At 39.3% G+C, this 121,896-nt stretch overlaps 12 protein-coding genes and 2 long non-coding RNA genes across 29 annotated transcripts; 9 read left to right on the forward strand and 5 right to left on the reverse strand.

Annotated features, from left to right (window-relative positions):
- The first annotated feature begins 10,324 nt into the window (after positions 1-10,324).
- On the forward strand, positions 10,325-29,695 carry LOC105384428 (proton channel OtopLc). Of its 6 annotated transcripts, none has more exons than XM_048625137.1 (14): positions 10,325-10,444; positions 16,345-16,442; positions 21,823-21,978; positions 22,368-22,535; positions 24,133-24,247; positions 24,822-24,924; positions 25,233-25,358; positions 25,691-26,151; positions 26,233-26,335; positions 26,625-26,797; positions 27,931-28,045; positions 28,327-28,481; positions 29,003-29,149; positions 29,487-29,695. In XM_048625137.1, the coding sequence occupies exons 2-14, from the start codon at positions 16,345-16,347 to the stop codon at positions 29,658-29,660; spliced, it is 2,094 nt and encodes a 697-aa protein (XP_048481094.1). In that variant the 5' UTR covers positions 10,325-10,444; the 3' UTR covers positions 29,661-29,695. The 6 variants fall into 6 exon arrangements, with proteins under 6 accessions (XP_048481094.1, XP_048481095.1, XP_048481097.1 ...); XM_048625138.1 differs by lacking the exon at positions 10,325-10,444 and adding an exon at positions 13,787-14,013; XM_048625140.1 differs by lacking the exon at positions 10,325-10,444 and adding an exon at positions 14,797-14,936.
- A 3,561-nt stretch (positions 29,696-33,256) lies between these two features.
- LOC105398046 (proton channel OtopLc) lies at positions 33,257-42,024 on the forward strand. The gene is made up of 10 exons (XM_038111864.2): positions 33,257-33,865; positions 34,085-34,198; positions 34,452-34,569; positions 34,816-34,903; positions 35,507-35,715; positions 36,685-37,101; positions 37,278-37,496; positions 37,837-38,060; positions 39,438-39,630; positions 41,832-42,024. The coding sequence occupies exons 1-10, from the start codon at positions 33,783-33,785 to the stop codon at positions 42,015-42,017; spliced, it is 1,851 nt and encodes a 616-aa protein (XP_037967792.2). The 5' UTR covers positions 33,257-33,782; the 3' UTR covers positions 42,018-42,024.
- A 405-nt stretch (positions 42,025-42,429) lies between these two features.
- LOC105397966 (RING-box protein 1A) lies at positions 42,430-43,694 on the forward strand. The gene is made up of 5 exons (XM_011569998.3): positions 42,430-42,634; positions 42,714-42,741; positions 42,897-43,018; positions 43,228-43,313; positions 43,582-43,694. Exons 1-5 carry the CDS (start codon positions 42,542-42,544, stop codon positions 43,592-43,594), a joined length of 342 nt encoding a protein of 113 aa, XP_011568300.1. The 5' UTR covers positions 42,430-42,541; the 3' UTR covers positions 43,595-43,694.
- A 166-nt stretch (positions 43,695-43,860) lies between these two features.
- Positions 43,861-48,793, reverse strand: LOC105397967 (histone-lysine N-methyltransferase Suv4-20). Its single transcript, XM_038111861.2, has 3 exons — positions 48,467-48,793; positions 47,826-48,155; positions 43,861-47,644 (listed from the first exon to the last, which is right to left on the reverse strand). Exons 2-3 carry the CDS (start codon positions 48,144-48,146, stop codon positions 45,893-45,895), a joined length of 2,073 nt encoding a protein of 690 aa, XP_037967789.2. The 5' UTR covers positions 48,147-48,155; positions 48,467-48,793; the 3' UTR covers positions 43,861-45,892.
- A 588-nt stretch (positions 48,794-49,381) lies between these two features.
- LOC105397968 (mitochondrial ornithine transporter 1) lies at positions 49,382-52,660 on the forward strand. 5 transcript variants are annotated; one of them, XM_038111865.2, is made up of 8 exons: positions 49,405-49,508; positions 49,724-49,879; positions 49,984-50,072; positions 50,156-50,400; positions 50,739-50,885; positions 51,181-51,313; positions 51,706-51,903; positions 52,277-52,660. In XM_038111865.2, exons 3-8 carry the CDS (start codon positions 50,006-50,008, stop codon positions 52,396-52,398), a joined length of 912 nt encoding a protein of 303 aa, XP_037967793.2. In that variant the 5' UTR covers positions 49,405-49,508; positions 49,724-49,879; positions 49,984-50,005; the 3' UTR covers positions 52,399-52,660. The 5 variants fall into 5 exon arrangements, with proteins under 5 accessions (XP_011568304.3, XP_037967793.2, XP_011568302.3 ...); XM_011570002.3 differs by lacking the exon at positions 49,724-49,879 and having other exon boundaries at positions 49,382-49,508; XM_011570000.3 differs by lacking the exon at positions 49,405-49,508 and having other exon boundaries at positions 49,629-49,773.
- Positions 52,661-52,791: 131 nt separating this feature from the next.
- LOC105397970 lies at positions 52,792-54,116 on the forward strand. The gene is made up of 2 exons (XM_011570006.3): positions 52,792-53,427; positions 53,816-54,116. The coding sequence occupies exons 1-2, from the start codon at positions 53,051-53,053 to the stop codon at positions 54,039-54,041; spliced, it is 603 nt and encodes a 200-aa protein (XP_011568308.2). The 5' UTR covers positions 52,792-53,050; the 3' UTR covers positions 54,042-54,116.
- Positions 54,117-54,426: 310 nt separating this feature from the next.
- On the reverse strand, positions 54,427-55,650 carry LOC105397971 (S-phase kinase-associated protein 1). The gene is made up of 2 exons (XM_011570008.3): positions 55,488-55,650; positions 54,427-55,407 (listed from the first exon to the last, which is right to left on the reverse strand). The coding sequence occupies exon 2, from the start codon at positions 55,405-55,407 to the stop codon at positions 54,919-54,921; it is 489 nt and encodes a 162-aa protein (XP_011568310.1). The 5' UTR covers positions 55,488-55,650; the 3' UTR covers positions 54,427-54,918.
- A 448-nt stretch (positions 55,651-56,098) lies between these two features.
- On the forward strand, positions 56,099-60,284 carry LOC105397972 (tudor domain-containing protein 3). The gene is made up of 7 exons (XM_011570009.3): positions 56,099-56,238; positions 56,313-56,397; positions 56,493-56,883; positions 57,581-57,765; positions 57,989-59,173; positions 59,644-59,758; positions 60,100-60,284. Exons 1-7 carry the CDS (start codon positions 56,204-56,206, stop codon positions 60,135-60,137), a joined length of 2,034 nt encoding a protein of 677 aa, XP_011568311.3. The 5' UTR covers positions 56,099-56,203; the 3' UTR covers positions 60,138-60,284.
- A 2,930-nt stretch (positions 60,285-63,214) lies between these two features.
- Positions 63,215-72,462, forward strand: LOC105397973 (CD151 antigen). Of its 3 annotated transcripts, none has more exons than XM_048624979.1 (7): positions 63,215-63,232; positions 65,922-65,997; positions 68,734-68,925; positions 69,329-69,475; positions 69,876-69,983; positions 70,363-70,494; positions 72,201-72,462. In XM_048624979.1, exons 2-7 carry the CDS (start codon positions 65,926-65,928, stop codon positions 72,246-72,248), a joined length of 699 nt encoding a protein of 232 aa, XP_048480936.1. In that variant the 5' UTR covers positions 63,215-63,232; positions 65,922-65,925; the 3' UTR covers positions 72,249-72,462. The 3 variants fall into 3 exon arrangements, with proteins under 3 accessions (XP_048480936.1, XP_037968285.2, XP_048480935.1); XM_038112357.2 differs by lacking the exon at positions 63,215-63,232 and adding an exon at positions 63,593-63,840; XM_048624978.1 differs by lacking the exon at positions 63,215-63,232 and adding an exon at positions 65,457-65,600.
- A 177-nt stretch (positions 72,463-72,639) lies between these two features.
- LOC105397976 (E3 SUMO-protein ligase RanBP2) lies at positions 72,640-76,794 on the reverse strand. Of its 2 annotated transcripts, XM_038112261.2 has the most exons (10): positions 76,265-76,793; positions 76,085-76,147; positions 75,551-75,712; positions 74,822-74,962; positions 74,630-74,706; positions 74,252-74,341; positions 73,816-73,971; positions 73,376-73,503; positions 73,149-73,255; positions 72,640-72,912 (listed from the first exon to the last, which is right to left on the reverse strand). In XM_038112261.2, exons 1-10 carry the CDS (start codon positions 76,385-76,387, stop codon positions 72,703-72,705), a joined length of 1,257 nt encoding a protein of 418 aa, XP_037968189.2. In that variant the 5' UTR covers positions 76,388-76,793; the 3' UTR covers positions 72,640-72,702. The 2 variants fall into 2 exon arrangements, with proteins under 2 accessions (XP_037968189.2, XP_048481028.1); XM_048625071.1 differs by lacking the exon at positions 74,252-74,341 and having other exon boundaries at positions 76,265-76,794.
- Positions 76,795-77,330: 536 nt separating this feature from the next.
- On the forward strand, positions 77,331-82,255 carry LOC105397977 (CD63 antigen). The gene is made up of 6 exons (XM_038112008.2): positions 77,331-77,491; positions 77,753-77,947; positions 78,487-78,660; positions 79,007-79,096; positions 79,831-79,950; positions 81,914-82,255. The coding sequence occupies exons 1-6, from the start codon at positions 77,441-77,443 to the stop codon at positions 82,106-82,108; spliced, it is 825 nt and encodes a 274-aa protein (XP_037967936.2). The 5' UTR covers positions 77,331-77,440; the 3' UTR covers positions 82,109-82,255.
- Positions 82,256-82,347: 92 nt separating this feature from the next.
- On the reverse strand, positions 82,348-112,158 carry LOC105383160 (protein kinase C-binding protein NELL1). Of its 4 annotated transcripts, none has more exons than XM_038112005.2 (18): positions 111,940-112,158; positions 97,591-97,698; positions 91,275-91,425; positions 89,779-90,055; positions 89,536-89,691; positions 89,096-89,224; positions 88,835-88,928; positions 88,518-88,709; positions 88,082-88,201; positions 87,732-87,871; positions 87,482-87,602; positions 87,112-87,378; positions 86,915-87,022; positions 86,688-86,821; positions 86,292-86,441; positions 85,599-85,763; positions 85,183-85,232; positions 82,348-84,609 (listed from the first exon to the last, which is right to left on the reverse strand). In XM_038112005.2, exons 1-18 carry the CDS (start codon positions 112,001-112,003, stop codon positions 84,477-84,479), a joined length of 2,559 nt encoding a protein of 852 aa, XP_037967933.2. In that variant the 5' UTR covers positions 112,004-112,158; the 3' UTR covers positions 82,348-84,476. The 4 variants fall into 4 exon arrangements, with proteins under 4 accessions (XP_037967933.2, XP_037967932.2, XP_037967934.2 ...); XM_038112004.2 differs by having other exon boundaries at positions 86,676-86,821; XM_038112006.2 differs by having other exon boundaries at positions 85,212-85,232; positions 86,676-86,821; positions 111,940-112,157.
- Positions 101,658-102,455, forward strand: LOC125489333. Its single transcript, XR_007266901.1, has 2 exons — positions 101,658-101,796; positions 102,122-102,455. It is a non-coding gene; the product is annotated as an uncharacterized LOC125489333 (long non-coding RNA).
- On the reverse strand, positions 102,097-102,624 carry LOC125489334. Its single transcript, XR_007266902.1, has 2 exons — positions 102,457-102,624; positions 102,097-102,304 (listed from the first exon to the last, which is right to left on the reverse strand). It is a non-coding gene; the product is annotated as an uncharacterized LOC125489334 (long non-coding RNA).
- Positions 112,159-121,896: the final 9,738 nt, after the last annotated feature.

Below are 121,896 nucleotides of genomic sequence, written 5' to 3' on the forward strand. Positions count from 1 at the left end.
CTTTAGCATACGCCGTGACAATTTGCGAAGATAACGTTGTAAAAGCGAGTGAATTCGGTACCAGCGTGTTGTAGTATTAGCGTCGGGAATAAGTTAGTTCATTACAGCGGGAACAAAGCGGTAGGCTCGGCGGCGCGGAGGAAACGTGCGCCGACGCCGGCACAATGCCGCCGCCTTATCGCGCCGGAACGTCGCGCCCGCCGCCCGCCCGCCCCGCGCCGCCCGCCCAGCCCGCGCGGGACGCCGCACGTGTGCACGCTGGATAAATGGGAAAACTTTCAGCGCCTACGTCATGGGAGAACAAACAATTGGTCATCTGTTGAGAGCGAATGCTCAAATGCGCGTTAATGATTATCGCTTAAGCTCCAGTGCCTAAACTTGACCAAATTCTACTTTCCTTTCCCGTTTTTATCGCATTTTGTTTAGCTGCTTGTTGTTCGAGGGCAATAATATTTTGCTTGTATTTTCAAACCGAAATTCCGGAATATTTTTTCGTCACTGCAAACGAGGGAGAGAAGGGTAGTCATCAAGCCGTTGGTTAATAAAACACGGACATTGCTTAATTAATAAATTGCTCACCCATTTCTTAATTAAAATTGTGGCGAAGAGTTCTTTTGGTGTGAATTATGGTTTATGTGTTTAATGAATTCAAAATGCATTTAGTATTGCGGCGGCGGTGTACTGAAGAAAGTTGGGAGTGAAGAGAGAGAAGAGAAGAGAGAAGATGAAAAGAGAAGAGAGTCGCACATGATTCGGGTTTCGCGGCGATGTAACCGTGACTACTATTGGTTCGTTGTCGACGAAACCTGCACGATGTGCGGCGAATACTACTTACTGATCAGTCATCACTCATCAGCATCAATGGAAGCAAAAGCATTGAAACTCCTCAGATATCTAATCCACATGAAAATTATAGACGACCGAATGGCGTAGTGGTTAGTGACCTGACTACTGAGCCGAAGGTCCCGGGTTCGATTCCCGGCTGGGGCAGATATTTGTTTGTTTAAACACAGATATTTGTTCTCGGGTCTTGGATGTGCCCGTAAAATGGCAATAGGCCCGCCCCCTATTACATTGGGACTAACATAACACTCTGGCGAAAAGTGGGTGCAGCAATGCACCTCTGCCTACCCCGCAAGGGAGTACATTAGTACAAGGCGTGAGTGTGTGTTTGTTATGAAAATTATATTATTTTTAAATCGATTTAGTATTTATAGATATACAAATACAATGAAGCGGAAGTAATACACTCACGAGCAATGGAAAAGTTCCAGTGACAAAAACAACTAGTTACTCCCTAACGGAAAATATGGCGCTGTCTACAATAATTAACAGCGCATTAAGTATATAGATTAACCCCCTTACTCATAAAAATAATTTAATAAAATAAGTTAATTATTAACTGTTTGTCCCTCTCTGTCAAGGAACAATTTTATCTTTGACGAACAGGGACAAAACAGCTAAATAGCTAAAACGTCCTATAACTTTTCTATGAATAAGGGGGTTAATGTTGTAAAAATAAAATAGCGTATAATACGTGTCGTCATTCGGTAAATGGATCCTTTTCATTGCTAGTGAGTGTATTTCGCAACCCGTCTATGTAAAGCAATTTTACGTTGGTAAGCATTGCACAATGCGCTCAATAGTCCACAATTTGTGCCGCACTAAAGACGCACCTTTATTTTTAAAGTTGTAGTTGTGAGCACAAGGCTGCGTGCACAATGCAGCTTCTTAACCGGAACTCGAGCTGTTTTCCCGCTCGTCGCATCGGCCCCATTCAATATGTCTCCCAGTTAAACAGCGGCTGACGGTATACTCGTAATACGATGGACCATTTTCTACAGTAGAAGATTAGTTCAGGCTTATTTTGTACGTTTCGTATTTTGCCATTTCAATTAGGTACTTATATGGGATTGGGTCATTCATCATCATCATCATAATGTCTACATTTGTCATTTAATTGTTATTATTATTACCTTAATGTTGCATAATGTGTACTTAACATTTAATATGTATTATTGTATTTACTGTTAAAACACAACTATGCTAAGTTGATATTTTTGGGAAATAGCTATATGATTTATTTTTATAATGTTTTTAATGAAATTTAGCATCCTATCTATAATTAATTGTAAATTTCTTAATAATTTAATAAACCATGTTTTCATTTTAAAACTGTAAACAACGATGACCAGTTGGCTAGTTGTTGTGAGTCGCTGGCAAAGAGCTTACTGAAACAATTGTAAAAGCTCCCATCTCTTAACAAAAGCTTCAAAAATATCGCTTTCAACACAACTTACTCTGACCTAAAATGAAAATCGGTATCGCCAACCAATAAATGAGAAAGTCTGTACATTTAAAAAGCCCATACAAGTAATGTCGTCTGTTTTAATTATTGTTTTCTGAGCGAGTTCATTTCTCGAACAATAAACGGGTTTAATGGAATCACACGTACAGCTTTACATTTGCGTCTCTTTGTGAGCCTGCGCTGAATATGCAAGTGCTTTTTTTTAATTTGACAGGTGAACGAGCACGCCTTACTGCGAGGCATTGTGTCGGTAAAGTATCGGTGCGGCCGCGGCCTGATCGGCTGGAACCCGACAATGACCAGGGAGGCTCTATATGACGAAAAACGAAGTTTCGAAGCGAGCCACGACTCTATCTTGTTGTATTAAACGTGCCGATTGAACGACAGCTCTCGTTCGTTCGTTTTTTGTCAGTATAGAGTAACCGTCCAGCCTCGCATTCGATCCCGAATATCAAAAATAAACGTTTCATTTCTGACTGGGATAATAGTTAGCGTTTAGGCTAAAAGGTGCTGGTTCAATTCAGCGATTGAAATTCTAGCTGCGACGGAAAGCGCAGATTTGTTGCAATGCATTTGCAAAATGAATAATGGCTTTAGCTTTCAAAACATTTGAAGATAGGTATTAAATATTTTTGTGTCATTTCATGAATCAAGGTATAGTGCAAAATAGATTAGTTTAATTTATAAACTACTGGATTATGAAGTTACAACATAATACAAGTAACAGAAATATGTCGTTTGTCCAGAAATAATTAATCCCATCAAAAACAATTCTTGTCAAAAAAACCAAGTCTCGTGTGTGGAGAAGACTTGGTATTACATTGATCTCACAACTTTTTACCGTAGAACAACTAAGTTACGAGACTTGGTATTTTGACAAGTATTGTTTTTGATGGGATCTCATTTCTTTTTGTATTTTGTAGACAGTTCTACTTTTTTTTCTTTTCGGTACCTTCTAGGTACGTAGGGGCGTTAACTTAGTCAGGTAGGTACCTACTAACATAAATCGCAAACTTGAGATAAGAATCAAGAATCTTTATTTTTGGCTACGTAATGTACGTAATGAATAAACGTAACTTTGATACTTTGTGGTTAACTTGTCTAAGAATTTCCCTAATTAAATTTTAACCTTAGTTTCCAATACACAAAGTTCATTGTACATTAAGAAAATTTTACTATAAGTGGTAGCACTGGTAGCCTGATGTGCTTTGTCCGTAGGTAGGTAATCCATCCTTTGCGGATTTAATTTGCATGACGGGAATTTTTTGCTAGATTTGGCAGGGGAACTACCGTGCGGCTATATTTACTTGGTGGGGGCACTACCGTGCCCCCAGATAGGTATGTGATTATGAAATTATTTAAGCAGTTATGTACCTATCTAGAAAACTGGACCAAAATTAATTTTTTACTGCCGTGCCCCCAAATATTTTAGTTTTCCCTTGATTCATACACCAAACACTACTTATATTCCAAATTTGAAGCTTCTAGGTCTGCTAGAAGTGCCTTAGAATTTTTATGATCAGTGAGTGAGTGAGTGAGTGAGTGAGTCAATGACAAAATCAAGAAACTTTGACCCGTTATAATTCTTAAAGTACTGGTTCAAATTGAATGAAATTTGAAATATACCGTGTCTTTACAATACCTGCATGGTTAGTGAAAATTCAGTCTTCTAGTTTTATCCACAACGAAGTTACAGGGGGTCGAAAGTGGCCTGAATTGCTTCGAGAAAAGGATGGTGCCGCTTTTTTGCTCGACTTGGTGGGGGCACTGCCGTGCCCCCAGATAATATTTAATACCTAACACCAAAATTAATTAAGGTGAATGATTTTTTACCATATTTTATTTATATTAACTTCTAGATCCCAGGCACCAGGAATCAGAAAGTTGATTCCAAAGATTTTCAACCAATTTGTTAGTTTTGGGAAAAAAGCTTTCAAACGGAAGCTATGTTTTTTGATATTGACGGCGGCGGCGCTATATCACGTGTTGATTGGCGATATGTTAGACCACTACTACTCATGATATTCTAAATGAATCGGAAGAAGGCCGTTATGGTGATTAATAAGATACGAGTAAATATGTATATCTTAAGTTTAACCATTGTACTTGTTATTCTATGGTTTAACGCAGCGATTATGCAGTCACCCAAAAAAGTGAAGTTATCTACGCCACGAAATTTCTCGTTATTGAGTGAATAAGTATATTTTTTTTATATCAAAGTGATGACTAATGATTTAAAATCTAAAATTATGGATATCAAATAAATAAAAATAGAATTATTGTGGTCTTTTATTTTCCTTAGGCGAGAGTTATTTTTCCCCCAAACAACTATTTTACCGGCGACAAACACAACTGTTTAAAGGTATGTCTAATTTACACATTAGGTATTACGCAATTAGCAGTTACAGGAAGTAAGTTAAGTTGACAGTAAGAATCGTAAGTAGGTATATTCTGCCTCCTATTAATAAATGAGAATCGTGATTCCATAAGTAGATATATTGTTAATATTGTGCCTCCTGTTAATAAAAAAACACTACAATCACCTTCGAACCATTCGAAAGCCAATATTCTTTTCAATGATAATATACTAAAATCAAATATAAAAGTAAATTATATTTTTCATGGCATTCAACTGTCTACTTACACGTATGAAAAAACTATTTTGTCTATAGTAAGTATTGGCTTTAGTAACGTTTACTTGAAAACCCGTTCTACTTAATCTTGTAGATACCTACATCTCTACACACTCAAGCAGCTCAGGAGAAACGATGCCACCATTGATGACCTCGCATTGGTCACATTAAAGGTATATTCTAACTCATCACCTAGGAGTCAGGACTTTTGGTATGTTAACAACCTAAGCCCACTGAACAAGTTTCTGAAGGAATCGCTTAGTTACCTGCTCACGCACTCTACACCTCATTCCTTGACTGGACTATAAGTAGTTTTATTGAAACTAAAATTATAAAACTATAACTACAATATAATGTTATTCAAATAAGCTAAGATACCTTTGCGATTACTTTGAATGTAGAGTCGTAAATACCATCGTTTGATATTGGCGGAATTTACTACGCTAGTCACGAGTAGTACAAGTGCCATACAAAACAAAAATTGATTGATTTAATTAAAATGGTTCATCACCAAGCATTTGTAAAGTTGGTTAGTTGGTGTTTGGCCAGCCATGGCCAACTTGTAAAGGTGTCACTTTAATCTCATTCAAATATCACAAGAATCACGTCATATTTCACAGGACAGCCGTGGGACAGCCACGCACAGCAGGGAGATTGCGATCAAATAAATAGCGGATTAACCACTGAATGTTGCATAAAATTTGGATATTCATTTAAATTTCCGTTTCCTCCTGTGAACTTTGACGGTATACAAAATGATAATTTAAATATCTTGACGCATATCAATGTGTCATGCACACTGGAAAAGGATTTCGTATAAAATGTAGGTACAATGATTTCCTATGAATTAACTCTCGGAACAGTTACGGTATTGTGAGCGGTATTCAGGAGGGCAGTGTTGGAAAATAAAAATATTTCATATTGATATATCGTTTATTTGACGTAGAATTTAACAATTACTTGTCATAGTATAAGTGCCAATTTCTCCATTGTCGGTTATCTAACCGACAGGGATTGATTTATAAATTAAATTCGTGACAGATGTGTCAAAAGTCAATTACTACTCCCTGGTTATGCTCTAACCGACTATGGAGAAATTGGCACTTACTTTACCACCATTTCACAAAGGCACCGTCATCAAGGAGAAATGAAAAGGCGAAAAAAACTCCTCGAGCATCTTTTCGAAGGGGTCGAATTTTGCAAAATTCCGTCTTAGCGAGCTCCTAAGGCCTAAAAGTAATCTCCATGCAAAATTTCAGACTCCTAGCACTTTTAGTTTCTAAAATTATTTGGTGAGTCAGTGTATACGTGACCTTTCGCTTTTATAAATATAGATATCGGGGGTTTTGATATATTGGGTGTACCACAGGGATAGTCCTATTTTTTTTTAAAACACCCCCAATGGTGGTTAATGGTTAAAAAATTGCGAAAAATATGGTAAGTACAGTATTGTTTTTGGCACCTGTTAACCGATTCCATTTCCTTACGCTACGCCATTTCGAGACACAAATATTAAAATAAGGTGCAATACTTAGTTAGGCCATATAATGCGCAGTGACAAAATATGCCCTCCTGCAACTGATACTTCAAGTGCCCGAGTGCTACACGACAAGAGAAGATTTGGCCGTAGGACCTTCGACCCACTGGCTACAGAACCTCGCCGATTAGTTCAATATGTCCACCATAGAGCTGTTCCGATCTACATCAAGAGGCCATAATGATAGCCGACCTACAATAGGAAGTTGCGCCTTTTGATGAAGATTAAAACAACGCATAGGCTAAGGCAACGTTTTGCAATGCATAGGCCCAAATAATAAATAGAGTTTCGAAATGGCGTAGGGAACCCCAGTAAGGGAGGCTGTATCACTTCCATGTCCATATCTTAAAACTACCGAACCGATTTTGATGAAACATATACTGCTACCTTGCCAGTCGCTAGCCTGAAGCTCACGCAGGTCGGCTAGCACCACGTCACGCCATCCATAACTGGGCCGCCCGACTGGGCATCTACCCGACTAACGACTGGCAGGACACAGCCCAGGACCGAGGACAATGGCGAGTTCTTGTATCGGAGGCCAAGACTCATTTTGGGTCGCTGCGCCAGCGGAGTAAGTAAGTAAGTATACCTTAGTTGATGTAAATGTAAGCCAATAAAAAAGAATGTTTGCAATCGTATCAATTCGTATATTGTTAGTCTGAGCAATAATTGCAAATAAACACACAAAAGAGTACGAATTCATTAAATTTTGAAAGCAATCCGGTATTGAAGTAGGGTGCCATAGTCTTTCTACATATTTAGTTTCAGAGCACCATCATCAAAAATAAAGCTTAGGTATGTTTGCACTTTGACACAGAAATGGTGTCAAAATTAAATACTTTTTTACTTTTTAGTGATTTCGATTTTATTTATTTTTAAAGATCCTCTACACTACATGAAACAACAATGTAAAACATTTTTATTAGAATAGAATTCATTTATTACGAGAAACAAGGTATATCATTAAATAGGTACTTCAAGGATCATGATTCACATTTCATCATAGTCTCTCTCTCTAATCAGTACCAGTATTGGATATGAAGATTTGCTTAAACGTCCTCCTTTATGTCCACACTACAATACGATCTACGCGTGCAAGACCGTGGCCCAGTGTGCGATACATCAATTAGGGGTCAATTAGAATAGTCTGGAAGCACAATAACTCGTTCGACATTCAGTAACAAATGACGAGCAGATTGTGGGAACGTGTAGGCTTAATAATAGGTCCTTATCAATGCAGACTGGACAGATGAATGACGACCATTACCGCCCGCCCGCACTATTCGGTGGACCAATGGAGTCTGAGCTATAGTCCGTAGTTAGGTACTAAGCAAATATTCAGCATTGGACTGTCGTGTTTTAAAAATCTTTAGCGGAAAATAGGTCGTGCCATCGGCATTAGTAAACTATATGTTTCATCGTATTCATTACGTATTTTCTGCTTATAAAATGTCTAAAGTTATAAATAAGGAAGTTTCGATTTATTACAGCAAGTTTAATAGTAAAAGTCGCTACTGAACTTTAATGAGCTTTCCTTCAACTCTTCCTGAAAACATCTAGTTATTTTTACATCCGATTAAACGCACTTCAAACGAAATGACTTTAAATCGACTTAGAAAAATATATCATGAGCTACTTATTAATTCGAAAGGAAAGGTGGAGTTCAAAAGAGCCCCAGGGTAGTCCACCAATTTTCGCATATAGCCTTCCTTGCTGTAAGTTAATAAAAGTGCGATTTCCGGAATCAGCCGTGAAAGAGTGTATGACATTCGCATTCAGCCGGCGGGCGAGGTGTGACGCTGAGCAGCTGCATGAATAGTGCGACGTGCGCGACAGGCGGCGGCGACGGGCGACAGTCGCGGCGGCGGCGGCGGCGGCGGCGGCGGCGGCGGTAGGCTGAATGCAGGCCGAAGCCGACGACGTCCAATTTCGCACACCAAATTGTTCATAACGGAAGTTCATATCCGGGCGCCGGGCGCTGCGCGCTTCGGGCGAGATTAGGCGGTAATTACCATTTCCTGTGACACAGGAGGCCGAGCCGGCGACGCCGACGCTCCCGAGCAAACCGGCGCCGGAAACCTTCCCGAGCGGAAGGAAAAAATCTACTACAACAATTCCCATTCCGCTGAACATCAATCTATAAAATTGAAAGCCTCTTCGATTGTAAAACAGAAAACACACAAATATGCGAACGGGATAGCGAAGCAGACGCAAATCGAGTGCCTTTAAAATTGAATGTATAGCATTACTAAGGAAAAACTGATTAGGCAAGAGTGGAGCGAGTCGGCGTGCGGCGACGAAAGCACCACTCGCTGCCGATATGATTGAATAAGCGAACATGGAGTTCCTTAATGAAACATATTGAACGTGTATCGAATCACTTAGGCGGGCGCCCGAGCCTCTCAACTCGGGGAGCGACGAACTGTAGGTGAGCCTATAAACAACATTACAACAGAGTCTCGTTTTAAGAGACACAATAAATTGAATTAACTCCGCTAAATTTGAACTTCAAAGGAGAGTAAAAATCCAACTTCATTATAAATACGGAACATCATTTCACCAGCACCACGGCTGGGTGAAAATATTTACGCAAAGACGCCGCCGAATGCCCAGGAAAGGGGGGAGACTCTAATTAATTCATATAATTATGACATTATGGCAGCGTTTAGTGTACATAACTGTTCATCTAGCCTGTTGCTTTCACCGCTTTGGTTTTATCAATTTTAAACTTCGAGCGTAGTTGATTATATTTTTCTGTCGACGAGTGTGTTTTTAGCATGAGGACGTTTTGACGGTGGCTGAGGTTGGGCGAGCCGACGCGGCCAACAAAGCCATTGACTGGAGTGTCAGCGACGCGGCGTGCTTCCGATACCAAAGCTCTTTGACCGCTTCCACTGAATTCATGCAAAAACACAATCCCAAACTGAATGCCAGCAAAAGCCCGTCAACACTGCCCTTTAAAATCTATTCTGGTTCGCGTTTGAAGCGCTTTTATACAAAGCATGGCCTTACCGCCCCTCAACACTCAATTTTCGTATCACTTTTTTATCTAAACATACAAAAAAAATATTAGGTATTTATGAGCTGTGGTGGTGTAACGGATAAGATCTGGACTTTCATTCGTGAGGTCGTGGATTCGAATCCAGCCATGTACTAATTAATTCTTTAGAAATAAGGATTTTAAGTGCATTTATATCACGTGCTCTTAAAGTGGAGGAAAACCTCTTGCTTAAACCTCCGCATCTAGATTTAGCACGTCTAGATATGTGAACCCACTAACCCGCAGGGGACCAGCGTGGTGGGAAATGTTCCAAGCTTAGGGAGGCAAAGGGACTAGAGAAAGCCAGGTGGCAGTACAAACAACCCCACAGAGAATATAACAAAATACTTATACATTTTTCAAGCACAAAATAAATAGTATAGATAGATATAGAAGAAAATATAGCAAGTTGTAATGATGGTGTCCACATGAAAAGGTTCTTTTCAGTAACAAATGCGAACCACTTTCCGATTCATATGGCAAAATGTGATTATTGTACATGCCGGAACAATGTTCTCACCCGTAGAGGTAGGTACTTCAATTCTGCAAGTCATGGAGATACAGTACCGCATTCAGGATCAGTCGTTGGTCCTGACATAGGAAACTGAAAATATTCGTAAGATGACGGCTTTTTTTTTCAGCTTAAATTTTATTAAACATGTTTTTTTAAACTCCCAGGGCCAATCAAAATATATATATTTATTTATACCTTACAATCATTAAAAAAAGTTTTTCTTTGCAACGGCCCCTCAGACTGCAAACTGGGCTGAAAAGCGTGCACTATAAATTTATAGCAGTATTAGCACATATACGATAAAAATATTTCGTTAACCTGAACAGTTCCTTAAACAATCTGTGCGGCAAAGTCGTATCTTCGTTGTATCACAGTGTTAGCTTGGAATATAAATAAATCATCAAAAACAGGGGTAAGATATTCATACATAATTATATATATACTTTAGGGAAAGTATTCAAATTATATATATATATTTTTTATTTAACTCTTTATTGTGCAAATATTACAAATAAAAGTACAAAGGGTGGACTAAATGCTAAAAGCATTTTCTGCCAGTCAACCCGCAGGAGGTACAGGAAAAATAGCTAATAAGGTGTACAAAAAAAGAATTTAAAAAAAGAAAATAATAGTATACCTATGTCATTTAATATTAGACGTTCGAGTGGCGTAGTGGTTAGTGACCCTGACTACTGAGCCGAAGGTCCCGGGTTCGATTCCCGGCTGGGGCAGATATTTGTATAAACACAGATATTTGATCTCGGGTCTGTCGGGGATGTGCCCGTAAAATGGCAATAGGCTCGCCCCCTATTACATTGGGACTAAACATAACACTTGCGAAAAGTGGGTGCAGCAATGCACCTCTGCATACCCCGCAAGGGAGTACAGTAGTACAAGGCGTGAGTGTGTGTGTGTGTATTTAATATTAGGTATACCTTTTTTTTTTTTTTTTATAAAAACAGGCATATATACATTACATTTTTGTTTGACAGCGCCATTAAACCGGAATGGTTTGTCTCCTAATTAACCTATATAAATATATATATACAAACCTCTTGGCACCTAATTAACCTATATAAATATATATATACAAACATACCGATACATACAATATATTATACATAATATATGTATATACATATATCTAATATATCTAATCCTAACTAATATTATAAATGCGAAAGTAACTGTGTCTGTCTGTCTGTCTGTCTGTCTGTCTGTTACTCTTTCACGCCAAAACTACTGAACGGATTTGAATGAAATTTGGTATACAGACGGTCTAGACTCTGGGAAAGAACATAGGCTACTTTTTATCCCGGAATTCCCACGGGGAAACTTTTTAAGGCGAAGCGAAAGCTCGCGGGAACAGCTAGTATATACATAATAATGAAATATACTTATAATTATAAATGTTTAAAAAAAATATGCAGCTAGACGTAATTAGGAGATCAAGGGATATTTTCATACCAGTTAGCTATAGGTTACTTTTATCCCAGGATTACCTAGGGAAAACTTTTAAAAATTTGTTTCTTTAGATGTAGTTTTATTTAGCCGAAATCTTTCACAACCATTTCAGATGACTGTATTTTTGACGGATTCTATATAGTATTCTCAAAAGAAACCACCCATAGTGCTTTGGTTATGGTATAATTATATATGTATATACTTAACTAAATAATAGGAATACTTGTAATTGAACCATACTTCTATGCTACGAGATGTTTGTAGTGACGATGAAAGTTGAGTATTATTATCAAGCTTGTGCATATCTTTTCAGGAATTTCAATATATACAAATTCATGTTAGGATTCAGTATTCAGTCACTTTCCATACTGTTACAATCTCCATATAGATCTCTTCAAAGAGAGTTCCTTGGAAAACTGAAAATTCAATGGCTTCAAGAAGTCCAAACACCTCATACAACTTATGTTCTAAAGTATGATATCCTCCCTGTTCTTTACAACAAAAGGAGCCTCCCCGAATGTCGTATCACCTGTACCTTATACATTATATTTGTACGTCTGGACAGTCGGATACTCCTGACTACTAATCTAACTGGCTATGGCTAATCCTTTCTCCACGGTGACAAACGCTGGTCCAGTTCTGGAGTTAATTGTCCCCAACATGAGATGAATTAATGTAATATTGTTTAAAGGCCAGATGAAGAGTTGATGAATTCATAGGACACCATGGTCTACAAAGGTCATTAAAACCACACGTAAGAGTATCATTGAAGTTCCAAGGGCAGCGTTTTGCATGTTATTTGCTGTAAATTAAATTTACATTTACATGTTTACTTGGTATAGAAGTGTACGAATAGTTTATTTGTTTTGATACATTTAACTTGCGTCAAGTAATAGCCGTAAATTGAACCTGATCACGATTCTTCATAGGCACTGCTTAACACATTTTAGAGTACCATGATACCTATACCTACGTAGGATTGCAATATTATTAATTTACTTACACCTAACCTGCCTCAAAAATCTAAATTAGAACAACGCTGAATCACTTAAAATATTTTGCAAATTCAAAGTATATATGGATATGGATATGTATGTACCCAGGTTGTCTTGTCAGTTCAAAAAGGGTGCTTATGGTCCCCTTTGAAAATACGATTGTGGTGTTTTTGTTTCCGTAAATCACGCGAGTTTAGAGTGCAGTGACACCGCGGCGCAGGTGCGATACACTCGAGCAAATATTTTATGAAAATACATAGGAATCTCGGGAATAGTGCTGTCCCAGCGTATCGATGATAACACAAATTATTGCTATACAATACAATATGAATTTATAGAAAACACACACAATATAAATTTCATAATAAGGTAAGAGCAAGCTCAATAGACGAGACGGCCGTATCGCTAAAAGCGATCTCTTCCAGGCTACCTTTGGGTGAATGAAAGACTTGTGGAATAAATTAGGAAGGCTAAGTAAGAATAAGTGAGGAACGTTATGTAGGCTGTGTAAATGGAGGTCTCATTTTTTAAAAGTTCATAATGTAATCACTAATAGTCACTATGCTAGCACATTGGCAGGCATACTAGACAGTTTCTGTACAAGCAAAGGTATCCTGAAGATATCTTCGAGAGTGTAATCATAATCATAATTATGGTAAAGGATACCAAACGTAAAGAAAAAAAACAATAAGTTCCAGGGTCATTAGCATAATGTAGATTTCCCCATATTTGTTCCTTAATTGTAATAACAATAGTTACTTATAGTTACTGCTTACATTACAAGATAATCATATAATAGTTATGGTATGGTAAATAATCAGCACTAAGTATTGGTTCAGGCCGGAGCGTGATATCAATTATACTATCCATATTGTACAATAGTAACCTTGACATTAAAAAAGAACGTATATCACTCGACTACCCGTTTCATATACAATGCTTCAGAATAAATTAACTATTCAGAATATAATAGAATATTCCAAAATAACACCAAAAAATACATTTAACATAAGTACTGGTAACAAAGAAATTAATGAATTTTGACATTCTGATTTCACTGTCGGGCTTAGCTATAACATGCTGCACATGTAGGTTTCGCCTTAGTATACCCTTTTTGCAACATCCTGTATTGCAAAAATGTATAAGGACCTACCTAACAGTATAAAACTTAAATTGCACGTTAGTTAACGTTAATTCACATATAAATTTTCCGAATCATATTCAAATAAAAATCGATATCGACTCTACCCCATCCCTAGCGGCCAGCGGCGGCCGCAGCGCGCAGCCAAACGGTAAACACTTGACTGTAATCTTGAGATGAGAAAACTTTCAGTTCTCTTAATTCAGAAACTTATTCAACATCCTAACAACCTTACAGCGAACCGCCAGAGGACAAGACAAACAAGCGGCTAGCCGACTTATCTTTTATACATCGAACGGGTATTTTATACGGTCGTGGCGGCTGTAAAAAGTTTTCAGTGATTCCCTTGCTTCCGGAGGTTCAGATTAAAAAGTTTATTGGGTAAGGATTACCTACTTATTATTTTATTCTTCAATGTAAAAATATGCATTTTTCTATGTTTTGGTTACTACAATTAAATATTTTATTATAACTGCTTTGCGATAGGAAACCTTAGACGGTTATTCGCTGATGATCATGGTAATGATAATAAATAATAATAATATCAGATTCGTTTCTTATAAATTTAAGATACTTAAGTTCATATTGTACCGCATATTTTTAGACCTATAACTGCTACTATTTTTATATTTCTTGGTATTTAAAAGTTGTATGGCATGACGATAAGGTATGGAATTCATTCCCCCACACGTTTTATCTATGACTGCATTAGTAATTAGACTAAGTAATTATTATAAATTATAATCAATTGCAACATCAGGTTATATATTCACCTAGTTATAATACATAGCTTACATACTTACTGTTAGTCTGGGTGGTTATATTGCTTACCTAGCTAGGAAGTAAATAACTTGTCTAATTCAGATATTATTTGTGGTCAAATTTAATTGAAATCATTACCTCTGTATGTTTATCATTAATATACCCAGTAACGAATATTATAATTCAATGGCATAGGCATTTACCTACCCAACTTTGTCAATAGCATATTTAATGCAACTAAGATAAAACTAGCAATAGCATGCCCAAGATCAGACACAACAGATTACTGTTATCAGTTTAATCTGAATGATACACCTCCACGTCATACATTGCTCTACATACGTGTTACTCATACAACATAAAGACCCCTTATAATAGTGACGTAACCAAACAAGCATTAAAGGATTGCGGAGCACAACATCCTAAGCATCTTAACTAATGCAGATTACACAGTGATACAGCGACGCAAACACAGCCAAGAAGCGTGACCCTCAGTGTGCACACTACGCACTCTGTTCGCCGCCTCAACACGTGCCCAAGTGGTAATTTATTACACAAAATCCGTGCCAGACTCATTATAAAAAAAAATCAAAGCATAACGTTTGAACGCGTACGATTTTTAAAAAACGACTGCCGTTAATAGAATGACAACATATTCCAGGAAAAAAACAAGTAAACAATTAATCGAGAGGTGCGTACTATATTTTTAGCCAAAGGATGTTTTTTGTGTGTATTAATTCAATGTTGTTTGACGTAAATAGGGCCGGCATCGTATGGTGGATTTGCATAACTAATTATTTAGGGAAGGTAAATGAGCAGGCTGTGAGTGAATGAATGAACGAGGTTCCGACCGAGAGAATTTCATGCGGATTTTTGGGACGATCCTCTGGTTTTTATTTTTTTCCTATGGCAATCTTTAGGCAAACAACTTTACTAGTCATACGTAGTTAGTTCTTAATCCGCATTGGTATTAAGTGCAGTTATCCGTATAAGTTTTAAAAATGCCAGGAAATAAACTATGTCGAATGTATTCATTAAGGGTAGGTACAATCCCATAACTATTCCTAATACGTACCTTTGCTTTGGTAACTAATTAATAACAGAATTAATTTATGATTGATTTATAACATTTACTTTTTGCTATTAACAATGCATTCATAAACTTACAATGTAGCGTTGTTTGACGAATTTTATTATAAATAATTTGGTGATGTGTATACAATACAACATTGATAACTCATCACAGTTGAGGCTATGTTCAGTTAAACTTTCATAATTTTTACCAACACGTATCTAAAAGAATGAGTTCAGTATTTTCGGAACACAATAGGTACATATATACGACGTACATTGTACATACGTATCATTTCAATTACTATAGATTTGGAAACAAATAACAAATTTACAATTGCTCTAGTTCAGGGTTAATTCCAAACACTTACAGCTAGACTTGGTCTTTAGTCAACAGGTAGGTCCATTAGCAGATTATTATAGTTACTCAACAGAACATAATGTCACCACATTTACACAATGCTATTTACTACATGGCGGTAGATTTGTGTTAACATACATACAACAGGTAACCGTCTTTATATATGTTTCTAGTTCATATTGAAGAAAACTGTTTCACGATAGTGACCTGTTTGCCGTTATTAGAAGAGATTATCTCCATTCCGCTATTTAAACTGGTGAAAACGTACTGAAAAATATCTAACCTAAACTTGGTAGCCATCAGTAAATTTTACAAATCTGTGTACAAACTGTTATTTGACAATTCTAAACATTGTTGGTCGCTCTCGTTGTAAAATTCGTTCCGCATTACCCTTCCACGGCAAACATGAATGGTCATAGTTAGCATATTTTATGCCGGCAAATTGATATTTGTTACCAAAGGTGTGGGATAATTTGTGTGTATTTGTATGTAGATTGTGGTGTTATTCTCGTGTCCAGATGAGTCCAGTGCGCGGGCGGCCGGACGCGGACCGCGCCGTGCCGGGGGTCGTCATCACCGACATGGACACCGTCCAGGAAGAAAACGACAACGACAGGTATGTATTCAGCTCGGTACTATGAGAGTGAAGACTTTAATTTTTAATTCAAAGTCACAACTGAAGGCCTAACACGGGGCGTAAGACGTGACAAAGGTTTTGCGTCGCGCGGCCAAGAGAGAGTGCGACGGAAATCTTTTCTCACGTCTTGACGTGCGCGTCATGCTCCCTGTGGTAGGCCTTCTGAAGGCTGCGTGTGTAATTTTTTCGAAAGGGTAGTCCCGAGTGACTCATAAGCAAGCTCCCCGATTTTCGCTGTACTTACACTTGTACCGCACATGATAGGTCGTGAGCCGTATCGACGTTTTTAACCGACTTCAAAAAAAGGAGGAGGTTCTCAATTCGTCGGGATCTTTTTTTTTATATTTTTTTTTATGTATGTTCACCGATTACTCCGCCGTTTATGGACCGATTTTGAAAATTCTTTTTTTGTTGTATTGGGTTGAGCTCCCAGGTGGTCCCATTGTTTTTTCAGAATTTTATCTCACCCCCAAGGGTGGGTAAAGGGGTAAAAACAGGGTATGAATTTCCATTTTGGGCACATGTTAACCGATTCTAATGAAATTAAGAACGTTTATATACTTCTTATAACAAAAAAATATGATGGTGACCTTGAGCTGATCTGATGATGGAAACGGAAGGCAGTCAGGGGAACTCCTCAACGGTATATAGCAACTACTTCGTGTTTAGGCTTGAATGATTCGTATTGATTAGGAGGACTTTTTGGTATCATTTGCACCTTACTTTTCAAATAAACTAAAAACTATAAAATAAAATAATAATTAAAAAACCGACTTCAAAAAACCACTAATTAATGTAAGAAATAATTTAAGGTTTACACAAATTCTACTCGTATGTGACAGTACAAATATACCTAAGCAGGAACTGTTCTTTTTTGAAGTTGGTGCCATATTTCTTCAGATTACTTTGTCACCGCACCAACATCAAAAAAGAACAGTTCCTGCTTAGGTATATTTGTACTGTCACATACGAGTAGAATTTGTGTAAACCTTAAATTATTTCTTACATTAATTAGTGGTTTTTTGAAGTCGGTTTTTTATTAATGAGTACCTACAATGCACTTAGGGTACACATATAGATTTGCAGGTTTCCTCATCATGTTTTCCTTCATCGTAAGAGTACTTACATGATAAAATTCTACTTAAATTCCCTACATGGCAAGATTTGAACCCACAGCCTCACGATCATTGCCACCCAGACTCAAAAAAATATACCTCAGTATATTTATTTATATGTTGGAGGATGTATAGGCTGCCTTGAGATAATAAACCAACATCACTAATCTGTATACCATCACTTTTTAATCCTCTGTTGTCAGAAATATCTGTTTTCCGTCGGCCATGAATACAGTGCAGGTAATTCTCCGAAGACTGAAAACTTTACAAGTATAATTTAAGTATTATACTTAACTAAAGTATATGAAAGATTTAATCTTCCTCGACATATTGTAAAGTGAAAATAAATACAAAATTTTAAACAGAATAACAAGCGGTTACGCCCAAAGTCTGATAGTTTTAATACTTGGTGTCGTAAATTGAAGAAAGATACTAATCACTTCATTTAACTTTCTTAAAATTGCATTTCTTTTTCGCAAAGTTGGAAATTTATTGGACAGTGCAAATAAATATGTAAGAGCTGGAGGTTTAGCGCAGCTAGTTGCTGGGAATAATTCTATAAGTACTCACATGAAATGAGGCTAAATTGCCCCATTTAGTAAATTCAATTTGGCTTACACATAGGGTTTTTTTGCTCAATATATTTTAAGCAGTAAAATTTACAACTTCATTTAGTTTGCGTAAATGCTTACCGCAGTTACAATGGTAATTACATAAGTACCTACATTATATTCATACACTTGCAAGCAATGAAAAAGTTCCACCCATAAAATCAATTTAACCCAAATTTTATAAAACATTTAACTTGTACACAATTAACGTTTTTATAGTTGGTAAGAATTCTAAATATTTCTGAAGACTTTTCCGTTTCAGACTAATTTGGAGTTATGACACTGGAACTTTTTCATTGCTTGCGAGTTTAGGAATATTAAGTTTGTACATTTACGTAGGTAAGTACACATCATAATAATATAATCCAACAAGTCGACTACGTTGACTTGCCTCCGACTTTATATCACTGACAAAACTCCACCTAATATCTTCAACGTTCGATGACGCAAAAATGTATACAAAGAGGAATAAAGTATAGTATTTTGATATTCAAACGATGCAGAAAGGATGGCGTGCTTACGGCGAGTCCGGTCCCGAGAAAACACTGTTTGGAGCTTTTCTCGGATAGAGGATAAAGATCCTAGCATCTTCCTAGCAAAGACGTGTGGACTATTTAGACTGTTCAATTTAAATATGACTTTTATTTTTAAATAGTGAGATATTGAATATTGAGTTCTAGCTCTCATCTTTATAGGCATTCTCCACTATAAACTCGTATTTTAACTGTAGCAGTAGAAAGTAGACGTGTCATATGCACTGAATTTTTCGCTAAAGCCTTTTAAGTATACAGCACAACATCAGCAAACATAATAGCTAGCTTCAATAAAGATGGTGTATTTAAAACCACAGTTCGTGGGACACAACACAAGTACAGCCAGTGCAACTATTCACCCGCAATCCAAGAGTCATGTAAAGTGTGGGGCGTATACTAAAAGGGATTTCGGTACAGTCGGGCTTCGGAAATATTTACGACATTTGATAGACCGCTTTGTGCCGCCCCGCGCTCCGGCGCGCACTCAAAATGCATTCACATACTCTCATATTCGGAAGCGATTATTTGCATAAAAGTCGTAGAAGCTTCAACTGAAATAAATAATAATTTTCTATTCTTACTCTAACATACCGGAGCATGAACTCCATTTATGAAAAACAAACTACCTAATACAACTTGCGAGATATACCTACAAACTTGCATGCCGTGGTGGTGTAACGGATATAAATCGACTTCCATTCGTGAGGTCGTGGGTTTGAATCTTGCCATGTGCCATTGCATACGGTCTGCTCAATCGAGCTCGATGAGCTTACTGTCACTGAAAGCAGCTGAATGTGGAAGACAAAAAATATCGTTATTCTTTCTGTAGCGCATTCTTGGCTGATACGCAGCAGTTGCTGAAACCCTCCTATTAATATCTATGCATAGGAAATCTTAAATATAACTCTCAAAAAGTTACAAAATACGGGGGCAGCACTCTTCGCTTCGCTCTGCACATGGCGCAAGCCAACACCAACCCTGTTACAATATTGCCGTTTCCTGAGCTGCTGTTGGACTTTGCTATAGTAGTTACTGCTCCATCCACCAGCGACCAATCCATATCAGCTAGGTTCAGCTCACAGAGTACTTTGTATTATACTAGAAATAGAGCGCCATCTTGCGAGGAAATCGTGGTAGCACATTTCAGTAGCGCCATCTGCATTTGACGAATTGGAACTAATCGTCGTATACATACCTACCTATATACATAGTTATATAGAGTATTGATAGTAGGTAGTTAATAGTATGAATGAATGACTGCTAAGGAAAGATTACGTATGCATTCAGATTATTTGTTTATTTCTACAATAACTCTGAATGCATACATTTTAAATAATAAAGATCTTAGAATTTGTAGTGTATTGTTTATTTTCACAATAAAATAATTTTTTACTATTATTAATAGTAGCTGAGGTAGAATTACTTTAAAGTAAGTATATTAATTAGCAAACATTACAAACATACAGGGCAAAGATTCAACAAAAACGTTACTTATTCCTTACTTAAACAGATTAAATAGAAATACAATTATAGTCATTTATATACATTTAAAAAAGTGATTACATCATTCAACCATGCCTCCAAAATCTGTAAGAATGTATAATGATCAAAACATGAGTTGGTAAAATTTACAAAGTTGTTTGTCTCATATAAACCACTTAATGTTAACGTCAACATAAGTAAATAAATACAAAAGGTGGCTGGTGACCGTTGGGGTAAGTATTCACGAGTTTACGGGTGGAGTCCACGTACAGGCAAGCGTAGCGTGGGACTTTCGTCGACCCGTTGCATTGGACGGTAGCCGCAAGTGGTGGGATGAGAAAGGACAAGGCCTTAACAATAAAAACCAATCATCATCATCATCATCATCATCATCATCAGCCAATAATCATCCACTGCTGGACATAGGCCTCTCCCAAGGAGCGCCATAACACTCGGTCCTCCGCCTTCCTCATCCAACCACTACCCGCCACCCGCCTAAGGTCGTCAGTCCAGCGGGTAGGAGGGCGTCCCACGCTGCGTTTGCCTGTTCGTGGTCTCCACTCGAGAACTCGTCTACACCAACGGTTATCGGTTCTTCAAAAATTTCAAAATTTCACAATTTTTTATAATACAGCTTAGTTTGAGTTCTGACTTCCGAACTAGAATTATCTGTATGTCAGAAGTCAGTGCTCTTCCAGTTTGATGTCTTAGGTGGTAATGATTAAAGATGAAATAATACTATGTAAGTACTATGGCATGCAGCAGGCTTCGGCAGATATGACCAGCCCACTGCCACTTCAGCTTGCATATTTTGACAGCTATGTCGGTAACCTTAGTCCTCTGACGGATAACCTCATCTCTAATACGATCCATCAGAGAAACCCCAAGCATAGCTCTCTCCATAGCACGCTGAGCGACTTTAAATCGGTGGACCAGTCCTACCACTCCTACCGTCAGTGCCCACATCTCAACACCTCGATATAGCGCCAATCGATTTGGCATTTTTGCAAGGATTCCAAAACTGCCCAGGTCTCGATGGAGTCGAAGGCTTTTTCATAGTCCACAAAGGCTAGACACAGAGGCTGATTATACAAAAACCAATGAATGGGTCCAATTATCATTTTTTTACCTTAAGGCCTTTTTGAAATGATGTTTTTGCCATTATTTGGTATTTGTAGATAAAAATTTCACATAAACATATCGTCTTGATAACCTGGTGTACGGTGGCCTGCGCCTAAAAGTATACAGGCGGAGATTTTAAAATAGCGATCTCAAGCTCACATGCTGCTCAAGCACATCCACATAAACACCACTGCTACACACATCACTCACAACACGTCCCCGGATTTATAACAGATGTAGCAGGTCCCTTCATTATCAGGGATCGCTATTTTAAAAACTCCGCCTGTATACTTTTAGGCGCAGGCCACCGTACGTACTTCATTTACTTTCTTACTCGCTTACTCTGCTGGATCAGCAACCCGCAGTGGATCTTGGCCGCGCCAATCTCTTTTATTATGTGCTAAATCTGACCAGTCGGCACCTCCAGCTCTTTCAGGTCTTTGGCGACTTGAACTTCATTTACTAACTCACATTATCCCTCTTCCCAACAAATCAGCGACGAGTCTTCCTACTCCGACATTGAGCGTCTCCGGGAGCGAACTCGCGCAATGCTGTCCCCGGGCGGGGAGGCGCTGCAGTCGCACAGCCAGCCCAGCAGCCGCCGCATGTCCAGCGACATCGACGCCAAGGTTGCTGCTAATCTTAATACCAGGTATGGGTAATAAAGCTATTAGTAAAGGCTGGAATACCTATGGTTCATAACCATTAATTCAACGTAACCAGCTAGTATGTACCTATCAGCATCTTTCCCAATCCACCTATTGCTTATTTTCCCTTCACCTTCACCAGCCAGTATGTCTATCAGTCTTTTAAAGTATCCAACCAGCATCAATTACTTTTAAATCCTATTCTCTAAAACCATCCATCCCCCTATTTCTTATTTTCCCTTCACCTTTACCAGCCAGTATGTCTATCACCCTTTATAGTATTCAGCCAGCATCAATTCGTTTTAAACCCCATTTTTTACAACCAGCCAGCATCTTTCCCAATACACCTATTTCTTCTTTTTTCTCCACCTTGACCAGCCAGTATCCGTTTCAGACGTCCCTCGGCGATCATAGCCGCGTTCCGTCGTCCGTCGCAGGCGCTGGCTCTGTGCGCGGCAACCCAGCGCAAGTTCCTGTCCGAGCTGTCTCCACACTCGCGCGCCTCCATGGTGTCCAATGACCACCTCGACCATCCGCCGACGGCTGCCGAGATCATGGGACAGTGAGTGCTGTTATATTCTTGGTATCGTAACAAGAACTGACACTTACTGCCAATCACAGAGTGGTGTTTATGAAAAATTTACAGTTAAGTACATTAAGGTTTAACCCAAGGCCAACTAGTGCCGTGATTGAATAAAAAAACTTTAGTTTGAAAGCTTTTTTCTCAAAACTGCCACGTTTCCGTTTAAATTCAGTGGTACTGGGTACTGATTATTGTAGTCGTGAAGTATTCATAAACTCCGAGCATTTTTTGTATACTTATGGTACGTACATTAGGTACTTGAATGTTGTTACAAATTAGGCTAGCTTGTCATTTATCATGTTGTTAGTTTGTCAAACAACTACTTATGTAAATTTTACATGGCTGTCGCGTTAATATTTTAGACGCAGAAATAGTTTAACATCAACATTGATTGACCTAACTAATCATGGTAAATAATACTTTTCCATCTATTTTTATATGTTAGTCTCATTTGTCTTAAAAAACGTGAAATTTTCACGAAGTTAATTTTTAAGAGCACACGTTAGACCGAATAATTCCGGAAATACTACAGCGTTTTAAGCGCAGAATGCTCTAGATTTGTGGTCGTCCTCACAACACAAGTCACGGACACGGTGACGTGTGAAGACGGAACCCGTGTCGACGGACACACGTCACCACCAGCCGTTCTCACTTAAACGCTATAAATTATACTACGTTTTACGCCGCTTTGTCAAGATTAAAGTAGCCTAGGTTTTCAGTAACTGTATAACAAAACGTAATACGTGAAACTTAATTAAGTATAAAAGATTTTAAGGCCCTAGAGTACACCTATCTACCTGCACACTGCATTAGCAGTAATAAAATAAACAATCAACAAAATAAAACTAGCAATAACGTAATGTAATGTTTATTGATTTGCCCTACTTTGGAAAATCTAAGAGGCTTTCCAATGCACTGAGAGTTTGTCAAGTGCTTGCCTACTTTTCCCAAGATAGAGAAAGGTAGGCAGTACGATTGAAGAAACACAGCAATTGGTTATATAAAACATATCTCATAATAGGTCCTACAAAAAAACGATACTGTACGGAATTGGACCCATTTTCGGCTTACAAATACAATTTTTGAAACACTCTGTGTAAGTATGAATATCTACATAAAATCTCATCACTATCACTCTACTATCCTCTACATAAAAGTAATGCTTAGCACTAGATAAAAGAATACACAACTAGGTACCGAGCTAGCTTAGCTTACAAAAACCTAGAGTAACCCTTCAGGCACTGAAGGGCTATTCTAACTTGACCGGAAACGAACGAATAAACGGTGTCATGCAATCGATAAGCTTAATAAAACTCATAGTCGCAAAGTTAGCGCAGTATCGCCCCGCAAATTCGTTTTTCGTAAGCTTGAGTCATTATCACAACCTTATCACAACCCATCGCGTAACCTCTTGAAGGGCTAGCACTGGGCGCATTTAAGACGTGACAAAAGTTCTCCGTTGCGCTCGCTCTTGAGGCTGAGCGATGTGGGTGAGTGCGATGAAAATCTTTTTTCACGTCTTAATTGCGCCCTGTGCTAGCCCTTCTGATAGTTCTCCATGTGTATGTTATACCAGCGAGGCGCTGAGCAAGGCGCTGTCGGTGCTGTACGCCAAGCTGCTGGTGGTGCTGGGGCTCGCCTTCCCCGTCACCGAGGTCATCGCCAGCGGGGTGCCCGACTCCTACTATCAGGTACTTTAAAGGTATCCTTTGGGTTGACTGGTAGAAGAATATGGCATTAAGTCCACCCTTTGTAGACTTATTTGCATATTTTACAGTGATTAAATAAATACTTACCTCTTACTTTGATATTATCAGGACCCGCGGCATGGCATCTAAAATTTTGTTAATTATGATAATATTAATTTCACACATAAGTATCCTAAACGTCACTATGTAAACACTATAAATATGCAATCATGCTGCGGGAATAGTAGGTCTTATAATTTTTGTTAATTCTTACAGTCCCATTATTAGGTCTTGTTCATCGTTCTTCATTAAGAAACAAAAATTAGGGCAATGGGCAATTACCTAACGTTGACCATAGTAATAAAAGGATTTTCATATATTACCGTTATTTCAGTAAAGAACCGAAATTATTAAAAACAAACAATGTGAAGGAATATTTAACAATTTGTTAGGTACACAATGGAAGGAGTTTCTTTATCTCAATATTTTTAATCAAACTCTAGTATAAGTATCACTTTGATGATAATTAACTTTATTGAAAGTTGTCACAGCTAACGTTATTTTGTTTCTTTTTCAGGGTTTCTATTTATACCTCTATTCAGTATCAGTCATATTTATTATATTTCAATATGTTAATCTTATAAGAAAGAAGACTGTCGACTCAATTTTAAGTGATTACGGTAAGTTTAGAAATTACTCATGTACTTCAGACAAACCTTTTGCTATTTTTGCATTTTAAACATATTTTTGAAACCATTCATTCTAAGGTAGTTATCCACATTTGCATAACAAAATAGGACATTAAAATCACATCTCGTTAGCATAATTACACCTCTGAAGAAAGAAAAGCACCTCCTTTGCTTTGTATTCGAAACTTGCTGCATCCGTATTAATGTCCCGGAAAGATTACTGCACATGTGCTGATGCAATTGTACCGCCCGCCGCCGTTCTATGTCTTTTAATTGATACAAATTATGTAAATTTCTAGATGTTGAAGAGAAGCTGGAAAGTAGGAGAGATAAAAATGCCTCAGCATCGGAACAAAAACCAAATCAGAAAAAAGGAGAAGCCATATCCCGGTACGGGAGTTTTTACCTACGACTGGGCGCTATTGGTGAGAAACATACGAGTAGCTACATAGATTAGGAAGCAAATATTCACATGTTCAACTTGTAATGTTGGGTTTTAACACTTTTAACTTAACTGGTGTTTTAACAGCACTTCTTACTTATTTCCGATTTCCGCTTGTGATCAAAGGGCCAAAATGATCTATTTTTATTGCGATGGATGCATGGTCAGCTCAGAGACATCTTCCCATTTTATCCCCTCCTGGTAAATTTACCTTGTTGAAAGAGCGCTGCCACGTCTTTGTGAACCATTCTGTTCTCTTTTTTACCAATTTATAAATTTTAGCAAACTGTAATTACTACTACAAATTCATTGCAGCATTCGGAATCGGCTCAATGGTGTACAGCGGGCTAGAGTTCGGGGAATACTTCGAGATGAACGACCGCTGCCGCTCCGTCCTCTCCGCACTGACGCCGGCGGTGCGCATGGCGCTGACGTTGCTGCAGATGCAGTTCATGTTCCTCACTAACAAGGACATCGAGGCCGGCAGCCACAAGATCGTCCAGAGGTTCGGCTTCATGCACATGATCGCCGCCAACCTCTGCGAGTGGCTTTACGTCCTCGTCGAGGAGACCAAGCATGAGATACATCATCTAGAGCACCGGATGGAGGTAGCTCATGTCAATGTCACTCATGTGAATGGGACTGATGAGATGATCCCGTGCCGCCGCTCGAATATCATGGGTGCGTTGCTACAGAACGCTTCGCCGTTCCTCTTCCCGTGTACCATAGAGTATTCGCTGATTGTAGCCGTGATTTTGTATGAAATGTGGAAAGAGGTAAGTTATTATAAGAGAATTTATGTAGGAAATATAAAAGCGATTGCGGTAGTTGATTAATAATTGCGATGCGTGTTTTAGGTGCACTGCACTCCAGAAGATTTTGAAAAGAAGGCGCCGGTGCCAAACAGAAATAAGTCCCGGAACAACTCTGTTACACCTGAAAAGATACTGCAGCAATTTGGTATGACTTTATTATACAGCTAACTACATGCATATAGCATTATGTGTTAAGCTTTTGTTTTAAAAAGGATAGGTACATGATCTTGCAAAAGTGGTATTCATAGTGAGATTAGTGAGCGGGAGTCAAGGCGTGCGGGAAAACTATTGTAGCAAGTTCATAAAACTAAAACTGTTCTGCTGAGTCACCCTAAGTTAGCCGTTCAGCGTACTATACCTATACCTACCACTTTAGCAGCACTCAGTATATGACTTTATCTGCAGCTATACCATGACCTCCTTCTCCCTTCTAGCCGGCATGCTCGGGGTAGGCTCTCCGTACGGGAGCCGCGCAGCCCTGCACCACTTCTCCGTGGACTGCTCCCACACCCACCGCGGCCTACTGGCCGGAGTCCTGCTTATAGTGGCCACCATCATCTCGCTCATCATGTTCTTTGTGCTGGCTAGCAACCCTGAAACTGTTAATGTGAGTTGTGGACGTAATTTATGTTTATTGGTAGTAGTGGTAGTTTAGTGGTATGATGTGCTTATTGTGTATGGCTTTAAGGTTTCGTAAGCATCTTGGTCCTACTAGGTAATAATATACAGGGTGTTGCAAAAAGGGTATAGTAAGCCGAAAGCTACATGTGCAGCATGGTATAACTAAGCCCGAAAATGAAATCAGAATTTCAAAATTCTCGAAAAAAAACAACTTTTTGCAACAACCTGTAGATTACCTAGTCTAAAACCTATTCTCTAAGGACAGACAACAGCATATAAAGCTTTAATTGTATAAAAATTAAAACCTGCCTGCCTATGGTATTATACCAAGTGCTATATTAATTATTTTATTTCAATAGCTTGGATTATAACAATAGGTTCTTCCGTTGTTACGGACCGTTACGGGAAATTGATGCTATTCTAGGAAGAGACACGGCTTCAGGCTGACTATTCGTGAAACAATGCATTCCCTAAACGATAACGAAAACAAATGAATGTACACACATCGTAGTCGCTTGAGATTACTCGTGATAGAGTTCAAAACTACGATTTATATAGCAGATGTTCTATCAAAATTTTCCTCGATTGCTTTAAAAACGCTCAGTAATTCTGAATAGCTTGCCACTCACTGAAGTGGAAGCTACATGCATATGTCCTATATTATGATTGCCAACACAGTTCCGTTAACATTAGCATAGTCCTTGCATATTTGGAAAAGACACTGGTATTTGCTTGTATACATAGTCGTAGAGTAACATAAAATAATGACCCTTCCTACTATGTATTAATGGTTTAAATTTTACATTATACATGTAGGTACGTGTTGCTACATAATTTTGGATTCCTGACCTTCTCCTACTCGTATTATCAATTCCACTAAGTACTATACTTACCGACTGTTTATTTCTTATAAACCTGTGTTGTTTCACTAAGGGCCACTTGCAGAAACATATTAATTCTAGATTTAGTGTCAAATCTCGATTTTAGAAACGTCAGTCCATATAAAATTTGACACTAAATCGAGATTTAACACAAAATCTAGATTTAATATGTTGGTGCAAGTGGCCCTAAATGGTATCCGTAAAATATTATTTTAAAATTTTGTAATTATATTTTCAGGACGCAATCTTCCAAGTGAATATATGTGAGCTCATTTTGTACTCACTGAGCCTCGCCGCCGCGGCCGTGGCGCTGAAGCAAATGAGAGCTTTGCCCTACAAACGGAAAAATGGAGGTAAGTCGTTGGTAATAAAAGTAGTTAGTAGTGGACCCTCTCAATTTTTGTTCTACGAGAGTATCCGCCTTTTGGCGACAACCTGTATACCTCTACAAACCAAATTAAGCTCTTTTACCTACCAATTTTTGTAAGCGAAGCTCTGCCTAGACATTCACTGCTAATTCAGGCATAGTTGGCCATTTTACTGTACTGACACCCTGGAAACCATCCATTCACGCTCTTAGACATTTCTTAAGAACCGCTTTTATCCCATCTCTTTAACCTTAAATTTTCTTCAGCGGTTCTGTGCCTGGATACATCTCTGCTGATTCTGGCTCAGTCGGGAATGTTCGTCTACTGCATGTTCAGCCTCATCGGTTGTCACCACACGGTGAATAGCAGACACAGCTCCGGACTGACAGGCTTCTTCTCGGAGTTCATGTCCCTTATACAGGTGAGGGAATTATAACCGTTCTTGAAAATTGGAAATGTTGTACTTACCAAACTTTACTCTGCTGTATCGACAAAAGTTAGGCTGGATGAGCTTAAAACAAGGGGGCTTGGACAATCTTCCACTGGAGTTACCCGCGAATTGGAGATTTATCTTCTCTAAGAAAATAATGATACAGTTAATAGGAACCATGGCAGAAATGTTGAACATGTACACTGTCCTAAATTCGCGGGTCATACCAAGCTATGCTGGCATACTCGTGGTCTCCACTCAAGATCTCGTCTACCCTAACTGTCATTACTTCTTCTGCAGATAAGCGCGACAGGCCTTTCGTCAGCCATTTATTTCATTTAGACCCCCCGTGTACTAGGCAGTCACTGAAATATATGTGAATTCGTGGCTGCCTAGTGCGCGGGCTCCTATACAACGTCATATGTTTCACTAGCTGCCGAAACCCTGACTAGCCCGCGGCTAGGCTGCCTAGTGCGCGAGGGGCCTTACTCACCTCTGCGGTCTTGTTACAGACAATAGTCCAGTCCTTGTTCATAATCGACGGGTGGTGGCGGCGCAGCGTGACGTCAGAGCAGCGGCGCAGCAAGCCGGGCCGCCAGCTCGTCACCTTCATGCTCGTCGCCAACATGGCCATGTGGGCCATCAACACGCTTGAGAAGGTATATATCCGTATTCTGTCATTTGACATGTAGACATATGGTACAAGGTACAAGCACAGGTTTGTACATATATATATGCCATTAGGGTAATCTACTAGAGATGGTACAATCACCATCGAGATAGAGATCAAACATCGTGAAGATTGTACATTCCATCAGGATAATGTAATCAGAAATATGGTTTGCGAGTAAGGATATGTCCAGATATTGCAGGCGACAGTTGCTATTCATAATCGACTGGTGGTCACCACCATATGGGCCAGCAACACCCTGGCTGTACCCACAGGGGCGATATATGTAATTGTCTTATTTTAAACGAATTATTTTCACCCCCTAGAATCGCGCAGAGTTCCGCCCGGCGCACCTGGCGTTCTACGGGCCGTGGGCGTGGACCATCATCACGCACGTGTCCATGCCGCTGGCCATCTTCTACCGCTTCCACTCCACCATCTGCCTCTTCGAGATCTGGAAGAACGCCTTTATGAACAAACCCTTGTACCTCAATGTGTAGCTAGGTGATCGTGTTTATATCTTGTATTATATACGTACTGTTACGATTGTGATGTTGGTTTTATTTATTACCGACTTGATGTGGCCCACGAGCTTAAAATGTTTCCCTTGGAAATGTATATAAAAAAGTAGCATATACTTACCTAATATATTAATCCAGGTTAAAAACCCGGCCAGGCGTCAGCCATTGAGTATTCTGAATGATCTACACCCGAGTCAGCCATGTTCTATGGCGTCAGCTAACTACAGAATACCAACCAAATTTCATAAAAAATTACCTCACTTATACTTACGGCCCGTGGGCGTGGAACATCATCACGCACGTGTCCATGCCGCTGGCCATCTTCTACCGCTTCCACTCCACGAATCACGGGATGAGAAGTAGACAATATATCCAGGGTTGAAACCCGCCAGGTTTCAGATTAATACAATATTTCTAATTTCATAAAAAATAGCCTTATGCACCCGTTGGATTAGGAATTTATTCAATGATAGAGAAAATATAACAACGTGCACTCTCGGTGTAGAGAATCTCTCTACTAAGGTATTATAATAATAATATAGCCTTTTATTTCCGAAAACTTACAAATAGTAACAAAATAAAATCTTACATAGGTATCTTATAACTACTATTTCTTAAAAACTTATACTACTATTTACAAGCATGCAGTTACAGAATGTCTCTGATTTCGGTGTGCCTTACGGCAAAGGCCTCCTCCAACTCTTTCCATTGTTGCCTGTCCATGGCTACTCTTGTCCAGTGAGCTCCTACCGTGAGTTTCAGTTCATCCTCCCACCTTCTTGCTTTCCGTCCTCTGCTCCTGACACCATCCCTTGGGTACCAAACTGTCACCTTTTTGCTCCATTTTTCCTTTTTGCATCGAAGCATATGCCCAGTCCATCTCCATTTAAGTTGATCTATACGTGATAGAATATCCGTTAGTTTGGTTTTGTGCCGTATATCTGTACTTCTGACTCTATCTTTTAGCTTCAAACCTAGCATGCTTCTTTCCATCCCTTTCTGGCATCTTTCTAGTTTTTCCCTATGGTTTTTCGTAAGGGCCCAGGTTTCACAGCCATATGTTATGCAGGGTAGGATGCAGGTATCAAAAGTCTTCTTTTTGATCTTTATGCTCACTAAGGTATTAAGTAAATTATAATTATACGAACATTAACTTCCCGAGTTTTAGGTTATTTACAGATAACATTCAAAAATCAGTGATGCAGTTAAAAATGCACAAACAAAATAATATTGTCCAAGCCCAAAGTGACCTACCCTACAAGAGTACCTACAACCAAATGTTTGCATGCATTTGACAATCCTTCGATCCGCAAAGCTGACTCAAACTGAATAGAGTGCCTCTGTAGTTAGCCTCCTGTGTAGGTACCTCCTTGGAACTGAGCAGTTGTCCCGGCTATTGTATTCAAAGACGGAGACAGGTCAATTTCGTCCATTTGAATTTATGCTTCAAATTCAGCTGTGTCGTGTACTGTGTAACCAAGGCAGGTAAATCAAGAAGCAGAGGGTTAGCTAGGTATACCTACAGTTGGTTTTGCGAAAATGACAGGCCAATGTAATAGGTTTAGAGCGATATAAGCTTTTCAAAGCATTCATATTCATTTAGTTATTTCATATCGGTCGGATGGCGTAGTGGTTAGTGGCCCTGACTGCTATGCCGGAGGTCCCGGGTTCGATTCCCGGCTGGGGCAGATATTTGTTTAAAGACAGATATTTGTACTCGGGTCTTGGGTGTTGATATTTATATTTAGTATCTATCTATCTATGTATTTGTGTAGATATATCAGCTGTCCGGCACCCATAACACAGGTTCTGCCTAGCTTGGGGTCGGATGGCCGTGTGTGAGATGTCCCCACATATTATTATTATTATTGTTATATACCTATGTGCTTATGGTAGAATAGAACTTTAATAGGTACTTGCAAACCTTGGTAACCTACCTTAAAACGTAAAATTAATTATCACTGATATGTGGAAAGGATTTAAGGCAATGCCTAAGACTATGTATGGCGTCATAATTAGTCATTAGTTCATAAGAAGATAATCCAATAGATAAGGATTTTTCTCATTTCGAGATAACACTTTCACACTACAGACTGCGTCGTGCTAATTAAAAAAGTACTTACCTACCGTACTAACATTACAGTAATTTTATCTTGAAAGTAAGTTCAATTTATAGTATGTGTTCCGAATCATGAAAGACATAGAACGGGAATACATTCTGAGGTATTTTTGACCTAGTAAAATAATATGTTTTATGATAATTGCCTACAATGTAACAGGTTGTTAAGATTATTAAAGGGTGTGTGCAACGGTGTAAATCAGTTTACTGTAGCTAACCATCAAGCTCGTAGAGAGAAGCACTAATTCGAATGCGTATTTTTGTTGATTGCAAAGTTATGGACCCAAACAATAATATACACTCGCGTGCAATGAAAATGTTCCAGGGACATAGCACTACATGGCAATGGTAAGTGGACTCTTTCATTGCTCACAAGTGTATTATTATCAAGAGTCTAATAGAGTTTTCGATTAAAAAAAATTACCTGCATAAAAAACTAGCCTGATCTATATCCTAATTCCAGTATAAAGAAGGCAGAGTACATTAATTACCAGCAGCACTGCTCCGTTCATTGCCCTCCGTCGAGACAAGCGTCCACGTCCTTAGAACGGAAGATACGTCAGCATCATGATCAGTGAGTACTGCTCCTGAAATTTCAGGACATTTTGTTTCTACAAACAAACAGTGTAATAAGCGTTGAAGATAACAATTCTACTGAAACAAGTGCAATTCACTCATCACCATCAGCCACACTTGCAATTAATCAAAGCTAGTGTAAGTAACGACCGAATGGCGTAGTGGTTAGTGACCCTGACTACTGAGTCGATGGTCCCGGGTTCGATTCCCGGCTGGGGCAAATATTTGTTTAAACACAGATATTTGTTCTCGGGTCTTGGATGTGCCCGTAAAATGGCAATAGGCCCGCCCCCTATTACATTGGGACTAACATAACACTCTGGCGTAAAGTGGGTGCAGCAATGCACCTCTGCCTACCCCGCAAGGGAGTACATTAGTACAAGGCGTGAGTGCGTGTTTCTTTTTTTTTTTTTTTGTAAGTAAATAGCACAGAGCCAAACACTTCAAAAATCTGTCTTTCTCTATGCGATGGTGATAATGTTTTTCTAAATCCAACCTTTTTACCTTATACACGGGAAAATTGCAGCAGTAAACACGGTTATTCCAACAAAAAACCTACGGGGGAGCCGGGTAACCACCTCACCCGGTCCGGACACTACTCCCTGCACATAAACCACCGGCTCCTATATCATCACGGCGTTCAGGGATGCTCTAATAAATAATTAGCATCCACCGTGTCATTTTCAGACGCAGCCACTAACAAGGCTCAAAGCACGGACCCCTCCCCGCTACCCCGCCTCTTCCCCCTCAACTTCTTAACACCGTGTGATTAATTTATCTTTAATTAAACGTCTACCTTGAAACGATTTAGATCTTTTGCACTAACTAAATAAATAACGGCGGTTAACCTTCTACGTACAAGATGATCCGCTACGGGGTAACCGGAAATTTCACTGTGCGTTCTCTAAACTTTGTAATTATGCCTACCAGCCAAAATAACATGATCCAAAATTTTACAGATTATTACAAAAGATCGGTCGCACAATTATTAATGGCTATTGGGATTTGAGGTTATTTTGTACGGTGATAAAATTAAGTAATCCGAAAATAAACAGGCCAGATCAAACCGCAAAGTAATGGCTGACCAGACTTTTACACAAACAACCACTAGCCCATTTAAATTTCAATTTCATAGTACCTTACTTACATCCCAATGTATAATAATATCAGCAGGGCTACGTTGTATACTCTACTAATCATTTGCACACGTTATATGTTTAGATATTACTCACATGCACACTCACACCTACACAAGGAACAGTCGATAATTTGCACGACGAGAATAAACGTCTGCGATGAACATTTCCAGCGTTCTTTTTTCAAAATACAATTTAAACGGTGAAAAAGGGAGTAATAAACTAAGTTGTGCGAGACATACTGGCCGGCTATAACGCCTCGGCTCTAAGATGAAAAATAAAGATAAATGCAATCAAAACGGGAAGGATTGGCGGGAGCGCTCCGAGCTCGTCTCTGTGCCTGAAGATGAAAGGTGAGTCCACCGCCGCCGCCTCATTAAATGCACTATTAGTCGACAACATCGATAACCACTCGCCCAGACAAAACAACGCCCCTACGTACTGGGATATCCAGCCAGTAATTATGGAAACTTGGGCCGTTTTCTAATTTGAAGATAAAGGTTTCTTCCCTTTATTCAGTGAACTATTATTTGCCATTAAGTACTTAAATAGTACCTACGTTTATGTTTCAGCGAGCTGGTGCCACATGCGTTGCCGCGACTCAGCATCGTGCCACCCTGCAGTACTAGCTCCAGTGTTGACGCTCTCACGACGAAAAGTGTCAAGCCTTCGTTATCACATGGCGAGTATGTTACCATTTGACCTGACTAAACTCGGATTATGATTCCCTATTATAAAAATATTATACCCTCCTATAACTATTATTGAAGTTCAAATGTTTTAACCACTTAACTAAAATAATTTGCTAGCTTAAAATTTGCAAAGCGTTGCACTTATAAATTAATATTTCAATAGCATTGTAACACAATAATGTAATCCAAGTGGAACTAATGTGAAGTTTTAGATTATTTCAGTAATAATTGGTGGCATTTGTTTCAGTGAATCGATGACGGTGCTCCTGTCTGCGTTTTATGCGAAATTGTTAATAGTTTTAGGGATCGCGCTGCCCGTTACCAGCACTATACAGAATGAGCTGTACACTAATTTATCTTCCGATGTGAGTATTTCGGATAAAAACTTACTTAAGTACTATTTACTTGTATAACCTGAATAAAGTCTAAACCAAGTTTTCACGGATTACGGAAGTTTACTATTTGAAAGCATTAAATTGAACCTCCGTTTAAGATCCGTTAACCTCCGTTGCTTTTGGTAAGACCGTTAGTTTTCAATCCAATATTATGTAATGTAACTACTTAACTAGACCCTGTAAAATTATGCATAAGTATTTATATTTACCTTTCAGATTTTTACGATGTACCTGTACATAGTTAGCATGACTTTTCTGGCCTATACATTTTACCACCTTCGCATTTCGTCAAAACCCAAAAACCGTAAGTTTTTCCAGAATGTACTAAAAGATTTATCCTACTATAGAAATAACAGAGCATTTACATTACACAGATAAACAGATTTCATCATAATAAAATAAACCGTCATAATCGTCCACTGCTGGACACTTCCCAAGATTTTTCCTTTTGTTTCTGCAAAAGAGAAGGACCCAGCTGAAGAGTTTTCCAGCTGTATTGTCCGACTAATGTTCTAGTTTTCAAGCTTTAAAACGAATCAACTTCCAAGCAAAACGTTTCATTTAACATCTGATTAGTAACTATTTCACGCAAGAGCTTAGGTATTAGATTTCAGTTTAAAACCTAAGTCCCCGAAACTTTACAATTAATTCTACACTAATACACTGGCGAGCAGTGAAAAAGTTCTAGTGAATTTAGCACAAAATTACTACTTAAACGGATAAAGATAGCTTAATTACGCCATAAACAATAGTTTAGTACCTACCTTTAGCAGCGCATACCATAAATAACTAAAAACGTAAAAATTGAGCCGTTTGGTGTCAGCGTTTTCGGGTGGAACTTTTACATTGCTCGCGATTGTAAGAGACTTTTAACTAAGTAATATTCTAACCAAAAAACTGATTGCAGAAAATCTAAAACGCACGCGGTACGGAAGCTTCTACCTGCACATGGGGGTGGCGGGGTTCAGCGTGGGCTCCATCATCTACTCGTGCCTGCAGGTGGGCGGGTACTTCGACCTGCGCGGCGACTGTCGCCTGCTTGTCGTGGCGCTGAAGCCGGCCCTGAGGATACTGTTTACGGTCGCGCAGACTGTCTTCATATTCTCTTATACCGATGTGAGTGTGAGCGGTTTAAAGGGAGAGATTTAGTTAGAACTAACAGAGTATCGCGAACCCAGGCCTTAGAATGTTTTCGTTCGGAAGCCTGTTTGCGGTCCATTATGTCATTTTTGACCATTTCGTTCATCTATCAAAGTTTCAGTAAGAATAATTTAAGTAAAAATATAGGTACATAGTTAAGTAAAAATTAGTTACTTGATTAGTAATATAACATAATGTTTGTAGTTTGTTAAAAATATCTGTTTATATGTTTCCATCGAGAGTATTTAAAAAATTATATTATTATAGGGGTAGGGCTTCCTACTTAGTAACTTATTATCGCTTGCGGAGGAAAACAGTTCCTACTTTGCTTACCAGAATGAACTGTTCGTGGAAGTTGTTATCCGAGGTAATAAATATGCTAACAGCGTCGCATAGAACATAAGCCTATGTAACTGTTAGTACCTAAGTAAGTATATACTTCCGAGGTACGGCCATGTTTTGTCGTCCGCCTGAAAGGATACTTTATGTAAAGTACCTAGGTATATTCAACTACATGAGTGACCTACGTATCCTTGTCTCCTCTATTTCCTTGTGATAAGGTCTAATAGTTCAGAAACATTACAAGTATGTACGTACATGTAAAGTACTTTAATGGGAGTATCACGCATCTCTACTTTATGAAAAGGTAGTTTATTTTATATTTATTCACTGAATGGTGTGATAAGTACATAGGTATAGTGCTAATAATTTTACACGAGATTTAGGATTAAGGTAAATTTCCTTCCGTGTTTTTATAGAGTAGGTAAATATTAGGATAAATAAAAATATTTTTAGTACCATCGGGGAAATCAATGATGAGTCATAGACATAAACATATTAAAATTTATTTTCGCTATAATGATAGGATAATTATGATCTGGAGTAGCCCTGTAATAGAACCTGTATACTAATATACTTAATTATTTATCCAACTCTTCTTCCCAGATCTTAGACCCAATGCGGGGCATCGTGCTCCACCGCTTCGGCCTCATGCACCTCATCGCCACCAATGTGTGCGAGTGGCTCAACGTGGTCGTCCAGGAAACAAGAGACGACATCATAACAGTCGCCTACGACCGCCCCGCTATGCAGCGCTACGCCAACATCACTGGACCCCCAAAAATAACCTACGAAACCAATTACACACAAGATGATCTATCTCAAAACGCCACTCAGAATATCACAGATTTACTCGCCAACCTGAGTGCCAGCGAGACGTGGACGTGTAACGTGACTGATATGATCGCGCCATTAATAAGAAGCGCCAATCCGTATTTACGACCGTGCGGGGTGGAATACAGCTTGCTATGCTCCGTCATTATTGCAGTTATTTGGAACGATATTTGCACTGTGCCCGGAACGGTATGTATCCTGCCAACGTAGTAAGTTTGTGCTACTGTTCTACAAAGACTATTTCTAAGATCAGGCAACTTTATCAGGCTATGAATGATGTTGTAGTATAGTAGTAGGTGAAATGATAATGCCATAGAAAATGTACTCCTTTCTAATTGTTTATTGAATAAACATTTTTCTTTCAGAAATCGTATAAAGCACAGCTTGCCGCTAATGCAACGCTAGATTCTCAAAACAAAGGCTACAGCAAATTTAAAGCCAACAACCATTACTCGGTAGACTGCGGCAGTGCTCATAAGGGCTTGTTCATGGGAGTGGCTGTGTTGGCGGGGACCATCGTCAGTCTGATGCTCTTCAACGGCTTATTCCACAATAAAAAGCATGTGGAGCTTGCTTTATTACAGGTACAAATGAAACTTGATTTCAGACCTATTTTTTCTCTCAATACCTCTTATATAGTACTTACCTCTCAGAACATTGTATCGTTCGGTCAGCACCTTATACACAATGTATGGATAAATACAGGAAGATAAAACCGAAACAACCGTTTCTCCATATAAGCAAGTAGGTATATCAAGCCGACTTTAGCATTTTAGGGTCTGTAATTCCCTTAAGCCTCGATCCTATTCCGCCAAGATGAACTGTTAGCCTGAGTAACCATTAGCAGTCGCCATCATGATCATAAGACATAGGAAGACATCATCATCATCATCATCAATTAAACAATCTCAACCAAATCCACAGATAAACATCTGGGAGACGATCCTGTTCCTCCTGATGGCGGCGGGCTCGGCGGCGTGCATCCGGCGCATGCGCACGCTGCGGCTGCGGCGCGCCGTGCCCGCGCTGCCGCTGGAGCACGCGCTGCTGCTGGTCACGCAGTGCGGCGTCTACCTGTACTACCTGTTCCAGATCATCGGCGCCGGGTTTCTTATACATCGGTACCCTGAGGCTAGACGGGCCACCAGGTATGAGTCCTAAAACCTCTACTGTAAGAAACGCTTCTACTCAATCCCTCCTTTCTAACTATACGCGTATACGCATTCATCAAAATAAGTAATGTAACCAACGAATAGTAAAAGAGTCATGCTTTATCACCAAGCGTGCCATTCCATTCCAATGCCAAAGTCGCTTAAGCAGCCATCATCACGATGCATAACGTCCCGACTGCTGCTGCACGGGTCACCTTCCAATGAAGGACCTCAATCATCAAAATCGGTTCAGTATGTTTAAAACCCCGTAACCTACGATTAGTAAAAGAATCATGCTTTCATTACCAAGCGTACCATTCCATCACGTCCCGACTGCTGGTCCACGGTCTCCGTTTATGACGTCCCGACTGCTGGTGCATGGGTATCCGTCCTATAAAGGTAGGGTCCCCTGCCGGCGGCGGGCTCGGCGGCGTGCATCCGGCGCATGCGCACGCTGCGGCTGCGGCGCGCCGTGCCCGCGCTGCCGCTGGAGCACGCGCTGCTGCTGGTCACGCAGTGCGGCGTCTACCTGTACTACCTGTTCCAGATCATCGGCGCCGGGTTTCTTATACACCGGTACCCGGAGGCTAGACGGGCCACCAGGTATGAGTCGGAATTATTATTTATTTAATAACCAACTGCTAAAGAAGAGATACTGTAAGACTGTCACGTGTGGCCGACCGAAGGTCGCTCTATGACTATCTCGTGTGCCGTTTGCACGACAACTCTCGTTCGTTAGTTTTTATTCAGTATACATAGAGTAACCAGAGATATAGAGTAACCCTCCAGTTACATGGCACCCTTGGATTTTCATCAGCATCAGCCGTGTGCCACAGTCGTAGGTAAACCCACGTAATGTGTAGTAGGACTGCTTAGTTTAAAAACTGCGCTTGGTGATAAAAGCTACACTACAACTAAAGTTGTTTGTAGGTGATCGGCTCAGCGATCCGGATTTAGAAATCGTGAAGTGGTAATCTAAAGAAATCTAATTGGCCTCTAAAATATTTGCCAAATACACACAAATGTGCATGTGCAATAACTGCGGATACTTATTGACTTAAACATTACACTATCACTAATGAGTATCATCTATATTATACGTATATGTAGATAATGCATAATGAGAATGAGAACCTAAGTAATTAGTTAGCGATGATCGTGATATCTCAGTTTAGAACATACTATTACGTAAAGGATAAATCTACACCTACCTAGCAATTTCTCCGAAAACTTAGATACGTCTCAGCTGTTAGCAAATTTATTTTTCCTTGGGAGGACCCTTATCGCTGCGCTGAAGCACCAAACCCCGTCTCCAGGACCAAATAAGCAGCTTTCACCCTATGAGTAACAATGAACTTATTCTATCTGTTACAGAATAATCTCCCCCCTATGCGCGGTGGTCCAGAGCTCGTTCCAGACCCTACTCGTGCTGGACGCCTGGTCGCGGCGCTGCGGCGGCGCCAGCCGGCCCGGCCGCCAGCTGGTCACCTTCTTGTTAGTGGGCAACTTCGCGCTCTGGCTGCTCAATAGAGTCAAGAACTCTCGTGCTGAGTTTCATCCTTTACAGGTAGGTATTATTAATGAATAGGAACTCGAAATAAGGTCCAATTACAGGTCATGGTATCATTGGAAATTGCGAGGCTGACCGATTAGCGAGAATGGGGTCGAATATCCTACCTATAGGACCACAACCATTTATTGCTCTGGCACCAAAGGCAATAAGGCAATGTCTTACAGATAAAACACTATCCGAACACAATCAGGAGTGGCGAAACCGGTTAGACTGTAGACAAACTAAAGCGTTCATTCCATCACACAACTATAAATTTACACGCTACTTACTCAACCTGTCCCGTAGTAATATATCATTAATGGTAGGATTAATAACAGGACACTGTTGCGTGAATAAACACTTATATACCATAGGTAACTCAACTAGTCCCTTATGTAGGACATGTAAGGAAGTAGATGAGACGGTTGAACACATTCTGTTAGCTTGTCCACCTACTACAGAAACAAGATTATCTATTCTTGGACCAACAGAGCGCCTATCTCAGCTATTGGAACACCCAGGCTTGCTACTCCAGTTTACTCGGGAGCTAGGCTGGCTGCGCTGAAATCAAGGGGATATGTACAAAGGTTCGTACGGGGTGAAGTTCACGTACAGGAACTTCACCCCCTACCAGAATAGAATAGAATAGAATAAGGTCCAGGTAACACTTTATCTACGGATGTAGATATGTAATAAGGATACAAGGAAATATGTTTATAATGTACCTAATCTCTAATCTTTTATCTCACGGAATTCTGACAGTTATCAATTTTTGACATGTCAGAGATCACAAACCTTTTTTGGCTGGGTACAATACGAGTCTGAATATCAGTTGTATCCGGACAATTTATATTTTTAAATATTTAGAATGATGGTCTTTACGTTAGGCGCTAAAGAACTACGAGGACGCTTCTTACTGGGAGAGAGAAAGTCTGACTCTTGTGCTCTGTCAGATGGAGCCGCTTCCTGGGAAGGGCCAGGTTGTGGCTCCATAACGTTTATAAAAATCAACAAACTATCACAACGCGAAAGGTCAACGATAAGAAACCGGCCAAGTGCCAGTTGGACTCGCGCACTGAGGGTTCCATACAAGTCTACTTACTTACCTGAGATATTTTTCCTTTTAATTTCATCATTATGTACATCTATATGAAATATTAGCTTGATATCTTTAACCGTTTCTGAGAAAAAGGGTGGTGACAGACAGACGGACAACAATAAGGGTTCCCTTTTTCCTTTTCAGGTACGGAACTCTAAAAAAGAAAAGTAACAATCGGATCAATCGTTTCCGAGATATTCGTGGACAAACATACATACCAACAAACATATAAACATACTTATACAATAAAAAATTTCATATTTGTTTATTAGGCTTAATGGATTGTCATATGTTAATATGGTGCAGTTCCAATAATCTTACATAAGTACCTATATACCGAACATATTATGTACTTACCGAATTGAGAATCTTTTATTTGAAATCGATTAAAAAGGTTTGTTATCCCTGAATTTAGTAGCAAGTGATGCCATGCTAAAGAATAAAATAAAGTAATTAAAATTAATTCGATACAATGGTCGTGAGTCGTGATTTTACTTAATATTATAAATGCGAAAGTTTGTGAGTATGTGTTTATGTATGTATGTGTGTACCTTTGTTACTTCTTCACGTCAAAACAACTGAACCGATTTTAATGAAATTTTGAATGGAGTTAGCTGACACCCTGGATTAACACATAATACCTTATGGGTTAATCCAGGGAATTCCGCGATAAAAAGTAGCCTTTTTATCGCGGAATTCCCACGGGAAAACTAATTAAGGTGAAGCGAAGCTCGTGGCAACAGCTAGTATTGAAGTATTTGTTATTTTTGTATTACCTACTTCACTTGAGCAAGTAAATATTTAGATTTATGTTTTTCTATGAAAACATTTAAAAAAAAATGCCTTTAAATGGATCCAAATTTTACCTTTTTTCGGTGAAGAGCTTTTTTAGTGGTATCACTAATGAAATGTCAGAATTCCGCGGAATTAAAAATTAGAGTGTACGTATAATACAACTCAATGTACCTAGACTCTTGAGTTCATTATTATATCGGCCCAACCTGCCTACTTATTACCTACTCAATCTAATGCTTTCTAGTGAGAAATGCTGCAAAATCTAGTCAATTTCTCACGTTCAGTTTAAGTACTTATATTAATCATGATGATACTATTACAGATGGAGTTCTACGGCGTGTGGGCGTGGACGTTGATCACGCACGTGTCCGTGCCGCTGCTCGTCTGCTACCGTTTCCAGGCCACCGTCTGCTTCTATGAGATCTGGAAGAATTCCTACAAGCAGAGCAAGGATACTAGGAACGAACTAGATTTTGACGATATAGAATTAAAGAATCATGTTGCTTAGAATTTTATTTGCACGCCTTTTGTTGGACCCTTAGAAAATCTGTAATTTTCAATGCGGCAGCGAAACAATGAACAACGATAAAACTGTAGTTAAGTAAGTTAGTAAGGTGGATTCGATTAGTAAGGTAGATGCTGACCCGAAAATAACCCGATTTCAAGTCAGTACAGTGGCGGGAAATCAGCGCATATGAAGTCAGTCGGGTCAGCGCTCACTTTTTTAGTAGAAATAAGCGACGCGACAGTTTTTCACGGAAAATGCTTGATTATCGATTATACTGTCGCAGTTATTTGCAAATGCGACGATGCGACGCGACGTCGCATCGCATTGTAAAAGCCTTCGGTAGCAGTTGGCAACACTGGCCCTGGCCATTGACTGACGTTAGTAGTTCATTTATCTACTCTATGGGTTTATGGACATTAGTTGACAGTTGACAGCATCTGTCACTCGAATTGTGTACAAAACTGGAAATTTTTATTATTTTTTATCAGAAAAACGTTAAAAAGTAAGGGTATTATCATAAAAATATGGCTTCTGCAATGGACGTAGATGATGAAGAAGTCGAGATGGCTTCCTCCAGCAGTGGAAAGGGTGATAAGAAAAGATTTGAAGTAAAAAAGGTAACCTCTCAAATAACGCCAAATCATTCAGCCTGTTCATCGCATTTCTATTGTCTTAATATTTTTTCCTTATTTACAGTGGAATGCCGTAGCTCTCTGGGCCTGGGGTATGTATTCCATCAACTCGGTCACTTAATTATAATAAAATTTGTAAATAATTTAAATTTTATTTATGATGCCATTATTTACTGTTACAACTGTAAACAAAATAAATGCTTGCATCAATAATAATTTTAATCGTTTCATTTCTCTATCTTTCCAGATATTGTTGTCGACAACTGTGCTATATGCCGTAATCACATAATGGATCTCTGTATTGAGTGCCAAGCTAACCAAGCCTCTGCCACCAGTGAAGAATGCACAGTAGCCTGGGGTGTATGCAATGTGAGATATTTTCACTATTTTAAGTTTCCCATCTATGCAATCATTTGTATTGATTATATGGAATATGTTCCCAAGGAAATATCTTTATCAGAACTTCTATCCTTGTGAGGCCCTAGTTATTCAATTTTGAATACTTTCAAATATTATTAAGTATGTATTATAATGATATTAAAAAATATATGGTTTTTATATGTTATTACCTTTTTTAGCATGCTTTCCACTTCCACTGCATCTCTCGTTGGCTGAAAACTCGGCAAGTCTGTCCATTAGACAATAGAGAGTGGGAATTCCAAAAGTGAGTACTATTGTACCTAATTTTAATTACCTATATATTTATTATTAATCATCTTTTAGAATATACTTAACAGAAATTGAGAATTATGAAGGATAATTAAATTGGCTTTGCTGGTTATCAAACATCTGAACTCATCCAAATCTACCTACATACCTGTTTCCATGGAATATCCTTTACATCAGGTGTAGTCAACATGAACTGGTCATTTGTACCTATTAGTTTAGTTGATTATAATAATAAAATTGCTAACCATGTTTTTATATTTCAGGTATGGACACTAAGCCACTTCTTCAGATGAAAAGCCAGTTGTCGCCTCCCCATTTAAATAATGGACTTACAATGTCTCTTTGCATTAAGTTCTAAATAAACAAACTCAAAGTACTAAATTTTTCATTAATAACTTCAGACTCTTGTAAAATTTGATAATGTAATAAAAATGCAAACCTAAAACCACATCCACTATTCTGCTTTAATTAACCTTAGCTTAGTCAATCTCATCTTCAACTAAACATATTTTTTTTCAAGGAAAAAAATAAAAATAGGTTTGGAAAGAAACTGGAGGCATTTTATTGTGATATTTAATAAATGAAAATATTTCATAATGGCTTATTTATCAACAATATGCGACTTGTTTCGTCTATTGAATTTTATACATTCACTATTCCATGTTGGAATATCACATGTGTAAGTAACAAATTACTAGCAGTTATATGTATCTTACATTTTATATAAATACATAAGTACTTAGACAATGCCATTCTTGCACGCATTATCTCGCGTTGTCTTAACTGAAACGGATAAAATAGGTCCAGCGAATTAATCTAAGCCACATGAGTACTTGCGTATGATTGAATTTAAAAGTAATAAAAAGTTGCAGCCATCAGCTATAATGAGAACGTATATGTAGCACTCAAAGTACGCGATATTCATTATGAATTTTTCTAAATGCCTACAATATACAGCTTGGGCCACAAAACGAAACTACTCAAAGTACCTACAAGTTTATCTAAGTACTTACTAGAAGTTATTTGTGTAGAGGTGCCCAATTTTATAAACCATTCCCATAAAACTTATTGATGTGACTAAACAAAAGTTGCAATTTTAACTTCGGAGATGAAGAACTGATGATCGAGTACAGGATTGGCTTACAATCATGTAGCAGTCGAGAAATTTCATTTCAAAATTAAAATGCGCTGATTTTTTTGCTTGTGCAAGATGCTTTACATGGAGAATGCAGAAGATTTTTTTTACATAACCTACCTATTTATCTATATTTATCCTAAGTAGGTAGGTACCTAACTTTAACTAACTTTGATTTTACAAAATTAATCCGTAATATGTTGGTACTTTTGTTCTCTACAGCTACGACCCAAAATTACTAACAAATTACAAATTTGGACAATTCTTGATCTAAAGTAGGTAAACACCATAATAGATGGCCCCCCCACTTCAGAAAAAAACTTAATAATAGTCAATATTTCGAAACAAAATTAAACTATTAAATTGTATTTATCATAGTGTATTCTAAATGAAGACTTTCGGTTCGAGATACTTTTGTGGCCAAATAACTACGTACTTACATTCTCTCAAGTTTTCAGAACTTATTCTCAAAATATTTGCGACAAATTTACATTATTTACATAGATACATAAATAAAATGTATTGGAAGTTATCTGTATCACGGTTAATATACAAAAGAGATTTTTGATCGATATCCAGTCTCGATACAAAAAATAAATAACATAAACATACTAATAGGCCAAAAGTAAAATGTGTGTAGAGTGACCTATTTTAGTACTTCATAGTCTAGTACCTACTAAATCGATCAGCTTCGATTCTGTCAATTATGCGTGTAACATAACTACCTCGCTTCATAGGACACTCAGTTTTAAAGTCTTTTTAGTCAATTACAGAAATCGTTATACTAGTCATGTGTTTTATAAAAGCCCCTATGCTTAAATTTGGGCATTTTATTTTGATATTTACTAATTTGTTTCTAAACGGTATTTTAAATTTATTTGCCTAATCTTCAAGCTAAATCCATGAAGATGAAATCACCTATCTTAACCGTGAACATCGTTAAAAGTAGAAGTAGAACTAACCTTGTTAAACTAAGAAAATTAAAATTTCAGTTAATGTAACAAAGTTTTTGGCAGTTATGTTTACAATTAAGTCCATTCATAATATTTCAATAAAATAGGTATACTACAACAAACCTAAATAAAACATAGGATTTTTAAAAGGATAAATAGGCATAATTTAAATTGATTGTTCACTTTCAAATATTTAAAAAGTCAATTAAAGGTTTCCTAATCATGTATATCACAAAGTAAGAGGCATAAGCGTTTCAGGAATAAAGGGTGAAAACAAATTCTTTTGTGCTAATAAAAATAATATTCATTAACCGCCATCCTAATTGAAGCTACATTCCGTCATACTAGGTGAGAAGTCCAGCTAGACACGCAACACTCAAACATAAGTTTACATCACAAATAATAAATAACCTACTCATAAAATCATACAGAGAATTAAACTAATCGAATCACGGTGGAAAAATAATCATAAGGTAGTTGCGGCTGTCAGTCCCCAGGGTTCGGGAAGTCGATGGTGCGGCTCTCGTTGCCGAAGATGAGCCGGAGCCGCTTCATGGGCGGCAGCGGGCGCGGGCTGTGGTTGCGGCGGCGCTCCTTGGACCGGCGGCGCTTCTTGAGGCGGCGCGCCGTGTCGGGGTCGACGCCCTCGAGCCGCAGCACCTCGTACTCGGGCGCCTCCCCGCAGTCCTCCTCCTCGGCCGCGGGGCTGCGCTTCACCCGCAGCGTCAGCTTCAGCCCGCGCCGCGGCGGCGTGCACGGGCACGACGAGCTCTTGTTCGACTTGTCCGCCAGCCACTCCTCGCCGCCCTTCGGCACGTCCGCCTTGCTACCCTTACTCTTCTCTTTCTCTTTACATTCACTAGGATTTACATTTTCTCTATAGTCAAAAATCTCACTTTTCATTAGGTCAGCTTGGTGCTTCTCTTCATTCTGCTGTTCGCGGATGGGGTTCCCGTCGGGGACTTCGACTTTTGCTTCCACTGGCGTTTCTAATTTGTTGAACTGTAAAGGTTCAGCAAGAGAATGATTATTTTCTGTAATACTCTGTATCCCATTTTCTGAAATGTTTAAGCTACTATCTTCAGTCACGCGTCCATCAGTCACATCTTTAGAGGGAGGTTCAACTTTAATACTTATGTTATTTTCATGAGTGCTATTATCTGCATTATGTGAAGAGTTAGTTTCGAGACATTTTGGTTCCTTTGAATCTGAATTTGTTTTGTTAGTTTTAGTTTTGGTGTGTGGAGAGGGGGTACTAGATTCAAGAAGTCTTTTGTGGCTTCTGAGCACTATTCCTGTGTGTGAGTCTCGACTGCTGCGCGAGCTGGTGGTGCTGCCGCAGCGCGCGGGGGCGGCGCGGCGCGAAGCCCCGCCCCCCACGCTCCCCGGGCCCGCCCCCGCCCCCGCGCCCACCGGCCCCGCCACCCCATTGGCCGCGCGCCCGCTGTCCGTCCGCCGACGTAGCCGCTCTCCTCTACTAGATGCCGATGACTCCCGGCTCCTCTCACCCTGTGCAGAACCATCCATCACATCAGCTATGCAACCTTGGGCTATTAGCATCTCTGCATCATATTTTGTGAGCCCTTTTTGTTTCATTTCTTTCATACTCAGAGGGGAAACTATGTTATTTGAATTAGGTCTATTAGATATTCGAGTCTTCTCGGCAGTTTTTTCAGTAACAGTTTTTGTTGTTTGCTTGGCTTTAGTTCTGTTAATTCTGTTATCTGTCTCTCTAAATCTATACCTAGTGGATTGTTCTTCATTAGACGGATTTTTTACAGAAAATGCTCCTTTGCCTCGTCTTTCACATGTTTCACATTCACAATAACTGTTGCCATTTCCAAAAAAGTCTTCTCCATAAAAGCATGTTACCTCTTCACCTGGATCAATATCTCGAAGCACACGAACAAAAGCTTTACCACGGTCAGTAGACTCAAAAGTACAGTTAGGCCTGCAATCATGGTTGATGTAGGCAGCAGGCCCCAGCCACAGCTGGGCACAGTTCTTTCTGCAGCTGTACATTACTGAGAAATCATTTTTACCCTGATGAAGGAGCTGCTTCTCTTCCTCTTCTGTCATCTCAGCAATACAGCCAACTAAAAAATCTATTCTCTCATGTTTGAAAAACTTTTTGGTTGTTGAAATTTTAGCTCCTACACCCCCTTCTAACGAATATCTGTAGCAGGGCTCAATGACAAAGCCAGCCTTTTTATCAAATACTCGTAAATACCGATATATCTGTAATGAAAACAATACACAATCAGTTTAATTATAATACAAAACATTCTTCAATCATGCAATTAAAATTTAATGCTACCAATAAACCAAGTTGAAGAACTGATCATAACGTTTTTTTTTTCATTTTTAAATGCTAAATATTTCAGATTCTAATGAAACCTTGAAACAAGAATATACTAACATGTTCCCGAAGTTTGGTTTGTTGATGTTTGTTTTTGCTAAAATGTCTCGGCATCCAGTCTGCATTGGCCAGCTTGTTGTAGGCTTTGTTGTAATCTTGAGTCTGTATGAACTCTTTGATGATATTTTTCAGTTCCTCCTTATTGGTTTTGAGGGGTCTAAACCTGAGGTTCATCTTGTGGGTGTTGATGCCGAGGTAGGGGTCGACGATGAGCGCCGTGGCGAGGTCGTCGTACTCCGACAGCTCCCGCGGCGTCATGCCCATCGGCTGCATCTTGTGCAGCACTTGCCTGCCTGGGTACGACGTCGTCCCAACAACCATTCTGGATACCTGGATAACAAAGGACGCGGTCACTTAACAACGCCGACTCATCTCACTCTCGCGTTATAACGGGCGGCTTTACTAAAATCATTTCAAACATAAACTATCACTAGCAACAAAACCAGACAGCGGATTAAACATTATACGTAAAAATTGGTAATAAACTACGGAATAGCGTAAAAATTGTTGAGGAATAACATGGCGGCCATCCACGAACCCCGAGATAGTACACGTCAATTTTTGGGACCAAAATATATTATAAACGACGAGCGTATTTTTTATTATTCAAGGTGTAGCCACTTATAGCTAGGTTTACTTACTTTTAACACTGTAAACACTTAATAATCATGGTTTCGTCGAACACAAATCAACTTCAACTCTTCTCTGAACGACATCCACCACTGAATTCTAAATTATATTTAATAACATAAATTGGACTCATAACGTAGGCAGTAATCATTTATGAGTTAAAACTTGTATGCTAGCTCGTTTTAGGATTCTACAAATAATTTCTAAAGCAAACACTCAAAATTATTTTAATGTCTCAAAGGAAAGCTGAAAAACAACCATGTTTTTTCTCCATTTCATTTCAGTTTTTTTTACTGTGTGATTCGCATTTCGTACTATGCAAAATGTTTATTGAGATAAGAGAATATTCGGTTTGTCAGTGCCGCTGCCGTAATGTGTTTGGATAAACGAAACGACGCACATCGTCTGTGTTGTGATGGAATGTGGAATCAAGGAGTATGAGTACCAAAGTTATTATTCGAAGCAATAGAGTTCATACAACATAGTTTCCAAGGTACTATTAAAGATAGGTACTAAAAATAAACGGGTGATGTGTATGTGCAATGTGTGCTTCCTAATATTACATTACATGCTAGAAGCTAAAAATCAGTGCTGTAGTGTAAAACAATACACATCTATTTTTTGAGGTTGTTAAGATAAGCTCTCACATGTCTGAAAACTATTTGTTGGTTGTATTGTACCTCGTTATTTCTTTCTATTTTATTTTATTGTAGTGTTTTGCGTGTGTGCTGCATGGCACTGAATAGATAACTTTTCCTTATGAAGTAGTTATTATTCTGATCTGCATGCTCGTTTTGGTCGACTTTATTATTCTGAGGTCAGAGCAGAACACTGTACTAAAATATTTTGGATAATAGTGGTCTGTGCAGTAACAGAATAGAATCGAATCGAAATGTCAATGTCAAATAAGTTATACCTACTGTTTGTGCTTGCCTCAAATGTATTTCAAAAATACAAAAAACTTTTTAATTAATATAGGCAATTTTAAAGGTGCTTTACATAGAACGTGTAAACCTGTAAATATTCTGAACTGTCTGCTATATAATTCTTAAGGTAATAATATGTTCTTTCAATACACATCCGTACATTCAAAACTATTGACTACAACTTACAAGAGGTTATCGCTGTCTGAGATATATTTAAAGATAATAAATGAAGTACTCATCGCTCATTAGTCCATAATATTAAGTGCGTTATCTTATCAAACTTTTGTATTAATTACATGCATTCATTAGAATAAACAGGACCCAATCTATTATACGTTTTAGCCACGACACGAGGGCGACTAGTGAGGCGAGTGGTCGTTACTGAAAATAAGGTGCATGGTACAGCCACTCCAGATAACTAACCGGAAAGATATTTCTCTCAAGTCTACAAGTTTTTTTCCTCTTCACATTATACATTGTATGTTAGATACAAAATAGGTCAGACTATTGTGTAATGTGTAATCATGGTGTAACTACCTTTAACTTTATTTTAATTTACAACTGTTATGTTATTATGATAATAATGAGAAATTCATTTACAGTATATTAAAGAAGGATTTAAATATGGCACATGGAAGTAGTGCAAGTAATTTCAAGAATGGTTTGATAGATTTCACAGCAGGATCATTAGGTGAGTAAATCTTCAATGTCTACCTGTGGTTTACAAATATGTAATATGAAAACCTTCAATAACAACAACAACAAATATTTCAGGTGGAGTGGCTGTTGTATATGTTGGACAACCACTTGACACAGTAAAAGTGAAAATGCAAACATTTCCACATCTTTATAAGGGCATGTATGACTGCTTGAAACAAACACTAAAGAATGACGGTATTGTGAGAGGGCTCTATGCTGGAACCACTCCGGCAATTATAGCGAATGTAGCAGAAAACTCAGTACTCTTTGCAGCCTACGGATATTGCCAAAAATTTGTGTGTCGACTAAATGGAACAGAGGTATGATTGTTATATGTTATTTATTTAAATTGGTTTAAGTGCTACTGTTCTGCATCAGGTCAAAAATGACCAAACTTTTACACACTTGTGCTTATGATCAGATTGTTTAGGCTCTATTCTTAAATTACTAAATTTTTATACACTTATTTTAATGAATGTCCCTGCTGTCATGAAAATTATGTAATGATAAAAAATATATAAGACCATAGCTGTGCAGTGAAGCTTATCCAATCATATCCCAGATATCAGAGACAGTTAAAAATCTACTGTGTGTGACGTACCAACGGATCTAAGAGGTTAAATTTAATATTTTTTAAAGTAAAAATCTATAATTTCAGAAGGTAGAACAACTGTCGATGCTGGGTAATGCATCAGCGGGATTCCTGGCCGCATTCTTCTCATCCTTCACCCTGTGCCCGACGGAGCTGATCAAGTGTCAGCTGCAAGCCATGCGGGAGGTTGGCGGGAGCGGCGTTCAAACTGCTGTATGATGAATTTTTGGGTTTGTGTATAGATTAAGCCAAGTCCCAGTTTTGTGACCATTTAACAACGCAGTATAAATTAACTTGTCTAAGGCACAATTTACAACAATATTGTTGGAAATAGCCAAACCTTAGATCACGACATTCACGACTTATCTGTTAGTTACTATGAACTGATATCAATTGTTTTTATTAATCATTATAAATAGCCCTTTATTTTTAATCTTATCACTAAAATTTAAAGCTAATCTTTTAATTACTAGTTCTTTAACTAATCTTGTTGTATCTTTTTGTTTAGGTGAAAATAACACCGGTCCAACTGACTCAACAAATATTTAGGCAATATGGAATCCAAGGCTTGTTCCGGGGGCTCGTCCCCACCATTATGAGAGAAATGCCAGGATATTTCTTCTTTTTTGGAGGATATGAAGGTAATATAATACACAACTACACATAACATATTGATTTTATAAGGCTGTGTTCACATCATAGTAGGCAAGCCGTTTGTCATGGACTGAATTCGGTACATAATTAATTTCATATATTTTTCTGTCACTCACAATAACAATTCGCTTACTGTGATGCCTCGTAAGGGACTATGAAGCGTTATTTCGGACACCCCGGGAAAAAATTGCCGAGGTCGTCTTACGTTCAATAAATGATATTCCATTCTATTCAGTGTCAGTAGTCACTGGCGATCTCCCATCTGTCTGGGCGCATACGGCTGATGTAACCAGCCCAGTTCCACTTCAGCTTGGCGGTCTGTGACAATAATAATTTATTATGTAAGTAAACTAAACTACATTTTACGTTTACTTTCCAGGAACGAGAGAACTATTAGCGAAACCGGGTCAATCTAAAGACGACATAGGCTTTGTGAGGACAATGATCGCCGGGGCAGTGGGCGGGCTCGTGCTGTGGACAGTCATATTCCCCTCTGACGTCATTAAGTCCAGGATTCAAATATCGAACAAGAGTCAGAAGTTCCTGACGGTTGGCTATGATATTGTTAAAAATGAAGGTATGCTGTTGTCTTTATTTTTAATTATCTCGTTGTCTGCTAGAAAGCCTAGAAAACACAATCACACGATACGCCAGGGCTAGTTGGATTTTAGTTAGTGGAGTCTTTGTGGATGAATCTTTGGATGAGAAAGGCTTTCACGTAATCCTCCCAGAGTTACCGGTTTCACCGACACTGAAGAAGAAGAAGGTGCTTTAGTACACTGACTGATAAAAGCACCATATCGGCTCGGGGTTCGACTCCCAGAGTACCTAGATAGTTGTATTTACATACATACATACATAATAAATATTATAAGTTAAATATCAGTGATGTTAACATTACGACATGTCAATTATAAGTATAATAACATTATTCCTTATTTAATTTACAGGCGCGCTTGCATTGTACAACGGGCTGAAACCAACTCTAGTAAGAACCATTCCGGCCACAGCAGTTCTATTCGTTGTTTACGAATATTCCAAGAAGTTGATGCATCAGTCATTTGGAGATTAACAAAAAGAAATTAAAGATGAAAAACAAACCAAACTGGGTTGTTAATACCAAATTATGTGCGTTAAGTACTTAGGTAGGTAATAGTAATAGTGTAAGCAGACTGTGATGATACCATTACCATAGAACTCTGTACAAAACAGTAATTTTTTATTTATCTGACTTGTTATTACAAATGTAAATGCATTTATTGTTGATCATTTATTTATCAAGTAAGTAGTGCTGTGCTGATACAAACTTACGAATAAAATTTATTTTAAAATTATAGATTTTCTTTAGCACCCTGTTTAGTCTTATTATGTAGGTAGAGGAAAGGAGGAGGAAAAGACAGGCATATTTCCAATAAAGATGCAAACCATTCAGTGGCGCTGTCCTTGCTTCACTTTCACAGTTACTTTTTTTTCTATGTACCCATATGTGTACCATATTGTGTTGTGGTACCACTGTGTGGTAAGGTGTGGTACCTAAGTGTGGTACCATCAAATCAAAGAGAAGTAGGTACTGCACCTTGCATCTAATCATAGAACAACGCATACTCGGGTTTCCAAAGACTACTCTCGCTCAATCCATCAAATTGATGTCTGTCATTTTCAATTTCTATTTGTTATGAATTTTCGTGACCACAATAAATTATTCGAGGCTTTATCCACTTGCAATGTCTGACGACGACGACGAATACCAAGTCCAGAACATACATCGATACGTTCGAAAATCATACAAGAAAAATAACAAAAGGGAGAACGAGATGGATTGTTTCAAGCAGGACTTGTTTAGTGGCCAGTCTGGGGGCTGCTGTGATGCTAAGTTGAATGACCCTTCGAAGAGCCCTAGGGTTCTATTGGACGAGGAGTCAGACCTGCGCGGTGCAAAGCCGCGGCCTCCTCAGGGCTGCAGTTGCTATCGGGGCCCGGAGACTGACGGCGAAATCATCAACATCCTTCACAAAAAGTGTCCCGTGATCAACTTGGCACAACAACAGCTAGTGAGGATTATCAACGAAACTGAACACCTGCTGTCGGACAGTCAAACTAAGTAGGTATCTATCGAAATATTTATGATTTAAACTAAGTACCTATCTAAACCTCAGTACATTCAAACTAAGTAACTACCTAACTAAACCTACCTGTGGAAACCTATACCTGTCGAAACCTCAGTAAATTCAAACTGAGTAGGTACCTATCGCCTGCTGCGTACCTACCTAGTAGTAGTCGCCTATGCCGTACGTACCTAGCTACCTAGGTGTTTTTATTCTCTGTGCACGCGTTACCTACCGAATACAAGCTACAGTAGTTTGTTCAACATACCTACGAGTCTAGGGGAGAACAACACAGAATTTACCTAGGAATATAAATAATATTAAAAAGAAACCTACCTCACAACCCAATAATATACCTACCCTCTTCTACTTGGACCATTTCAGATCAATTTACAATTTCCTATGCAAATGCAAGGAGGTCCTGAGAGATGGCAACCCGAAGATGCAGGTCACTCTGCTCGTCCTCATAGTTCTGGCATTCCTTGCTGGTGTTTTCTTCGGAGCGGCCACATGCAGCTCATTCCCTGGCCGCTTTGATAGCCCCATCCTCGTTTGCGTCGAAAGTTACTTGAATCGCAAGTATCGCGACGAGTTTCGTAGCATAACTTAAGATTGTGTGAGCCTGGAATTCTTGTTACTTCTAAGCCCTTTTACGAATGTAAATATAATTTATTATTTGACTGAGCTATTTTGTATTATTCAGTGTGGAATTAGAATCCTAGTAAGTATATAGTAATATTTATTTTATTTTGTGAATTTGAATCCTCTCCTGTTCCTGTATAAATAAAAGGTTCAACATCCAAGGGACATACTAACTACTCATCTGTCCTAGTATTTATTTAGAATCTGTAATATATACAATACACACGCACTCACGCCTTGTACTTATGTACTCCCTTGCGGGGTAGGCTTGTAATATACCTAAGTATTGAGATCCCTACTGAAAGACAATAAACCATTGGGTCCTATGTGTATATAGAGCAATGAAAAGAATATTTAAAATGAAAGATTATTTATTATGTATTTACAGAATACCGCCTCAACCTTCAGTGTTTATTTATTACATGGTTTCAATGTAATTTAGTAATTAACAATCCTTAGCAGTCCTTTCAAAAAAACCTTATCCAATCATTATGCCCTAAATAGTGCTTATTAAGACATTCAGTTTACAATAAAGTCAAAAGTAATTACAGATGTGAGCAAAAATATTCATTATGTCGCATTATTTATGCACCATCTAAAATAAGCTTCACAATAAGTAGTGTAGACTAATAAGTTAGTACTTATTAACTAGAATACAATTGCTTGACTCTCATTACTTAAAGAAAACAGATCAGTGTAATTTATATTATTAAAAAGGACTGTTTGCACAACAAAAATTAAAAGCCTGACTTGGTATGAACCAGATATACATAATAATTATGAGAGTCAAGCTGGTTGGCAAAATCTAAGTTTGAAAATTAAATAGCAATAGGGCAGTAAAAAAATTACTTTTCCTCACACCATTCATTCTCTTTGCGAACCTGGTCCTCCTCAGCAGCTGTGAAATCATTTTTGATGTTGAAGGTCTTACGAATTTCCTCAGGTGTCTTGCCCTTGATCATGTTAGCGACAGTCTTGCATGTGACATCCAATAACCCTTTTATGTCTAAGTAGTTAGCTGCTAGAATGAGCTCAAACAGAGTGCCTTGATCCACTTTCAGAAAATCAGCATCCCATGAGGAGATGTCATCTGTCCTCTTCTCCTTGTTCTCGTCATCCTCCGGTAGTGGAGGATCATCTTTGTGGTATGTAGCCCACTGGATAACTTTTTTCAATATAGCAGAGTTGACATTAGGCAGTGGAACCACCTCTTCTTCGTCCTCATCCATACCCAAGTCTTCCAACATAGTTTTTATAGTGACTGAGCATTTTGCGATTTCCACATCGACGTCGAAGATCTCATTGTCTGATGACTGCAACTTTATGTTTGGCATCTGAAAAAGTAAATGTTTAGATTATGTACACAAATCGACGCCATTTTCGAGAGAAATAAAACATTGAATTTTCAACTTACTTTGAAATGTTTGGTTATTAAACTTTATGAATTCGAATGTATCAACAATCGTGATAATCTCAGAGCTATTTTTAGAATAACCAAGCAAAAGCACTTTTTACAGGATTCGTTCGACAAAATTCACTCTGCCCGCTTGCACGCAAATAATTAACAGATTAAATTAATGAAAATCTGTCAAGTCAACTCAGTCACAGATTAAAAATAGCCTAAAATACCGGGAACAGTTATTTCCTCCGAATAATGGCAAGGGCTATGCTCGGTTTACACTCACATGCATCGGTTTCACCTTGCAATGGTTTCGTTGTTGTTGATGATTGTTGGTGACTTGGTGGCGAAAATACTGACCACACGTGGCAGTTTTGGCAAATACGGATAGCCAAGTGGGATGGTAGCATAAAGTACCTACTACTGCCGACACACCATCGGACGCGGGTGACGCGGCTATCAGCCACGACAGGTATCTAAACTGTTCCAAAAGACCGTGCATACTTATCGGTCCGATGGTGTGTCGGCATCTTAAGAAAATGTAGTATTCTGACATTCCGTCTTTTAAGTATGTGTTATCTGTGGAATGGTGTGTTGATCTGTTAACTTTTTTATTTTTTGTTTGGTTTGACAGTGACATTTTGACAAGTATGGTGCCGTATGTTCAACACCGTGAGATTTTTAATATTTTCTGTTGAAGTCATGTTATAATTATAATTACAAATGAAAACATGTCACTGGGAGATAATCTTAGAGAACTGGGCTGGTAAGGAAAATAATTTTAACGTGCTGGTCTTTGTTTTAACCAGTTAATGCAACTAACATATTTGATTCTTACAGGCATCTGACCCAGGAAGGTATAGAAAATGTGAGTGAAAATGGACTAATACAGGACGTGAAAGTGCTCAGTAAAAAGGCTTTAGACGTAAGTATTCTTTTACAACAAGGTACCATTCATAGTTATTTAAATGCTCACATTAGCATACAGTTTCAACTTAATATGATTGTATCTATTTCCAGTATGATCTGAGAGATATCGGCGATGCTGCGTTTCCGGAGGACTTCATAAAAGACGCACTGAAACTGGAAAACCCAATAATTGTGCAAATTCAGAAGATTAGGAATGTATCCGCACCAAAGGCTAATGAGGAATCTACTTCAGCACCCCGGATGCTGAGGTTGACATTGAATGATGGGAAAACTTCATGTACAGGTCTAGAAATAAGTCCAATATCGAGTATCAGTATTAATACGCCACCAGGAACCAAGGTGCTGTTAAACAATGAGGGTCTAGAAGTGGTCCACGGGGTGATATGGCTCACTCCAAATGTCATCACTGTGTTGGGAGGGAAGGTGGTTCATATGATTGAAAAGTGGGAGCTAAATAGGAGTTTGGCCAAACACACTAGAGGTGAGATGTAGATGGAAATATTACAGTTGGGTGTGGGTGGAAAAGATAGATATTACAAGCCCAGCAGATTAATATATCTTAGTAGATTAATAAATAATTAATAACTATTGTTATGCTACAAGAAAACAATTAAGTACTGAAGGGACTACAATTTGATTCTTAAATATAAAAATGCTTAATCCTGTTACCACATTTATCTTTTCCACTCTGAGTTAATAAAATTATCAATTGAGTTTTCTGATCTGATTGTAAGTGCTAATAGTATGCTTCTGAGTTGAAATTCTAAGTATAAATATGTTAGTAATTTTTCATTTATTTTGAGGGATTTTCTTCCTAGAGTAAAAAAGAGAATATTTGGTGTTACCTATAAGTACCTGTGTAAAATATATTTCATGCAGTGCTTTTTGGCGAAATGATTTATGCATAAGCTTATTATCCTAATAAATTCTTTATTCATGCTGATGCTAATAGGTCAATGCGAAGGTTAAAATTAAAATGTTTCTGTTTGCAAAATATCTGTGAAGGATAGGATGTATTGAATTCTCTGTATGCTTTTTAAATTTGATGTATGTAAAATGTGAAAAAATAAAATTTTGTATTTTTATTTGCCTGTGATGCAGTAAGTATATTTTTTAAGCTTGGACAAGTTGTTTCCCATCAAACACTAAAATCAAATATTTTATATCATAATTTCCAGGTGGTGTTGGGGCCGAGCCAGGGGGCCCTCCTCCATGGATTCCATTTGGACAGCGGCTGGAGGCGCTGGCCTCGGACAAGCAGTTCAAGAGCCTGCAGGAAGCAGCCAAGCAGGACAACGCTGAGTTTGAGGCACAGAGGAAGGGGGCCATTGCTGAAGCTCAACGACTGTCTGGTGTAAAGAAGGTCAGGAAATAGTTTAGTTTATATCTGATATGATACCATAAATATTCATTGCAAGTCTCCACTTGAGAAATATATTAACTTCATCAGTTTTTGCTGTACTGTGTAGATGTCAACAGCAGTCTTGTTGACGATCTTATTTCTTATGTTATCATGGAACCCTTACTAACAAAACAAACTTTGAAAAGTAATTATAGCTAATATACATAATCATTATATGTTTCAGGTGTTTGGGGGTGGAACGAAACCTTTACTGGATGCAAATGTCCAAAAAATAGTAGATGCTGGTTTCTCTGAAGAGCAAGCTGAAAATGCTTTGAAATATACTAAAAATAATGTCGACAGAGCGCTTCGCATGCTGCAGAAGAGAGATGCTTCTGAAAACAGATCTAAAGACAAGCCTCCAAAAGAGCCCGAGCAGAAACAACACAAAAGAGGACGTAATAAAGACGTCACCGACGAAGATATAATCCCCGTCAAACCTTCCGGGAAAGTCTCTCTATTCGACTTCTTAGAGGACAAACTACCTAACGTCCCTGAGAAAGATCGAAACAGCCGCCAGAGTAACACAGACTTCTATGACAGAAACGACAGGGGCTACTCAAGCAGAGATAGGAATGGTGCCAAAAACAACTTCCGTCCTCAAGGACCAAGATACGATAGGGATAGATCTGGCAATAGGGGACACTATTCCAACGACGGTCACCACAGTCGAGACGACAGAAAGTATCAATCGCACACGCAAACAGAGAGACCTCCGCGTTTCCAAAAGAAGTTCGAAGACAGGAACAGACTGCAGCAGCAGCAACTGCAACAGCAACAAAGCCAATCCAACAATGTCAATTATAATCAAGCTTACAACAATTCCTACCAGAACCAACCTCAAAACTACAACAATCGGCCTGAACGTAGTCCTAGCGACCAAGCTCAAATTAACTATAGAAATAATTCAAACCCTATGGACGGCTTAGCGGAGGCGGCGGCGAACCTGAACCTCCTGTCCAACCAATCACGGGCCGAGGAGCCGGCGCGGAGCTACCAGTCCGACTACAATAAGAGCTACCCTCCACCAGACAACAACTACCGGACCGAACCCACCCAAAAGTACCAGGAGTACAGCCAGCGCAGACCGCAAACAAACGGCTACATGGAGGGTCAGCAGAATGTCTACGCTAATCCGAACGCTTACGTGCAGGGGGCTTACCCCCAGCGCCAGCAGCAGTACGGGTACAGCGGGCGGCAGGAGTACGGGTCGGTGCGGAGCCCGGGCGGCGGGCCCTTCCTGCCGGGGTCGCTGCTGGGGTTCCAGAATGCAGCTGTGAATGAGCAAGCGCGCGCCATGCTCGGCGTGGCTGAGGTCACGTGGAAGGTGGGAGATCGATGCCTCGCGCTGTATTGGGAGGATAATAATGTGAGTTTGTTTTATTACTTGTGCTTTGTTCCCATAAAAAGATGGATTGATTTGAAGGCATTTTCTTGCTATAGATATTATGAACTTGACCTGAAAATCGTCTGTGATCAGGAGTGTTTTGTGTTTGATTAAAATCTGTTTAATAGTTCAAAATAATACGCTTATATATAAATTATACATGCTACAGACTATAAAATTACAGAAAAACTATAAAGTCCTGAAAACGGAATTCGATCCTAACTAATTGTTAATCAATCTATTATAGGTATTTATTTAGGGAAAAATCCCTTAAAACGCCAATATCAATCGGAATTTTATTTTTATAATGTGTGCAAATGTAAGTAAATAACTGACAATGATAAAAGTCTTTGCAAAATCGCACTCTTTATTGTCAGGACTTTATAGTTTGACTGTATGTGTTTGTACATATATTATATCCATAAATAATGTTAAAATTTTGGGTTTTGCAGTTCTATGAAGCAGAGATCACGGGCATCTCTGCGAACACGGTTGTGGTCAAGTTCTGTGCGTACGGGAACCACGAAGAGGTGCTGAAATCTAACTGCCTTCCCTTCCCTGCCCAGGGTGAGTAGCATTCATACCGGCTGTCAGCTGTCATCCGCCTATTTAAATATAGGTATCACACTGTTGAGAAAACCTGTGTGCGAATCACGAGTGCTGTCGACTCAAGTCGTTAATGTAATTCTATAGCAATTTGCCTGACATCTTGATAAGCGCCCCTGTCGGTAACGTTAGAAATAAATAAAAAGCATACAAATTCCAGTGACTTTCCTTTCGAATATCGATTTACAGTACAGAGTGTACTTACACTTAATTGTAAAAGTATTTTCTGCCATTAATCCCATCGTAGTTACAAGAAAGTTATCTAAAAAAATAAATACAAAAATATATATTTCCCCCTACAGGAAGTAATTACCGAGGCGCGTTCCCACGACGCCCGTAGTGGCAGTCCGCGGCGCCGCCCGCCGCCCGCAGCTGACGACCCCGCGTGGCTTCACCGACCAATCACAACGGACACACAGCACCGCACGAGCACGCCATTGGCTGAGAGCTCGCTCGCTGATGCACACATTGGCTGACTGGTTTACGTATTCTCCATTTGGTAACTTGAATACTCGAAATATTTCTGATTTCTTAACCCATTAGATAAAGACGATTAGATACAAGGATGTTTGTGTGATTTATTAATTTGTACCTACTATGTACTATTCGAATGTATGTGTGCCGCGAGATTTTTGGTAATTATTATGGGTACTCTGACGATATTTTTTTGTTGTATGTCTTGCCATCGCAAGTTGTTACTAAACCGTAGGAGTTACATCGCTCCGGAACCGGTACCTTTTTGTGTGCATCAGTTAGCGAGTTATTATGTCGGATCTATGTTTATTTTGATTTGTAAACGAGATTTCATTTATGATATTAATGTATTTTGACACAGGTAACAATAGCAATGAAATGTGAATTTATGTGTGTAAAAATTAATCGCAATATTTAAATCTTTAAAATCATGCGTAAGTTATTATCTTTCCTGGATTTAATAAAGCAATCTCGTTTACAAGTTCAACGCTCACTTTGAACTTCGTCAGTGAAAAGTTATAGGTATCAAATTTTTGGTAAGAATTTTTTAACGTCTTACTAAGAGCCTGTGGATAGCTTATGTCTAGGGGCGTTCACTTAACTATTATGACTGTGTATTAATATATTAAAATGTAATAATATGTATTAATACTAATTCGTAAGCCTCCACAGGCGTCTACAGGCTATACTTCGAGGTACCTAATTCAAAACAGGGCATTTGTTAACCCCATTGAATAGTTCATCAAATCTTACTCAGTAATAACTATTGCTGAGATGGTCTACTCCGGTTTTTGCTCCATCTTTTATTATATTTCGAGCAATAACGGAGCTCTGATTACCCAAAGTAAGGGATTTCATACTGTCAGTGTTTACGATGTGTTTATTTTAGAACAGATTTGATGAATTAAACGTATATTTAAGTGTAACCTATACTTCCAGAAGAGCTCTTCTGCAAATTTACAGTGTGTATCGAAGTGTTGTGTTTTACGTGAACTATGTTCGTTTAGACTACGTGAAGCTACGCAAAGTTGTCTAAACCTAGTTGTTATAATTATAATCGATGGCGTATGCAATCATAGGGAATCTAACTTTAAAGGTGCCAGTTGGCGGCAGACGACATGAGGTTGCAGCAGACGGCGAGTCGCAATGTCACTACTGCGAATGTGATTCTGTAAATAATCATCGTAGGCACGTCGGCAAAAGTAAATAATATAAAAACATGAGTTTTTCATATACCTATTGTGATTTACGAGACTCAGCGTTGAGCATACGATGAGAAGAGAATCTGTACGTACATTTATATATACTTGTCATCGAGCGTCAGAAACCTGACTATGCGACTATTGCAACCCCGTGTCGTCATCCGCTAAATGGCACCTTAGGGCTTGTACACAAAATTGCATTGCGACGTCGCATCGCAAAAATCTGCGACTGTTTTGACAGTTTTTCAGGTAAAGCTTGATTACTGTCGCAAGTTTTTGCGATGCGAGGTCGCAACGCAGTTTTGTGTACAAGCCCTTATTGCTGTAATTGTGTGTATCGATAGATGTAATTTATTTTGAATTTGTAACCATGTAGCTTGTCTAAGTGTACCATGTTGTAATTTTAGCTGAAATATAGTTATGTAATATATATGGTCATCGCCACTTCAATATCGATGTACAGGTTTTGTTGTATTATATTCACGTATTCAAACCATTTTGCTTATGTGTCACATGTAAACGCTACAAGATTTCTTAAATATAATTGGCTTAATGGTGGTAGATAAAACCGAAATAATGATCCTTGCTTTTTTTTTAAATACAGGTACAAGTAAGTTCTTAGTATTTTTGGTTTTGACTAAGTTTTAATGTAATAATGTATTAATGTGTATGTATTTATTAATTTATATGTTCGTTCCTTTAATTTTATCGTCAGTTAAAGCTTTAAATAAAACTCCAGTCCTATCTAACTGCCTGTATTTGTAGGAAATTTGTTACTTACATTAATTTGCGTCTGCACAGTTTATTTAATTTCTACATTGTACACCGGAATCATAAAATAATAGATACGAGATGTCTGTTAACTGTTTATTAACAAAAGCTAATAAAGTAAAATATAGCATTCACTTGTTTTATTAAAACCTAAACCACTAAAGATTACTTAAAATGGTGACGGTACTAGCAGTAGCAGCTGGCGAGACTGCGTGCGTGCGTAACAAAACAGAAAATTGGTCAAGTTAGGTGAATCAAATTGTACTTACCTCCAAAAAATGTTACTATTTTTTTTTATATACAGAATGACATTTCATCAGTGAACTTAAGGCAGGATAATGTACCTACCTGACCTTTGGCGGATTTTCAGAAACAGGGGACTTTATACAACCTACCTACATATCCACCTAAATGCTTATGTTTGTCCAAAGAGGTGTAAATAATGCCATAAGGTGTGGTACAATAGATGCACACGCACAGTGGGGTCGGAACCACCCCTCATTAAGCATCTACCATTAATTAGTCAGTTAATTAGGTCAAATGGACACCATTAAAAATTGTTGGACCTTTCTAATCTACTTGGTAGGCGCACCGTACCAATCCATAATTTGATTATAGCGAAGTATAGTTTGTTGGTCTTTATTTTCTCCTGTATTTCACAGTTTTTCATGAATATCTAAGGTAAAACTGATAGCTAAGTACCCGGTTTTACCCTAGTTTTACACTCGATACGACACTGAATTTAAAAAAAGTTTTCAGATTCCTCAAGAGTTTAATTTAAGGCAAAGGTACAGGTTCACCCATAGGTACCATATCATTTCAGGCTACCCTGATGCATCGGTACTTAAGTATAGTTAGGTAAGTATGTATAGTTCCGCACACCCGCACTGCCAGTGATTTGTTAAGTGCCTTAAATTTAATTTCGCATTCGACTACATCTAGGCTACTTTTCATTTTGTTGGGCGGCTGCCAGTCTGGGACGGTCTGGGTAAGTATATAACTAATACTAGCGGTCTGATCCACTTTAATACTAAATATGAAAACATTGAATTTTACGGCAACAGAGAAATAATACCCACCCTAGCTCGTAAGAGTCGAGAGCTTGATTCCATATGGCCTTGTTCACTGCTAATCAAAACAGATTATATTAATAAAACAAAACATTAACGAAAGCGTCGCCGTCGGTTAAACACGATATCATTGTAAAACATCCATGCAATATGCCGATTAGAGCCTAGCCTACCTGCGAACATAACGTCTTTAATGACCCAGTTAAGCGTCAACACGGTGGTAAAAAAAGCCTTCGTGCCTTCGCCCATGGCTTCTGCTTGGTGGGGCGTAGCGTGCCTCGCTGACCCTTCTAACCAGTTGATCCGAACCCACCGACTGCCGCCTGTTATAAACTTAACCCAAAGAGACGCGCCTTTTATTTGTTGTGCATTGTTGTGATTGTGACTGAAGTTACGTGTGAGTGTTTGTGGTGTAGCCTAGTGAGTGCTGTTAATTCAGCAGAAAGTTATTTATTTGCTACTATTGTAGTGAATTTTCCCGCGCAACAACATAGTCTGGCTGAGAACACGTTCCATTACGACATAGGTATTTTGGTGTTTACTTTCTTTACCTAGTTATAGCCTATAGGCGTCAGTGGAAAGAGTATTGTTGCATGCTTCGTAGAATTATTGTTTAGGTTTGAATTTGCACGCTATTTGGTTAGTGTTTTAGTCATAAATCGATTCTTATAGGTACTTACTTGCATGTAAGTTTTTAGTTACGGCCTAATATACTATGTCTCAGAGCTGATTCTTAGGCAAATTAAGACTTCTTAATAAATATAGGTACTTAACCTTTTATTGAAGTTAAACTTTAAACTTAGATCGATCAAATATCGCGTTTGGCAAAAGTTTACTACAAGTAACTTACATAGTTACTTACTTAACTTTCACTTAAATGCTTTTGATACAGTACCAACTTATACAAGATTGTACATATGAGATTGCTAACTTGCTAAGGCGGACCTTGCATCAAGTTACCTTGAGCAGTCTACGTCTGCGCATACGCAAGTTGCAATAGCGATTATCTGTCCAGTACCCAGGTAGGTACTTAGAGCATTACGTATGCGGTGCAGATGACACAATGCATTAGTACCTATACCTAGTACCTAGTTACCTACCTACTTAGATTATTTGTATGCATGTAACCATGGCAACGCAACGCACGTACAGGAGATCCTGGATCCAGTTAGATGATCCATCTAACTTTAGTTAACTTAGTTAAGACTTTTATACCTAAGTACATATTTGATTATTACCTGATATTAGCTAGCCCCAGTGATCGTAATTCTTAGCTGATCATTGGAGCAATACATGGTGCGGTACCCATTGAATGGGTGTGAAAACATCTGACAGTCAGGTTGACCACTTACCAGACAACTCTTTCAGCACAAACAATGCTTGCTTGTGTTGGGTTCGACCAATCCGCACTGGGCCAGCGTGGTGGACTAGGCCTAAAACCCTTTCCTGGCAGTAGGTTGGAGACCCGTGCTCCAGCAGTGGGGACGTTATGGCTTGTGATGATGATGGTGATAGGTATAATACACTCACGGACAATGAAAAAGTTCCATTGACAAAATGCCGACACCAAACAACCCCAGACATTTAATTTAAAATTTGAAAAAAAAATTATACTTACCATTTTCAGTTGGTACTATGATAAATTATCAATGTTGCAGAAGGCGTCATTAAGCTAGCTTTTTCCGTCTAGTAGTAGTTAATTTGGTACGTTTCTCAGTGGAACCTTTTCATTGCCTGTGAGTGTATATCACGAACTTTTCAAGAAGGAAAATAGTTTTTTTAGTATACATTTCAAATAACAGTTGGTATTGAGTATGTGGTCGATACTTATCTCTTTTGCTGACTGTACATAAGTCGTTATAGGGCATGGAGGTAGTTGTAAGAAATATCGTAAAACAGTAGGGTATCTAATAAAATAAAGAGACAGATGCGGTATTAAAGTGTAAATGTTATGATTTAATTAGTTACGAGATCAAAATAATATACTGGTACAATGGGTGCATTTCTTAGGTTCGTAGCTTACTAGATTAATGTAAACAATAATTAATTATTTGTGTAGATATTATAATACATAATAACTGGAGTTCGTGGTTCAATCTGGAAAAGATACATTAGCCTAAAACTATAAATCCTAGGTGGTCGCCCCACAGTCATTACCTAGATCGCTAGTAACGACAGTTTTGTTCCAGTTTAGCATAACAACGTTTTTTATGAGTTTGGAGTAACTGCATGCTAAGTGTATTGAGTGATGGAGGCCGAACATAGTAAAACACGCGACCAGCCTAGGTACTTGCAGATTTATTTGTTGCTAGTTTTCAGTAGATTAAGATTAAGTACAAGATTGAGCTCTTTTCCGAATGAGGATTAGTTGTTAACTTACTGATACCTAATCCCGGATATTTTTCAGCTGAAGTTTTAAGTTTTTCGCTCTTGGGTTGTACCTAACTATTTACTAAACTAGGTCATTCATAAACTTGGATAACAACATCGTAAAAAATTTTGCAAATATGATAACTTTCCGAACTACCAGTTTAAGTTTACTTTAAATTAAGTAGGTACTTAGGTAATAAGTTCACAAAAATCAAGTTGAATATTTTTCTTTTTCAGAGTGATGGGAGGCGCCATGGATAGCTGTGGTCGGTGTATGAAGTTCTCCTTAATATGCATAAATCTAGTCACATTTGTAAGTACCTATACTAAGTATCCCGAAAGGTGGACACCATAGAACAACGCGAACTCGTGTATGGTGGATACAAACTACCCTGCATCACGCTACGTTTTGAGCTTTTGAGTGAACTACTTATATGAACGCACGTAGATAATGCGTTATCAGTGTGCGTGTTTTCTATACAAACTGATATAAGATATGATTATGTTACCTACAAGCAACGTTCGGACCACACGGATCAGCAACACGAAGCGCAGTTCAGTGTGAGGACCGCCTAATTTGTACACTTGACCCTATTTGATCATAAATATTACCTAGTCTTCCACCCAAAGACCGCCATTTTTCACCTATGGGTTAGTTTATAATAGGGCATGCAATACCGGAATTATTTTCAATACCGGTATTGAGTTCTGGTATTACAACTCAATACCGTGATTCCGGTATTAATACCGGTATTAGACTTCCTTGTATATATTTTAAATGTCTTATAGGTCAAAATAAAACAAAATAGCAATCAAATGCTGCATTTTGTAATTGATTTTTACGAGAATTGACTATTAGAGTTTAAATTTTAGAATAAATTATTTTTACGAATGGACAACAGTAGATTTCCAAAGGCCGAAAACCGCATTAAACGGTTGGAAACATAAGTATACGCTTTTATATTATACACAAGGCTAACTACCTGTATCTTAATTGCTTAATCCTAAAAACTTCGATTCCGGTATTACTTCAATACCGGTATTAGCTTTCAATACCGGTATTGAAAAAAGCGTGAATTTTGTCCGGGATCCCGGTATAGCAGTATTGCATGTCCTACACTCGCGAGCAACCAAATCGACTCAAGCCTTGACGGCGCAAACATACATTAATACAAGTAAAATTATGAATAGAAATAATAAAAATGATATGTCATTTAAAAGCTTAAGATGTCAGCTTTAATTTGATATCATTATTATTGAAATCCATTCATCATTTTTGAAATAAATGATGTCTGAACGCAATTGTAGGAAAAACGGGAATTTAGGAAAAAAGGGTATGGGTATCGTATTATACAAATTAAACAAAAAATGTTAAGATAAAAATTTATTTATTTAAATCAATACTTTGTATTGCCCCCTCTTGCCCTAATTACAGCCTGCAGCCTGTTTCTCATAGACCTTATCAACTTTTTGACAGTTTCCTGAGGAATGCCGTCCCACTCCTCTAATAAAGCTGTCTTCAGCTCGTCCACGCTTGCAGGGACTGGATTCCTGGCCCGAACTCTTCTTTTGAGCTCGTCCCATAAGTGTTCGATGGGATTCAGGTCAGGACTGAGCGCAGGCCAGTCCATCGTGCGCAATTCCTTCTCTCTCAGAAACTGCCGACTGACTCGTGCCGTGTGGCAGCGGGCATTGTCGTGCATTAGCACGAAGTCTTCACCGACAAATTCTGCATAGGGCACAACATGACCGAGTAGAATGTCGGTGATGTACCGATCAGCTGTTAACCCGCCTCCTCGGCCGCCTCCAGGCACGAAAACAAGTGCGGTTTTTCCCTCTAGAGAAATACCAGCCCACATCATGCAGGAACCGCCGCCATATGCTACTGTTTCAGCGAAACAACATTGGGCAAATCGTTCCCCCGGACGCCGGTAGACCCGGCCTCTCCTGTCACTGCCATGCAGACACACTCTGCACTCATCAGTAAACAGGACCGACCGCCATTGCGCAATGCTCCAATCGAGATGCTCTCGAGCAAACTGAAGACGCGCTTGTCGGTGGCCTGCAGTCAATTTGGGGCCTGATGCAGGTCTTTTTGGTGTCAAGTTGGCTTCCTTCAAGCGTCTTCTCACTGTCCACTCGCTGACAGCCACTTGTCGTACACGTCTCAGTTCTTGCTGCACATCAACGCCCGTAAGGTGTCGATTGCGCAGCGAGGTTGAGACAATGAAGCGGTCGTCTCTCTCTGAAGTGCAGCGGTGGCGGCCCGTTCTTGGTCTTCGATTGAAGGCACCAGTCTCTTGGAACCGTCTGTATACTCGGGATACAGCAGACTGGCTCAAGTGGAGCTGGGCAGCGACTGCTCGCTGACTTAACCCTTGTTGCAGCAAGGCAACAACTTGAGCAGCTTCTTCTGGTGTGGTATCCATGGGTTTGCGAAAACAAGGAATACAATGCAACGAGATGTGTACCGGTCAACTTGCAACAAGCGACTGATAAGGTACACCGGATGTGGAAAGGTTTTATAGCGGGATCAGGTAGCGCAAGGCGTGGATTCCTAATGAGGTAATTAACACTGACGGGCAATTAAAATGCGTCATTAAATCTGCGCTTAGTTTTTTTTTATGGTATTGATCTTAATTGAAAGCCTAATTCTTCAGCTTTCGAATGACATATCACTTTTATATTTACCATTTATCGTTTTAGGAAAATCAATGTATATGTGCGCCGTGAAGGCTTGAGTCGATTTGGTTGCTCGCGAGTGTAGTTTATAAGTTATAAAATCTACTTTAATTCTTCAAAAACAGAATCTTAGATAGATAGAATACCAACACTTTATATTTACACTAAAAAGTATAATAAAATGAACAAGTTGTACCTAACTAAATTAGGGTACAAAAGGCGGTCTTATCACTAAAAGCGATCTCTCCCAGACAACCTTTTGATGGGCGGAATAACAGATTAAGATTGGGTGCAGTGTAGGTACATGTTATTTCTATAATCTATTTAATTCGCCTTTTAGCTAAAGCGAAAACGTTGTACATTCCAGATCGGCGGTCTGCTAGCGCTCGCGCTAGGCGCGTGGGTGTGGGCGGCGCGCTCCTTCTCCTCCACTCTACTCAGCAACAACCTGTTCATCGCGTCGGTGGCCGTGGTGCTGGTGACCGGCGTCGCCATCATGGCGCTGTCCGTGCTGGGCTGCTGCGGCGCCGCGAAGGAGGTCAAGTGTATGCTGCTCACGGTACGTGCTTCATTGTACAATTTTCCCAATCATCTGTCCAAATTCTAATGGAAGATTACGATCCAATCTAACTGGAGTAAGGTAATAGCGTAGGAGTTGATTTGGAGCTTGCTTCGTCAATCTCGTGACCGATTGCGTGTATGTACGAAAGCAGCCTCACTGTAATAACTATCTTAAGAGGTCATGAAAACTAATCAGATTTTATCTTTGAATTCTTTATCTAAGTCCTACGTAGCTACTAGTACTAGTAAGTACGGCCTTCCTCATCTAACCACTACATATTGACCAGTTTCCTTTAACGAAGCTATAACTTCGTCGGTCCAGTGGGCCGGAAGACATCAAAAGTGCTGTATGAATCTCCACTTAAAAGCTCATCATCATCATCATCTCTATCTCATTCCAGTACTACATCCTGGTGTTCATAATCTTCGTGCTGATGCTGGTGGGCGGCGTGATGCAGTTCGTGTTCCGGGAGAAGCTGGCGGACTCGCTGGACCGCGAGCTGTACGCCGCCGTGCCGCTGTACGGGCAGAAGCACAAGTATACGCAGGTTAGCGATTGACGTATGTCCGTGGTGTAAGGGTAGCTTTACAAGGACAGCATAGCTGGTAAGTGTTCGTCTCTTGGATTTACATACGCTCTGTGCCGGATCAGCATACCTAACTATAATCCGCCACTTGCTGCCTTGAGCGTAAACAGTAACATGCGTGGCTGATACAAGAGTATCATAATCAACTGCTGCATCATGGCTGCATCTTACTCCACCAACACAACTTACATTAGTTACATTACATCTAGGTGTTACACTTAGTTGCATTTTTTCTGGTCTAGTAGAATAAATGTTGTTCAAATGACCACGTATGTCGTCGTCTTTCGGCTTACAATGAATATCTATGTCTAGAATTAACCCTGAATAAGTTGTATAAATTAAAATATATTTTTATTACCAGGCGTGGGACGACACACAAACGTTCCTGCAGTGCTGCGGCGTGCGCAGCTACAAGGACTGGAACGATAATATCCCGGACAGCTGCTGCAAGGAGGTGTATCCAGGAAAGGTACGTTTGTCATGGACTTATAACCCTTCAGGGGCACCTCGTCCACTTTTTGAGCATTGTGTACCTTTGAAGGGAAGAGATTTAGGATCACAGTATGTCTGACTCTCGCGACGTGGGTAACCGTGTAAAGATCAACCATGCTGTAAAAAACCACTATTTTAACGTTACTAAGTATGTAATGTACCTATATCGAAATTAATATACTTAATGCAGTGTCGAACACTAGAGCAAAGATGGTGTAGGTTTTGTCACCGTGTTCAAGCAGAAAGTCAGATCAGCGTCAGTCGCAAACTGGCTCCCCGCAACCATTACATCTAAAATGCCTATATACCTACAATACTAACTTACTGTCTATACCTGTATTATTTTGTATCCCCAGCGGCTGGACTGCAAGTACTCGCCCAACCCGACGACGATGCACATGGAGGGCTGCCTGTCCAAGACGGAGGAGCTGCTGCGCGGCAACGCGGCCTACGTGGGCGCCGTCGCCGTCATCGTCGCTTTTATCATGGTGAGTGAGGGTTTGGAGGTCCCGGTTTGAATCAAACTTCAAAGCTGGTGTTATTATAAAACGTTGACTAAACATAATAGTTCTGGTTCAAAGCCGGCTTTAAGCTATAGTCGTTTGCAATAGAATCCAACAATTATGTAAACAAATATGGCGGGCTGACATTGACAGCGTATTGTTTATGCCCATAGTGATGTCATAGTGTTTTAATAAGATTAAATATATAAGTCATAGACTATAAAATAAAACTGATTATATATAAAAAAGTGTTTATTAAAACAAATTTAAATCTTCGTCTTCTTCATCATCACTATCAGAAGTGTCGCCGGTGACCGTAATTATAAATGGAACCACTGTGTCATCGCTTGCCGTGTCTAAAATGCCGTCGAGCTTTTTCATTTCTTCCTCTTCCTTTTTTCGTTTTGGTTAATTATATTAAGCTCTTGAATATTTTTTTTATTGTATTCAAATAATATTAAATTAAAATATTTTATTAAATTAAAAATAAAAGATGACTTCAGATTACGAACAACACTAACTTTTCAATGACTTATAGAGTTCGATGAGTAAAAAACTAAGATGACAGCTTGTCAAATACTTCGAAATTTTTACGTTGCAAATGTTTTAACAAATTTAACGTATAAATACAAGTTAAATCGTGTTGAAGATAATGTGAAAACGATGGTGCGTTCGTTGAAATCAGACTATGTTCATAATTGATCGTCAAATGTATGTGATTACGGAGTAATCGTGACAATTTGGTTTGTTTACATGATTGTTGGATTCTATTGCAAACGATTATACATCATTTGAATGTATCTCTGGACTATAACCAGTTTTAAACTAAAACTATCTTTAGTCTACGTTTTATAATAAGGGGACGACCATCCGTTGTTACGTTAAAATTTAATACCTTAATTCTCTTTGAAACTATTACGTGGGCGCATGTTATTGCCATCGGCGTCGCCTTCATTATGGTGAAAGAAAAGGTGTCGGGTTCGATTCCTAGCTGATATTGCATAGGCCTACTGTAATGCCCGACCGTCGGACCGTTGATATACAAATAAATCCTTCCCTTTGAAACTGTGAAAAAATTTATCGCCTTTATCATGGTGAGCTCTGCTGCATGGTCTCGGGAGGGATTCCTGGCTGGATAGATTTCATTGTTCATGATAATAATCTTTCACCTTTTTGATATTTTTTATGAATATAAGCTTTTACCGTCAATTCACACGTACCACAACCACACCACGTCGTAGCGACATAATGTGGTCAAGCTGTGGTTACGTGTGAATAGTGAATAGTGTGGCAGCGGCTTTTTGCAGTTGCGTTGTGGCAGCGACAAAATGTCGATGTGGTTGTGTTGTCGCTGTCGTTGCGATGTGGTAACCACGTTGTCGTATGCAGTTAATAGGGAAAGGAGGTGGCCGCGGTGCCGCCGCCGCGTGGCGGCGTTGCCGACGCGTTGTGGTTGCGATGTGGTCGTATTACACAGGTGGTCGATAACAACGGCAAAATGTGGCACGTGTGAATTGGATTATTCATTTTCAATACAAAGTACACGGCGTGGTTGTGGTGTGGTTGTGGTACGTCTGAATTGACCCTTAGACCTGGCTGCCATGGCATCTTATGTATCTTGAGATTCTTGAGCAACCTATCGAGTCATATACCTAACAATATTTTAATGTGTTTTTTTCTATTGTTTTCAGTTGCTGGGGATGATCTTGGCTTGCTGCTTATTCGTGAAGATAGAGTGAGCTGATAGAAGGCCACCTGTGACTTGATTCTAATCTAATTATTGATTAATAAGTGTTCTTATTGACTGCTTCGTAACGATCTGTTGTGATATTTTCATCGTGATTTGTGTCTCATCGCGTACCAATTATAAAATTTTATAAACTTTTTTTAATTTATTCAGAAGTAAACTGGCATTTACTTACCTACATATTAAATAACGTTGATGTGATCAGAGTTTTCTTATTTATTTGAGTATATTTCACATAATAATATATGTATACACTTTAATCTTATTAGTAGAATTTCAGGCCTTCTAGTGAACTGTTTTATCTACCTACTATTATGGTTATAGATTTGTACATTCGCTCTTATATAGAAATTTTGCGTTCGAACAAACAAAAAAACCACACATAAAATACAAAAAAAAAACTTTAATAAAAAAACAAAAACACGCCATAAACAAACCACCAAAACTCAAACCTTCCCGAACTCAATCGTACTCTTCGCGCCTTCTCTAAACACGCCAGTTCTCGAGAAATACCCACAGCTGCTGACGACCAGGTCTACGTCGGAGCTCATCGTGAGGCAGTGCGGCTTGCAGTACGGGGGCACGCCTATGGGACAGCCCGGGGGCAGGCCCAGCGCGCTGACGCGGTCCAGGATGTTGGAGGGACCGGCGATTGTCTGACACAGGTAAACAAGGAATGATTGGTAGGTATATAAAGCGTGCAGACAAAGAAACAAAATAACAATGGCGGACAGATTCATGCTATTAACCACAGGAAATAAATATAGGTATTTTTAGTTTTATACTTGCATAATATCTGAATTAAAGGACCAAACTTGTTAATGTACTGAAAGTATGTGTATGTAATATTATGGAGGTAATCCATAGGTAAATTATGAAGTTAAGTACTTACTCTTCCGAATACCACATTTTTGCCATCAAGCTGTGGCAGAGGCTTGAATATGATGTTGAAGTGTCCGTCCACAGTGTCGTCCTCAGATACCGACATCGACACCACACCTGTATAAATAATGTGATTTTATATTTTCGTTCGACGTTCCATTGCATCCGTTTTACTTACTAAATTATAACACCCTTCTTTTACGAATGCAATCCTAGTTGATATCATATATAAGTTACCTGGCACAGTATGTTTCAGGTCAAAATTTTCAGGTGTGAAAGGTTCAGTGTTCCCGCTGGGCACGTAGGACCCATACCCGTTGTCTTGCGTCACGTCTCCACCGCGGCAATATAAACCGGCAACTATCCTGAAAAAAAATCATCTGTAAGTAGTTCGATTTAAATGTCGGCGCGCGTAGGCGATCTAATATTCGACACACTAACATAATATTCCGTTTTACTAATCGTAAACGAAGCCTTAAAAAAAAACAGTCAATTTTCGGACACACTTGGAGCTACCCTACTCCGCTGCTATCCGCAACTTGCAACTAAACCAAAAAAGTTAGTTTGCATGCCTGTAAGTAAATTAGCTGAGTAAAACACAATTTAATTTAATTTTCATTCCACTTACACCCTTTCATAGCTATGATTTATCAAAAGTAGGTCAGTTCAAAGTTTACCTGAATATCCTGGTGCCAGTATAAGCATGCCCCTCTTCAGTTCCCTTCACGAGGCTGAGGAACAGCCGGCAGGTGTCCGGGACGAGGTCTGAGAACAGCTCCAGAGTCACGCGGCCCAGCCGTGTCCCACCGCGCACTGCTAGCTCCATCTTTACCCTGGGTGAAGGAAGAACATAATTAATACCCTTGTTACACCTACCGAGTAGAGTAGCGAGACAGTAACGGACAGTTTGACAGTTCGGCTGAACACTCGGTCAAATGCTAGCGGTGCTATTATCTCGCCATTTTACTCGGAAGGTGTATACAGGGTATAAGGATACCACATGCATATTAATGTGTATGTATACCTACATACTAGTTTGTTTTCTAGCAGGCTTGCTAAGCAGTACCTACTAACCTATGTCTGAACTGTTTAACGTATCTAACCTATCTTTACCTTGGTCTGTAAACTCCTGGTGGCTTGTCGAAAGCAGGATCGTGTATATTTTTGTCGATCCTTTCAGTCTTGAATAAAACAAACGGCTTACTGCAAATTACAACACCAGTTTATTTAGGTACTAATAAATTAATTAATATGTGGGGACATCTCACACAAGGCCATCCGACCCCAAGCTAGGCAGAACCTGTGTTATGGGTCTCGTCCAGCTGATATATCTACCCAAATAAATATAAATATCAACACCCAAGACCCGAGTACAAATATCTATCTTTAAACAAATAGGTATATGCTGGTAAATTGGAATCGAACCCGTGACTTTCGGCATAGCGTAGCAGTACATAATAGTAACTCTAATTTCACATAGGTATTTCTTACTTTGCACCCTTCATAATTTTTCGTTTGGTCTCCTCCCACTCCTTATTTAGTTCGGCCGTACCCGGCTGTTTCGATCGCTGTAAACAAAACATCATCAATGTCACCCGAAAAGATTTAGGGCAAGTTTTTGAATGCTTGAAAGCAAGTACCTAAGTATGTAATTTAGGTACTACAATAGTTGGTAATCCTTACAGCGTTTTGTATCCTGACGTGCATGCTGTTATTATCTTTGTTAATTTCGTCTAGCTTCCTCTGCCGTTCTTTAACTTTCAGTTCCTTAGTCTTTATAGCGTTGGTATTATCTGTTTCCTTCCTGCGGCAGTCTACGTACCCCTGTTAAAAACAACAATAAATATAGGTATTAGGATTTTTTTGTATTTTTATAGGTACTGAATATTTCCATAATCTATCCCGCTTTCCAGGTGGGTAAGAGATATCACATAAGCACATAACACAAACATCCAAAAAAATATATTTTTTTGAATGATATTTTATCCTGACCGTGGTTTAGTATCCGGGACTGTAACTACTAACTCCAGCGGTCTGTATCTGATGTATCTTCTTGACGAGGTCCTGGTTGGCGCCGGTGTTGATGTGCAGCGGCTGCAGCGGGTAAATCAACACACGAACACAAAATCCGTCCACTCCAATTAAACTCGCAATGTCCAACATTAACAAGCGTCTATCCCTTCAGCACAAGAGTCTAACTACTAACCCCAACGCTCTGTATCTGGTGTATCTTCTTGATGAGGTCCTGGTTGGCGCTGACATTCTGGTGCAGTTGTTGTGCGAACTGCACCGAAAGCAGCTGGTAAACAAACACACGAACACAAAAACCATCCACAGGTATTTTGCCGTAATGTCCACGCTTAGCAAGCGCCTAATACCTTTCCCTTCAGCACAAGTCCAACTACTACTAACTCCAGCAGTTTGTATCTGATGAATCTTCTTGATGATGTCCTGGTTGGCGCTGACGTTCTGGTGCAGTTGTTGCGCGAACTGCTGCAGGCGGCGCGGCTGCAGGTACCGCTCGGGCTGCATCGCTGGTGGCGCCGCGCTGACCCGGGGCTTCGCGTTTTGTAGCTGGGGAGTGGGGGCGGAGTTATGGGCTTTAGTCTCGTCATCAGTCAACAGATGATAGTTTCTGAGTAAGTATACATATGTAGGTAAGTATATGTTTGATACTCTTTCACGGGAAACTGCGGGAAAGCTTTTTGAGGCAAAGTGAAGCTCACAAAAAGAACTGTTACTGGTGGGTGGATGTGGGTATAAGAGATAAGAGAGTAGCTGTAGTGCTACGTGTAGCTATAACAGGGAGAACGTATCACGTAAACCTGTTTGATAATATTTCTAAATCTATTATTAAGCCATGTAATGTTATCTTTTCGAAGATGTTATGGGCTACCGTTGCCGTTTATGTTACGCTGCCGCCGTAGAGGTAAGTATTCTACTAACCTCCTTTTGATGATTGGCCCATTTTGCATAAAATTCATCGTCGACCGTAGCAGGTTTTTCTGGCTGAAATTGAAAAATATAGTTTTAAATACTCCCCTATGATTCGTTCACAAATGTAACATATTACATGCAGAACTGCAGATGCAAGAGACACAACCTCCAGTATTAAGTCCAACTCACGATCTTGTACTCTTTGGGTTTCCTTTCCTTGGGGGGCTTGGGCACGACGGGTTCTGGCGGCGGCGTAGCCAGCGCGGCCGAGTCTACCACCACGTCGCAGATCTTCTCTCGTAGCGGATTCATCGTGGGCAGTAAACCATCTACCTTTTATTATATACTCTGTGTGGGTGTTAGTACGCGAAGAACTATCACCTGAGTCACTCGAATATATGGAACCTTTCAAATGCAGGTGCCCTGTAGCTGCTGAGTATGTATGTATATTATGTACGGGAGATCGAGGTTTGATATCACTTTATTGATGGAATAAGTATTAGTGAGCATTTGAGAGTTGATAATTTTGCATTTTAGATTGAAAGCTTACCGATGTGAATTACTTTGTGGTTATGTGTGAGAAAAACATGTAACTATCAATGATTAGCTAGGCATGAAATTTATTAAATTTCGACGATTAGATTAAATTACGATTAAATATAATTTTCATAAGGTTTCTTTCATAAAATTACATAATTTACTTCTATGATTTATTTACTATTTTTGACAGAAGAGTCAAAAAGATCATGGAAAAGTAGAGAGAACTTTGGGAAAACAAGAAAAAGGTAAGGATTTTAACTTTCAGTGCCATTTATTGCCTCTGTGGTCTAGTGGCAAAAGCTCTGCTGCATTTGTGCATAACCCAGATGTCCCGGGCTCCGTTCCCGGGTGGGACCATCAATTTGTATTTCTTAATTATTGTGGTTCCAAGTTTAGTTATGAGTTAGAAGGCTAATCACCTGTTGTCCGAAGTCCAGTCATGTCGGTCAACCCATCCCATTGGGTTAAATGAGAGTTATGAGTTATGAAAAAACGAATGTCCCTGTGTACTGGGCACACACTTGGGAACTATAATCTACTCGTGCGTAGATGGCTGATCTAATGAGAGACCGCCGTGGTCGGAAACAGCTATAGGAGGACATTTTTGTTTAAGATGGTGATGCAAAATTTTAAAGGAGGTAACACGACAACTCTTTTTGTAACTATCTTTTCCTGGCATGAATTTTGACTTTTGGTTATGTTTTCAAACAATCAAAGCAAACAACGTCATAAACGGATTTTTATAACTTTACTTCATCAAGCTTGATATCTTGATATAAATATCATCAAGCTTGATAAAAAAAACGTACAAAATCTACCAGCAAGATGACGAGGCGATGCGGACTGGTGTTGTTCGCATGCGCTGGACTTCTTCTGGTAAGATTTTGAAGTCATCAACTTTTCATCTCTCTCATCATTATCATAAAATATTTTCAATAAGTCAATGGATTTTCATATTCAATGAATACCTACTTACTTAACTTAAAGACTTTGCTGTGTAAATTCCTACATAAAGCTGCATGTAAGTATGCAATCTGAATTTTGTAATCGCCATCGAATACACTCGTTATCAGTATACGTAAGTACTGTCCACGTGTCAAAAAACTGCATAGTTTGCTGAACTATTTGTATTTCCAGAGTTTCGGCGTGATCCTCGGCGGCTCCACAGCATGGAGCCTCATCCGCATCTCGTACTACTTCTGGACGACGGACCTGCACATCGAGCTCGGCTCCAGTCTGCTCATCATCATGGCTGCAGCTCTCTGCATGCCCATCTGCTGGGTGGCCACCATCGTGCCCTACCATCCCAATAAGTTCTCTATTCCTGCCACCGTGAGTGTTATATCTAAGATATCTAAGGTATAGGCAAGTACAAGTAGTAGCTACTTACGTAGGTACGGTGGCCTGCGCCTAAAAGTATACAGGCGGAGTTTTTAAAATAGCGATCTCAAGCTCACATGCTGCTCAAGCACATCCACATAAACACCACTGCTACACACATCACACACAACACGTCCCCGCATTTATAACAGATGTAGCTGGTCGGTACCTACAGAGATCGTTATTTTAAAACTTTTTAAACTCCGCCTGTATACTTTTAGGCGCAGGCCACCGTACATATAAAACTGGTTACCAGAGCCAAATATTACCTAACCTATTGTGTAGTTATATACCCCTACTTCTAACTTTAATCTCTTGGAACTCTTCATTAGCACAAACATGAAGAGCTTCTTAGGTATCTGGAGAGTTATTAGGTATTTAATTTTAAAGTAGCTTAATTTAGGCAGTGGAAGTTCCGAGCTCCGTTGAGGATCTAGCGAATGTTTTTTTAACCGGCTGTAACTTACATATTTCTCCCCCTATTCCCCCAGCTAATGTGCCTGGTGATAGCCGCCCTAGCCCTGATGTGTGCGGGGCTGACGTCCTCGGCCGCGCTGGCCCGCTCGCTCCGGGACCCCGGCCTGAACCGCAGCATGTACGAGGCCATGCGCCGGGACCCTCACGACCAGAGTGTGCGGACCGCCTTCTCTGCTATGCAGCTCGAAGTAAGTGTCATCATCACGACCCATCACGTCCCCACTGCTGGGGCACGGGTCTCCTTCCATTGAAGGAAGGGTTTAAGAAGGGAAGTAAGTTTCAGTTTGTGATATTCTTGTTTTACGTAGGATTTCCAGATTGACATGTGTATTTCCAGTATACAAGGACGGGACAAAATAAGAATCTGGGAAGACGGTAATGTAATAGAACGCCAGGTCCATCCAAACAATCCATCAACTATCTACCTATCAAGGTTGATGGGTACCAAAGCTAAAAAATCATATTACTAACTAATTAGATATAATACCTTGAGTATATATCCTTTATCCTTCATCTCACTATATTACTTTTCAGTTGCAATGTTGTGGCGTACAGTCGTACGAGGACTGGTATGGTCATCGCCAAACACTGCCCGCTTCCTGTTGTGGAAAAGTACCATTGAAGGTGCGTTAACAAACCCTTGCAAAGCCTATTTAGAACTACTTAGGTAGGTTCCTTTATGGTTCGATTTTATCTGTATGGTCACAGAGGTTGGTAGTAAACGAATTGAAAGTTTTGTCATAAATACATACATAGATGGGTACGTTTTCATCACGACCCACTACGTCCCCACTGCTGGGGCACGGGTCTCCTTCCAATGAAGGAAGGGTTTAGGTCTAGTCCACCACGCTGGCCAAGTGCGGGTTGGTGGACCGCAACACAAGCAATCTTGTGCTGAGAGAGTTGTCGGGTAAGTGGGCAACCCGACTGTCAGATGTTTTCAAGCCGCCCGAAGGCCTCTGACTAGGCTTAACGACTGCTGCCGAAGCAGCAACCTCTACCCACGGCTTAACGTGCCGTCCGAAGCACGGAAGCGTTCAGAAAAGCACCACTTGAAATTGGTCACCCACTCAGACCCGCTCGACTACGGACGCTTTATGGATGGGTACATAACTTCTTTATAATACTTACCTAAGTACGAGTACCTACGTCTCTTTTCAACATGTTCGTAATCGTCTCTTTTCAACTATAACGGATTCTAGTCCTCAGTACGCAGTATATTTGATTTATGTTATTTTTAGTCAATAAAGTAGTATTCTATTCTATTCTATATTTGAGAGTAGGCTGTTTTTGTAAAAGTTATTTTTGTTCTAAGTAGGTATAGTTTAGATAACATTTTATGTTTCCTGAACCTACAGCCCGGCGACGGCTGCGAGACGCCTCTGTACACTAGCGGCTGCCTGCGCCCGGCCGCGGTCGAGCTCCGCTACTTCACCGACTCCTGCGCAGTGCTCGGCCTCTCCATCGTCATCGTTCTGGTGAGTGGCTACGTGAAAGTATGACGGTTACTTCGAGGACGATATTTTAGAAGTAGCGTAGAAGCGGCTCCTTAGCAAGTGGACAGATTCTCAGGTGGACAGATTCTCAGGTAGACGGATTAGCAGCTGGGCGGTAAAAGTTCAGTTTATGACATAACGAATCCGACCACTTGCTACGGAGGGGTAGAATTATGCTAGCGCATACTCGTTGAGCTACCACAACACAACGCTCTGGGGAGCACGAAAGGAGTTAGCGCATCCTGAAGTCAGCGACTGAAAACTAATGGGAACTATATTTCTTGCCAGCAAAGTTTATTTTTGTCATCAACTTGTATCAGCAAATTAATAGATCAACCGCAACAATATATTTTTGTCCTCAAATAAATAAAAAGTGTCCTCTGGTATGAATCAGCAAATAATATCAATACAAAAATCTAAAATAATAGATGGATTGCCAAAAAATTTGAGTTCATTACATAAATAAAAACTTTGTATGCAGAATATTATTTTTGCTCCTCAAATAATAACTGCGCCCGCAGAATAGTAGATTTGCCAGCAAATATATTGACTCTAGGTCGCATGTTGCGATTTCTTTTTAATTCATATTTTATCAGCATTGCAGTAGTTACATTATGATTGGTCCAGTTATTAAAACATTATAATTCGTTAGCAATTTAATACATGAGTTTACAAATTAGCGGAGACGGTGCTATGGAGAGAGCTATGCTTGGAGTTTCTCTGATGGATCGTATCAGAAATGAGATTATCCGTCAGAGGACCAGTGGCGACTTCTTGTGTCTGAGGCCAAGATCCACTTCGGGTCGCTGAGCCAGCGGAGTAAGTAAGTAAGTCAGAGGACCAAGGTTACCGACATACTTAGCTGTCAAAATATGCAAGCTGAAGAGGCAGTGGGCTGGTCATATCTGCCGACGAACCGATAACCGTTGGGGTAGACGAGTTCTCGAGTCGAGACCACGAACAGGCAAACGGAGCGTGGGACGCCCTCCTGCCCGCTGGACTGACGATCTTAGGCGGATAGCCGGTAGTGGTTGGATGAGGAAGGCAGAGGACCGAATGTTGTGGCACTCCTTGGGAGCGGATCTATCTCCACCAGTGGAAGATTATTGGCTGATGATGATGATGATGAAAAGAGGAAGTTTAAGTTTTAATTACAATAAGATTGCTTTTGATTAGAAGAAGATTAAGGTTTAAGTTATAATTAGAAGAAGGTTGTTTATGTTGTTTTTAATTAAGAATATTGATGATTTAAACTTAATTTTTTGTTTCATTTAAATATTAAACATAACATCGAGTTATGTGGACATACCTATTAAAATATATACATAAATGTTAACTTGCCACTTGATCATAAATCCCGGCAATTTTAAGTGATTAATTGTTGAATTGATTTAAAATTGTTTGGGGGCAAAAATTTGCTGGCAAATCTACTATTTTGCCTTCAAACCTATTATTTAGCAAATTCAAAACGGATTTAATTGGCGATCGTGTAAATGACACCCAAAACTAATCTAACTGAATAAATTTTTCTTAACGGAGACAAACACAAGTCCAGGGCCTCAAGTCTGCTAATGAATGTCGGCTCAATGCTGTGTCGTCTGAATGGTTTTCCCACTTTAGGTATCTGTTTTCTCTTGGTTAGTGAGTCCCAGTAGTGCAATATGAAACACTTAACACTTGTTACTGTTTATTAAAGTTAGTTCTTTAAAAAAGATGCAATAAATGTTTCCTAAAACGCAGACAATGAATACCTACAGTGCGAAACCCATGCTGCCGACACACAACTGTGCCGCCATTCTTTAGCAGACTTGGGGCCCAGCTCTATTGTTTGTTAACGACACAATAAGAAAAGAATAACGCTCTGCTAATGCCAAGAAGCATTGTTACTATGAGAGAGGGGTCAGGTTTCTCTGCCCCTAACTGTACAAGGGACGTTTATTTGCAGACCGTGACTCTACTCGCGACGGCCTACTTGGTGGTGGACTCTGTGGTGGAGCCCGGGTGTCCCAACCTGCTGAAGGGTTCTCATGCGGTCCGCGTGGCGTGCCTGTCGCCGAGTGTGCAGTACGTGTCCCTCCCCTCCCCTGTCCCCATGCCGCTGCCGGCGCGTGCGCAGCCGATGTCGGCGCCATCTTTGTGAAATGTTGTTATAGGATTGGGAATATACCTACTGTGGAAATTAATAGTTAGCTAGATTACTAGATGTTTCGGTGGATGCAAAATAATGCTTATTTGTATTTCATTATCTATTATTTTTAATTTAAAATACACCTACCTTTCTTACCCATTACTTTTTTTATTCTATCGTATCGTAGGTTAGGTAGATAGGCTACACAAAGTAATCGTCTATATTCAATTCGATCGAAATGAAACTATTTGTATGAGGATATCTTTTTAATTTTTTGAACACAATACAACATGCAAGCATTAAAATGCTTTATGAAAATTAAGAAACAATTATATCTTTGTTTATATTTGGTACCTATTTTTGGTTACTTTCAAATAATTAAAGAAAACTTTTTTATTATAAAGACAAACAAAACTATAATATATTATGAAAAATTTCGTTCAACAGGGGGGCGCGGGCTGGCCGCGGCTTGAGGCCGGGTCTAGACCTAGTCATGTACAATTCTAAATTCTATTATTATTAAAATATTACGTAATATAATAATTGAAGAAGCCACCGACGTGCCCCGGTCGGACCGCGCCCCCTCGCACTCGCTTAAGATAATAAATACAATTAAGGGAGGTGACATATTATCGGACATGTTTTAGGCTGCGACACCTGCCGCAAGATCTCCCTCGAATCTCGACGCTTCAAGATCATGTCCGCACAGAGTTTATTACGCTGAGATGTCTGTGGATATATCCGATACTATTTCGCCTCCTTTACAATATCTTGAGCAGCGGCCGGATGTCCAGTAGCCATCGTTCTCTCACCCTCTAGAAATTCGGCCGCTGTGGACCCCAACAAGTCGTCAGCGAGTTTCCATCACCGCCGCTCACTCGGTAGCAACATTATAACAACAATAGCTAAATATTGCCATACAGGGTTATTATAAGACTATAAGTAGATACAATAACAATTTGAAGCGCAATCTGTTACATTTTGAATTGGAAGAGTAGACTTATTGTTAAGGTTTATTGACAAGAAATTGTTCTCTCGATTGAAATCAATTTCTTGTCGACATTGAGTGAGCCCGCGAGGATGGGATCTCGCCGTGGTCGAAGGTGCTAGTAATATACAATTATACAGTCGATTTCGATTTGATCCTAGGCCGATGAAACCTCAGCCACTTCGAAGGGGAATTTCATATTTAAGTTGTTGTTACATACATTTTAAAGTGTACGTCTGTATGTGAATCTTGACAATTTACTTCTAATTTTATTGATTTCACTCGACGAACTTACCATTGAACTTTATAAATAATATCCCGAAATATCCCGTTCAAAATAGCTCTCTACCGACTTAATTAGATGTTTCATAAGATGTTACATATTTTATGGCCACATGCTTCATTGTAACCGCTGTACCAAATAAGATCATCCCTTTTCGGGTATAAAGTCTATACTCTGTTCCCTAGCTGTAATGATATCACAGTCATTTAAAGAAACAGATTGAAAAGGGCGATTTTATTGTAACTACATTAGCCAGGTTTTCTTTAAATGACTCCACTATATTTACTCAAAATTGTGCTATTTCCAATTTACACAAACTTCTATTCAACTGTTGTGAGTTTTGTGTCATGCATCCGTGATATTGCTACACTTCTCATAATAAACAAAGATTCCTGATTATGATGCTACCTAATGGTATACTTACTCTAAACGGAGTTAACTATGTTCGTAAAAAGATCAGTAATGATATTTAAAAAAGGTTTAAGTAACTCGTTTTATTTAGGCCTGAAAGCTACAAAATTTAATATTATGTATTTTTATCATTAACAATCTTTTTACATTGGTACTTAAGTTAATATAGTCAAAGTTTCAAGTATTTTCTAAATACCTTGATTACGCCAAACAAAGTATAGAGTAGTCAACAACCGAGATCGCACGAGAAACGACGCACTAGAGATAATTAAGTACAATAGAAAGGCATTTGATCAAGATTTGCGGCACACTGTTCTATAATCCTAACTACACATTAACACTATAATATTGCTATAACGAAGATAAAATACTTTGATATATCGACACTATCGTAATTCCACACCTGAGCGTATAGTACAGTATCACATGGCGGTTCCGAGCGACATGCCGGCAACAAAACAATACAGCCGGATGAAGGGGTAAAGTATGAAAATTTAGGCCACAATTATTATTTAGCGATAAAGGGGGCTGTATTGCTCTGTCGCCGGGCCGAGATGACGCGGTGGGCGGGCGGCGTCGTCAGCTCACTACGCTAAGATAAGGCTCGAGTTCGAGCGCTCGCCCGCCTCAATTGGTTAACATTAGGTCTATCTAAAATAAATAGGTGTTGCGTGTAGAGAGTGTTGTTCACGGAGGTTCTAGTGGGGCCGCGCTCCGCGATGCTTGCGATGCGCCGCCGGCCCCGCTCCCCCCGCCCCCGCCCCCGCCGGCCCCGCCAGCGCCTGCCACGCCGCCAGCAGCGCCAGCACCGTTGTCACCCCGCGCCATCGCCTAATCAATACAACAATATTTTACACAACTCTTTATATCTCAAGTTTTCTATCATGCAATTTAATATACAATAAATTACAGAATCTAGGATAGGGTTTCATTTTAATTGCGATCATACAGAAATTTGTTTGGAAGAACAAGGCTAATATCTAATACTTTCTACCCTTTAGAGACAAAAAAATGTCACCTACTGAACAGTACTAAAATGGTGGCACTAAATGCATAAAAATTTAAAAAGTACCTAAATGAAGAGATAAAAAATATATAACACCATGCCATTGATATTGCAGCTATGAATTGTAACGGAGTTATGGAATTATGATCATGCTTGGTGAATAATTATAAATTGACATAAGTAAACATGCAACGAAAATGAAATCTGAAATGATAAGTGGCTTTTGATTCTACCTTTGGTTCCGAATTAAGTGTGAGATATATGTAACATATAACACAGTCATAATTATAAACAAATCAGATCTTTAACAAAGGGTAGAATCATGAAAACCTGCGGCCAAATAAAACACGTGTTAATAGAGCAGATGTATGAATGAATAAGAAGAGTGAGGTGGTTACCGATGCACACAACACGCGATATTGCTCACCAAAGTAGCACACTGCCCGCCCTGCAACAAGCCGAAACGACGCTTTCACACACGGACATTTCCACAAGCCTCACAACACGGGATTTATTAGCAAAGCATTTGGTAATCACAATACAACACGAAACGGATGTTAATACATTTATGACAAGATCTTGATGGAAAGACAAGCGAGCAGAGGATGGGAAATGCAGTATTAGCAGATTAAAGTAATGATTAGAAATGATACATTTTGTTGGAATTTGTCTTAGGATTTTAAAAATTTAAGAAGCATTGAAACAACTGCTACTGTTTGTAGTCTTTAGGCGTTTTTTACGATTTGCTTGTAAAAATATGAAATCGTCACATATTAACAAACAAGCGAAATTTACAATTATGTAGAAGTGTTACCTGACAACCAGGGCAGTGAGCGGGCGCGCAGTCCGCCGTGATGGCGAGCTGACTGCCCCCCGCGGCCCCCGCAGCCCCAGCGGCACCGGCGCCCGCGCCTGCCGCAGCACTGCAGCACGCGCCTGCCTCCTCACACTGCGGCTCCCAGCAGTCTACTTCACCAAGCTGTAACATTACACATGTTTACTATTGAATAGCAGTCTATGGTTCAGAAACAACGCCCGGGTAAAGTATAAACTTAATATACTAACAACAAAATCCGCATAAATGCCCGCATGGGCAAGTGCATACTTGATCTAGCATGGGGTTTCTATCATATGGAAATAATATTTTTTTGTACGAATGTCCAATAATTTCAACGATTAATAAAAAATTCTACAAACTCGTGTTAACAGATCTTGTTATTCATTTTTAAACTACACTTTATTGCATACTTAATTCATGCTAGTATCATGACAAACTTTAAATCAGATATTCTATATGGATGACTTCATAATTTTTAGTAAGATTTTGCGGACGTTGTGAATCATAAATTTAATCATTTTTAAACTACACTTTATTGCATACTTAATTCATGCTAGTATCATGACAAACTTTAAATCAGATATTCTATATGGATGACTTCATAATTTTTAGTAAGATTTTGCGGACGTTGTGAATCATAAATCTAATGTCTAATTGATTATAACATACAAGGCACTCGCAGATCTGACACTGGTAGAGCCAGCGCTCTCCGCTGCGGAAGGTGACATGGTGCATCTCCTGGTGACGGCAGTGGAACCGAGGGTCGCAGTGAGGACAACACGACGATGGCGCCACGCTCATGGATGTGTCTGTATCCACCTGGATTTCCGGAAGAAAGTTATAAGAAGGGTTTATTTAATTTAATAACTCGTATCAAATATGAATTAATGATTTGAACTATTATCAATTTATAATTAGTACATGACTAAGGTAAAAAAATGCATTTTCTAACAATACAGTCTATTGTGTTGTTGATATTATACTGTATCATGTTAATATAAATTGTATTAACACAGTTCTAGCATCCATTAAAAATGTTTAAAAGATATTCACTGTTAAAGTTACATTGTCCAAATTGTCGCAAGTACAGGGTGCTCGCGTACAACTCGCCACTCCAGCGACACAAGAGCAAACTTTGCAACCGCCAGATTCCGGCCACCGAGAGCCATCTGCCATTATTGATCCTTGCCAGGAACAACCTGAAAATGTACATAGATTGTTGTAAACATATTTTTTCTATATTTCAATAAAAATGTTTATATTGTTATATGAAAAAAAAGTAAACAACTTACTAAGCTCACAAGATGGCGCCTCGCACTCACAACGGAAACCACCGTCTATATTTCGACAGGCTGCACTTGGGTGGCAAGTGTGCAGGTCTTCAGTACATTCGTCTATATCTGAAATAATAAGAGTTTGGTTATACAAAACTATTTTTACTCAAAAATAAGATTTTTCAGCGTTTATCAAAAACTATAAAACCAATCACCTTCACAATGATCGTGATGTGGATCTCTCCTGTAGCCCTGTTTGCAGACGCAGTAGTAGGACCCTGGTGTGTTGACACACAGCGACCTGGCGGGGCAGGGCGCCGGTGGAGGCGCGAGGGCCGGGTGGGCAGGTCTAGTCGTAGTCAGAGGGGCGGCACACTCGTCCACGTCTCGCTCGCACCGAGTGCCCCCGAACCCTGGGGCGCAGGCGCATAGCTCTGGTCCCGCGCACACTCCACCGTTTAGGCATCCTCCCGTGCATATGGCTATAAATAAATATAATTTCTATTAGTTTTCCTAGCTTAGCCAGAATATATATTTATTATTCTCTTAAATAACAATCTTATGAACAAAGAAGTATCAACTTACGTGCGCAATTATATCCATCTCCAGTGTATCCGTCTTTGCATTGACAGTTGTATGATCCAGGTATGTTTGTACATTCAGCTGCAATGTTGCAACCATGTGTTTCAGCACTACATTCATCCACCTAAAATATGAATTTTATCCGAAAATAAATTAAAGTTCCATAAAGCGATTAACATAACATGCCAATTAAGAAATAAATGTCTTATTTACAAGTGTTTTTTAAAAGAAAATATTAAACAACAACAAATACCTCCACACAATTGAATTTATCTCTTCTAGCGTATCCCGGTAGACATTGACACACATAACTTCCGACCACGTTAACGCATCTCGTATTGGAGTGACAATGGTGGCCGTACAGACCGCCGGCTTGCTGGCATTCGTCTACATCTGTAAGGTAAACGATATTTCTTTAATCATTATAGGACCAGAATCATTTTATATGTGTATTTGTTTACGAACCACATCTGTTATTTTTGTCATCCACGACTCTAACATTACTGAGGATGATAGATGGTTATCAAAGGTATGGATGATGTTGGCTGAAATGGGTAAATAGTATTCCAGTGACTTTCAGTAACAGTAGCAATATGTGTTTACCTTCGCAAGTAATCCCATCCCCCTGGAAGCCCTGGTTGCACTTGCAGGTGTACTTTGTATTGAGGTTCATGCACGTCGCATTTTCATCACATGAGTGACCCATACTGCAGTAGTCCACACCTGGAATTTGATTACAATGATTATGAGAAATATGTCGTAGGTATACGCTAGCGGATCATGTACTGTTAGCAATAAGGATATTGAGAGGAGAAGGACATGAATACACAAAAACTTGCTCCTCAAGGAATATCAAGTGGCGACGATGATAAAAAGAGGGTGGTGACAGACAGACAAACGGACGGACAACAACGAAGTAATCCTAAGGGTTCCTTTTTTCCTTTTGAGGTACGGAACTCTAAAAAAAAGATACAAAGTGACACAGCTAATTCTCTACCCACATATTCGGCCCAGATTTTTTTCGCTATGGCTACCGTACCTGGACAGAACTTGCAGCACTCGCCCGGCACGGTGAACTGGTCCTGGACATCGCACGGCAGCGGCGGGCACGCCTTGTCCGGGTCCACGCGCGTGCACTGCATGTTGCCGTCGTGGCACACGCACTCCGCACACTCTTTCGGTGCGAAGCTCTCCCCATGCTCGTAGAGTGTGCCTTTCAGGAGACATACACCTGAAAGTGATTAAGGATAAGGGTGAGACATTTTGTTAGTGAATACTATACACCTACTATTTGGTCCAGCCAGAATCACGTTATTTATATGGGTTATAAAAAGTCTGATAGGAGTCAGGACTTACGTAAACACGTGGGGCAGCACTCTCCGGGATGTAGAACTGGGTTCTTGCAGTCTGCTCGGTCGCATTCAACTGGCCTGCACGTTATTTCTCCATGCTGAAAAAAAGTTTTTAAAATTAATAATTAAGTAGCTACATTTTCTTTGACTGAACTTTGCCAAACTGTAACTAGCTGTGTATTTAGTCATTGAGGATGAAGTACTTATAGAAATTAATGGAAATCAGGGTCTCACAGGGACTCAAATATAGCATAGTGATAGTTACCACGCAGGAGCACCGGTTGCAGTCCTTCTGCCAGGTGGCGCCGTCGGCGTGGACCGTGCCGTTGGAGTAGCAGGACTTCTGGCAGTCGCACTGCTCCAGCCGCGCCAGCCGGGACTCCGTGCCCACCAGCTGAGGATACAAGGTAAGGATGCTTGGACTATGTGGGGTTTATCCATGTCTGCTGAATAGCTTGCTACTGACTGAAGCCTAGAGGCTTCATGAGAGAATTTGCGAAGCAACTAGTAAATTCTCAATTGGGTTGATTCACTATTGAAGAGTACAGCGCAACTGTAGGTAGTGGGTACTAAAGAAGTAAGTATGGAGGGTCAGATAGCATACGGCAGCTTATTAAAGAATAGTCCTCGTGAAAAACTTGGGCTTGAAACTCCGATATAAATGTGTTTCTCTCACTTTTGATTGAAAAGTCGTTGGAGGCTTACCTTGAGCGAGAGGTCGTGTATGTGCGCGGTGAGCTCCTGCACAGTGGCCTGCAGCAGCGCGAACTGGCCGCACGTGGGGCACTCGGAGTCCAGCCCCGGGCACTGCGCCAGGTACCCGTGCGGCCCGCTCACCAGCCGCACGTCTTGGAGTATACCCTGCACACCATACAAGAAGGTTAGAGACAAATTGTGGAAATTATTGTCCTGTTAAATTATTTACAGAAGCATAGAAAGGTGACTCACCTTAAATAAAGAATGTTTGCTATTCCGTTGTCCGAGCCACAGCGAGAGCTGCGGCTGCGTGAAGTTGCGGTCGGGCGGCGGGATGAGGCGGCGGTACAGCGGGTGGCAGTCCACCAGCAGCGTGGCCTGCGCGCCCGACACGGCCAGCGCCAGCCGGTGCCACGCGCCGTCCGCCAGCCGGAAGGGGAAGGTCTCCACGCGCGCCGCCGCGCCGCCCGCCGCCACGTAGTGCAGGCGCACCTCGTCCCGTCGCCCCGACGACTGCACCTCCAGGTACCTGCGCACACACCACATCACTACCTGCCTCCTCCGCCGTCGCCAACAGCGGACGATGCAAACTGTTCCGAGGTACACACAAACAAAGCAACAAACACACAGTAATCGGACGGCAGTCGCGGGCGGACCTCGGCTCGCTCTACATCTCAATATCGCCGGCCGGCGGGTGGGGGACCATGTACCTCGGAACGAATTGCGTTCGGAATCGCTTAATGGATACTCGGCGGCTGACGTGTCTTTCGAATGTATAAACTACGGGGGAGAGCACATCTCGCACGCTGTGTTCGATCGCGACAGTGTAGTGAAAGATGTTTACGTCGGTCTTAGAGCAAATCCGTACTCGACCGGAACGCACGGTGTACGCGGCAGTCGGCAGACGCCGGACACAGCTCGAGATGCGGAGTATGTGCGGGTCCCATGTGACTTGGAATGCTGGCTGCCGGGGCCGTCCTCGACGTGTCCTCCGGGGCGAGCGACCGGCGCGGGCGACGACACAACACATCAACATCGACACATTAGGTACACATACAGACGGATCGTGAGGGGGCGGTTAGACAGATACAGAACACAACACGTCAAGACACAGAACGAGCACAAAACGAACGGCGGCGGAGGGTCGCGGGCGGACGCATGCAAGCGGGCCCTCCGCACGTACATACGGCCATGCATACATAGGTTACAGTGAGCGCAATGAGGTCAACGGGTGAATCGAGGAGGACATTCCGAGGCACAGGACATTCCAAGATACATGATTCTCCCCTGTACGCGCGCGCGCATGCGCCGGGGCCACATGCGCGCGCGCGCGGCGATCTTGAGATCTAGAACTCACCGGACATCGCAGCCGCCGCGCCGCCGCCGCCGCCGCCGCGCACCGCCCGCGTTCTACCCACTTCGTGTCTAACCTTCACTCGACACGGAAAACATTATTACATTTAATTACATAACGTACACCAATAACTGATAAAGAATAGACAATTCAAACTTAAGTTAATGACAACGTGGGGCGTCTAAAGATAAGACTTGCGTGTTTAACGGCGCGGGTATGTGTGTTGCGTGACATCAGACAACATGTTTGATAGCAAATAAAGGTACCAAATGTTAAGAAGGCAGAATTTATGTGGCATGTTTTATTTCCATAGAGTTTTATTATTGTAAGAAGGGTCAGTCGAATTGTCTGATAGAGCAGTCGAGGCCTAGCCAGATGTATGTTCGTCTCTTACCTATTGTACCCATGTGAGAAGGACAGGATGGTGCCCGAGTTGGCGGGCTCCTGCTTGAGTGTGGCCAGCACCGTGAACTCGGGCGAGCGCCGCAGCAGCTCTGTCGCTTTGGAGAACACCTCGCCTTCCACTTCTAGAGATCTTGATTCCCCTGGAAATGTCAAACGGAACTAATTAGCATCTACCTTTACGTGAATCACTGCGATTGTTACCAACAGCTATCTTTGATGTTCCATTACGATATCTGTAATTGTAAATTGTAAACCTTAATTGTTTAAGTGTCGTTTTATTGAATCATAATTCAGCAATAAAAGGAGGCTTTTCATAGAGACAGCGTGAGTCTCGTACAATCACGCGACCTTTTCAGTACATAAATAGAATAAGTTAACGTAACTCATCGATTTATCGGCAGTTCCTACCTAGGTATTAGTTTTTCTTTTCGAGAAATACGTTTTTTGTCGGCGTCGGAAAATTCATAAAAAAGTCAAGGACTATCGTTTTAGATTCGGCAATATAATATACAGCATGCTATAAATTTCTGATAATAATCTGTTGTTAGAGCCCATGTGGCTGTAGCATGCACGAGGTCCTTGGTGGTAACGATCTGCGGGTAGTTGGAACTCCGCCAAACTGAAGTGTACCAATCCATGTCTTTTCAGTGGATACTAGACTAAATTTAATGATGCACGTCGAAATGGGTTTCATTATCTTATGATTTCCTTATTCATGCTTAGCGTCAAAGCTAATATTTCTACACAGAATAATAATTTAGTCAGGTTAAAAAAAAAACTCAGGTATTAGGGAGTTATCCCTTGGTTAGCGTGTGCAAGTTTAATGCACTTTCCTGTGATTGTTCGGGAAACCCGAGGGTTGGTCATGTATTTAAACTACTTTTGATTTAGGTAGAGTTAATTTATATTTTTGTTTTCAAGGGTAAACGAAAAGCGTAATACGAAATCTTTGCCAAATGTCAAAACAATATCACTGCAGTAGCGATAAACATGACTGCAATGCAGAGTTCCAAAATTTATAAGAAATGAATTTAGGATATAAGTAGTTAACAAAATGGTTGTTACTTTTATATCCCAGTTGAAGATAGGACAACAGCTGATTTGCAGTAGACTACTTAACAAGTTCATTGTTCCTATTTAAGTAAATCATACTACGAACAGTTATAATCTATCTTTAGTATCCTGTGCTATTTGCAATACACCGCAAAATCTTAGTTTGATACAAACGAGTCATAAAGATTGTAATAAATCTATAACGCGGCGACACATAAATCTATGGAGATGACCAAATAATATCGCACAATGTGAGTAACTGCATGGCCCCTTGCGGTAGGGGAAGGGGAAGAGACGATATAAGCCGTATAAAAATATGACAGGCCATTTGTTCGCCATATCTTTTCAGAGTATTAAACTTATTAAGGTTCTTAGGTGTGTTCTTAGACATATTTTTCACGTGTTAAAATATTATGGTTATACTGGCTTCACCTCGCTTAAAAATGTTTTCTCTAGGGTACTAAGTATTCAGGGTATTCATTCCAATTTTCATAAATAAAAGTCCAGCCGCTTCCCCGAAAAAAAATTAATAAACATCTGTCTATCCATATCCATGTGACGATATTCACGTAGTATCTAATATTAGTAGGATTTTTACGCAAAATAGGATTTTAAAAACGGTATCTTAAGGTATCGCGCATTACTTAACTAACTATGCGCATTCGTTGTACGTAGGAATTTCTACTGTAAGTGTAAGTTGACTAGTGATTTCTCAAACAAAGTTAACAAACATTGAAAAACCATTTGTTAGTTTTATGTAGAGAACGAGCACTAGTTCTACCCCTGTCCCAGGATGAAGTTAGGCAACTGGACAAAAGTTATGCTGTAAAAAGTTTTTCGCAGAATAAATAAAAATGATTTCGCACAGTTAGGTGTAGGTATGTTGTCAACTTTATGATTGTTTTTGAAGCAATAAACGTAATTTATTCATTATTATCTTTGTTAAATATATCAGCAGTATATTTAACAATCAACCAAATTCAATGTAAAGAAATTAGCAAAACCTAACAAAGCCCCTAAATACGGAGCAAACAATTTAAGACGAAAATGAAAATGTAGGGCTCGTTTTCATTCCCCAGATTTAGGTAGGTTTCGAGGCAGAGCTTACGTAATCTCATCGCAGTATGTATATTGTATATTCCGGTAATCCACTCGGGTAAGTGGATTTGGCGAATTGAACGCTGAATAACTAAGCTGTGCTCCGCTTTGATGAATATAATCAGAAGGGAGAAAGCGTATAACTTCGTATATGGGTACTATAAGAGTCCAATAACCTGCAACATTTCAAATTCTAATATTATAGTAAACACTTGAAGATATAACAATACATATATGTCATTCCAAGGATTTAATATTAAAATCCAAATCACCACTTGAAATCGGATGTGTCGTATTACAAAAGGGGACCCTAACAAAATATTGCAGTTGTTTAATTTGAACCTGTTGCCATTATAAATGATAAATAATTCACAAATACCACCCCGCTGTTTTTCTGCACCCCTCGTGATGAGTTCAAACTGTTATTTAATATCAATTAGTTTGCGTTGTGCCGAGATGGGTTATTAAGAAATGCATATTTCGCCAGTATAACGAAATCTCTCTTACCCTACAGAAAAATGACGTAAGCTAGGCTGTGTCTGGAGTATATCTCAATCGAGGAAGATCTATAAGCCTGGTCGCCGCACCCCTGGTATGCTCCTCAGTTAGGGTAAGTCTCATATAAAATTGCTTCATATTTCACTAAAATAATATTGTTATCTCGTGGAGCGGGAAGTCCATAATGGAACGATGCATTTGTGTTCCCGACAACAATAAGTCAGAGATTTACGGACTTCCTGGCATCTCCGAGATATGAAGTCTATTCATGATTTTCATGCTTTTTAATTAAACGCGAGTCGCTATATTGGGTCGTGTTAATATTTGCACTGGTTTGTTCAAATAGCTTTGTTCGCAGTGCGCCCCGTGGCGAATGTATTTATTGGACATCGTTTACGGACAGGCCCGAGTGTCGACGCTCGCTCCTCCCTTGGTGTGATTTTCACATGTGATTTCACTTCGTTAAAGCGCCGTGACGCCGCGTTAGCCCCACTGAGAACCACTGATCTGGATGGAAATTGTTGTTTGTCGGGAATCCCGCCCCGATTAAAACTATTGTATGGCTGCCACATTAAAAGATACAATGGTCTGTGTTTAGGTTTGGAATTCGTGGTTTTCTTGTTTTGTTTTGGTATCGAATATACGCAACCTAGAATCACAAATACTGCCATTTATCATAATTAAATAAGGAAATCAAAGCAATTTATTTCAATAACTTTAGGTGTGCAGTAGACAGTACGAGTATTTTTACATCATGTATTGCATCGCACGGTTAGTCCCTAACCGTAGAAGTAATAAACAAAATGTCGCTGACAGGCGCTCTCTGGCAACTGGCAGCTGACAACTCACTACATTACACTGCATTGTATTGTATACATTCCTATCTTATTCCTATAGTTATACTCTACTAATATAGTGCTTGATGGAATAGCCGTCACCACAACACACACTGTACTGACTGCTTTGGGGTGCTCTTGTGAATACGAGCATCGTCTATCTCATGCAGTGCTGTTGACTTTGATCGAATATCACTACAATTAACTGCAGCTTAGGTGCTGCTGATCATAATAAAACAATGTGATATTCAAAATATTATGATTTATGGGCAACAATAATATCAGTTTTGTATAAATCAATTTAATTTATGCTGAATGTTCAGTAATATCGTGAGGAGGTTGTGTTTTGTTCAGCGTTCAGTAATTGTACGGATTCACGTTCGCGTCTTAGCAACGGCGGCGGGCATTCATCTGTGAATACACTCCGCTAAGGTCAATCTTATTTTGATTTGTAGAGTAAAAAAAACATTTTAATTCTACTGTTATTGAAACCGATAAAAAAGATCAAAGCCAAATTTAAAAAAAAACCCTATCATACATATCCTCTGATTGAGATGAGATATTGTACTTAACAGGTTCAAATTCAAATTCAAAATTTCAAAATTCAAATTCAAATGGTTTAATCGACGTAAAATTTTACAATTATTTGTCGATAGTCATCTACCACCATTTCACAAAGGCCCCGTCATTGAGAAGGAAAGAAATGGCGAAAGAAATTCCTTATAATCTATTACAATTTTTACTTATATCTAGTACCTACAATTTTACTTAAGTACCTATATCCATTTCATTTTTTCAATAGCCTTAGCTGAGGTGGACAAGACCACGCGTTTTTGTCGTTTAAATAATCATTTATACTATAGTTCACATATGGACCTGTTGGTTTATTAACTTTCAACACTATGGTTGCATCAGGGAGACAGTATGGTGTATTGTGTGATCCCCACAATTAGGGTCTCCGCACACTCGCCCGTCGCCGCGACTAATGGCACCGGGGGATTACGTTTCACACGAAAACGGTACTTTGCTGGCCTGCTGGGACCCTTGTGCTAATAGATTTAAGTGCCGTTTTGCGTAAGCTGGATATTTTCACTTTAAGAATATAATTAAGGGGAGGTCATTGTCAATTGAAAAATGAAACTTATTTCATTACTTAATATACAATTTTATTTCGGGATCTTACAAATTATCCAATTTTTATTTGCGTTTTTACTTGCGAGAGCAAATTTTACACCCCTAGTCAAAATATACATGTCCCTTCAATCATCAAGCCACCCCATCCCCTACGTCACACATCACAGGGTGATTAGTTGATTACATCATCGGCCCGTCGGGATAGCCGGGATTATTGACCCACTAATTGTAATGGACCGTGTCATTTCTCTGGGAACATCGGGGATTACACCATTTGCGTGTACGTGCCGAATTTTGCATTAGGTACTTACATAATTGTTTGAGACGGATAATTGAATAAGGCATTAGGGGTTGTCCTGGTCTACCATGATTTCCTATTATGGTTTTGTGTTTATGGTTGGGCGGGTATTTTTTTATTTCTATTGTTGTATGCAAATGCTTAGAACGAACCATGTCATGTTACATAAATCTGCTGATAAAGCCACCCTGCCTATCCCCGACATCATAAATTGAAATGAGCAAAGCGATCTTTATTTGCAGTGCTCGACTCTGCTTGCTCTCCGCAAACAAACGACACGAATCCGAATAAAATAAAATCAATCACGTTTTCTCCGCCCCTCCGCGGGCACCCTCGAACAATGCTCCAATCTTTTTGCCTACTTCCACTCGACCACAACGCTTTCGGCATCTTTTCAACGCCAAATTGCAAACGTCAAAAAGTGAGGAAAAGCACAATAGCCATCACCGCGCCCCCTGGAAAAACCCCCGACACACTCCGTATCCAATTTAATTCACTATCCAGTGGATAAGCGCGTGCCCGTAAGAAATTACTCACCCGAACTGCATCTAATGTTTCGCGTCTAATTGCAAGGAACATGACACACCTGCGGCTCGCTAGGCATACAAGAAGGCTCGTAGTGCACTGAAGGCGCGGCCATCGATTTAACATGGAACACGAAACGTTCACTTTGAAAATATCTCGTTGGGTTTCAACTGTCAAATAAACTGAAAAATACGAAGAAGATTTCAATTTCAAGTAAATGACATTTTGTGGGCGTGTTCAGTCAGACACAGTGGCGTGTTCATTTCCGCTTCTTGCAACAGTGTCGAATTCGGCACATAAACTCCCAGTCGAGTGTACATAGTATTGAGGCCATTTTCAGTAATTTCAGTAGAATTGCTGAAATGGATTGCGCCGCCGCCCCCGGGGCGCGGGCCCGGTGTTTACGACCTAATGGTCGTATTATCGGTATTATCGTACACGTCATATTTTATACGACTTCGATAGTTCTATTTTTATGGTGAATGAGTAAAATATTTTCATTTGTGAATGGATGAATGGGTACCGAAGTTGCTTGTTGTCCTCATTAAATTATAATTGGGGCATGGCCATCGATTTACGAAGAATGTATAAAATAACTACGTATTATATAATATATTACATAGACTAACAAAACACTGAACAGAACCACTTAGGTCCGGGCGATCCTTGGGAGAGGCCTACATCCAGCTGTCTACGATTACAGGATGATGATGATGATGAGGATGTTTGTCTAACAGGGCGCCAAGGCCCGCTCACCTTGTAGCGCGTAGGCCGCGCGCGACGCCTGCATGCCGCCGCGGGTCATGTTGTGCTGATGATGATGATGATGTGTGTCTACCAGGGCGCCGCTAGGGCCCGCTCACCTTGTAGCGCGTAGGCCGCGCGCTGCGCCTGCATGCCCGGCGCGCCGCTCACGCCGCCGCGGCTCGTGTTGTGCAGCGACAACGCGCCCAGCAGATCTAACTCGGTGGCTGAAACAAGCAGAATGATACGGTCAGTATCTCTGTCGTATTTCACAAATAAATGACTAAAGAGGAAAAAGGAGGGAGGTTCGTCGTGAGCATCGGCTTAATCCAGATTGTTTTTTACCATATTTAATCATAATTTTCAGTGAATAATTGTTCTGTAAAAATTAAGCTCTAACTACACATAGTGGGTTTTTAACCGGAGATTTCAAACTAAATGAGACCTTACAAATACCAATAGTAGTCAATTTATCTAGTGTGTTATAATCGTGTTTTAAAATAAGCATTAAATTAAACGATCTTATCAAAGCCTTCAAACATCAAGTATATTGTACCCAAAAACAGTGGTGAGCATGTATGTTAAAAGTTCACACGAAGTTTGTGTAACCAGAATTTAAATGACCCGTCTGCCATGAAATATGGAACTGTTACATTGTACCCGTACAACTTGGTAACTTTCTACGTCGAGTGAACTTGCAAAGTAAATGTCGTTGACTTGGCCTGACGGGTCTACAAACACCGTAAATGTGATATGCGATAGAATCGTTGGTTTCTGTACATCTGTATAGGCATGTACATATATGTATGGAGTTAAACAAACAAGTGTATGTCGTCATCGAACACGACAGACTACATAATAGTTAAGTTTTTTTCCTGGAAAAGTCTGAACTCTGTTGTTTTACTTTTATTCGCAGTACACGCCAGCCACAAACACAACGATGAACTTATTGGAACGCCATAAAAAGAAAAAGTTTAAATGGTAAGTTTTTAATGGATAACGACAGTCACGACAGGAAACTTGTAAAAAGAAAGATAAATCTGAGGATTTGTAAGTTTATTGAACTACGGCTGAATGTTAATATCACTTACAGATGTATAGCATTAATTCAGTTTGCCAAAAACACTTTTGTATGTATTTCCATTAACCGTTCCTATCCTTTTATTCATGAAAAACGATTTCATAAAAGATTTATGAGTATCTAAGAACGAAATGTTTCAAGTACACCTGTAGATGTAGAATACGTAACTTGGTGTTTAGGCATACAGACGTATAGGTATGCTACACTACGATTTATACTAAATAAACGAAATGAAACTAAAATCTCAACCACTCAGTACGGGAGAATTATACCATGACTGGCACATCTGAGTGAAAAGCGTAACCCGGCCGCGTAGCAGCCTCGTAGCATCTCGTAGAACGCTACGAATCTAGGCTACGAACGTGGCGTAGCGGCGCGTAGCACATGACAGAAGTATTTCGTTTCCAGCTGACAAATTGCTCGCTCCCACTTCTGACAGGCTCTGTTGAAAGTTTGGTACCCTACTTTATATTGTGTTTACTGATTTTGTTATATTTATGCGTATCTGTTATAATAGAAAAATAATATTAAAGTCTACCATAGAATGATTAGGAAAATCATTTAGCAGGCACTAATATCTCCCAAACTTAGCATTACTAAGAGTTAATGACAGAGTATTTTATCGCAAAAATAACAATTAAACTGTCCCAAATGTATCTGTAACTAGTTCTCATCTGGAGCCGGCGCCGCTCTGTCGCCATCAAGTCTGTGCCTCCCTTGCTTCACACCATCTAGTGCCACTTAAAAACAGCCCTGTCTCATTGTGACACGGTCTACTTTACATTGTACGGAGAGTTCTTCAGGAAAACCGCCTCGTCTGGAGTAAATGTATGTCGGAGAAGTACTTCGGGAGGTAAATTCATTTATGCGGAGTCTGCGGCGGCATCTGCGGAGTTGTTTGTAGTTTGCGCTTCTATTTTGTACCTTTTCCAGAATTCACGTACAAAACAAGGGAAGACACTTATTAATTGATTATAGTAATAAAATTATATGACTCAGGTTAGCCAGCGGTAAATAAAAGACTTTTACTCGTATAATGATCATTTTTATGCAACGTTGTCTCGTTATTATCACGGTTACGAGGAAAATAGAAGTAAAAATGATTGTATTTTTTTACGTTTACGACAAGCAGAAACGTTGCGTCCACAGCAATAAACTCAAACGAAATAAATTGTCAAGATCGTTTAATCATTATAACAATTTTTCGTAGAACTAATACACCCTACTAGGCTTTAAACCGATGAAATTACAGCCTGAAAACCATAAAGCTGTTCTCCACGCGATCGTAAATACTTGTTTATACGTCACTATACGTAGTGCTACTGCCATTTCCTGTCTCTGGTATACGAGGAGAGTTACCAGTGCTTTCGGAGCAAAACTAGACCTTAATACTAGACTATAGAGGGTCTAGCTAGGCTAATGCTCTCTCTACATTGTTAAAACTCGCATTAAACGAATGGCTTGCATTTTAGTTGTTTTTCATTTAATGTGAGATATAACGGTTATAAATCTTTTAGGTCTTGAAATGCCTTAATATTTTGAAAATTATGAAAAAAACCTTTATGCCTACGTCATTAAGATTTCCTTTCAATGCAGTGAGTAAAGTTATTTAAATGAGCCAAAATGTCTTGTGTAATATTTAAGAACCGAAGAATTTGATATTGGTTTTAACAAAAGGTGAAGAAAAGCACACTTATAAGCTTGATGAATGGCGTTCAACGAACTCATTAGTAATTATGATTCTAACACGCAAACTACTTGTAATAATATAGTTACTCAAGAAAATTAACCTTCTTAAATTGAAACTCTTAAAATATAATTGGCCAATGCCAAGTGTGTGGTCGGGTGTCAAATGGCTTATGGAATTTAGTGAACTTTATATACATAATTAATATAATGTTTGTAACTTTTTGTGAGCGGTCTTAATGTGTCTAACGTAAAATGAAACACATATTTATCCTACTGAATCGCAAATAAAAACAAAACTTGAATACAATCTAAATTATTTTCATCTATGTGATATTAGATCTACTATAAAATTCTTAATTGTACCAACCAAAATATACCGAAACTGGAACATAATAATATCTTCTAAAATGCTGACGTCACGCAACCTACATCAACACCTCGCCTAATTTGCCTATTAGAAACCGAGACAGGAGGTAAACGAGCGAAATAACTTGGTTCACCCCTGTCGGTTCTAAGAAACGAGTAATTAATTACAGAGAACCCCACCACGCCACGCCGCTCTATAAACACGTCTGTCAAAACATTCCATTGTTATCGCTAACTCACTTAATTTCCCCGCGAATTTGCGAGAAAATTGTTTGTGAAGAGAACTCTTGCGATAGGTACTCAACCTATCACAAGCAATTTTCTCGCAGAGTCGCGGGTAAATAAATTATATTCATCGTACCTAATATCGCATTGGGAATTCTTTCAAGCCCAAATTGGTAGGCTTAAGTTTTTCGTGTAAACAATAAAATTTTGATTAATTACACGCTATTGACACGCTATGGTGAAAAGAATTTAAAAAATATATATAATATTGCATATAGTCAATCAAGTCTAAGCTCACTAATATCGATAAAAACAATCACATGATTTAAATTACATCTTTCTCAAAACAATTAAACACGCCACACAAATCCACGTAAGTATTTGCTGCATCGACAAAACTTTAACTTAACCCTGAAATACTTGATGTGTCAATTGAAACCCGCATTGCTATCACATAACTCTGAAAGACATTGAACTTTGAAAGAAAGCGCTGTCCAATGGCTATTGCTTTGGTGGTATCACATAACATTAGTGAATGGTAAAGTGAACGACTGGCTTTGCCAAACTGAAAGCCATTTGACCGTAAATACACTTGTGCAATATTTGTTTTCAGACATACCGTTGCGTTTTGTTCTCAAATTACATAATAGTTTAGATAGAAAAAAATCGGTCCAGAATAAATTATATTCATTAAATCCTTAAATAAAGATGATATCGAGCGATTATTTATCTTATAGATACTATAAGATAAATATTTATATATTTTTTTGAAAATAATTTATTATTTTCAACATAATTATTTATAATGGTTAAACAAACCGCTTCGCTAAATGTCAATTACACCCAACATAAACAACTAAGTTTTCGTCAATTTTCGTGTTTTCTTTTATCTGAAGTGTTTTCCTCTTTGTTTGAAATATATACGAGTAGGTATATACTGCCGGAGCCGGATTTTATGCAAAAAGTAAGTAAAGTTTAGTTTGTACAACATATTTTCATTGTAGAATCATGCTACCTACTTTAATATCAAAATCACTTAAAATTACATTTACTAAATAACTTTCAATAGTGCACCTTTGCCTACCCCATTAAGGAGCAGAGGCCTAGATGTGACTGTTTATGTTAAGTAGGGTGATAAATACCTAAGGTATTTCATTAATATTTTTAAAATATGTTAGTGTCTGCCCTTTGATTAGTGCCTGCCATAAAGATGGTTTGAGACGAGCAAGCTCGGATTTTATGTGGTCCATTAAAAAATAAGTAATGTAAAATATAATTTTTATTTTCAGCTGTCGGAAGGGGTTGGTTAGGCGGTACGTGCTCGGCTCGTGGAGCTGGAGGAGCGTCGGCTCCACCAGACGGAACGTCGCATCGACGTTGAGGAGCGTCGGCTGGCTGTGGAGACGCAACAACTCGCCGTGGAGGAGCGACGACTCGCCTTTGAGCAGGAACTAGGAACGCCAACTCACCCCCTAAAACATGAAAATATATAATATACTTACTGTGATTTTTATTATTTAATTGTAATATTGCTATAATACACTGTACTGTGATTTTTATGTAGATCCATGGTAAATTATTATAATGACTATTTAGATAATAAATGCAACAAATTAATACATACTTAACTGTGATTTTTATGTAGATCTAAGGTAAATTATTAAAATTGCCATGTTTAGGTAATAAATGCAACAAATGAATACATAATATTATAGGTACTTTTTAATGCAAGAGGCCTATATAGTTAGGTGATACTAGGCCACAATTTATTTCCATAAAAGGCAACAGCAGCAAAAATAAAAAAAAAACAAAAAATATTAAGATAATTATGTTAAACAGATTTGTTCCAGTGTTCTAAAATATTCTTAGTGAATCGGTAACTTTTAACAGTATACAGTTGGTTGAAAGGAATAGTCAGAAAAAGACGAAATTAGTCTGTTTCGCGCCGATAAAATATAAATAATAATAATAAACAAACACTCACACCTTGTACTAATGTACTCCCTTGCGGGGTAGGCAGTAATATAATTCTATGAATACGGGGGTAAAACTTGCCTAACATATACGCACCTTTAAATCAGCTGCTTATTCGCACAACCTGCTAAATTGTAGTCGGGTGAGCCTATTTTTTTTTCTGAACTCCTCGTCGGGTAGATTAAGTGGCTCACTGCGTGTCCTTAAAATTTTCGGTTTAATGCCAATTCCCTCTTCAGCCTTTCGTTTTCCACCAATGCTATCAACAATATATGTGCCGTCACAACACAGACACAATCCAAACACTTAGTACCTAAATATTGAAAAATATTTGTTGAAAAACTTTGAAAGAAGTTGGTCAAGAGCAACTTCCTTCAATGGCAGAAATCGAAGGAAATAATTCTTTCAAATCCATGGATATCAAAGACAGAATTGTTACGTGATACGAATAACTGTCAAAAACCGAAATTAGTTCATTCTTTTCAATTCTGGCTTTCCGTATTCTGGCTTTGCATTGACCATCATGTTACGTGATACGAAATTGACAGTTGAAAGGAAGGCTTGCTTTCAAGTCAAAGGCAGTGAAGTTATGTGATAGCCATGCCGATGCCCTGTGAAATCGAATGAGCGCATTACAAGGATAAAAAAACAAATTGAGTGTTAGGGTGCTGATAGGGATGTTCGGCGATATCAATTAATTGAAGACCTTCAGTACGCACAACGACGGCACGCGCAAGAAACCTCACTGGACACCATATGGCGGGGGACCAGCTGCGATATTCTATAAGTTCTGGATTAATTACTCAGGTATTTAAGGGAAAAATATTATATGCATAATCTTGTACATAAACATTTTATCAATCAATTAATGTAGCTTTATCATAAAAAATACTAGTTGGTTTGGACTTGTTCATTCAAACAACAATATTAAGCTTTCCATTATAATTATAAAGAGGAAAGTTCTTCAGTTTTATAATTATAATGTAAAGTATGTACTTCATTTGGTGTAGATGTACACAATAACCTAATATAAAATTAACACGTAGGTAGGTCACGATGTTTCTTAGGAGATACAACTAACATCTTTTAGTGGGGTAGTGAGCTGCACAGTTTGCAACAGTCGGCGTCGCAGCGGTCGCAATGCGGAGTCTCGTCAAAACACTGGCGCTGGTTGGCAGCGTGACCCCGATCACGCCCGCGCTAGCTCATCCCACCGACAATACTCTTCGCTCAATTGTTTGCTTAAACTCCCTCCCTCTGAATTTCAAATAAAACCCCTTTAAGAAGCTTACACTTCAGCATTGAATTCGAAAGTTACGAAAGCTCAAACGCTTCGCTTACGCAATCGATCCCATCAATACTTTAAGTAGAACCCCAGTTTCGTGTGTCAGGTGGTGTTGCCAGGAGACGTCGGTAATCGTCACCAAAAAGTACAAGTATCGATTACCTGTACCCCCCACGGCTGTGTACGTAAGTCCACATGTGAAGCGGCTACGTTCAAATAAATTATGAACGCCTACTCGCAATTAGGTCGCTCTCTGAAACATTGAACTGCCTCCAGCACGAGACCACCACAACACCAGTTATTACCATGTCCAGGTGCTATTTCTAGTACCTACTTCTTAGTATAATATTATGTCTTTGATTGCGTCAATATAATACGTCATTAGCTTTAAAGTTAGGTTGTTATTTTTTAATTAACTGTGAAAGTAATTTAATATTAGCTTACATGTTCACTTTTTGAACTGTAACTTTAGAAGTTTATTAATCGAGTGCAAGTGTGAAATTGTCATTGAGGGTTCCATGTCCGAAGTCCCGGGGGGCTCTAACTGCCCCGGTAACTGAACTGGTACATAATGAGACGTCGTAAATTGTAACACTAATGATGAAGGGTGAGGCAGGTTGCGGCCACCCTCACCAATATTGCTCCATCGATGATTTTATTGCTGTTGCTAATGTTCAGTCAATGATCGAAATACGCTTAAATTACAGCCGAGCCGTTTATATTGCACTGAAATATATTACATTGGTATATTTATTTTTTTGTAAGTATTAAAAAATATTCGGCAAATCACCGTATATTTTTTTATGATTCTGAAAATAACAGGACCGCTTCAATTGAGATTACAATCAGATAACATACAATGAGAGAACTTAATCGGTAAAGGCATCTATTGACCGACAACGGCTGGCCGGTTCGCGCTATCTTGACATTGTCAAAGGCGCCAGCGGAACATGTGTTTGTGGAATATGTGAGCCGCTTAGATACCGCGTAGTTATTGTGGGCTTATCTCATGTTTGAGTTGGGTTACTGCGGCGCACGTCGCACCTCAAGTTCAAAATGTCAAGGGCAAGCAGCTAGCCCTGAGCTGGCCGGTGTAGGCCTACCGCACTCTTATAATCGCGTTTTAAAACGGCATTCGTTTTCTTTATTAGTTTTGTGCATGAATCATGAGCGTGAAATATTTAAACGAGGTTTGAAACTACAGCGTTTCGTGAAACTTTGCACAACCCCAAAATTTTAAGTAACCGTTTAGTGATCCGACAATATTCTCCGTTTGCATACTACTTACTATACATTTTCAAAATTTACCGATAGAGCAGTGCCATGTTCACGTGTATTAGGTAGGTATAATTAATTTCGTATACTTAATGCAACATTTCAAATAATAAAGAACCTAAAACCATTCCTTCATTAGAAGGAGACCCGTGCCTCAGCAGTGGGGACATGATGGATCGTGATGATTATGAAATATTGTAGTTTGAAAAAAGCTATTTCCTGCAGTACTGAAATGTTAAAAGCGGTGCGCAGTGTTTCCCACTGAAAATTACATGGACTTTACAATGCGCGCATTATCCTTTGATAAATTACCGCAGAGATACCACCGGTGTAAGCCACGGCGCTTCCCAACTCAATAAATAACAGTAGAAGCTACGATGTTGAACATGCCTACACCTGGCACCGGATGCAATATGCACTCACTTTGCAAATCATATCAGCTGAAAGGACCCCTGAAGGACGAACCTGTTATCTTGCGTTCGAATTTCAAATGGCGCCATTAGAATTGCAGATGTGGATATTTTTATCGACCATTCTGAAAGACCATTAATCTCAAGAAGCTTTGAATACCTAGCTGATCCTGATTGACGTAGTATGCTTTTGAAATTGATCACAAAATGCACATAATGGTGTGTGATAAGGATAAGAAATAACATACGCTCTACATAATTTCTACTCAGGTAGAGTTTACTGTAAACTGTGATCAATTCGAATGATATTGATACTGATCGTGTCCTCCTGCTCTACATCAATCTAATGATGAGTTTATGGTCAATTCTACTTTTAACTGTTTATTAAATAAATAAAACAGTACAATAGTACCTAGGTAACGTAAGTTTTCGATGTTATTTTATACGATCGGTTGTAATTTACTTTCATTACTCACTAAGTAAATTCGTATTATTACGTAAGCAAGTATAGGTATGTTGTCATAGGAATAGGTGCTTTTATGTGCTTTTATTACTTAGTGGTATGAAATGTTTTTACAGGTTTAACGCTGTAGAAAATGTAATAAATTGAAGCAAACATGGTGACTAGTTAATGGTATATCGAACCGAAATAAGTACCTATACAAAAACCATGGGATTCACTATTTTAAATAAAAAAGTACACATACAGCACACAGCCATGTATTTGTTTCCTGCTGATTAACTCTATCTAAGCACTCATGTGCCCAAATTTATCAACTTTGATGACGAGGCATTCCGTTAAAGACATTTTGTAACTATGGAATTAGTCATAGACTAAGCAAAGTTTGGTGAATTACGTTGTGTTATGATATCGCACACCGGAGCGGGGCGGCGGCGGCGGCGGCGCAGGGGCGGAGCGCAGCGGCGCGTGTCACCACCTGTCGGGACACCGGTTCGGTTCCCGGCCACCCTCGCCGCGCCCACAGGGCTCATTAACCGACCAACATATTCCACAATCCCGAATGCATAATATCCACCAAATTAACCGTCAAGATTTCGCCTTTTCATCCCATTCGAATTTCAAATTAGACATTATCATTTTTATTCATACGGCTTTTACTGGGATCGGGTGAGTAGGTACGAGTAGCTGGATATAACGGCACAAGTGCAATGTGAATCATTTAGATTTGGGAATTTAAGATCTCATGATTATATCGATGGTGTCAAGTTATTGTTGCATCAACGCGGCTGACTCACGATCACGCCACCTCACCCGGTGTCCACCTGCCGAGTTGTTGCTAATCTTCGTCTGTTTTGTAATACTCGTAAATGTATTAATGCATGATGTAACGTTCGTGATCGCGGCAGTAAGAAAAGTTCTAATCCTATGAAACCTATCATTCTCTACGAGTTTCCTAAATAAGAAAAGTGAAAATATAGCTCAAGCACGCGCCTAGGTTCTTAAATATATAAAGACTTATCGAAGAAATAAGAAGCAAACTACCTTTTATGGCTACTTTCGTAAAAAAAAGTTTAGTATAAGGGGCAGGGGCAGTAGGCACGCGCGGCCGACATATGTCACACGGCAGCCCTAAACGACATCACTGCTCGATTAAGTTTTTTCTGGCGCTTCCTTTCTTGTGGTATAAATATATGTATAATTAAGTACACTTACATGATCTCTTGTCTGAATTCCATGCATCAGTGGCCTAAAATATAGCAGGGTTCGCTTATCGTCGTGTCGCTGGTTTGTTTTACATATTAAGATTTCTTACATAGCTCAAGTAAGTAGATAGATTCTATCTGCTTACGCTTTAATCCAAAAACATATTATCGATATGATATGAAAATCGGTCGCATGTAGGTACAAGGGAATGCATAATTTTGCAAACGCTAGCAAGAGTTATCATCACTCTTGTATGGAAATATATTGGAAAACTCCAGATAAATGTTTTATTCATCAGGTAACAAGTCTATAAGTATTGATCAAAGTCATTGCCAAGGTTTAGATTTATACTGAATGCTTTCAGGGGACGCACCTGAAACGATTTGATTTACATAATCAGCAGACAACGATCTTCGCGATGAGTAAGAATTGTAAAAAAGATTTTATATTTATGTTCTTATTCAAGTAGGGGCTCCGTATCTAGGTAGTTTTGTAACAAATCTTATTGAATATTTCAATAAGATTTGTTATTTTCAACGAGTTTTATACGTTAGAAACCTAGTCCGATGTAACTATTGTAATAACCTACTGAAATAAATAAAGTCTGCTCTACCATATTTTACGTAACTAAAAGAAATATAATTTGAATTTATATGCTGCATGCAGCTATTGCCGTAATATTTTAGCTTAGGCAATGAATATTATGTTATGGTAGCAAAGGGCGTCCGCCGGTTTTATAGCACAGCAAAATACCAACTTTAAAAGGGTCTCTACCAAGAAAAGGGGAAGAATGATAGGGGAATGTCTGTCAGTGCCGTATTGTATGAAAATGAAAAATTCAGCAGTATTTCGCTACAAGTACATTCTATTTATCAGATAACCTCTATTGAAATATACATTGCTTTTGCATGAGTTATGTGGATCGAGCATATAACCTGACTAAGCAAGTCTCGCAATTTATATTGTTACTTGTTGGTTAAGGGTTAGTTTTAACAGTATGGTTTACACTGAATTATGAAAACGCTATATTGGCAGTTCAATCAGACCAAACATTAACTTAGGTAAAAACAATTTTATTGTTATTCAAATGAGAATCAAAAAGCAGTAACAAAAATGCATTTTCAACCCCATACCCGGTGTCGTCACGCGCCCGGCACGCGAGTTCTTTCACTCTGTTGACAAGATGATAGCATCGGGGCAACGACCTCTACGTTTATCCCCAAAGGTATATGAGTATCCAATTAGTTTTGTATTTTTTATGACTATTTACAGACATTGGCGTTCCCATAGCTATGTTTTTACATTGTTTTGCTATTTAAAAAAGGTATTTTTTGACCAAAAATTATCTAATTTCTTTGGCTTACGATTTCAATTTCAATGAACAGTAAATAAAATAATTATTATGCCATGTATTTTTTGGATGGCTCTAGCCGCTGGACCGTTTGATGTCAGCTGGTCGAGCTCGTCCGCCGACTGTCAATACTTGGATACTTTTATTATGTTTGTTCAGTTCTAAACAAACATTCCCACGGGATATTTTAGAGATCTGTTTGCGCACAAAATAACACTTCGACTTTGCTCTAGCCGAAAATATTTAGATTGGCTGCAGAATTCTGCATTCAACTAATTTTAGAATCTTGCGGGGTCAATATTAGAATATAATTATAAAATTTATTTCTACGGTAAGTACTTACATTAATTTAATTTCAGGGGTATTTGAGAATTAATTATAATGATATACTTACTTATTGATTTTCTGTTCATGCTACGTATGACTTTTGTATTTCATCTGTCGAAAAATGAATTAAATTGGTCGCATCTCGGAAGTTATTACGCTACGTAACTCCAATGAAAACTAGTACTTGTCTATCCATAAACATAATTATGTATGACAATACTTATATACTCACGGGCAATGAAAAAGTTCCATTCAGAAAATCACAAAATTACTCCTAAACGGAAAATAGTAACTTAATGATGCCTTCTACAATATAGTACATTTAACGGCGCATCAGAATATTACCAACTAAAAACGTAAATATGTATTTTGTTAAAATTTCCGTCTAAAAGTTTTAAAAAAATTACGCCACTTGCTGTCTGCAATTTGTGTGGAAAGTTTGTTGTGGAATTGGTTCTTTGCTCGTGATTTATGTATGTATAATTATATGACTATTAAGTTTAAAGAGGTATCTATGACTTGAAAATGGTTGTTATGCTGTTGGCAAGGGTTTTCATCGTTTCAATAATTATTATTTGCGTTTAACACCTGTTTAGTTTGCGGACGCTATCTTCCGAGGATTACTCTCTACAAACAGATTTGCTTGATAAGATATGCGAATGCGATTTGATATTCACCCGACTGCGATGAACAATATATTCTAATGTACTGACAATGACCAATTGTGATAATGTTGTTGTAAAAAGTTTAAGACTTTTGGAAATTCATCACTAACATTAAACGAGTACGATTTATCCCGAAACGTTGAATTTGGAGTAACTAGTTATAAATTATACGTATATTACTGTGATCAGGACATCAATAAAGTATTTACGTATATGTACGAGTAATTAAGTACCCAAAATACACCAACCAGGCTTTAAATCTACGTGCACCATCCTCAAAAGATATGCCTTTTGAAGAAGAAAACTTCCTCTTACTATATTTTGATTTCGATAGATACGACAATGTACCAAAAAGGTCTGCAATTGAATATAAAAGTTGAATAAAACGAACGAAAAGTAGGCGATAAAAATTCAATGTTTCTTCTCCAAGGAGGCTTACATAAGTCTAGCGAGCAGGTTCTGCCTCTAAATGATTTTGTTACGTAACCATTTCTTCATTCATTCAATTTTACTTTTAAATTTCTAAATCAAGCAGGCAATGGTTAAATCTAATGAATGCTATGGCTAAGAAAACTTTTGTTGCGATATATGTATATGATATACCTTACACCGGCTTGGCCACTTGTATTTTTTCATTGGCTTTAGTTCGTAACTCAGCTAAATGTAGTAAATTTTATAATAATGTGATCCCGTATGGTACACTGGTTAAAGTCGTTTAATTATTAAAACGATTAAACAAATATTTTTTTATGTATAATTTGTCATTATGGCGGTGTTGGATTAATTTATAAAAAAAATACTATAAAGCTAATTAATAATGAAGCGTCTCTGTGTATGGCAGTATTGGCAGTAGAGCATCTGGAATAGTTATACATATTTGGTAGGAACTTTCTGAATACTACTATTCCACCACCGTTTTATAGTCGCCTACACGTCAGAATACGAGTAAATCGTGACATAATATCAGCAAAATGGATCCACGCGACGGCTCTACTATTTGCAGAGAAATAAATTGATTTCGATTGTCGTCGAAAAGATGTCCCAGTTAGATAATGTCGACCCTGTATATGAGGCTTTTTAATAAAAGTGAGATATACAATTGAATTATCAGGTTATACATAACAAATTGGGTACGTAGTAAATAACGTAAGTAATTAAGTATAATATAAGATACATTCTGTATTCCTATCGAAAAATCAAACTACTGCTATGAAAGCTATTTTACATAAGTATTTATAACATGTTACACTGCCTCTTGACAACTCTGATTCTATTTATTTTTTTGACCTCAAACTTTCTTTTTTGTGAGCGCGTTGATGTCTTTTGTAAGGAAATTCTAAAAACGATTGTGAACGGTTTTTTCAATTTACAATTATTGTTTTGATTTTAAATAAAATGTGTGTTTAAATATTTAAGATGCACAAAAATTATCAGACCCGTCTATTTAAAATGAAAATGTGGTTAAATAACGAGGATCTCTCCATTTAAATATAAGAAAAAAAACTTAATACCTACATAGTAAATGCACTGACAGCTATTGCAGGTATTAACTTGAAGGTAATTTCATAAGATTTTTCACATAAATAAGGTGATAGGGTGCGATTGCAATAAAAATGTAAGTACAACTGTGCAATTTAAAAGTAAATCATGAGTATGTATCTGATACAGAAAATTAAATCACATACATATTTTGACAAACACTTAGCCTAATGACTGCAGATGTCTGCATGCGCCAGGCTCCGCAAAATTGAATGTAAACTAATAAGTTACTTTTAATAAAATGGACTGTTTAAAAATTATCTTCATGTGAGAGAGAATAAGGAGGGAAGGCTATTAGATTTATCGGTCGTAAATTTTCTTAACTCTGTCAATAATACAATTACGGATACATTATTACAACCACGTGAGTCAAACGATAATTACAATAACTAAATAAAATTTCAAGCGAACCCTCCGCCTGCGGTGCCCAGCAATGTAACAGACAGGGGCGATCGCGGATACTCTACACGCAAGACTACATGTTACGGGAAAAGCAAAGAAAAACACTGTAAGAAAAGCCGGTGGGAAATGTGTTACAGCATGGCGCGTCAGCTGATCGCTGGCGCGACCGTGCCGGTGCGGAGCGGGCAGTGCAGCGTGCAGGCGGGTACTCACCGGCCGAGGGCGTCAGCCACCACCAGCAGCAGCAGGCGGCCACGAGCGCCCGAGCGCCGGCCATGTCAGCGGAAGCGCATCCCACGCGCGCTCTAGCCGGCCGCCCCGGCGGACTGAGCCGCCCCGCGATCGATGGCCGGCCGCCCCGCCCCGCCCCGCGCCCCGCGCCCCGCACGCACCCCTACCCCCTACTACCGCACATTTCCCAAGTTTCCTCGGAGAGCGCGCGCGCTGCCCGCGGCGGAGCGCTGACCGCTTCTAATTGATTGGACCCGTCCATTTGGCGGCACATGTTTTAGGTCACAGCTCCGCGGCCCGCATCGCCTTTGCGTAATGCTTTTTCAGTTCAGCTTAACTAGTTTTCAGGACTTCTTAATAGCTGTGGGACTGCTTACGAGAGTAACAAGTATGAGGTTCAACAATCGGGTTTGCAGTTCAAATAAAGCTAAAATAAATCTATGTAGGGAAAATAATCAGAAAAGGAGCTAGTTTTCAGTAAATATATTTATAATGTTTTCAGGATAGTTGCAGACTCCTCACTGAAGGATAGTTGCGCTGCAGACTGCTCACATTTAATAGAAATGTGTGAGCAGTCTGTAGCGCACCTAACCTATCCTTCAATGACTTTTAACCGCTCGACGAAGCTCGATCTATTTCTAAGAATAAAATAATTTATTATAATTCAAATATTTTTGCATCCGTTTCATAATATTATGTAGATTTTTGTTTAAATTATAGTATGAAAATATTTGATTTGCTCTACATGTATTTGATCTCGAGGATGGTAAAGACTGCGTTTCAGACACATCATCTTAGTTTGACCTAATTTGGACCCTACAAAGTTATTCTGTTCAATAAGTGTTTTTTTTTAATATAATTTATTGCACAAATATGACATAAGTGTACAAAAGGTAGACTTAATGCTAAACGCATTTTCTACCAGCCAACCTACAGGAGGTACAGGAAAACAAGTAGAAAGGTGCAAAAACTATTTCATGCAGAATTCTATGTAAGATCAAACTTTGTTTTCAAAATATAATCCTATCACCATAAATATTTAGAAAGGTTCTACCTTTTTTGGCATAACATTTATTTGCCTAATCTCGTATTGCATAGTAACGTTTGGTCAAAGTCTCGTTACGCCGAAAATCGTATGGCATAAATCTCGTTTAGTAAAAAGTTATTTCGCATAACATTGTTTAGCCTAATAATGGTATGGCCAAATCTTGAATAGCCTAATAATGCTATGGCATAGGTTTATACAAAGTAATGATATTCGTTTGGCTTTAACTTTGACGGAGCGTCTCCCTACATAGCGCAAACTGGTGCCTTGTATTGTTTCCGCTGTTTGGAAAACGCTTCGCTCCGCTTCGCTGCGCTCCGCTTTGGTTTTGATGAACATGTGCACCTAACACGCTCCTCCTCGCTTTGCCCGTCGTCGCACCATTTTTAGGTTTTGATCTCATGGGGTTTGTAATAATTATATTGATCGTTAACTTTCGATTTTTTGATCATACAATATCGTGATTTCGGGATGTAGGAGAAAAATACCACAATTTGTACATTTACTACATACTTAATATAATATTTATTAAGATAACATATTAGGAGAAACAAGATTATACATACATATAGACGAACATAAATTTGAGCAAACGAAACTTAGGTGTTTAAAGATTGTGCCTAAAGAGTTTTAGACGAAACGAGCCTTATGCCACATAAGTCTTGGCAAAGTGATGGTTCGGCCAAAAAAGTTTAGACCATACGAGTTATGCGAAATGAGTTTTGGTCAATAAAGATTATGCGAGATGAGCGGAACCCATTTAGAAACGTAATTAATTATTAACTTAATCATTTTTTTTCCCTGAGTTTTGCTGCAGTGGTTTCATACTGATAAAGTTCCGGTGATGGTATTTTACTCAGTGAGCATGGTGTTCTCCGAAAAACGAGAGCACAATAACTGCTACTGCGGTAATGAAAAAAACCGTCCGTAACTAGCCAAACGAGATTACTTATTATGCACTCGGTGCTTTTAATACCAGTACGTCCAGTACATAGACCAAAGATATAGTCGTGGTTAGCTTAGCGCTGCAGGGAGGGGTAGAGCTCTAAATTTTCCGTGAGCCGGAGTGACCCCCCTGACGCGCAAATAACCACGATATCAAGCATGCTAATAGCTTTTCCGCCCTTCGAGAAATGAAAACTAAACACAAAGTATGAAACTAATACAATATATTTACTTTTAAACTGGTAACGGTAACTAGGGCTAACTATAATGCCGCTAATTCAAAGTTTTTCCTAAAACTGCTTGGTATTTTTTTTGTTAGTACCTACCTATGCTAATTAAATTTTTTTGAACCTACCTCTTGATATTCTCCGTAGTTCCTAGAGTCTAGAAGTTTCGTTTAGAAGAAATCCTTTCAGTTGCAGTAAGTAATCTAGAAAGTGCATGAATAGCCGGAAAAACAAATACATACTTAACGACGTAAAAAAATCTATCAACGATTAATTATGACCCAGTTTCTTCTTGAGTAAAATAAAATCATCTAAGCTAAACTCATCTCATCACGGCGCTGCATTCCATACTCAACGTTCGCAGGTGTGAAACTGACAGATATTTAATCAACAGTTTCGGTAGAAACTATTTATGCTTAGAACAGTTTTAAGAAGGATGTAACCTGCCTATGAATGATGCAACATGGCGTAATAGGAACGTAGGTTGCGAAGTACTTAATATTATGTATGTTCTTTTTGCAGCGGTGCAACTGTACAACGGCACCCGAGTCCCCGTTTCTATGGGTCTAAAACATTTAATAGATCTCTGAATGAAGGTCAATGTTTTTTTTTATCCGAAAGCTAAGTTTGGTCTATCATATTAATAAAGAATCGATAACCGTTAGGATAAACGAGTGCTCGCAATCGTAGCGTGGGACGGCTCCAATTAAATGTCGATAGTGTGTAGGTGCTCCTTGGGAGAAGCCTCTATGTCCAGTAGTGAACGCTTACGGGCTGATGATGATGAGTACAAACGTTAATAAATCGACTCGCAATTTTATCACATTTTGCATACAGCCTCACTTTTTTATGCAGCCTGGCAAGTTAGTGTAGAAATGAAACTTCTTTGGGCTACCCATCCCTATGTGAAAGCTACAATATTTGTATAGTGCCACAATCTTATCTGTTCCGGTGCTGACGTCGCTGTCATTGAATCCAGTGATGCCATCGAATAAATTTTGCCTATTTCTGGTTTAAACGACAATGCATTTCTGCTATTACCTATTGTTATAATTAGGTGCATTCATAATTACTTATAGATAAATCAAAATATAGGGTCGATAGTAAATGAAAGAGGATATAATATATCAAACGACATTTGTTGTATGGAAATTTTGTCCACGGCGAACAGAAATAAAATTAGTTCTGATTATGTTCCGATATAGGAGATTAAATCTAGATTAAAATGGTATAGGTAATATAAGTATGTGGGTCGTGGGAATAACGAGATGCGACTTAAAAAAACTATTAATTATTATTTTTGAACACTTTATTTTACATTTTATAAAGTAAATAGAAACAAGAGCATACAATTAAATGAAATTCAGACAGTGTGCAAAGGCTAATTCATCATCATCACGACCCATCACGTCCCCACTGCTGGGGCACGGGTCTCCTTCCAAAGGCTAATTGCCAATAATAATTTAAAAAAATAAAAAACCGACTTCAAAAAACCACTAAAATGTAAGTAATAATTTAAGGTTTACACAAATTATATGTGTCAGTACAAATATACCTAAGCAGGAACTGTTCTTTTTTGAAGTTGGTGCCATATTTCTTCAGATTACTTTGTCACTGCACCAACATCAAAAAAGAACAGTTCCTGCTTAGGTATATTTGTACTGACACATATAATTTGTGTAAACCTTAAATTATTACTTACATTTTAGAGGTTTTTTGAAGTCGGTTTTTTATTTTTTTAAATTATTATTTTATTTTATAGTTTTTAGTTTATTTGCAATAATTTTTAATCAAAAGTAAGATGCAAATGATACCAAAAAGTCCTACTAATCAATACGAATCATTCAAGCCTAAACACGAGGTAGTTGCTATATACCGTTGAGGAGTTCCCTTGACTGTCTTCCGTTTCCATCATCAGATCAGCTCAAGGTCACCATCATATTTTATTGTTATAAGAACTATATTTACGTTCTTAATTTCATTAGAATCGGTTAATATGTGTCCAAAATGGAAATTCATACCCTGTTTTTACCCCTTTACCCACCCTTAGGGGTGAGATAAAATTCTGAAAAAAAAATGGGACCACCTGGAAGCTCAACCCAATACAACAAAAAAAGAATTTTCAAAATCGGTTCATAAACGGCGGAGTAATCGGTGAACATACATAAAAAATGAGAGATACAAACCTGTCAAATCGCAAACAGCGAAAATTTTATAAATAAACAAACAAAATTGTAAATAAAATATATCGGCCTATCTTTAACTAAAAAACAACACGTATTTGAATTTGTCACTGTGTAATGATGTAGTGAAAATGTTATACACATGAAAATCTGTGAATTAACCGCAATAAATGAAGAGAAAAGTTTTCTTTGGTGAAGTGAATGTTGCTGCTTATTGCAGGGATTGTGTACCTTATTTATCTAACTATGGAGATTGGAGATCAACCTAGTGTAAAGTGAACTTTTAGTGCTGAGCTGAGAAGTGCAGTGTTACCTAATAATCACAATCTTATTAATATTTACATATTTGAAATATATGTTATTTATTTATTTGACATAAGCACTTACAAATGATAAATGTACTGTATAGGTATGTTGACTCACTATGAGCCAACAGAGGTCTACATGCCCACATTGTCCAAGTTCTTCAAGGCAGTTCATTGTTCCTCGTGGACTTAATGTTCACATTGGTCGGGTGCATAAAAATGCACCGTCTCACTCTCAACCGCCAATATCTGTTGCTACAACAGATTCTGTGATTTCCAACACTCCAGACTTTACTCACATAGCGCAGTTAAAAAACACTGTTCGAGTCCTCAAGCATATACCTAAGGGCGCCAGGTGCCTAGCTGCAGGCAAACTTGCACAGCTGATTGACACCTGCCTTCAGACCAATGGTAGCCAGGAATGGTATGAGTTGCTGACTTTCAGTTATATTGCTCTGCGGGCCCCCAGCACTGATGATCCACGATCTCTTACAGCCAAAGTCAAAGAAAATATAAATTCTTTCACTGAACCTTTGGTCACTGTTTATCCCTTCGATCAGGGGCACAGATCAGTATACAGAACGATAGAGGCAAAGGTTTACGATGGTGATTTGCGAGGTGCTGTGCGGTTGCTGACTTCTGACAACTCTTTGGCTCCCAATAACAGTGATACGTTGACAGGCTTACAGGAAAAACACCCATCGCCGTCACGCTCACTAAATTTTCCACCTGAGCCAAACCTTTCTTCTCCAGCGCTGTCTGTCGTTGTAGCCGATGTCGCGGAGGCTGTAAGCTCTTTTTACAGCGGTTCAGCTGCCGGGTTGGATGGACTTCGGCCGCAGCACCTGAAGGAGCTTACTTCTGTGTCCGCGGGTGATAACGGGCAGCGTCTCTTAGAGTCTTTAACTAAACTTAGCAATTTCCTGTTAAAGGGATTGCTAAATATAGAGATCTGCCCGTATCTGTATGGCGCTTCCCTTTGTGCACTCACAAAGAGCGGAGGAGGAATTAGACCAATTGCTGTTGGATCTGTGTTTCGACGGTTGGTGGCCAAGCTTGGGTGTAAAGCCGTCAAGTCAGATGTATCGGCATACTTACAACCGCATCAATTGGGGTTTGGCACAGCGTTAGGCTGTGAGGCGGCGATTCATGCCACTCGCAGTTTTGCTACAGCTGGCTGTGGAAACAATTTGCATGACATAATTGTTAAGCTTGACATAAGAAATGCATTTAACAATTTAGAAAGGGACATAATTCTGTCGAAAATACAGGATCACACTCCGACTCTTTTTCCGTTTCTGAACCAATGCTACTCAAAACCAAGCCAGTTGTTCCATGGTCCAGTGCCAATATTATCTCAGGTTGGAGCGCAACAGGGAGACCCACTAGGACCAATGATTTTCAGCTTGGCAATACATGACATTGTCAAGCACTTGCAGTCCCTATTAAATATATGGTATCTGGATGATGGAACAATTGGTGGCAGTGTTAATACAGTTGTGAATGATGTGCAGAAAATTGTCGAAGCGTTGAAGGAATTGGGTCTTGAGTTAAACTCCAATAAGTGTGAGGTATTTTGTTGCAACCCGAACGAAGACATCTCAACCTTAACAGCAGTGGTTCCAGGTCTGAAAATATTGGATAAAGCAAACTTCACACTTTTAGGAGCACCTATCTTTCCAGAGGCTCTACCATCAATTCTGGATGCTAAAAAGGATGGTATCGTTAAGTCGCGGGAACGTTTGAAAAACCTGTCGGCTCATGTGGCATTGACTATTTTTCGCAGCTGCTTGTCAATGCCCAAGCTAACATACACAGTGAGAACTTCCCCGATTTGGCTGTATCCCGATAAAACGCAAGGAATCGACGATGCCATTAAGTGTACGCTTGAGGATTTGCTCAATGTTAGCCTTGATGATGTCCAATGGCAACAGGCTGCATTGCCCATAAGACATGGTGGCCTCGGGATTCGTCGGGTACAAGACACTAGTCTTTCGGCTTTTTTGGCCTCGGCTCATGGGGCAGCGGAACTGGTCACTCGTATTCTCTCAGTTGATGGTGACGGGTTCCGCTTGCCCTTTGTGAACGAGGCTTTAGCAGAATGGGAGACTCAGCGTCCGGGACAGGTTACTCCCGATAATCCTGAGATGCAAAGGAACTGGGATGAGATTAACTCGATGGCAATATTAGATAGCCTCATCGAGACCAGTTCAGGTGTGGACTTGGCCAGACTTAGAGCTGCATCTGCATCAGAGTCAGGTGCTTGGCTCCATGCCTTGCCCTCACCACAAATGGGTACATTGCTGGATAATGACACATTAAGGATAGCTGTAGCTTTGAGGCTGGGGTGTAATATTTGTGAACAGCATGTGTGCATCTGTGGAGCACAGGTAGACACAAGAGGACATCATGGATTGAGTTGCCAGAGATGCGCAGGAAGATTTCCTCGCCATCACGCCTTGAATGAAATCATTCGCAGGGCAATGGTCACCGCCAACATTCCCTGTGTTTTAGAACCTCCTGGTTTAAGCCGCAGTGACGGTAAACGCCCTGATGGCTTAACCTTGGTCCCTTGGGAGCGTGGACGTAGCCTGCTGTGGGACGCGACTTGCGTGAGCACATTTGCTGCCTCTCACCTTCCAGGGACCACACGTACAGCCGGGTCGGCGGCGGAGAGCGCAGCTAGATCCAAACATTTGAAATACGCTGCCTTGAAGAACTGCTACACATTTATTCCTGTAGCATTTGAGACAAGTGGAGTATGGGGGTCTGAGGCAAGGTCTTTTTTAAAAGGCCTTGGACGACGTATAGTTATCAGAGGTTATGACCGCCGCTCCGGTTCGTACCTCGCTCAAAGGATATCACTCGCTATACAACGCGGTAATGCTGCGAGTATAATGGGTACCTTTGGGCCAGGTACGATTCGGGGTGGCCTTTTTGAGTGATTTTTGACGAGGCATATTGCTGATAACATTTGTTATATAGGTTAATGACGAAGCTATTCGCTTAAATTACCTTCCTAGATTATAATTTATACGACGTTCAACCATAAAAAAAAATATAAAAAAAAAAATATCCCGACGAATTGAGAACCTCCTCCTTTTTTGAAGTCGTTTATTAGTCGTATTATTTCGTATAAAATCGCTGCAGGTGCGAGAAATTCTTCTTGGTATACTGCCTAAGATTTAAAGTATTATGTCATGTCCTCACACCTGTAATCAAAGAAAAATAAAGATTATATACTTTTCATCACGAGTATCACGAACCATCCCGTCCCCACTGCTGGGGCACGGGCCTCTCGGAAAAATATTTAATAAAATTACATGGAGTATATGGGTAAAATTATTCGTCATATTTGGCAACACTAACCTGTAGCCGCTGCAACTCGTTCTCCCACTTTTTCAAACGGAATTAAAGGCGCCTGAATATGTTATTCTTCCTGCATAAAAGCCAATATATATAGTACTACTTTTCTTGCATCACATTACAGCGCTTTTGGCATTATTTCACCCAGAAAATCACAAAACAAATTAAATAACGTAGCGTCAGCCTCTTCGCAGAAATTGACAACTCAAATAACGCACAGAGTATGAAATGACGTTTGACAATGACGTCTCGTTAGTTGCACATTTTGACCACCGGAACAGATAAGATTGTGGCACTACGTGGGTGGGTGGATTTTTGACCAAAGACAGAACCATAGCAGAACAAATCTTATGAAAAATGTATGAAAAGAATATGAAAGACAATGAAAGAATTTTGAAATTTCATGTGTCAGTAAAGAGTTATAGATTATTAATGCTCCCATTTATCATTCTCAGCCATTGGTTAACAACCAGTCCCACATCAGCTTCTCATAGAAGTTTTTCTAAAGATTACGACCATGGCCAAAAAACGTTTCCGCGGCGGCGGCGTCGCGTCATCGCGCATTAGTTGTAAACGCATACGCTATGATTGGCGGAAAGTGACAGTCCATGTCGCGATCATAGATTAGGCTTTTTTTTTAGGCGGGACGCGCTCTGCGTAGTTGACCCTTTTTAAAATAATTATTTAAAATTCGTAAATTTGAGTTAAATACGACAAATTCATAATTATTGTGTAGATCTGTGGACAATTCACGCGTACAAATGTTATCATCGTGTTAAATTAAGTGGTTCACGTAAACTCACGAAAAACATTTGGGTAAACAAAGTGGATAATTTACAGTGATATCAAAGTGATTATGGATTGGATCGGTGATTTTAAAGTGTCTATCTGATTCTGTAAGTACTTTAACATTTAATAACAGACATAGTGAGTGTTATTTTTAACTTTCTGCGAAACTGTGATATTGAGAACGTTATTTTTTCAAATTCAAAATTAAGCGTCACTTGGAGGCATTTGGCAGCGCCATCTTTCGGAAGTAGCACAAACTAATTGGAAGCGCGACGAACCGGAGTTTTGTGTCCTTCAACCGGAGTTTTGTGTCCTTCAACAAGTTCTGCTGCCTGCCGATAGGTGTCACTACACGTTTTAAAATAGATCGATAAAATTTGGACGAAATGGAGAAAATTAAATGTACAGGATGTTTCCAAGAAATATGTGGTAAACAATTTATGTCATGCTGTATTTGCGAAAGTAAGTTGGACCTTATATGTGCAGGAGTATCTGAGCAGCGTTTTAACTCCTTCTACCATCCCTGTAATGGTGGGAAAAAGCAGTGGAAGTGTCCTGCGTGTGAGTCTAAACGACCAAGGAAGGACAACACAGAGACGCCAGTCCGCACTCGGCTAGCGGATTTGGATGAACAACAGCTATTAATGCATGATGACATTCAAAACATCACTATACGTCGACCTGGTAGCAAGTTTAATAACGATGAAAGTTACGCTGTTGTTGACAATGTTTTGTCTGAAACCACTAACGCATGTTGTCAATCTCTATCCGAAGACACGCACTGTATGGATGGTTTCCGTGGAATTATACAGGATGAATTCTCGCGACTTATTGATGAGCGCTTTGCGTCTGTGATAGGCAACATAGTAGAGAACTTAGTTGTACGCCCTGTCACAGCTGAATTGACTGTACTCAAGAATAAGGTACAAGCGCTTGAAGCCAAGGTGGAAAAGCTTAGTAACGAGCTACTGACTTCGAAGAGCACTAACACCAACGAAAAATCCGAAAGACCTTCAGAAGGTCAACTAGCACAAAGGAAAGTAGCTCAGAAGAACACTGGTGCTGTAAAAAAAAGCAAA

This window comes from Plutella xylostella, chromosome 13, assembly GCF_932276165.1.
Source record: "Plutella xylostella chromosome 13, ilPluXylo3.1, whole genome shotgun sequence".
NCBI lineage: Eukaryota > Metazoa > Arthropoda > Insecta > Lepidoptera > Plutellidae > Plutella > Plutella xylostella.

What these genes read in the sequence shown, in the direction of transcription:
- LOC105384428 (XM_048625136.1), top strand. Translation starts at nt 15,396, where the DNA reads ATGCCAGGAAATAAACTATGTCGAATGTATTCATTAAGG. An exon ending in CTCAATTTTAAGTGATTACG is followed by an intron (nt 24,925 to 25,232) that starts GTAAGTTTAGAA and finishes GTAAATTTCTAG; the next exon opens with ATGTTGAAGAGAAGCTGGAA. An exon ending in GCAACCCTGAAACTGTTAAT is followed by an intron (nt 26,798 to 27,930) that starts GTGAGTTGTGGA and finishes TTATATTTTCAG; the next exon opens with GACGCAATCTTCCAAGTGAA.
- LOC105398046 (XM_038111864.2), top strand. Translation starts at nt 33,783, where the DNA reads ATGAAAAATAAAGATAAATGCAATCAAAACGGGAAGGATTGGCGGGAG. An exon ending in CCTTCGTTATCACATGGCGA is followed by an intron (nt 34,199 to 34,451) that starts GTATGTTACCAT and finishes CATTTGTTTCAG; the next exon opens with TGAATCGATGACGGTGCTCC. An exon ending in CTGAGTTTCATCCTTTACAG is followed by an intron (nt 39,631 to 41,831) that starts GTAGGTATTATT and finishes ATACTATTACAG; the next exon opens with ATGGAGTTCTACGGCGTGTG.
- LOC105397966 (XM_011569998.3), top strand. Translation starts at nt 42,542, where the DNA reads ATGGCTTCTGCAATGGACGTAGATGATGAAGAAGTCGAGATGGCTTCC. An exon ending in AAAGATTTGAAGTAAAAAAG is followed by an intron (nt 42,635 to 42,713) that starts GTAACCTCTCAA and finishes CCTTATTTACAG; the next exon opens with TGGAATGCCGTAGCTCTCTG. An exon ending in TAGCCTGGGGTGTATGCAAT is followed by an intron (nt 43,019 to 43,227) that starts GTGAGATATTTT and finishes TACCTTTTTTAG; the next exon opens with CATGCTTTCCACTTCCACTG.
- LOC105397967 (XM_038111861.2), bottom strand. Translation starts at nt 48,146, where the DNA reads ATGGTTGTTGGGACGACGTCGTACCCAGGCAGGCAAGTGCTGCACAAG. An exon ending in AAACCAAACTTCGGGAACAT is followed by an intron (nt 47,645 to 47,825) that starts GTTAGTATATTC and finishes TTTTCATTACAG; the next exon opens with ATATATCGGTATTTACGAGT.
- LOC105397968 (XM_011570002.3), top strand. Translation starts at nt 50,006, where the DNA reads ATGGCACATGGAAGTAGTGCAAGTAATTTCAAGAATGGTTTGATAGAT. An exon ending in CTTTTTTGGAGGATATGAAG is followed by an intron (nt 51,314 to 51,705) that starts GTAATATAATAC and finishes TTTACTTTCCAG; the next exon opens with GAACGAGAGAACTATTAGCG. An exon ending in TGATATTGTTAAAAATGAAG is followed by an intron (nt 51,904 to 52,276) that starts GTATGCTGTTGT and finishes TTTAATTTACAG; the next exon opens with GCGCGCTTGCATTGTACAAC.
- LOC105397970 (XM_011570006.3), top strand. Translation starts at nt 53,051, where the DNA reads ATGTCTGACGACGACGACGAATACCAAGTCCAGAACATACATCGATAC. An exon ending in CTGTCGGACAGTCAAACTAA is followed by an intron (nt 53,428 to 53,815) that starts GTAGGTATCTAT and finishes GGACCATTTCAG; the next exon opens with ATCAATTTACAATTTCCTAT.
- LOC105397971 (XM_011570008.3), bottom strand. Translation starts at nt 55,407, where the DNA reads ATGCCAAACATAAAGTTGCAGTCATCAGACAATGAGATCTTCGACGTC.
- LOC105397972 (XM_011570009.3), top strand. Translation starts at nt 56,204, where the DNA reads ATGTCACTGGGAGATAATCTTAGAGAACTGGGCTG. An exon ending in TCAGTAAAAAGGCTTTAGAC is followed by an intron (nt 56,398 to 56,492) that starts GTAAGTATTCTT and finishes ATCTATTTCCAG; the next exon opens with TATGATCTGAGAGATATCGG. An exon ending in TTTGGCCAAACACACTAGAG is followed by an intron (nt 56,884 to 57,580) that starts GTGAGATGTAGA and finishes CATAATTTCCAG; the next exon opens with GTGGTGTTGGGGCCGAGCCA.
- LOC105397973 (XM_048624978.1), top strand. Translation starts at nt 65,563, where the DNA reads ATGGAGGCCGAACATAGTAAAACACGCGACCAGCCTAG. An exon ending in GCATAAATCTAGTCACATTT is followed by an intron (nt 65,998 to 68,733) that starts GTAAGTACCTAT and finishes TGTACATTCCAG; the next exon opens with ATCGGCGGTCTGCTAGCGCT. An exon ending in TCAAGTGTATGCTGCTCACG is followed by an intron (nt 68,926 to 69,328) that starts GTACGTGCTTCA and finishes ATCTCATTCCAG; the next exon opens with TACTACATCCTGGTGTTCAT.
- LOC105397976 (XM_038112261.2), bottom strand. Translation starts at nt 76,387, where the DNA reads ATGAATCCGCTACGAGAGAAGATCTGCGACGTGGTGGTAGACTCGGCC. An exon ending in GGGCCAATCATCAAAAGGAG is followed by an intron (nt 75,713 to 76,084) that starts GTTAGTAGAATA and finishes CCCACTCCCCAG; the next exon opens with CTACAAAACGCGAAGCCCCG. An exon ending in AAAATTATGAAGGGTGCAAA is followed by an intron (nt 74,342 to 74,629) that starts GTAAGAAATACC and finishes TGTAATTTGCAG; the next exon opens with TAAGCCGTTTGTTTTATTCA.
- LOC105397977 (XM_038112008.2), top strand. Translation starts at nt 77,441, where the DNA reads ATGACGAGGCGATGCGGACTGGTGTTGTTCGCATGCGCTGGACTTCTT. An exon ending in TCTCTGCTATGCAGCTCGAA is followed by an intron (nt 78,661 to 79,006) that starts GTAAGTGTCATC and finishes ATTACTTTTCAG; the next exon opens with TTGCAATGTTGTGGCGTACA. An exon ending in GTGGAAAAGTACCATTGAAG is followed by an intron (nt 79,097 to 79,830) that starts GTGCGTTAACAA and finishes CTGAACCTACAG; the next exon opens with CCCGGCGACGGCTGCGAGAC.
- LOC105383160 (XM_038112004.2), bottom strand. Translation starts at nt 112,003, where the DNA reads ATGGCCGGCGCTCGGGCGCTCGTGGCCGCCTGCTGCTGCTGGTGGTGG. An exon ending in GTGCTGCAAGTTCTGTCCAG is followed by an intron (nt 88,202 to 88,517) that starts GTACGGTAGCCA and finishes ATCAAATTCCAG; the next exon opens with GTGTGGACTACTGCAGTATG. An exon ending in ACATCACGATCATTGTGAAG is followed by an intron (nt 87,023 to 87,111) that starts GTGATTGGTTTT and finishes TTATTATTTCAG; the next exon opens with ATATAGACGAATGTACTGAA.